The following is a 144179-nucleotide window of genomic DNA, read 5'->3' as shown; positions in this document are numbered from 1 at the left end:
TTTTGCCCATTCCCTACTTCAGCACAAATATTTAGGGCAAGTGTCCTTTACAGCCCTGAGTCCTTGTGAATGTTAAGTGACCATTGGCTGTGACTTTAAAGCTGCTCTTGCAGGATACGGCCACAAGGTGGCAGCATTTCTCCTTTACCAAATTTGGTTACTAGGGAAACAGAGCCTTAATGGAAGTGGTGTTCTAGGTTGTATATTAGAATGGAATGTGCCAGGAAAAAGCCCTTTAACTTTATGTCTCATTACTTCTTGTTCATATTTGTAATTTACTTTTTATTTTTTATCCCAGCAAATTTGATTACAATGGTTTGTTTGTTCTAGGTGTGCAAGATGTGGTTCTTTCACACATATACGTGTATCTATTCTTCCTCGCATCCTTTGCCAATGTAGGTTATGACACAATGTTGAGCAGTCTTCTCCTGGTCTTCCGTACGTCTTTGGTGGTTATATATTTCACATGGTTTGTATATCTCTGTTAACCCCAATATGGTAATGTATCCAATCCTCATCCCTTTCTATTTGGTGAACCATAAGTTTTTTAATGAATCTGTGATTGCCTTTCTCTGTGGAAATATCTTCATTGGTATCAATTTTTAAGTAACTCCTGAAAGTGATATGATAGGATATGTGCCTTTTGCTTTCTCACTTACTACACTTGGCGTGATTACGTCTAGACTCATCTATGGTGCTGCAAATGGCATTGTTTCATTTTTTTCACTAGCGAATATTCCATCTGTAAATGGAGGAGTTCTTCTTTGCCCACCCATCTGTTGGTGGTCTTTTTGGTTACTTCCATATCTTGGCTATTGTAATACTGGGCAATGCAGATTTGCCTGCCTGTGTCTTTCCAATTCTCTCTTCTTAGATTATAGGTGGAGGAGTGGGCCTGCTGGATCATATGGTAGCTCAATGTTGACCTTTTTAAGGCACCTCCATTCTGTTCTCATTCGTGGCCCTTTCCAACTTACGTCCCCCTTGAAGTTGAGGGTATGCATTTCTCCACAACACCTTCAGCATTTATTGTTTGTAGTTTTCTTGCTCATGGTTATTCTGACAAGTGTGAGCTGATACCTCTTTGTGGTTGAATTCGCATGTGCCTCATAATCCGTTGAAATTGAGCTTTAAGGCATGTCCTTTTTATTTTTCAAGCAGTGATTACCCCTTAGTTCTTCAAAGTGTTCTCTTAAAGTACGTGTCACCTTTTGAAATGTTTTGGCCGTTACCTCCCTGAAGACATTTTGAGGGCAGGTTTCATTTACAGTTCTGCAGTACTTGTTCCTATGAAATGACCATTAGCACAGGCTTTAAAACTGCTTTTGCAGGTAACTGCCAGAGGGCGGCAGCCTTTCTATGTTCCCCACCCTGGTAACTAGGGAAAAGCCCTTGCGGCCTGTGGTGTTTCTCGGTTATAAATTAGAGTGGAGTGTGCCCGGACAAACCCACACAAGCTGATGTCTCCTTACTTTCGTTGGATTTTTAAATTTAATTTTTATTTTTTATTGGAGTAATTTTCCACTGTGTACGTGGACCACTTCTTCTTTGTGCATTCCTCGGTTGATGGACATTTTCATTGCTTCCAAGTGTTGGCTATGGTAAATATTGTTGGAGTGCAGGATTGCCAGCCTGTGACTTTTGGATTCTCATTTTCTCAGGTGATAGGCCCAGCAGTGGGTGTGATTGATTGACTGGTAGCACCGTGTTTCCCTTTTCAAAGCACCTTCTTTGTGTTTTCATTAGTGGCTCTTACCACGTCCCCCTTAGAATCGAGGGTACGCATTTCTCCACAATCGCTTCAGCATTTATTGTTTACAGCATTGATGCTAATGGCCCTTCTGGCTGCTGTGAGCTGATAGGTTTTTGTAATTTGGGTTTGCATGTCTTTGAACATTCGTAAAACTCATCATTTTTCTCCGCCGTTTTCTTTTCCGTTAAAAAAAGGAAACAATTGGCAGTACAATATAACTCTTGAAATTGTCTTCTTTGAAGGTTGCCCTCTTTTGAATTATTTGGTCGATTTTCCACCCCAGCGTTTTTTTTAGAGAGCAGGTGTCATTTCCCGAACTGCAAGTTTGGTGAATATTTAGTGACCTTTAGCAATGGGTTTAAAGCTGCTGTTGTGGGAAGCGGCCTCTAGGAGGCAGCATTTCCCCATTCCCAAATCTGGGGAGTAGGGCAGCAGAGCCTTTCTGGAAGTCGTGTTCCTAGGTTGTAAATTACATTGGAATGTGCGTGGCGAAACCCCCACAAGTTTATGTGTCATTATTTCTTCTTGGTTTTTAAAAGTGTTTTAATTGGGGTAAAGCTTAGAATATTGTTTGTCCTAGGTGTACACAATCTGGTTCATTTGTACATTATATATGTCTATTCAAGTACAGATCCTCTTCCCATGTAAAATGTTACAGAGGGTTCCGCAGACTTCCCTTGCTATATGGTTGGTCTTTTTGAGATATGTATATCATATGTGTTTGTATACATATAGTAACACTAATCTTAATTTATCCATTCCCCCCACCGGTCGTTTTAGATGAGCATAGTTTGTTTTCTAAATCTGTGAGTGTCTTTCTCTGTGGAAATATGTTCATTTGTGTCAGTTATTAGATAACGCCTATAAGTGCTATCATAGAACACAGGTCTTTTGCTTTCCAACTTACCTCATCTTTCGTGATTATCTCCAGACTCATTTGTGGTGCCTCAAAGAGCAATGGTTCATTGTCTTCCATGGCTCATATTCCATTGTGTACATGGACCACTTCTTCTTTATCCATTTACCTGTTGTTGGACATTTTGATTGCTTCACTGTCTTGGCTATTGTGAATAAGGCTGCACTGCAGCTTTTGCGGCCTGTGTCTTCTCGATTCTTGTCTTCTCAGGTGAGAGGTCCAATGGTGCGCCTGCTGGATTGAATAGTACCTCCATTTTTACTTTTAAACACAGCTCCTTTCTGTTCTCATTATTGGCTGTTACCCCTTTACGTCTCACCAGCAGGCAGAGGGTACACAGTTCTCTAAAACCCCTTCAGCATTTATTGTTTGTAGACTTTTTGCTGATGGTCAGTCGACTGGTGTAAGTTGAAACTTTTTGTAGATTAGATTGCATGCGTCTAACACTCCCTGAGGTTGAGCTTTTATCCATTTTCCTTTTTTTTAAAAAGAGTGTGAGTAAAACTTAACTCTTCCTAATCTCTTCTTGAAACATTTGCCTGTTTTGAATTTTTTGCCCATTCCCTACTTCAGCACAAATATTTAGGGCAAGTGTCCTTTACAGCCCTGAGTCCTTGTGAATGTTAAGTGACCATTGGCTGTGACGTTAAAGCTGCTCTTGCAGGATACGGCCACAAGGTGGCAGCATTTCTCCTTTACCAAATTTGGTTACTAGGGAAACAGAGCCTTAATGGAAGTGGTGTTCTAGGTTGTATATTAGAATGGAATGTGCCAGGAAAAAGCCCTTTAACTTTATGTCTCATTACTTCTTGTTCATATTTGTAACTTACTTTTTATTTTTTATCCCAGCAAATTTGATTACAATGGTTTGTTTGTTCTAGGTGTGCAAGATGTGGTTCTTTCACACATATACGTGTATCTATTCTTCCTCGCATCCTTTGCCAATGTAGGTTATGACACAATGTTGAGCAGTCTTCTCCTGGTCTTCCGTACGTCTTTGGTGGTTATATATTTCACATGGTTTGTATATCTCTGTTAACCCCAATATGGTAATGTATCCAATCCTCATCCCTTTCTATTTGGTGAACCATAAGTTTTTTAATGAATCTGTGATTGCCTTTCTCTGTGGAAATATCTTCATTGGTATCAATTTTTAAGTAACTCCTGAAAGTGATATGATAGGATATGTGCCTTTTGCTTTCTCACTTACTACACTGGCGTGATTACGTCTAGACTCATCTATGGTGCTGCAAATGGCATTGTTTCATTTTTTTCACTAGCGAATATTCCATCTGTAAATGGAGGAGTTCTTCTTTGCCCACCCATCTGTTGGTGGTCTTTTTGGTTACTTCCATATCTTGGCTATTGTAACACTGGGCAATGCAGATTTGCCTGCCTGTGTCTTTCCAATTCTCTCTTCTTAGATTATAGGTGGAGGAGTGGGCCTGCTGGATCATATGGTAGCTCAATGTTGACCTTTTTAAGGCACCTCCATTCTGTTCTCATTCGTGGCCCTTTCCAACTTACGTCCCCCTTGAAGTTGAGGGTATGCATTTCTCCACAACACCTTCAGCATTTATTGTTTGTAGTTTTCTTGCTCATGGTTATTCTGACAAGTGTGAGCTGATACCTCTTTGTGGTTGAATTCGCATGTGCCTCATAATCCGTTGAAATTGAGCTTTAAGGCATGTCCTTTTTATTTTTCAAGCAGTGATTACCCCTTAGTTCTTCAAAGTGTTCTCTTAAAGTACGTGTCACCTTTTGAAATGTTTTGGCCGTTACCTCCCTGAAGACATTTTGAGGGCAGGTTTCATTTACAGTTCTGCAGTACTTGTTCCTATGAAATGACCATTAGCACAGGCTTTAAAACTGCCTTTGCAGGTAACTGCCAGAGGGCGGCAGCCTTTCTATGTTCCCCACCCTGGTAACTAGGGAAAAGCCCTGGCGGCCTGTGGTGTTTCTCGGTTATAAATTAGAGTGGAGTGTGCCCGGACAAACCCACACAAGCTGATGTCTCCTTACTTTTGTTGGATTTTTAAATTTAATTTTTATTTTTTATTGGAGTAATTTTCCACTGTGTACGTGGACCACTTCTTCTTTGTGCATTCCTCGGTTGATGGACATTTTCATTGCTTCCAAGTGTTGGCTATGGTAAATATTGTTGGAGTACAGGATTGCCAGCCTGTGACTTTTTGATTCTCATTTTCTCAGGTGATAGGCCCAGCAGTGGGTGTGATTGATTGACTGGTAGCACCGTGTTTCCCTTTTCAAAGCACCTTCTTTGTGTTTTCATTAGTGGCTCTTACCACGTCCCCCTTAGAATCGAGGGTACGCATTTCTCCACAATCGCTTCAGCATTTATTGTTTACAGCATTGATGCTAATGGCCCTTCTGGCTGCTGTGAGCTGATAGGTTTTTGTAATTTGGGTTTGCATGTCTTTGAACATTCGTAAAACTCATCATTTTTCTCTGCCGTTTTCTTTTCCGTTAAAAAAAGGAAACAATTGGCAGTACGATATAACTCTTGAAATTGTCTTCTTTGAAGGTTGCCCTCTTTTGAGTTATTTGGTCGATTTTCCACCCCAGCGTTTTTTTAGAGAGCAGGTGTCATTTCCCGAACTGCAAGTTTGGTGAATATTTAGTGACCTTTAGCAATGGGTTTAAAGCTGCTGTTGTGGGAAGTGGCCTCAAGGAGGCAGCATTTCTCCATTCCCAAATCTGGGGAGTAGGGCAGCAGAGCCTTTCTGGAAGTCGTGTTCCTAGGTTGTAAATTACATTGGAATGTGCGTGGAGAAACCTCCATAAGTTTATGTGTCATTATTTCTTCTTGGTTTTTAAAAGTGTTTTAATTGGGGTAAAGCTTAGAATATTGTTTGTCCTAGGTGTACACAATCTGGTTCATTTGTACATTATATATGTCTATTCAAGTACAGATCCTCTTCCCATGTAAAATGTTACAGAGGGTTCCGCAGACTTCCCTTGCTATATGGTTGGTCTTCTTGAGATATGTATATCATATGTGTTTGTATACGTATAGTAACACTAATCTTAATTTATCCATTCCCCCCACCTGTCGTTTTAGATGAGCATAGTTTGTTTTCTAAATCTGTGAGTGTCTTTCTCTGTGGAAATATGTTCATTTGTGTCAGTTATTAGATAACGCCTATAAGTGCTATCATAGAACACAGGTCTTTTGCTTTCCAACTTACCTCATCTTTCGTGATTATCTCCAGACTCATTTGTGGTGCCTCAAAGAGCAATGGTTCATTGTCTTCCATGGCTCATATTCCATTGTGTACACGGACCACTTCTTCTTTATCCATTTACCTGTTGTTGGACATTTTGATTGCTTCACTGTCTTGGCTATTGTGAATAAGGCTGCACTGCAGCTTTTGCGGCCTGTGTCTTCTCGATTCTTGTCTTCTCAGGTGAGAGGTCCAATGGTGCGCCTGCTGGATTGAATAGTACCTCCATTTTTACTTTTAAACGCAGCTCCTTTCTGTTCTCATTATTGGCTGTTACCCCTTTACGTCTCACCAGCAGGCAGAGGGTACACAGTTCTCTAAAACCCCTTCAGCATTTATTGTTTGTAGACTTTTTGCTGATGGTCAGCCGACTGGTGTAAGTTGAAACTTTTTGTAGATTAGATTGCATGCGTCTAACACTCCCTGAGGTTGAGCTTTTATCCATTTTCCTTTTTTTTAAAAAGAGTGTGAGTAAAACTTAACTCTTCCTAATCTCTTCTTGAAACATTTGCCTGTTTTGAATTTTTTGTCCATTCCCTACTTCAACACAAATATTTAGGGCAAGTGTCCTTTACAGCCCTGATTCCTTGTGAATGTTAAGTGACCATTAGCTGTGACTTTAAAGCTGCTCTTGCAGGAAACGGCCACTAGGTGGCAGCATTTCTCCTTTACCAAATTTGGTTACTAGGGAAACAGAGCCTTAATGGAAGTGGTGTTCTAGGTTGTATATTAGAATGGAATGTGCCAGGAAAAAGCCCTTTAACTTTATGTCTCATTACTTCTTGTTCATATTTGTAATTTACTTTTTATTTTTTATCCCAGCAAATTTGATTACAATGGTTTGTTTGTTCTAGGTGTGCAAGATGTGGTTCTTTCACACATATACATGTATCTATTCTTCCTCGCATCCTTTGCCAATGTAGGTTATGACACAATGTTGAGTAGTCTTCTCCTGGTCTTCTGTACGTCTTTGGGGGTTATATATTTCACATGGTTTGTATATCTCTGTTAACCCCAATATGGCAATGTATCCAATCCTCATCCCTTTCTATTTGGTGAACCATAAGTTTTTTAATGAATCTGTGATTGCCTTTCTCTGTGGAAATATCTTCATTGGTATCAATTTTTAAGTAACTCCTGAAAGTGATATGATAGGATATGTGCCTTTTGCTTTCTCACTTACTACACGTGGCGTGATTACGTCTAGACTCATCTATGGTGCTGCAAATGGCATTGTTTCATTTTTTTCACTAGCGAATATTCCATCTGTACATGGAGGAGTTCTTCTTTGCTCACCCATCTGTTGGTGGTCTTTTTGGTTACTTCCATATCTTGGCTATTGTAATACTGGGCAATGCAGATTTGCCTGCCTGTGTCTTTCCAATTCTCTCTTCTTAGATTATAGGTGGAGGAGTGGGCCTGCTGGATCATATGGTAGCACAATGTTGACCTTTTTAAGGCACCTCCATTCTGTTCTCATTCGTGGCCCTTTCCAACTTACGTCCCCCTTGAAGTTGAGGGTATGCATTTCTCCACCACACCTTCAGCATTTATTGTTTGTAGTTTTCTTGCTCATGGTTATTCTGACAAGTGTGAGCTGATACCTCTTTGTGGTTGAATTCGCATGTGCCTCATAATCCGTTGAAATTGAGCTTAAAGGCATGTCCTTTTTATTTTTCAAGCAGTGATTACCCCTTAGTTCTTCAAAGAGTTCTCTTAAAGTACGTGACAATTTTTGAAATGTTTTGGCCGTTACCTCCCTGAAGACATTTTGAGGGCAGGTTTCATTTACAGTTCTGCAGTACTTGTTCCTATGAAATGACCATTAGCACAGGCTTTAAAACTGCCTTTGCAGGTAACTGCCAGAGGGCGGCAGCCTTTCTATGTTCCCCACCCTGGTAACTAGGGAAAAGCCCTGGTGGCCTGTGGTGTTTCTCGGTTATAAATTAGAGTGGAGTGTGCCCGGACAAACCCACACAAGCTGATGTCTCCTTACTTTTGTTGGATTTTTAAATTTAATTTTTATTTTTTATTGGAGTAATTTTCCACTGTGTACGTGGACCACTTCTTCTTTGTGCATTCCTCGGTTGATGGACATTTTCATTGCTTCCAAGTGTTGGCTATGGTAAATATTGTTGGAGTACAGGATTGCCAGCCTGTGACTTTTTGATTCTCATTTTCTCAGGTGATAGGCCCAGCAGTGGGTGTGATTGATTGACTGGTAGCACCGTGTTTCCCTTTTCAAAGCACCTTCTTTGTGTTTTCATTAGTGGCTCTTACCACGTCCCCCTTAGAATCGAGGGTACGCATTTCTCCACAATCGCTTCAGCATTTATTGTTTACAGCATTGATGCTAATGGCCCTTCTGGCTGCTGTGAGCTGATAGGTTTTTGTAATTTGGGTTTGCATGTCTTTGAACATTCGTAAAACTCATCATTTTTCTCTGCCGTTTTCTTTTCCGTTAAAAAAAAGGAAACAATTGGCAGTACGATATAACTCTTGAAATTGTCTTCTTTGAAGGTTGCCCTCTTTTGAGTTATTTGGTCGATTTTCCACCCCAGCGTTTTTTTAGAGAGCAGGTGTCATTTCCCGAACTGCAAGTTTGGTGAATATTTAGTGACCTTTAGCAATGGGTTTAAAGCTGCTGTTGTGGGAAGTGGCCTCAAGGAGGCAGCATTTCTCCATTCCCAAATCTGGGGAGTAGGGCAGCAGAGCCTTTCTGGAAGTCGTGTTCCTAGGTTGTAAATTACATTGGAATGTGCGTGGAGAAACCTCCATAAGTTTATGTGTCATTATTTCTTCTTGGTTTTTAAAAGTGTTTTAATTGGGGTAAAGCTTAGAATATTGTTTGTCCTAGGTGTACACAATCTGGTTCATTTGTACATTATATATGTCTATTCAAGTACAGATCCTCTTCCCATGTAAAATGTTACAGAGGGTTCCGCAGACTTCCCTTGCTATATGGTTGGTCTTCTTGAGATATGTATATCATATGTGTTTGTATACGTATAGTAACACTAATCTTAATTTATCCATTCCCCCCACCTGTCGTTTTAGATGAGCATAGTTTGTTTTCTAAATCTGTGAGTGTCTTTCTCTGTGGAAATATGTTCATTTGTGTCAGTTATTAGATAACGCCTATAAGTGCTATCATAGAACACAGGTCTTTTGCTTTCCAACTTACCTCATCTTTCGTGATTATCTCCAGACTCATTTGTGGTGCCTCAAAGAGCAATGGTTCATTGTCTTCCATGGCTAATATTCCATTGTGTACACGGACCACTTCTTCTTTATCCATTTACCTGTTGTTGGACATTTTGATTGCTTCACTGTCTTGGCTATTGTGAATAAGGCTGCACTGCAGCTTTTGCGGCCTGTGTCTTCTCGATTCTTGTCTTCTCAGGTGAGAGGTCCAATGGTGCGCCTGCTGGATTGAATAGTACCTCCATTTTTACTTTTAAACGCAGCTCCTTTCTGTTCTCATTATTGGCTGTTACCCCTTTACGTCTCACCAGCAGGCAGAGGGTACACAGTTCTCTAAAACCCCTTCAGCATTTATTGTTTGTAGACTTTTTGCTGATGGTCAGCCGACTGGTGTAAGTTGAAACTTTTTGTAGATTAGATTGCATGCGTCTAACACTCCCTGAGGTTGAGCTTTTATCCATTTTCCTTTTTTTTAAAAAGAGTGTGAGTAAAACTTAACTCTTCCTAATCTCTTCTTGAAACATTTGCCTGTTTTGAATTTTTTGCCCATTCCCTACTTCAGCACAAATATTTAGGGCAAGTGTCCTTTACAGCCCTGAGTCCTTGTGAATGTTAAGTGACCATTGGCTGTGACTTTAAAGCTGCTCTTGCAGGATACGGCCACAAGGTGGCAGCATTTCTCCTTTACCAAATTTGGTTACTAGGGAAACAGAGCCTTAATGGAAGTGGTGTTCTAGGTTGTATATTAGAATGGAATGTGCCAGGAAAAAGCCCTTTAACTTTATGTCTCATTACTTCTTGTTCATATTTGTAACTTACTTTTTATTTTTTATCCCAGCAAATTTGATTACAATGGTTTGTTTGTTCTAGGTGTGCAAGATGTGGTTCTTTCACACATATACGTGTATCTATTCTTCCTCGCATCCTTTGCCAATGTAGGTTATGACACAATGTTGAGCAGTCTTCTCCTGGTCTTCCGTACGTCTTTGGTGGTTATATATTTCACATGGTTTGTATATCTCTGTTAACCCCAATATGGTAATGTATCCAATCCTCATCCCTTTCTATTTGGTGAACCATAAGTTTTTTAATGAATCTGTGATTGCCTTTCTCTGTGGAAATATCTTCATTGGTATCAATTTTTAAGTAACTCCTGAAAGTGATATGATAGGATACGTGCCTTTTGCTTTCTCACTTACTACACTTGGCGTGATTACGTCTAGACTCATCTATGGTGCTGCAAATGGCATTGTTTCATTTTTTTCACTAGCGAATATTCCATCTGTACATGGAGGAGTTCTTCTTTGCCCACCCATCTGTTGGTGGTCTTTTTGGTTACTTCCATATCTTGGCTATTGTAATACTGGGCAATGCAGATTTGCCTGCCTGTGTCTTTCCAATTCTCTCTTCTTAGATTATAGGTGGTGGAGTGGGCCTGCTGGATCATATGGTAGCTCAATGTTTATATTTTTAAGGCACCTCCATTCTGTTCTCATTTGTGGCCCTTTCCAACTTACGTCCCCCTTGAAGTTGAGGGTATGCATTTCTCCACAACACCTTCAGCATTTATTGTTTGTAGTTTTCTTGCTCATGGTTATTCTGACAAGTGTGAGCTGATACCTCTTTGTGGTTGAATTCGCATGTGCCTCATAATCCGTTGAAATTGAGCTTTAAGGCATGTCCTTTTTATTTTTCAAGCAGTGATTACCCCTTAGTTCTTCAAAGTGTTCTCTTAAAGTACGTGTCACCTTTTGAAATGTTTTGGCCGTTACCTCCCTGAAGACATTTTGAGGGCAGGTTTCATTTACAGTTCTGCAGTACTTGTTCCTATGAAATGACCATTAGCACAGGCTTTAAAACTGCTTTTGCAGGTAACTGCCAGAGGGCGGCAGCCTTTCTATGTTCCCCACCCTGGTAACTAGGGAACAGCCCTTGCGGCCTGTGGTGTTTCTCGGTTATAAATTAGAGTGGAGTGTGCCCGGACAAACCCACACAAGCTGATGTCTCCTTACTTTCGTTGGATTTTTAAATTTAATTTTTATTTTTTATTGGAGTAATTTTCCACTGTGTACGTGGACCACTTCTTCTTTGTGCATTCCTCGGTTGATGGACATTTTCATTGCTTCCAAGTGTTGGCTATGGTAAATATTGTTGGAGTGCAGGATTGCCAGCCTGTGACTTTTGGATTCTCATTTTCTCAGGTGATAGGCCCAGCAGTGGGTGTGATTGATTGACTGGTAGCACCGTGTTTCCCTTTTCAAAGCACCTTCTTTGTGTTTTCATTAGTGGCTCTTACCACGTCCCCCTTAGAATCGAGGGTACGCATTTCTCCACAATCGCTTCAGCATTTATTGTTTACAGCATTGATGCTAATGGCCCTTCTGGCTGCTGTGAGCTGATAGGTTTTTGTAATTTGGGTTTGCATGTCTTTGAACATTCGTAAAACTCATCATTTTTCTCCGCCGTTTTCTTTTCCGTTAAAAAAAGGAAACAATTGGCAGTACAATATAACTCTTGAAATTGTCTTCTTTGAAGGTTGCCCTCTTTTGAATTATTTGGTCGATTTTCCACCCCAGCGTTTTTTTAGAGAGCAGGTGTCATTTCCCGAACTGCAAGTTTGGTGAATATTTAGTGACCTTTAGCAATGGGTTTAAAGCTGCTGTTGTGGGAAGCGGCCTCTAGGAGGCAGCATTTCTCCATTCCCAAATCTGGGGAGTAGGGCAGCAGAGCCTTTCTGGAAGTCGTGTTCCTAGGTTGTAAATTACATTGGAATGTGCGTGGAGAAACCCCCACAAGTTTATGTGTCATTATTTCTTCTTGGTTTTTAAAAGTGTTTTAATTGGGGTAAAGCTTAGAATATTGTTTGTCCTAGGTGTACACAATCTGGTTCATTTGTACTTTATATATGTCTATTCAAGTACAGATCCTCTTCCCATGTAAAATGTTACAGAGGGTTCCGCAGACTTCCCTTGCTATATGGTTGGCCTTTTTGAGATATGTATATAATATGTGTTTGTATACATATAGTAACACTAACCTTAATTTTTCCATTCCCCCCACCTGTCGTTTTAGATGAGCATAGTTTGTTTTCTAAATCTGTGAGTGTCTTTCTCTGTGGAAATGAGTTCATTTGTGTCAGTTATTAGATAATGCCTATAAGTGCTATCATAGAACACAGGTCTTTTGCTTTCCAACTTACCTCATCTTTCGTGATTATCTCCAGACTCATTTGTGGTGCCTCAAAGAGCAATGGTTCATTGTCTTCCATGGCTCATATTCCATTGTGTACATGGACCACTTCTTCTTTATCCATTTACCTGTTGTTGGACATTTTGATTGCTTCACTGTCTTGGCTATTGTGAATAAGGCTGCACTGCAGCTTTTGCGGCCTGTGTCTTCTCGATTCTTGTCTTCTCAGGTGAGAGGTCCAATGGTGCGCCTGCTGGATTGAATAGTACCTCCATTTTTACTTTTAAACGCAGCTCCTTTCTGTTCTCATTATTGGCTGTTACCCCTTTACGTCTCACCAGCAGGCAGAGGGTACACAGTTCTCTAAAACCCCTTCAGCATTTATTGTTTGTAGACTTTTTGCTGATGGTCAGTCGACTGGTGTAAGTTGAAACTTTTTGTAGATTAGATTGCATGCGTCTAACACTCCCTGAGGTTGAGCTTTTATCCATTTTCCTTTTTTTTAAAAAGAGTGTGAGTAAAACTTAACTCTTCCTAATCTCTTCTTGAAACATTTGCCTGTTTTGAATTTTTTGCCCATTCCCTACTTCAGCACAAATATTTAGGGCAAGTGTCCTTTACAGCCCTGAGTCCTTGTGAATGTTAAGTGACCATTGGCTGTGACTTTAAAGCTGCTCTTGCAGGATACGGCCACAAGGTGGCAGCATTTCTCCTTTACCAAATTTGGTTACTAGGGAAACAGAGCCTTAATGGAAGTGGTGTTCTAGGTTGTATATTAGAATGGAATGTGCCAGGAAAAAGCCCTTTAACTTTATGTCTCATTACTTCTTGTTCATATTTGTAATTTACTTTTTATTTTTTATCCCAGCAAATTTGATTACAATGGTTTGTTTGTTCTAGGTGTGCAAGATGTGGTTCTTTCACACATATACGTGTATCTATTCTTCCTCGCATCCTTTGCCAATGTAGGTTATGACACAATGTTGAGCAGTCTTCTCCTGGTCTTCCGTACGTCTTTGGTGGTTATATATTTCACATGGTTTGTATATCTCTGTTAACCCCAATATGGTAATGTATCCAATCCTCATCCCTTTCTATTTGGTGAACCATAAGTTTTTTAATGAATCTGTGATTGCCTTTCTCTGTGGAAATATCTTCATTGGTATCAATTTTTAAGTAACTCCTGAAAGTGATATGATAGGATATGTGCCTTTTGCTTTCTCACTTACTACACTTGGCGTGATTACGTCTAGACTCATCTATGGTGCTGCAAATGGCATTGTTTCATTTTTTTCACTAGCGAATATTCCATCTGTAAATGGAGGAGTTCTTCTTTGCCCACCCATCTGTTGGTGGTCTTTTTGGTTACTTCCATATCTTGGCTATTGTAATACTGGGCAATGCAGATTTGCCTGCCTGTGTCTTTCCAATTCTCTCTTCTTAGATTATAGGTGGAGGAGTGGGCCTGCTGGATCATATGGTAGCTCAATGTTGACCTTTTTAAGGCACCTCCATTCTGTTCTCATTCGTGGCCCTTTCCAACTTACGTCCCCCTTGAAGTTGAGGGTATGCATTTCTCCACAACACCTTCAGCATTTATTGTTTGTAGTTTTCTTGCTCATGGTTATTCTGACAAGTGTGAGCTGATACCTCTTTGTGGTTGAATTCGCATGTGCCTCATAATCCGTTGAAATTGAGCTTTAAGGCATGTCCTTTTTATTTTTCAAGCAGTGATTACCCCTTAGTTCTTCAAAGTGTTCTCTTAAAGTACGTGTCACCTTTTGAAATGTTTTGGCCGTTACCTCCCTGAAGACATTTTGAGGGCAGGTTTCATTTACAGTTCTGCAGTACTTGTTCCTATGAAATGACCATTAGCACAGGCTTTAAAACTGCTTTTGCAGGTAACTGCCAGAGGGCGGCAGCCTTTCTATGTTCCCCACCCTGGTAACTAGGGAAAAGCCCTTGCGGCCTGTGGTGTTTCTCGGTTATAAATTAGAGTGGAGTGTGCCCGGACAAACCCACACAAGCTGATGTCTCCTTACTTTCGTTGGATTTTTAAATTTAATTTTTATTTTTTATTGGAGTAATTTTCCACTGTGTACGTGGACCACTTCTTCTTTGTGCATTCCTCGGTTGATGGACATTTTCATTGCTTCCAAGTGTTGGCTATGGTAAATATTGTTGGAGTGCAGGATTGCCAGCCTGTGACTTTTGGATTCTCATTTTCTCAGGTGATAGGCCCAGCAGTGGGTGTGATTGATTGACTGGTAGCACCGTGTTTCCCTTTTCAAAGCACCTTCTTTGTGTTTTCATTAGTGGCTCTTACCACGTCCCCCTTAGAATCGAGGGTACGCATTTCTCCACAATCGCTTCAGCATTTATTGTTTACAGCATTGATGCTAATGGCCCTTCTGGCTGCTGTGAGCTGATAGGTTTTTGTAATTTGGGTTTGCATGTCTTTGAACATTCGTAAAACTCATCATTTTTCTCCGCCGTTTTCTTTTCCGTTAAAAAAAGGAAACAATTGGCAGTACAATATAACTCTTGAAATTGTCTTCTTTGAAGGTTGCCCTCTTTTGAATTATTTGGTCGATTTTCCACCCCAGCGTTTTTTTTAGAGAGCAGGTGTCATTTCCCGAACTGCAAGTTTGGTGAATATTTAGTGACCTTTAGCAATGGGTTTAAAGCTGCTGTTGTGGGAAGCGGCCTCTAGGAGGCAGCATTTCCCCATTCCCAAATCTGGGGAGTAGGGCAGCAGAGCCTTTCTGGAAGTCGTGTTCCTAGGTTGTAAATTACATTGGAATGTGCGTGGCGAAACCCCCACAAGTTTATGTGTCATTATTTCTTCTTGGTTTTTAAAAGTGTTTTAATTGGGGTAAAGCTTAGAATATTGTTTGTCCTAGGTGTACACAATCTGGTTCATTTGTACATTATATATGTCTATTCAAGTACAGATCCTCTTCCCATGTAAAATGTTACAGAGGGTTCCGCAGACTTCCCTTGCTATATGGTTGGTCTTTTTGAGATATGTATATCATATGTGTTTGTATACATATAGTAACACTAATCTTAATTTATCCATTCCCCCCACCGGTCGTTTTAGATGAGCATAGTTTGTTTTCTAAATCTGTGAGTGTCTTTCTCTGTGGAAATATGTTCATTTGTGTCAGTTATTAGATAACGCCTATAAGTGCTATCATAGAACACAGGTCTTTTGCTTTCCAACTTACCTCATCTTTCGTGATTATCTCCAGACTCATTTGTGGTGCCTCAAAGAGCAATGGTTCATTGTCTTCCATGGCTCATATTCCATTGTGTACATGGACCACTTCTTCTTTATCCATTTACCTGTTGTTGGACATTTTGATTGCTTCACTGTCTTGGCTATTGTGAATAAGGCTGCACTGCAGCTTTTGCGGCCTGTGTCTTCTCGATTCTTGTCTTCTCAGGTGAGAGGTCCAATGGTGCGCCTGCTGGATTGAATAGTACCTCCATTTTTACTTTTAAACACAGCTCCTTTCTGTTCTCATTATTGGCTGTTACCCCTTTACGTCTCACCAGCAGGCAGAGGGTACACAGTTCTCTAAAACCCCTTCAGCATTTATTGTTTGTAGACTTTTTGCTGATGGTCAGTCGACTGGTGTAAGTTGAAACTTTTTGTAGATTAGATTGCATGCGTCTAACACTCCCTGAGGTTGAGCTTTTATCCATTTTCCTTTTTTTTAAAAAGAGTGTGAGTAAAACTTAACTCTTCCTAATCTCTTCTTGAAACATTTGCCTGTTTTGAATTTTTTGCCCATTCCCTACTTCAGCACAAATATTTAGGGCAAGTGTCCTTTACAGCCCTGAGTCCTTGTGAATGTTAAGTGACCATTGGCTGTGACGTTAAAGCTGCTCTTGCAGGATACGGCCACAAGGTGGCAGCATTTCTCCTTTACCAAATTTGGTTACTAGGGAAACAGAGCCTTAATGGAAGTGGTGTTCTAGGTTGTATATTAGAATGGAATGTGCCAGGAAAAAGCCCTTTAACTTTATGTCTCATTACTTCTTGTTCATATTTGTAACTTACTTTTTATTTTTTATCCCAGCAAATTTGATTACAATGGTTTGTTTGTTCTAGGTGTGCAAGATGTGGTTCTTTCACACATATACGTGTATCTATTCTTCCTCGCATCCTTTGCCAATGTAGGTTATGACACAATGTTGAGCAGTCTTCTCCTGGTCTTCCGTACGTCTTTGGTGGTTATATATTTCACATGGTTTGTATATCTCTGTTAACCCCAATATGGTAATGTATCCAATCCTCATCCCTTTCTATTTGGTGAACCATAAGTTTTTTAATGAATCTGTGATTGCCTTTCTCTGTGGAAATATCTTCATTGGTATCAATTTTTAAGTAACTCCTGAAAGTGATATGATAGGATATGTGCCTTTTGCTTTCTCACTTACTACACTGGCGTGATTACGTCTAGACTCATCTATGGTGCTGCAAATGGCATTGTTTCATTTTTTTCACTAGCGAATATTCCATCTGTAAATGGAGGAGTTCTTCTTTGCCCACCCATCTGTTGGTGGTCTTTTTGGTTACTTCCATATCTTGGCTATTGTAACACTGGGCAATGCAGATTTGCCTGCCTGTGTCTTTCCAATTCTCTCTTCTTAGATTATAGGTGGAGGAGTGGGCCTGCTGGATCATATGGTAGCTCAATGTTGACCTTTTTAAGGCACCTCCATTCTGTTCTCATTCGTGGCCCTTTCCAACTTACGTCCCCCTTGAAGTTGAGGGTATGCATTTCTCCACAACACCTTCAGCATTTATTGTTTGTAGTTTTCTTGCTCATGGTTATTCTGACAAGTGTGAGCTGATACCTCTTTGTGGTTGAATTCGCATGTGCCTCATAATCCGTTGAAATTGAGCTTTAAGGCATGTCCTTTTTATTTTTCAAGCAGTGATTACCCCTTAGTTCTTCAAAGTGTTCTCTTAAAGTACGTGTCACCTTTTGAAATGTTTTGGCCGTTACCTCCCTGAAGACATTTTGAGGGCAGGTTTCATTTACAGTTCTGCAGTACTTGTTCCTATGAAATGACCATTAGCACAGGCTTTAAAACTGCTTTTGCAGGTAACTGCCAGAGGGCGGCAGCCTTTCTATGTTCCCCACCCTGGTAACTAGGGAAAAGCCCTTGCGGCCTGTGGTGTTTCTCGGTTATAAATTAGAGTGGAGTGTGCCCGGACAAACCCACACAAGCTGATGTCTCCTTACTTTCGTTGGATTTTTAAATTTAATTTTTATTTTTTATTGGAGTAATTTTCCACTGTGTACGTGGACCACTTCTTCTTTGTGCATTCCTCGGTTGATGGACATTTTCATTGCTTCCAAGTGTTGGCTATGGTAAATATTGTTGGAGTGCAGGATTGCCAGCCTGTGACTTTTGGATTCTCATTTTCTCAGGTGATAGGCCCAGCGGTGGGTGTGATTGATTGACTGGTAGCACCGTGTTTCCCTTTTCAAAGCACCTTCTTTGTGTTTTCATTAGTGGCTCTTACCACGTCCCCCTTAGAATCGAGGGTACGCATTTCTCCACAATCGCTTCAGCATTTATTGTTTACAGCATTTATGCTAATGGCCCTTCTGGCTGCTGTGAGCTGATAGGTTTTTGTAATTTGGGTTTGCATGTCTTTGAAAATTCGTAAAACTCATCATTTTTTTCTGCCGTTTTCTTTTCCGTTAAAAAAAGGAAACAATTGGCAGTACGATATAACTCTTGAAATTGTCTTTGAAGGTTGCCCTCTTTTGAGTTATTTGGTCGATTTTCCACCCCAGCGTTTTTTTAGAGAGCAGGTGTCATTTCCCGAACTGCAAGTTTGGTGAATATTTAGTGACCTTTAGCAATGGGTTTAAAGCTGCTGTTGTGGGAAGTGGCCTCAAGGAGGCAGCATTTCTCCATTCCCAAATCTGGGGAGTAGGGCAGCACAGCCTTTCTGGAAGTCGTGTTCCTAGGTTGTAAATTACATTGGAATGTGCGTGGAGAAACCTCCATAAGTTTATGTGTCATTATTTCCTCTTGGTTTTTAAAAGTGTTTTAATTGGGGTAAAGCTTAGAATATTGTTTGTCCTAGGTGTACACAATCTGGTTCATTTGTACATTATATATGTCTATTCAAGTACAGATCCTCTTCCCATGTAAAATGTTACAGAGGGTTCCGCAGACTTCCCTTGCTATATGGTTGGTCTTCTTGAGATATGTATATCATATGTGTTTGTATACGTATAGTAACACTAATCTTAATTTATCCATTCCCCCCACCTGTCGTTTTAGATGAGCATAGTTTGTTTTCTAAATCTGTGAGTGTCTTTCTCTGTGGAAATATGTTCATTTGTGTCAGTTATTAGATAACGCCTATAAGTGCTATCATAGAACACAGGTCTTTTGCTTTCCAACTTACCTCATCTTTCGTGATTATCTCCAGACTCATTTGTGGTGCCTCAAAGAGCAATGGTTCATTGTCTTCCATGGCTAATATTCCATTGTGTACACGGACCACTTCTTCTTTATCCATTTACCTGTTGTTGGACATTTTGATTGCTTCACTGTCTTGGCTATTGTGAATAAGGCTGCACTGCAGCTTTTGCGGCCTGTGTCTTCTCGATTGTCTTCTCAGGTGAGAGGTCCAATGGTGCGCCTGCTGGATTGAATAGTACCTCCATTTTTACTTTTAAACGCAGCTCCTTTCTGTTCTCATTATTGGCTGTTACCCCTTTACGTCTCACCAGCAGGCAGAGGGTACACAGTTCTCTAAAACCCCTTCAGCATTTATTGTTTGTAGACTTTTTGCTGATGGTCAGTCGACTGGTGTAAGTTGAAACTTTTTGTAGATTAGATTGCATGCGTCTAACACTCCCTGAGGTTGAGCTTTTATCCATTTTCCTTTTTTTTAAAAAGAGTGTGAGTAAAACTTAACTCTTCCTAATCTCTTCTTGAAACATTTGCCTGTTTTGAATTTTTTGCCCATTCCCTACTTCAGCACAAATATTTAGGGCAAGTGTCCTTTACAGCCCTGAGTCCTTGTGAATGTTAAGTGACCATTGGCTGTGACTTTAAAGCTGCTCTTGCAGGATACGGCCACAAGGTGGCAGCATTTCTCCTTTACCAAATTTGGTTACTAGGGAAACAGAGCCTTAATGGAAGTGGTGTTCTAGGTTGTATATTAGAATGGAATGTGCCAGGAAAAAGCCCTTTAACTTTATGTCTCATTACTTCTTGTTCATATTTGTAACTTACTTTTTATTTTTTATCCCAGCAAATTTGATTACAATGGTTTGTTTGTTCTAGGTGTGCAAGATGTGGTTCTTTCACACATATACGTGTATCTATTCTTCCTCGCATCCTTTGCCAATGTAGGTTATGACACAATGTTGAGCAGTCTTCTCCTGGTCTTCCGTACGTCTTTGGTGGTTATATATTTCACATGGTTTGTATATCTCTGTTAACCCCAATATGGTAATGTATCCAATCCTCATCCCTTTCTATTTGGTGAACCATAAGTTTTTTAATGAATCTGTGATTGCCTTTCTCTGTGGAAATATCTTCATTGGTATCAATTTTTAAGTAACTCCTGAAAGTGATATGATAGGATATGTGCCTTTTGCTTTCTCACTTACTACACTTGGCGTGATTACGTCTAGACTCATCTATGGTGCTGCAAATGGCATTGTTTCATTTTTTTCACTAGCGAATATTCCATCTGTAAATGGAGGAGTTCTTCTTTGCCCACCCATCTGTTGGTGGTCTTTTTGGTTACTTCCATATCTTGGCTATTGTAATACTGGGCAATGCAGATTTGCCTGCCTGTGTCTTTCCAATTCTCTCTTCTTAGATTATAGGTGGAGGAGTGGGCCTGCTGGATCATATGGTAGCTCAATGTTGACCTTTTTAAGGCACCTCCATTCTGTTCTCATTCGTGGCCCTTTCCAACTTACGTCCCCCTTGAAGTTGAGGGTATGCATTTCTCCACAACACCTTCAGCATTTATTGTTTGTAGTTTTCTTGCTCATGGTTATTCTGACAAGTGTGAGCTGATACCTCTTTGTGGTTGAATTCGCATGTGCCTCATAATCCGTTGAAATTGAGCTTTAAGGCATGTCCTTTTTATTTTTCAAGCAGTGATTACCCCTTAGTTCTTCAAAGTGTTCTCTTAAAGTACGTGTCACCTTTTGAAATGTTTTGGCCGTTACCTCCCTGAAGACATTTTGAGGGCAGGTTTCATTTACAGTTCTGCAGTACTTGTTCCTATGAAATGACCATTAGCACAGGCTTTAAAACTGCTTTTGCAGGTAACTGCCAGAGGGCGGCAGCCTTTCTATGTTCCCCACCCTGGTAACTAGGGAAAAGCCCTTGCGGCCTGTGGTGTTTCTCGGTTATAAATTAGAGTGGAGTGTGCCCGGACAAACCCACACAAGCTGATGTCTCCTTACTTTCGTTGGATTTTTAAATTTAATTTTTATTTTTTATTGGAGTAATTTTCCACTGTGTACGTGGACCACTTCTTCTTTGTGCATTCCTCGGTTGATGGACATTTTCATTGCTTCCAAGTGTTGGCTATGGTAAATATTGTTGGAGTGCAGGATTGCCAGCCTGTGACTTTTGGATTCTCATTTTCTCAGGTGATAGGCCCAGCAGTGGGTGTGATTGATTGACTGGTAGCACCGTGTTTCCCTTTTCAAAGCACCTTCTTTGTGTTTTCATTAGTGGCTCTTACCACGTCCCCCTTAGAATCGAGGGTACGCATTTCTCCACAATCGCTTCAGCATTTATTGTTTACAGCATTGATGCTAATGGCCCTTCTGGCTGCTGTGAGCTGATAGGTTTTTGTAATTTGGGTTTGCATGTCTTTGAACATTCGTAAAACTCATCATTTTTCTCCGCCGTTTTCTTTTCCGTTAAAAAAAGGAAACAATTGGCAGTACAATATAACTCTTGAAATTGTCTTCTTTGAAGGTTGCCCTCTTTTGAATTATTTGGTCGATTTTCCACCCCAGCGTTTTTTTAGAGAGCAGGTGTCATTTCCCGAACTGCAAGTTTGGTGAATATTTAGTGACCTTTAGCAATGGGTTTAAAGCTGCTGTTGTGGGAAGCGGCCTCTAGGAGGCAGCATTTCCCCATTCCCAAATCTGGGGAGTAGGGCAGCAGAGCCTTTCTGGAAGTCGTGTTCCTAGGTTGTAAATTACATTGGAATGTGCGTGGCGAAACCCCCACAAGTTTATGTGTCATTATTTCTTCTTGGTTTTTAAAAGTGTTTTAATTGGGGTAAAGCTTAGAATATTGTTTGTCCTAGGTGTACACAATCTGGTTCATTTGTACATTATATATGTCTATTCAAGTACAGATCCTCTTCCCATGTAAAATGTTACAGAGGGTTCCGCAGTCTTCCCTTGCTATATGGTTGGTCTTTTTGAGATATGTATATCATATGTGTTTGTATACATATAGTAACACTAATCTTAATTTATCCATTCCCCCCACCGGTCGTTTTAGATGAGCATAGTTTGTTTTCTAAATCTGTGAGTGTCTTTCTCTGTGGAAATATGTTCATTTGTGTCAGTTATTAGATAACGCCTATAAGTGCTATCATAGAACACAGGTCTTTTGCTTTCCAACTTACCTCATCTTTCGTGATTATCTCCAGACTCATTTGTGGTGCCTCAAAGAGCAATGGTTCATTTTCTTCCATGGCTCATATTCCATTGTGTACATGGACCACTTCTTCTTTATCCATTTACCTGTTGTTGGACATTTTGATTGCTTCACTGTCTTGGCTATTGTGAATAAGGCTGCACTGCAGCTTTTGCGGCCTGTGTCTTCTCGATTCTTGTCTTCTCAGGTGAGAGGTCCAATGGTGCGCCTGCTGGATTGAATAGTACCTCCATTTTTACTTTTAAACACAGCTCCTTTCTGTTCTCATTATTGGCTGTTACCCCTTTACGTCTCACCAGCAGGCAGAGGGTACACAGTTCTCTAAAACCCCTTCAGCATTTATTGTTTGTAGACTTTTTGCTGATGGTCAGCCGACTGGTGTAAGTTGAAACTTTTTGTAGATTAGATTGCATGCGTCTAACACTCCCTGAGGTTGAGCTTTTATCCATTTTCCTTTTTTTTAAAAAGAGTGTGAGTAAAACTTAACTCTTCCTAATCTCTTCTTGAAACATTTGCCTGTTTTGAATTTTTTTCCCATTCCCTACTTCAGCACAAATATTTAGGGCAAGTGTCCTTTACAGCCCTGAGTCCTTGTGAATGTTAAGTGACCATTGGCTGTGACTTTAAAGCTGCTCTTGCAGGATACGGCCACAATGTGGCAGCATTTCTCCTTTACCAAATTTGGTTACTAGGGAAACAGAGCCTTAATGGAAGTGGTGTTCTAGGTTGTATATTAGAATGGAATGTGCCAGGAAAAAGCCCTTTAACTTTATGTCTCATTACTTCTTGTTCATATTTGTAATTTACTTTTTATTTTTTTATCCCAGCAAATTTGATTACAATGGTTTGTTTGTTCTAGGTGTGCAAGATGTGGTTCTTTCACACATATACATGTATCTATTCTTCCTCGCATCCTTTGCCAATGTAGGTTATGACACAATGTTGAGTAGTCTTCTCCTGGTCTTCTGTACGTCTTTGGGGGTTATATATTTCACATGGTTTGTATATCTCTGTTAACCCCAATATGGCAATGTATCCAATCCTCATCCCTTTCTATTTGGTGAACCATAAGTTTTTTAATGAATCTGTGATTGCCTTTCTCTGTGGAAATATCTTCATTGGTATCAATTTTTAAGTAACTCCTGAAAGTGATATGATAGGATATGTGCCTTTTGCTTTCTCACTTACTACACTTGGCGTGATTACGTCTAGACTCATCTATGGTGCTGCAAATGGCATTGTTTCATTTTTTTCACTAGCGAATATTCCATCTGTACATGGAGGAGTTCTTCTTTGCTCACCCATCTGTTGGTGGTCTTTTTGGTTACTTCCATATCTTGGCTATTGTAATACTGGGCAATGCAGATTTGCCTGCCTGTGTCTTTCCAATTCTCTCTTCTTAGATTATAGGTGGAGGAGTGGGCCTGCTGGATCATATGGTAGCTCAATGTTGACCTTTTTAAGGCACCTCCATTCTGTTCTCATTCGTGGCCCTTTCCAACTTACGTCCCCCTTGAAGTTGAGGGTATGCATTTCTCCACCACACCTTCAGCATTTATTGTTTGTAGTTTTCTTGCTCATGGTTATTCTGACAAGTGTGAGCTGATACCTCTTTGTGGTTGAATTCGCATGTGCCTCATAATCCGTTGAAATTGAGCTTAAAGGCATGTCCTTTTTATTTTTCAAGCAGTGATTACCCCTTAGTTCTTCAAAGAGTTCTCTTAAAGTACGTGTCAAATTTTGAAATGTTTTGGCCGTTACCTCCCTGAAGACATTTTGAGGGCCGGTTTCATTTACAGTTCTGCAGTACTTGTTCCTATGAAATGACCATTAGCACAGGCTTTAAAACTGCCTTTGCAGGTAACTGCCAGAGGGCGGCAGCCTTTCTATGTTCCCCACCCTGGTAACTAGGGAAAAGCCCTGGCGGCCTGTGGTGTTTCTCGGTTATAAATTAGAGTGGAGTGTGCCCGGACAAACCCACACAAGCTGATGTCTCCTTACTTTTGTTGGATTTTTAAATTTAATTTTTATTTTTTATTGGAGTAATTTTCCACTGTGTACGTGGACCACTTCTTCTTTGTGCATTCCTCGGTTGATGGACATTTTCATTGCTTCCAAGTGTTGGCTATGGTAAATATTGTTGGAGTACAGGATTGCCAGCCTGTGACTTTTTGATTCTCATTTTCTCAGGTGATAGGCCCAGCAGTGGGTGTGATTGATTGACTGGTAGCACCGTGTTTCCCTTTTCAAAGCACCTTCTTTGTGTTTTCATTAGTGGCTCTTACCACGTCCCCCTTAGAATCGAGGGTACGCATTTCTCCACAATCGCTTCAGCATTTATTGTTTACAGCATTGATGCTAATGGCCCTTCTGGCTGCTGTGAGCTGATAGGTTTTTGTAATTTGGGTTTGCATGTCTTTGAAAATTCGTAAAACTCATCATTTTTCTCTGCCGTTTTCTTTTCCGTTAAAAAAAGGAAACAATTGGCAGTACGATATAACTCTTGAAATTGTCTTCTTTGAAGGTTGCCCTCTTTTGAGTTATTTGGTCGATTTTCCACCCCAGCGTTTTTTTAGAGAGCAGGTGTCATTTCCCGAACTGCAAGTTTGGTGAATATTTAGTGACCTTTAGCAATGGGTTTAAAGCTGCTGTTGTGGGAAGTGGCCTCAAGGAGGCAGCATTTCTCCATTCCCAAATCTGGGGAGTAGGGCAGCAGAGCCTTTCTGGAAGTCGTGTTCCTAGGTTGTAAATTACATTGGAATGTGCGTGGAGAAACCTCCATAAGTTTATGTGTCATTATTTCTTCTTGGTTTTTAAAAGTGTTTTAATTGGGGTAAAGCTTAGAATATTGTTTGTCCTAGGTGTACACAATCTGGTTCATTTGTACATTATATATGTCTATTCAAGTACAGATCCTCTTCCCATGTAAAATGTTACAGAGGGTTCCGCAGACTTCCCTTGCTATATGGTTGGTCTTCTTGAGATATGTATATCATATGTGTTTGTATACGTATAGTAACACTAATCTTAATTTATCCATTCCCCCCACCTGTCGTTTTAGATGAGCATAGTTTGTTTTCTAAATCTGTGAGTGTCTTTCTCTGTGGAAATATGTTCATTTGTGTCAGTTATTAGATAACGCCTATAAGTGCTATCATAGAACACAGGTCTTTTGCTTTCCAACTTACCTCATCTTTCGTGATTATCTCCAGACTCATTTGTGGTGCCTCAAAGAGCAATGGTTCATTGTCTTCCATGGCTAATATTCCATTGTGTACACGGACCACTTCTTCTTTATCCATTTACCTGTTGTTGGACATTTTGATTGCTTCACTGTCTTGGCTATTGTGAATAAGGCTGCACTGCAGCTTTTGCGGCCTGTGTCTTCTCGATTCTTGTCTTCTCAGGTGAGAGGTCCAATGGTGCGCCTGCTGGATTGAATAGTACCTCCATTTTTACTTTTAAACGCAGCTCCTTTCTGTTCTCATTATTGGCTGTTACCCCTTTACGTCTCACCAGCAGGCAGAGGGTACACAGTTCTCTAAAACCCCTTCAGCATTTATTGTTTGTAGACTTTTTGCTGATGGTCAGCCGACTGGTGTAAGTTGAAACTTTTTGTAGATTAGATTGCATGCGTCTAACACTCCCTGAGGTTGAGCTTTTATCCATTTTCCTTTTTTTTAAAAAGAGTGTGAGTAAAACTTAACTCTTCCTAATCTCTTCTTGAAACATTTGCCTGTTTTGAATTTTTTGCCCATTCCCTACTTCAGCACAAATATTTAGGGCAAGTGTCCTTTACAGCCCTGAGTCCTTGTGAATGTTAAGTGACCATTGGCTGTGACTTTAAAGCTGCTCTTGCAGGATACGGCCACAAGGTGGCAGCATTTCTCCTTCCTTTACCAAATTTGGTTACTAGGGAAACAGAGCCTTAATGGAAGTGGTGTTCTAGGTTGTATATTAGAATGGAATGTGCCAGGAAAAAGCCCTTTAACTTTATGTCTCATTACTTCTTGTTCATATTTGTAACTTACTTTTTATTTTTTATCCCAGCAAATTTGATTACAATGGTTTGTTTGTTCTAGGTGTGCAAGATGTGGTTCTTTCACACATATACGTGTATCTATTCTTCCTCGCATCCTTTGCCAATGTAGGTTATGACACAATGTTGAGCAGTCTTCTCCTGGTCTTCCGTACGTCTTTGGTGGTTATATATTTCACATGGTTTGTATATCTCTGTTAACCCCAATATGGTAATGTATCCAATCCTCATCCCTTTCTATTTGGTGAACCATAAGTTTTTTAATGAATCTGTGATTGCCTTTCTCTGTGGAAATATCTTCATTGGTATCAATTTTTAAGTAACTCCTGAAAGTGATATGATAGGATACGTGCCTTTTGCTTTCTCACTTACTACACTTGGCGTGATTACGTCTAGACTCATCTATGGTGCTGCAAATGGCATTGTTTCATTTTTTTCACTAGCGAATATTCCATCTGTACATGGAGGAGTTCTTCTTTGCCCACCCATCTGTTGGTGGTCTTTTTGGTTACTTCCATATCTTGGCTATTGTAATACTGGGCAATGCAGATTTGCCTGCCTGTGTCTTTCCAATTCTCTCTTCTTAGATTATAGGTGGTGGAGTGGGCCTGCTGGATCATATGGTAGCTCAATGTTTATATTTTTAAGGCACCTCCATTCTGTTCTCATTTGTGGCCCTTTCCAACTTACGTCCCCCTTGAAGTTGAGGGTATGCATTTCTCCACAACACCTTCAGCATTTATTGTTTGTAGTTTTCTTGCTCATGGTTATTCTGACAAGTGTGAGCTGATACCTCTTTGTGGTTGAATTCGCATGTGCCTCATAATCCGTTGAAATTGAGCTTTAAGGCATGTCCTTTTTATTTTTCAAGCAGTGATTACCCCTTAGTTCTTCAAAGTGTTCTCTTAAAGTACGTGTCACCTTTTGAAATGTTTTGGCCGTTACCTCCCTGAAGACATTTTGAGGGCAGGTTTCATTTACAGTTCTGCAGTACTTGTTCCTATGAAATGACCATTAGCACAGGCTTTAAAACTGCTTTTGCAGGTAACTGCCAGAGGGCGGCAGCCTTTCTATGTTCCCCACCCTGGTAACTAGGGAACAGCCCTGGCGGCCTGTGGTGTTTCTCGGTTATAAATTAGAGTGGAGTGTGCCCGGACAAACCCACACAAGCTGATGTCTCCTTACTTTCGTTGGATTTTTAAATTTAATTTTTATTTTTTATTGGAGTAATTTTCCACTGTGTACGTGGACCACTTCTTCTTTGTGCATTCCTCGGTTGATGGACATTTTCATTGCTTCCAAGTGTTGGCTATGGTAAATATTGTTGGAGTGCAGGATTGCCAGCCTGTGACTTTTGGATTCTCATTTTCTCAGGTGATAGGCCCAGCAGTGGGTGTGATTGATTGACTGGTAGCACCGTGTTTCCCTTTTCAAAGCACCTTCTTTGTGTTTTCATTAGTGGCTCTTACCACGTCCCCCTTAGAATCGAGGGTACGCATTTCTCCACAATCGCTTCAGCATTTATTGTTTACAGCATTGATGCTAATGGCCCTTCTGGCTGCTGTGAGCTGATAGGTTTTTGTAATTTGGGTTTGCATGTCTTTGAACATTCGTAAAACTCATCATTTTTCTCCGCCGTTTTCTTTTCCGTTAAAAAAAGGAAACAATTGGCAGTACGATATAACTCTTGAAATTGTCTTCTTTGAAGGTTGCCCTCTTTTGAATTATTTGGTCGATTTTCCACCCCAGCGTTTTTTTAGAGAGCAGGTGTCATTTCCCGAACTGCAAGTTTGGTGAATATTTAGTGACCTTTAGCAATGGGTTTAAAGCTGCTGTTGTGGGAAGCGGCCTCTAGGAGGCAGCATTTCTCCATTCCCAAATCTGGGGAGTAGGGCAGCAGAGCCTTTCTGGAAGTCGTGTTCCTAGGTTGTAAATTACATTGGAATGTGCGTGGAGAAACCCCCACAAGTTTATGTGTCATTATTTCTTCTTGGTTTTTAAAAGTGTTTTAATTGGGGTAAAGCTTAGAATATTGTTTGTCCTAGGTGTACACAATCTGGTTCATTTGTACTTTATATATGTCTATTCAAGTACAGATCCTCTTCCCATGTAAAATGTTACAGAGGGTTCCGCAGACTTCCCTTGCTATATGGTTGGCCTTTTTGAGATATGTATATAATATGTGTTTGTATACATATAGTAACACTAACCTTAATTTATCCATTCCCCCCACCTGTCGTTTTAGATGAGCATAGTTTGTTTTCTAAATCTGTGAGTGTCTTTCTCTGTGGAAATGAGTTCATTTGTGTCAGTTATTAGATAATGCCTATAAGTGCTATCATAGAATACAGGTCTTTTGCTTTCCAACTTACCTCATCTTTCGTGATTATCTCCAGACTCATTTGTGGTGCCTTAAAGAGCAATGGTTCATTGTCTTCCATGGCTAATATTCCATTGTGTACATGGACCACTTCTTCTTTATCCATTTACCTGTTGTTGGACATTTTGATTGCTTCACTGTCTTGGCTATGGTGAATAAGGCTGCACTGCAGCTTTTGCGGCCTGTGTCTTCTCGATACTTGTCTTCTCAGGTGAGAGGTCCAATGGTGCGCCTGCTGGATTGAATAGTACCTCCATTTTTACTTTTAAACACAGCTCCTTTCTGTTCTCATTATTGGCTGTTACCCCTTTACGTCTCACCAGCAGGCAGAGGGTACACAGTTCTCTAAAACCCCTTCAGCATTTATTGTTTGTAGACTTTTTGCTGATGGTCAGTCGACTGGTGTAAGTTGAAACTTTTTGTAGATTAGATTGCATGCGTCTAACACTCCCTGAGGTTGAGCTTTTATCCATTTTCCTTTTTTTTAAAAAGAGTGTGAGTAAAACTTAACTCTTCATAATCTCTTCTTGAAACATTTGCCTGTTTTGAATTTTTTGTCCATTCCCTACTTCAGCACAAATATTTAGGGTAAGTGTCCTTTACAGCCCTGAAATCTTGTGAATGTTAAGTGACCATTAGCTGTGACTTTAAAGCTGCTCTTGCAGGATACGGCCACAAGGTTGGCAGCATTTCTCCTTTACCAAATTTGGTTACTAGGGAAACAGATCCTTAATGGAAGTGGTGTTCTAGGTTGTATATTAGAATGGAATCTGCCAGGAAAAAGCCCTTTAACTTTATGTCTCATTACTCCTTGTTCATATTTGTAATTTACTTTTTATTTTTTATCCCAGCAAATTTGATTACAATGGTTTGTTTGTTCTAGGTGTGCAAGATGTGGTTCTATCACACATATACGTGTATCTATTCTTCCTCGCATCTTTTGCCAATATAGGTTATGACACAATGTTGAGCAGTCTTCTCCTGGTCTTCCGTACGTCTTTGGTGGTTATATATTTCACATCGTTTGTATATCTCTGTTAACCCCAATATGGTAATGTATCCAATCCTCATCCCTTTCTATTTGGTGAACCATAAGTTTTTTAATGAATCTGTGATTGCCTTTCTCTGTGGAAATATCTTCATTGGTATCAATTTTTAAGTAACTCCTGAAAGTGATATGATAGGATATGTGCCTTTTGCTTTCTCACTTACTACACGGGCTGTGATTACGTCTAGACTCATCTATGGTGCTGCAAATGGCATTGTTTCATTTTTTTCACTAGCGAATATTCCATCTGTACATGGAGGAGTTCTTCTTTGCCCACCCATCTGTTGGTGGTCTTTTTGGTTACTTCCATATCTTGGCTATTGTAATACTGGGCAATGCAGATTTGCCTGCCTGTGTCTTTCCAATTCTCTCTTCTTAGATTATCGGTGGAGGAGTGGGCCTGCTGGATCATATGGTAGCTCAATGTTTACCTTTTTAAGTCACTTCCATTCTGTTCTCATTCGTGGCCCTTTCCAACTTACGTCCCCCTTGAAGTTGAGGGTATGCATTTCTCCACAACACCTTCAGCATTTATTGTTTGTAGTTTTCTTGCTCATGGTTATTCTGACAAGTGTGAGCTGATACCTCTTTGTGGTTGAATTCGCATGTGCCTCATAATCCGTTGAAATTGAGCTTTAAGGCATGTCCTTTTTATTTTTCAAGCAGTGATTACCCCTTAGTTCTTCAAAGTGTTCTCTTAAAGTACGTGTCACCTTTTGAAATGTTTTGGCCGTTACCTCCCTGAAGACATTTTGAGGGCCGGTTTCATTTACAGTTCTGCAGTACTTGTTCCTATGAAATGACCATTAGCACAGGCTTTAAAACTGCTTTTGCAGGTAACTGCCAGAGGGCGGCAGCCTTTCTATGTTCCCCACCCTGGTAACTAGGGAAAAGCCCTTGCGGCCTGTGCTGTTTCTCGGTTATAAATTAGAGTGGAGTGTGCCCGGACAAACCCACACAAGCTGATGTCTCCTTACTTTTGTTGGATTTTTAAATTTAATTTTTATTTTTTATTGGAATAATTTTCCACTGTGTACGTGGACCACTTCTACTTTGTGCATTCCTCGGTTGATGGACATTTTCATTGCTTCCAAGTGTTGGCTATGGTAAACATTGCTGAAGTGCAGGATTGCCAGCCTGTGTCTTTTTGATTTTTGTCTTTTAAGGTGATAGTGCCAGCAGTGGGCTTTCCATACCATATAGTAGCTCAGTGTTTAGCTTTAAACTCACCTCTATTATGTTCTCACTACTGACTGTTACCAGTTTACATCCAATCAGCTGCTAGAGGGAACACAGTTCTCTAATACCCGTTCAGCATTTATCGTTTGTAGATTTTTTGGTGATGATCATTCTGACTGTTGTGAGGTAAAAGTTTTTGTAGATTGGATTAGCATGTCTTTTTTAATTCAAGATGTTGAGCATTTTTCCATGCCCACTGCTGGGGCTATCACCTGAGAAGATGAGTATCAAAAAGACAGGAGTTGGCAATCCTGCACTCCAGCAACATTTACCATAGCCAATATTTGGAGGCAATGAATATGTGCATCACCAGAGGAATGCACAAAAAAGATGAGCTCCATGTACACAATGGAATATTACTCCAATAAAAATAAAAATTAAATTTAAAAAACAAACAAAAGTAAGGATACATCAGCTTTTGTGGGTTTATCGGGGCACATTCCATGCTAATTTATAACCCAGGACCACCACTGGCCAAAAGGACTGTTTCCCTATTTACCAGAGTGGGGAACGTAGAAAGGCTGCCACCGTCTGGCAGTTACTTGCAAAAGCAGGTTTAAAGCCTGAGCTAATGGTCACTTCATATGAACAAGTACTGCAGGGCTCTAAATGAAACCTGCCCTCAAAATGTCTTGAGGGAGATAATGGCCAAAATACTTCAAATGGTGACACATACTTTAAGAAAACACTTTGAAGAAATAAGCTCTAATCACAGCTGGAAAAATAAAAAGGACATGTCTTAAAGCTCAATTTCAACGCATTATGAGACGCATGCAAATTCAACCACAAAGAGGTATCAGCTCACACCACTAAGAATAACCATCAACAAAAACTACAAAGAATAAATGCTGAAGGTGCTGGGAAGAAATGCATACGCTCTACTTGAAGTGGCACGTAACCTAGAAAGAGCCAATAAGGAGAAGAGAATAGAGGTGCCTTTAAAAGGTAAACGTTGAGCTACCATATGATCCAGCAGACCTATTCCTGGACCTATAAACTAAAAAGACAGAATTGGAAGGAGACAGGTATGTAAATCTGCATTGCATAGTATTACAATAGCCAAGCTATGGAAGTAACCAAAAAGTCCAACGAAAGATGGGTGGAAAAAGAAGAGCTCCTACCTGTACAGATGGAATAGGAGCTAGTGAAAACATTAAACAATGCCATTTGCAGCACCATAGATGAGTTGAGAAGTAATCAGTCAACTTGGAGTAAGTGAGAAAGCGAAAGACACATATCCTATCATATCACATATAGGTGTTACCTAAAAAATGATACAAAGATATTTCCACAGAGAAACACTATCATAGATTCATTAAAAAAACTTATGGTTCACCAAATGGAAAGGTGTGAGGATTGGATACATTACCATATTGAGGTTAACAGAGAGATACAAACACATGTGAAATATATAATCACCAAAGACCTACGCAATACCAAGAGAAGACTACTCAACATTGTGTCATAACCTACATGGGAAAAGGATCCGAAGAATAGATATATGCATATGTGTGAAAGAACCACATCTTGCACACCTAGAACAAACAAAACATTGTAATCAAGTTTGCTGTGATAAAAAATAAAAATTAAGTTCAAAATACCAACAAGAAGTAATGAGACATAAACTTAAAGGGCTTTTTCCTCGCACATTCCATTCTAATTTACAACCTAGAACACCACTTCCAGTAAGGCTCTGTTGCCCTAGAAACCAGATTTGGTAAAGGAGAAATGCTGCCGCCTTGTGGCCGATTCCCGCAAGAGCAGCTTTTAACCCACAGCTAATGGTCACTTACCATTCACAAGGACTCAGGGCTGTAAAGGACACCTGCCCTCAAAATTGTGCTGAGGTAGGGAATGGATACAAAAAATTCAAAACAGGCCAAATTTTCAAGAAGATAGTATGAAGAGGTAAGTTTTACTCACTCTCTTATTAAAGAAAGGAAAATGGATAAAAGCTCCACCTCAGGAAGTATTAGACTCATGCAATCTAATCTACAAAAAGTTTTCAACTCACACCAGTCGACTGACCATTGGCAAAAAGTCTACAAACAATAAATGCTGAAGAGGTTTTAGAGAACTGTGTACCCTCTAGCTGCTGGTGAGATGCAAAAGGGTTAAACGCTAATAATGAGAACAGAAAGGAGCTGCGTTGAAAAGGAAAAATTGAGGTACCATTCAATCCAGCAGACGCACCAATGGGCCTCTCACCTGAGAAGACCAGAATGAAGAAGACCCGGGCTGCAAAAACTGCACTGCAGCCTTATTCACCATAGCCAAGACAGTGAAGCAACCAAAATGTCCATCAACAGATGAAAGGATAAAGAAGAAGTGGTCCATGTACACAATGAATACTAGCCATGGAAAACAATGAAACACTGCTCTTTGAGGCACCATAGATGATCTTGGAGATAATCACAGAACATGAGGTAAGTCGGAAAGCAGAAGTCCTATATCCTATGATATCACTTATAGGCGTTATCTAATAACTGACACAAATGAACATATTTCCACAGAGAAAGTAAATCACAGACTTATTAAAAAAAAACTATGCTTACCTAAAAGGAAAGGTGGGGGGAATGGATAAATGAAGATTAGCGTTACCATATGTATACAAATACATATTATATACATATATCAAAAAGACCGACCATATAGCAAGGAAGGTTTACGGAACACTCTGTAATAATTTACAGGGGAAGAGGATCTCTACATAAATAGGTATATAGAATATGTAGATGAACCAGAGTGTGTACACCTTGGACAAGCAACATTCTAACCATTACCCCAATTGAAAAAATTAAAACAACGAACTAGGAGTAATGAGACATAAACTTATGGGGGGTTTTCCTGGCACATTCCATTCAAATTTACAACCTAGGCAAACGACTTCCAGAACGGCTCTGCTGCCCTAGTACCCAGATTTGGGAATGGAGAAATGCTGCATCCTTGTGGCCGTTTCCCACCACAGCAGCTTTAAACCCACTGCAAAAGGTCACTAAATATTCACCAATTGCAGGTCTGTAAATGACACCTGCCCTCCAAAAAATACTGAGGTCGAAAATCGACCAAAAAATTCTAGAGTGCAACCTTCCAAAAAGAAAATTTGAAGAGGTATATTATACTCACACTTTTGTTCTTTTTTCTTTTAACAGAAAAGAAAAAGGCGTGGAAAAATGATAAATTGTAGGAATTTTTACAGACATGTAAACCCAAATTACAAACACCTATCAGCTCACACCAGTCAGAATGGCCATCAACAAATATGCTGCAAACAAGAAATGCTGACGTGATTGTGGAGAAGTGCGTACCCTCGATTCTAAGGGGGACGTGGTAAGAGCCACTAATGAAAGCACAATTGAGGTGCCTTGAAAAGGTAAACGTTGAGCTACCATACCAGTCAATCAATCATAACCACTGCTGGGTCTATCACCTGAGAAAATGAAAATCAAAAATCACAGGCTGGCAATCCTGCCCTCCAGCAATATTTACCATAGGCAACACTTGGAAGCAAGGAAAATGTCCATCAACAGAAGAATGCACCAAGAAGAAGTGGTCCATGTACACAATGGAATATTAGCCATGGAAAACACTGAAGCGCTGCTCTTTGAGGCACCACAGATGAGCCTGGAGATAATCACAAAACATGAAGTAGGTCGGAAAGCAAAAGACCTATAGCCTATATTATCACTTATGGCATTATCTAATAACTGACACAGATGAACATATTTCCAAAGAGAAAGACACTCACAGGCTTAGAAAACAAAACAAACTATGCTCATCTAAAAGGAAAGGAGGGGGGAAATTGAGAAATGAGGATTAGTGTTACTATACATATACAAATACATATTATATACATGTATCAAAAAGACCGAACATATAGCAAGGGAGGTCGATGGAACACTGTAATATTTTACATGGGAAGAGGATCTGTACATTAATAGACATACATAATGTACAAAAGGACCAGATGGTGTACACCTAGGACAAACAATATTCTAAACTTTACCCAGATTAAAAAAATTTTAAAAACCAAGATGAAGTAATGAGACATAAACTTATGGGGATTTCTCCTGGCAAATTCCATTCTAATTTATAACCTACGACAATGACTTCCAGAAGGGCTCTGCTGCCCTAGTACCCAGATTGGGGAATGGAGAAAAGCTACCTCCTTGTGGACGTTTCCCACAACAGCAGCTTTGAACCCACTGCAAAAGGTCACTAAATTTTCACCAACTTGCAGTTCTGTAAATGACACCTGCCCTCCAAAAAATTTCTGGGGTCAAAAATCGACCAAAAAATTCAAAAGAGGGCAACCTTCGAAGAAGTCAATTTCAAGAGCTGTATTATACTTACGGTTTTTTTCTTTTAAGAGAAAAGAAAAGGCGTAGGAATATGATGAATTTAAAAATTTTAATGTCATGCATACCCATATTACAAAAACCTATCAGCTCACAGCAATCAGAATGGCCATTAGGAAAAATGCTGCCAAAAATAAACGGTGAAGGGAGTGTGGAGAAATGCGTACCCTCGGTTGTAAGGGGGGGCATGTAAAGAGCCACTAATGAAAACACAACGTAGGTGCTTTGAAAAGGGAAACATTGAGCTACCAGTCAATCAATCACAACCACTGCTTGGCCTATCACCTGAGAAAATGAGAATCAAAAATCACAGGCTGGCAAACCTGTACGCCAGCAATATTTACCATAGCCAGCACTTGGAAGCAATGAAAATGTCCATCAACCGAGGAATGCACCAAGAAGAAGTGGTCCACGTACACAATGGAATATTACTCTAATAATAAATATAAATTAAATTAAAAACAAACAAAAGCAAGGAGACATCAACATTTGTGGGTTTATCCGGGCACATTGCACTCTAATTTATAACCGAAGAACACCACTGGCCGGTAGGTCTGTTTCCCTAGTACCAGCATGGGGAACGTAGAAAGGCTGCCGCTCTCTGGCCATTACCTGCAAAAGCAGGTTTAAAGCCTGAGCTAATGGTCACTTCATATGAACAAGTACTTCAGGGCTGTAAATGAAACCTGCCCTCAAAATGTCTTGAGGGAGATAATGGCCAAAATATTTCAAATGGTGACACATACTTTAAGAAAACACTTTGAAGAAATAAGCTCTAATCACAGCTGGAAAAATTAAAAGGACATGTCTTAAAGCTCAATTTCAACGCATTATGAGACACATGCAAATTCAACCACAAAGAGGTATCAGCTCACACCACTCAGAATAACCATCAGCAAAAACTACAAAGAATAAATGCTGAAGGTGCTGGGAAGAAATACATACCCTCCACTTTAAGTGGGACGTAACCTGGAAAGAGCCACTAAGGAGAACAGAATAGAGGTGCCTTTAAAAGGTAACCATTGAGCTACCATATGATCTAGCAGACCTATGCCTAGACCTATAAACGAAGAAGAGAGAATTGGAAGGACACAGGCACGCAAATCTACATTGCATAGTATTACAATAGCCAAGATATGGAAGTAACCAAAAAGTCCACCGACAGATGGGTGGACAAAGAAGAACTGCTACCTGTACAGATGGAATAGGAGCTAGTGAAAAAATGAAACAATGCCATTTGCAGCACCATAGAGGAGTCTAGAAGTAATCACGCAACTTGGAGTAAGTGAGAAAGCGAAAGACACATATCCTATCATATCACATATAGGTGTTACCTAAAAAATGATACAAACAAAGATATTTCCACAGAGAAACACTATCATAGATTCATTAAAAAAACTTATGGTTCACCAAATGGAAAGGTGTGAGGATTGGATACATTACCATATTGAGGTTAACAGAGAGATACAAACACATGTGAAATATATAATCACCAAAGACCTACGCAATACCAAGAGAAGACTACTCAACATTGTGTCATAACCTACATGGGAAAAGGATCCGAAGAAGAATAGATATATGCATATGTGTGAAAGAACCACATCTTGCACACCTAGAACAAACAAAACATTGTAATCAAGTTTGCTGTGATAAAAAATAAAAATTAAGTTCAAAATACCAACAAGAAGTAATGAGACATAAACTTAAAGGGCTTTTTCCTCGCACATTCCATTCTAATTTACAACCTAGAACACCACTTCCAGTAAGGCTCTGTTGCCCTAGTAACCAGATTTGGTAAAGGAGAAATGCTGCCGCCTTGTGGCCGATTCCCGCAAGAGCAGCTTTTAACCCACAGCTAATGGTCACTTACCATTCACAAGGACTCAGGGCTGTAAAGGACACCTGCCCTCAAAATTGTGCTGAGGTAGGGAATGGATACAAAAAATTCAAAACAGGCCAAATTTTCAAGAAGATAGTATGAAGAGGTAAGTTTTACTCACTCTCTTTTTAAAGAAAGGAAAATGGATAAAAGCTCCACCTCAGGAAGTATTAGACTCATGCAATCTAATCTACAAAAAGTTTTCAACTCACACCAGTCGACTGACCATTGGCAAAAAGTCTACAAACAATAAATGCTGAAGAGGTTTTAGAGAACTGTGTACCCTCTAGCTGCTGGTGAGATGCCAAAGGGTTAAACGCTAATAATGAGAACAGAAAGGAGCTGCGTTGAAAAGGAAAAATTGAGGTACCATTCAATCCAGCAGACGCACCAATGGGCCTCTCACCTGAGAAGACCAGAATGAAGAAGACCCGGGCTGCAAAAGCTGCACTGCAGCCTTATTCACCATAGACAAGACAGTGAAGCAACCAAAATGTCCATCAACAGATGAAAGGATAAAGAAGAAGTGGTCCATGTACACAATGAATACTAGCCATGGAAAACAATGAAACACTGCTCTTTGAGGCACCATAGATGATCTTGGAGATAATCACAGAACATGAGGTAAGTCGGAAAGCAAAAGTCCTATATCCTATGATATCACTTATAGGCGTTATCTAATAACTGACACAAATGAACATATTTCCACAGAGAAAGTCAATCACAGACTTATTAAAAAAAAAACTACGCTTATATAAAAGGAAAGGTGGGGGGAATGGATAAATGAAGATTAGCGTTACCATATGTATACAAATACATATTATATACATATATCAAAAAGACCGACCATATAGCAAGGAAGGTTTACGGAACACTCTGTAATAATTTACAGGGGAAGAGGATCTCTACATAAATAGGTATATAGAATATGTAGATGAACCAGAGTGTGTACACCTTGGACAAGCAACATTCTAACCATTACCCGAATTGAAAAAATTAAAACAACGAACTAGGAGTAATGAGACATAAACTTATGGGGGGTTTTCCTGGCACATTCCATTCAAATTTACAACCTAGGCAAACGAATTCCAGAACGGCTGTGCTGCCCTAGTACCCATATTTGGGAATGGAGAAATGCTGCATCCTTGTGGCCGTTTCCCACAACAGCAGCTTTAAACCCACTGCAAAAGGTCACTAAATATTCACCAATTGCAGGTCTGTAAATGACACCCGCCCTACAAAAAATACTGAGGTCGAAAATCGACCAAAAAATTCTAGAGTGCAACCTTCCAAAAAAGAAAATTTGAAGAGGTATATTATACTCACACTTTTGTTCTTTTTTCTTTTAACAGAAAAGAAAAAGGTGTGGAAAAATGATGAATTGTAGGAATTTTTACAGACATGTAAACCCAAATTACAAACACCTATCAGCTCACACCAGTCAGAATGGCCATCAACAAAAATGCTGCAAACAAGAAATGCTGACGTGATTGTGGAGAAGTGCATACCCTCGATTCTAAGGGGGACGTGGTAAGAGCCACTAATGAAAGCACAATTGAGGTGCCTTGAAAAGGTAAACGTTGAGCTACCATACCAGTCAATCAATCATAACCACTGCTGGGTCTATCACCTGAGAAAATGAAAATCAAAAATCACAGGCTGGCAATCCTGCCCTCCAGCAATATTTACCATAGGCAACACTTGGAAGCAAGGAAAATGTCCATCAACAGAGGAATGCACCAAGAAGAAGTGGTCCATGTACACAATGGAATATTAGCCATGGAAAACACTGAAGCGCTGCTCTTTGAGGCACCACAGATGAGCCTGGAGATAATCACAAAACATGAAGTAGGTCAGAAAGCAAAAGACCTATAGCCTATATTATCACTTGTGGCATTATCTAATAACTGACACAGATGAACATATTTCCAAAGAGAAAGACACTCACAGGCTTAGAAAACAAAACAAACTATGCTCATCTAAAAGGAAAGGAGGGGGGAAATTGAGAAATGAGGATTAGTGTTACTATACATATACAAATACATATTATATACATGTATCAAAAAGACCGAACATATAGCAAGGGAGGTCGATGGAACACTGTAATATTTTACATGGGAAGAGGATCTGTACATTAATAGACATACATAATGTACAAAAGGACCAGATGGTGTACACCTAGGACAAACAATATTCTAAACTTTACCCAGATTAAAAAAATTTTAAAAACCAAGATGAAGTAATGAGACATAAACTTATGGGGATTTCTCCTGGCAAATTCCATTCTAATTTATAACCTAGGACAATGACTTCCAGAAGGGCTCTGCTGCCCTAGTACCCAGATTGGGGAATGGAGAAAAGCTACCTCCTTGTGGACGTTTCCCACAACAGCAGCTTTGAACCCACTGCAAAAGGTCACTAAATTTTCACCAACTTGCAGTTCTGTAAATGACACCTGCCCTCCAAAAAATTTCTGGGGTCAAAAATCGACCAAAAAATTCAAAAGAGGGCAACCTTCGAAGAAGTCAATTTCAAGAGCTGTATTATACTTACGGTTTTTTTCTTTTAAGAGAAAAGAAAAAGGCGTAGGAATATGATGAATTTAAAAATTTTAATGTCATGCATACCCATATTACAAAAACCTATCAGCTCACAGCAATCAGAATGGCCATTAGGAAAAATGCTGCCAAAAATAAACGGTGAAGGGAGTGTGGAGAAATGCGTACCCTCGGTTGTAAGGGGGGGCATGTAAAGAGCCACTAATGAAAACACAACGTAGGTGCTTTGAAAAGGGAAACATTGAGCTACCAGTCAATCAATCACAACCACTGCTTGGCCTATCACCTGAGAAAATGAGAATCAAAAATCACAGGCTGGCAAACCTGTACGCCAGCAATATTTACCATAGCCAGCACTTGGAAGCAATGAAAATGTCCATCAACCGAGGAATGCACCAAGAAGAAGTGGTCCACGTACACAATGGAATATTACTCTAATAATAAATATAAATTGAATTAAAAACAAACAAAAGCAAGGAGACATCAACATTTGTGGGTTTATCCGGGCACATTGCACTCTAATTTATAACCGAAGAACACCACTGGCCGGTAGGTCTGTTTCCCTAGTACCAGCATGGGGAACGTAGAAAGGCTGCCGCTCTCTGGCCATTACCTGCAAAAGCAGGTTTAAAGCCTGAGCTAATGGTCACTTCATATGAACAAGTACTTCAGGGCTGTAAATGAAACCTGCCCTCAAAATGTCTTGAGGGAGATAATGGCCAAAATATTTCAAATGGTGACACATACTTTAAGAAAACACTTTGAAGAAATAAGCTCTAATCACAGCTGGAAAAATAAAAAGGACATGTCTTAAAGCTCAATTTCAACACATTATGAGACACATGCAAATTCAACCACAAAGAGGTATCAGCTCACACCACTCAGAATAACCATCAGCAAAAACTACAAAGAATAAATGCTGAAGGTGCTGGGAAGAAATACATACCCTCCACTTTAAGTGGGACGTAACCTGGAAAGAGCCACTAAGGAGAACAGAATAGAGGTGCCTTTAAAAGGTAACCATTGAGCTACCATATGATCTAGCAGACCTATGCCTAGACCTATAAACTAAGAAGAGAGAATTGGAAGGACACAGGCACGCAAATCTACATTGCATAGTATTACAATAGCCAAGATATGGAAGTAACCAAAAAGTCCACCGACAGATGGGTGGACAAAGAAGAACTGCTACCTGTACAGATGGAATAGGAGCTAGTGAAAAAATGAAACAATGCCATTTGCAGCACCATAGATGAGTCTACAAGTAATCACGCAACTTGGAGTAAGTGAGAAAGCGAAAGACACATATCCTATCATATCACATATAGGTGTTACCTAAAAAATGATACAAACAAAGATATTTCCACAGAGAAACACTATCATAGCTTCATTAAAAAAACTTATGGTTCCCCAAATGGAAAGGTGTGAGGATTGGATACATTACCATATTGAGGTTAACAGAGAGATACAAACACATGTGAAATATATAATCACCAAAGACCTACGCAATACCAAGAGAAGACTACTCAACATTGTGTCATAACCTACATGGGAAAAGGATCCGAAGAAGAATAGATATATGCATATGTGTGAAAGAACCACATCTTGCACACCTAGAACAAACAAAACATTGTAATCAAGTTTGCTGTGATAAAAAATAAAAATTAAGTTCAAAATACCAACAAGAAGTAATGAGACATAAACTTAAAGGGCTTTTTCCTCGCACATTCCATTCTAATTTACAACCTAGAACACCACTTCCAGTAAGGCTCTGTTGCCCTAGAAACCAGATTTGGTAAAGGAGAAATGCTGCCGCCTTGTGGCCGATTCCCGCAAGAGCAGCTTTTAACCCACAGCTAATGGTCACTTACCATTCACAAGGACTCAGGGCTGTAAAGGACACCTGCCCTCAAAATTGTGCTGAGGTAGGGAATGGATACAAAAAATTCAAAACAGGCCAAATTTTCAAGAAGATAGTATGAAGAGGTAAGTTTTACTCACTCTCTTTTTAAAGAAAGGAAAATGGATAAAAGCTCCACCTCAGGAAGTATTAGACTCATGCAATCTAATCTACAAAAAGTTTTCAACTCACACCAGTCGACTGACCATTGGCAAAAAGTCTACAAACAATAAATGCTGAAGAGGTTTTAGAGAACTGTGTACCCTCTAGCTGCTGGTGAGATGCAAAAGGGTTAAACGCTAATAATGAGAACAGAAAGGAGCTGCGTTGAAAAGGAAAAATTGAGGTACCATTCAATCCAGCAGACGCACCAATGGGCCTCTCACCTGAGAAGACCAGAATGAAGAAGACCCGGGCTGCAAAAACTGCACTGCAGCCTTATTCACCATAGCCAAGACAGTGAAGCAACCAAAATGTCCATCAACAGATGAAAGGATAAAGAAGAAGTGGTCCATGTACACAATGAATACTAGCCATGGAAAACAATGAAACACTGCTCTTTGAGGCACCATAGATGATCTTGGAGATAATCACAGAACATGAGGTAAGTTGGAAAGCAAAAGTCCTATATCCTATGATATCACTTATAGGCGTTATCTAATAACTGACACAAATGAACATATTTCCACAGAGAAAGTCAATCACAGACTTATTAAAAAAAAACTACGCTTATCTAAAAGGAAAGGTGGGGGGAATGGATAAATGAAGATTAGCATTACCATATGTATACAAATACATATTATATACATATATCAAAAAGACCGACCATATAGCAAGGAAGGTTTACGGAACACTCTGTAATAATTTACAGGGGAAGAGGATCTCTACATAAATAGGTATATAGAATATGTAGATGAACCAGAGTGTGTACACCTTGGACAAGCAACATTCTAACCATTACCCCAATTGAAAAAATTAAAACAACGAACTAGGAGTAATGAGACATAAACTTATGGGGGGTTTTCCTGGCACATTCCATTCAAATTTACAACCTAGGCAAACGACTTCCAGAACGGCTGTGCTGCCCTAGTACCCAGATTTGGGAATGGAGAAATGCTGCATCCTTGTGGCCGTTTCCCACCACAGCAGCTTTAAACCCACTGCAAAAGGTCACTAAATATTCAACAATTGCAGGTGTGTAAATGACACCTGCCCTCCAAAAAATACTGAGGTCGAAAATCGACCAAAAAATTCTAGAGTGCAACCTTCCAAAAAGAAAATTTGAAGAGGTATATTATACTCACACTTTTGTTCTTTTTTCTTTTAACAGAAAAGAAAAAGGCGTGGAAAAATGATGAATTGTAGGAATTTTTACAGACATGTAAACCCAAATTACAAACACCTATCAGCTCACACCAGTCAGAATGGCCATCAACAAAAATGCTGCAAACAAGAAATGCTGACGTGATAGTGGAGAAGTGCATACCCTCGATTCTAAGGGGGACGTGGTAAGAGCCACTAATGAAAGCACAATTGAGGTGCCTTGAAAAGGTAAACGTTGAGCTACCATACCAGTCAATCAATCATAACCACTGCTGGGTCTATCACCTGAGAAAATGAAAATCAAAAATCACAGGCTGGCAATCCTGCCCTCCAGCAATATTTACCATAGGCAACACTTGGAAGCAAGGAAAATGTCCATCAACAGAGGAATGCACCAAGAAGAAGTGGTCCATGTACACAATGGAATATTAGCCATGGAAAACACTGAAGCGCTGCTCTTTGAGGCAGCACAGATGAGCCTGGAGATAATCACAAAACATGAAGTAGGTCAGAAAGCAAAAGACCTATAGCCTATATTATCACTTATGGCATTATCTAATAACTGACACAGATGAACATATTTCCAAAGAGAAAGACACTCACAGGCTTAGAAAACAAAACAAACTATGCTCATCTAAAAGGAAAGGAGGGGGGAAATTGAGAAATGAGGATTAGTGTTACTATACATATACAAATACATATTATATACATGTATCAAAAAGACCGAACATATAGCAAGGGAGGTCGATGGAACACTGTAATATTTTACATGGGAAGAGGATCTGTACATTAATAGACATACATAATGTACAAAAGGACCAGATGGTGTACACCTAGGACAAACAATATTCTAAACTTTACCCAGATTAAAAAAATTTTAAAAACCAAGAAGAAGTAATGAGACATAAACTTATGGGGATTTCTCCTGGCAAATTCCATTCTAATTTATAACCTAGGACAATGACTTCCAGAAGGGCTCTGCTGCCCTAGTACCCAGATTGGGGAATGGAGAAAAGCTACCTCCTTGTGGACGTTTCCCACAACAGCAGCTTTGAACCCACTGCAAAAGGTCACTAAATTTTCACCAACTTGCAGTTCTGTAAATGACACCTGCCCTCCAAAAAATTTCTGGGGTCAAAAATCGACCAAAAAATTCAAAAGAGGGCAACCTTCGAAGAAGTCAATTTCAAGAGCTGTATTATACTTACGGTTTTTTTCTTTTAAGAGAAAAGAAAAAGGCGTAGGAATATGATGAATTTAAAAATTTTAATGTCATGCGTACCCATATTACAAAAACCTATCAGCTCACAGCAATCAGAATGGCCATTAGGAAAAATGCTGCCAAAAATAAACGGTGAAGGGAGTGTGGAGAAATGCGTACCCTCGGTTGTAAGGGGGGGCATGTAAAGAGCCACTAATGAAAACACAACGTAGGTGCTTTGAAAAGGGAAACATTGAGCTACCAGTCAATCAATCACAACCACTGCTTGGCCTATCACCTGAGAAAATGAGAATCAAAAATCACAGGCTGGCAAACCTGTACGCCAGCAATATTTACCATAGCCAGCACTTGGAAGCAATGAAAATGTCCATCAACCGAGGAATGCACCAAGAAGAAGTGGTCCACGTACACAATGGAATATTACTCTAATAATAAATATAAATTGAATTAAAAACAAACAAAAGCAAGGAGACATCAACATTTGTGGGTTTATCCGGGCACATTGCACTCTAATTTATAACCGAAGAACACCACTGGCCGGTAGGTCTGTTTCCCTAGTACCAGCATGGGGAACGTAGAAAGGCTGCCGCTCTCTGGCCATTACCTGCAAAAGCAGGTTTAAAGCCTGAGCTAATGGTCACTTCATATGAACAAGTACTTCAGGGCTGTAAATGAAACCTGCCCTCAAAATGTCTTGAGGGAGATAATGGCCAAAATATTTCAAATGGTGACACATACTTTAAGAAAACACTTTGAAGAAATAAGCTCTAATCACAGCTGGAAAAATTAAAAGGACATGTCTTAAAGCTCAATTTCAACGCATTATGAGACACATGCAAATTCAACCACAAAGAGGTATCAGCTCACACCACTCAGAATAACCATCAGCAAAAACTACAAAGAATAAATGCTGAAGGTGCTGGGAAGAAATACATACCCTCCACTTTAAGTGGGACGTAACCTGGAAAGAGCCACTAAGGAGAACAGAATAGAGGTGCCTTTAAAAGGTAACCATTGAGCTACCATATGATCTAGCAGACCTATGCCTAGACCTATAAACGAAGAAGAGAGAATTGGAAGGACACAGGCACGCAAATCTACATTGCATAGTATTACAATAGCCAAGATATGGAAGTAACCAAAAAGTCCACCGACAGATGGGTGGACAAAGAAGAACTGCTACCTGTACAGATGGAATAGGAGCTAGTGAAAAAATGAAACAATGCCATTTGCAGCACCATAGATGAGTCTAGAAGTAATCACGCAACTTGGAGCAAGTGAGAAAGCGAAAGACACATATCCTATCATATCACATATAGGTGTTACCTAAAAAATGATACAAACAAAGATATTTCCACAGAGAAACACTATCATAGATTCATTAAAAAAACTTATGGTTCACCAAATGGAAAGGTGTGAGGATTGGATACATTACCATATTGAGGTTAACAGAGAGATACAAACACATGTGAAATATATAATCACCAAAGACCTACGCAATACCAAGAGAAGACTACTCAACATTGTGTCATAACCTACATGGGAAAAGGATCCGAAGAAGAATAGATATATGCATATGTGTGAAAGAACCACATCTTGCACACCTAGAACAAACAAAACATTGTAATCAAGTTTGCTGTGATAAAAAATAAAAATTAAGTTCAAAATACCAACAAGAAGTAATGAGACATAAACTTAAAGGGCTTTTTCCTCGCACATTCCATTCTAATTTACAACCTAGGACACCACTTCCAGTAAGGCTCTGTTGCCCTAGTAACCAGATTTGGTAAAGGAGAAATGCTGCCGCCTTGTGGCCGATTCCCGCAAGAGCAGCTTTTAACCCACAGCTAATGGTCACTTACCATTCACAAGGACTCAGGGCTGTAAAGGACACCTGCCCTCAAAATTGTGCTGAGGTAGGGAATGGATACAAAAAATTCAAAACAGGCCAAATTTTCAAGAAGATAGTATGAAGAGGTAAGTTTTACTCACTCTCTTTTTAAAGAAAGGAAAATGGATAAAAGCTCCACCTCAGGAAGTATTAGACTCATGCAATCTAATCTACAAAAAGTTTTCAACTCACACCGGTCGACTGACCATTGGCAAAAAGTCTACAAACAATAAATGCTGAAGAGGTTTTAGAGAACTGTGTACCCTCTAGCTGCTGGTGAGATGCCAAAGGGTTAAACGCTAATAATGAGAACAGAAAGGAGCTGCGTTGAAAAGGAAAATTTGAGGTACCATTCAATCCAGCAGACGCACCAATGGGCCTCTCACCTGAGAAGACCAGAATGAAGAAGACCCGGGCTGCAAAAGCTGCACTGCAGCCTTATTCACCATAGCCAAGACAGTGAAGCAACCAAAATGTCCATCAACAGATGAAAGGATAAAGAAGAAGTGGTCCATGTACACAATGAATACTAGCCATGGAAAACAATGAAACACTGCTCTTTGAGGCACCATAGATGATCTTGGAGATAATCACAGAACATGAGGTAAGTCGGAAAGCAAAAGTCCTATATCCTATGATATCACTTATAGGCGTTATCTAATAACTGACACAAATGAACATATTTCCACAGAGAAAGTCAATCACAGACTTATTAAAAAAAAACTATGCTTATCTAAAAGGAAAGGTGGGGGGAATGGATAAATGAAGATTAGCGTTACCATATGTATACAAATACATATTATATACATATATCAAAAAGACCGACCATATAGCAAGGAAGGTTTACGGAACACTCTGTAATAATTTACAGGGGAAGAGGATCTCTACATAAATAGGTATATAGAATATGTAGATGAACCAGAGTGTGTACACCTTGGACAAGCAACATTCTAACCATTACCCCAATTGAAAAAATTAAAACAACAAACTAGGAGTAATGAGACATAAACTTATGGGGGGTTTTCCTGGCACATTCCATTCAAATTTACAACCTAGGCAAACGACTTCCAGAACGGCTCTGCTGCCCTAGTACCCAGATTTGGGAATGGAGAAATGCTGCATCCTTGTGGCCGTTTCCCACAACAGCAGCTTTAACCCCACTGCAAAAGGTCACTAAATATTCACCAATTGCAGGTCTGTAAATGACATCTGCCCTCCAAAAAATACTGAGGTCGAAAATCGACCAAAAAATTCTAGAGTGCAACCTTCCAAAAAGAAAATTTGAAGAGGTATATTATACTCACACTTTTGTTCTTTTTTCTTTTAACAGAAAAGAAAAAGGCGTGGAAAAATGATGAATTGTAGGAATTTTTACAGACATGTAAACCCAAATTACAAACACCTATCAGCTCACACCAGTCAGAATGGCCATCAACAAAAATGCTGCAAACAAGAAATGCTGACGTGATAGTGGAGAAGTGCATACCCTCGATTCTAAGGGGGACGTGGTAAGAGCCACTAATGAAAGCACAATTGAGGTGCCTTGAAAAGGTAAACGTTGAGCTACCATAGCAGTCAATCAATCATAACCACTGCTGGGTCTATCACCTGAGAAAATGAAAATCAAAAATCACAGGCTGGCAATCCTGCCCTCCAGCAATATTTACCATAGGCAACACTTGGAAGCAAGGAAAATGTCCATCAACAGAGGAATGCACCAAGAAGAAGTGGTCCATGTACACAATGGAATATTAGCCATGGAAAACACTGAAGCGCTGCTCGTTGAGGCACCACAGATGAGCCTGGAGATAATCACAAAACATGAAGTAGGTCAGAAAGCAAAAGACCTATAGCCTATATTATCACTTATGGCATTATCTAATAACTGACACAGATGAACATATTTCCAAAGAGAAAGACACTCACAGGCTTAGAAAACAAAACAAACTATGCTCATCTAAAAGGAAAGGAGGGGGGAAATTGAGAAATGAGGATTAGTGTTACTATACATATACAAATACATATTATATACATGTATCAAAAAGACCGAACATATAGCAAGGGAGGTCGATGGAACACTGTAATATTTTACATGGGAAGAGGATCTGTACATTAATAGACATACATAATGTACAAAAGGACCAGATGGTGTACACCTAGGACAAACAATATTCTAAACTTTACCCAGATTAAAAAAATTTTAAAAACCAAGAAGAAGTAATGAGACATAAACTTATGGGGATTTCTCCTGGCAAATTCCATTCTAATTTATAACCTAGGACAATGACTTCCAGAAGGGCTCTGCTGCCCTAGTACCCAGATTGGGGAATGGAGAAAAGCTACCTCCTTGTGGACGTTTCCCACAACAGCAGCTTTGAACCCACTGCAAAAGGTCACTAAATTTTCACCAACTTGCAGTTCTGTAAATGACACCTGCCCTCCAAAAAATTTCTGGGGTCAAAAATCGACCAAAAAATTCAAAAGAGGGCAACCTTCGAAGAAGTCAATTTCAAGAGCTGTATTATACTTACGGTTTTTTTCTTTTAAGAGAAAAGAAAAAGGCGTAGGAATATGATGAATTTAAAAATTTTAATGTCATGCGTACCCATATTACAAAAACCTATCAGCTCACAGCAATCAGAATGGCCATTAGGAAAAATGCTGCCAAAAATAAACGGTGAAGGGAGTGTGGAGAAATGCGTACCCTCGGTTGTAAGGGGGGGCATGTAAAGAGCCACTAATGAAAACACAACGTAGGTGCTTTGAAAAGGGAAACATTGAGCTACCAGTCAATCAATCACAACCACTGCTTGGCCTATCACCTGAGAAAATGAGAATCAAAAATCACAGGCTGGCAAACCTGTACGCCAGCAATATTTACCATAGCCAGCACTTGGAAGCAATGAAAATGTCCATCAACCGAGGAATGCACCAAGAAGAAGTGGTCCACGTACACAATGGAATATTACTCTAATAATAAATATAAATTGAATTAAAAACAAACAAAAGCAAGGAGACATCAACATTTGTGGGTTTATCCGGGCACATTGCACTCTAATTTATAACCGAAGAACACCACTGGCCGGTAGGTCTGTTTCCCTAGTACCAGCATGGGGAACGTAGAAAGGCTGCCGCTCTCTGGCCATTACCTGCAAAAGCAGGTTTAAAGCCTGAGCTAATGGTCACTTCATATGAACAAGTACTTCAGGGCTGTAAATGAAACCTGCCCTCAAAATGTCTTGAGGGAGATAATGGCCAAAATATTTCAAATGGTGACACATACTTTAAGAAAACACTTTGAAGAAATAAGCTCTAATCACAGCTGGAAAAATTAAAAGGACATGTCTTAAAGCTCAATTTCAACACATTATGAGACACATGCAAATTCAACCACAAAGAGGTATCAGCTCACACCACTCAGAATAACCATCAGCAAAAACTACAAAGAATAAATGCTGAAGGTGCTGGGAAGAAATACATACCCTCCACTTTAAGTGGGACGTAACCTGGAAAGAGCCACTAAGGAGAACAGAATAGAGGTGCCTTTAAAAGGTAACCATTGAGCTACCATATGATCTAGCAGACCTATGCCTAGACCTATAAACGAAGAAGAGAGAATTGGAAGGACACAGGCACGCAAATCTACATTGCATAGTATTACAATAGCCAAGATATGGAAGTAACCAAAAAGTCCACCGACAGATGGGTGGACAAAGAAGTACTGCTACCTGTACAGATGGAATAAGAGCTAGTGAAAAAATGAAACAATGCCATTTGCAGCACCATAGATGAGTCTAGAAGTAATCACGCAACTTGGAGTAAGTGAGAAAGCGAAAGACACATATCCTATCATATCACATATAGGTGTTACCTAAAAAATGATACAAACAAAAGATATTTCCACAGAGAAACACTATCATAGATTCATTAAAAAAACTTATGGTTCACCAAATGGAAAGGTGTGAGGATTGGATACATTACCATATTGAGGTTAACAGAGAGATACAAACACATGTGAAATATATAATCACCAAAGACCTACGCAATACCAAGAGAAGACTACTCAACATTGTGTCATAACCTACATGGGAAAAGGATCCGAAGAATAGATATATGCATATGTGTGAAAGAACCACATCTTGCACACCTAGAACAAACAAAACATTGTAATCAAGTTTGCTGTGATAAGAAATAAAAATTAAGTTCAAAATACCAACAAGAAGTAATGAGACATAAACTTAAAGGGCTTTTTCCTCGCATATTCCATTCTAATTTACAACCTAGAACACCACTTCCAGTAAGGCTCTGTTGCCCTAGAAACCAGATTTGGTAAAGGAGAAATGCTGCCGCCTTGTGGCCGATTCCCGCAAGAGCAGCTTTTAACCCACAGCTAATGGTCACTTACCATTCACAAGGACTCAGGGCTGTAAAGGACACCTGCCCTCAAAATTGTGCTGAGGTAGGGAATGGATACAAAAAATTCGAAACAGGCCAAATTTTCAAGAAGATAGTATGAAGAGGTAAGTTTTACTCACTCTCTTTTTAAAGAAAGGAAAATGGATAAAAGCTCCACCTCAGGAAGTATTAGACTCATGCAATCTAATCTACAAAAAGTTTTCAACTCACACCAGTCGACTGACCATTGGCAAAAAGTCTACAAACAATAAATGCTGAAGAGGTTTTAGAGAACTGTGTACCCTCTAGCTGCTGGTGAGATGCCAAAGGGTTAAACGCTAATAATGAGAACAGAAAGGAGCTGCGTTGAAAAGGAAAAATTGAGGTACCATTCAATCCAGCAGGCGCACCAATGGGCCTCTCACCTGAGAAGACCAGAATGAAGAAGACCCGGGCTGCAAAAGCTGCACTGCAGCCTTATTCACCATAGACAAGACAGTGAAGCAACCAAAATGTCCATCAACAGATGAAAGGATAAAGAAGAAGTGGTCCATGTACACAATGAATACTAGCCATGGAAAACAATGAAACACTGCTCTTTGAGGCACCATAGATGATCTTGGAGATAATCTCAGAATATGAGGTAAGTCGGAAAGCAGAAGTCCTATATCCTATGATATCACTTATAGGCGTTATCTAATAACTGACACAAATGAACATATTTCCACAGAGAAAGTCAATCACAGACTTATTAAAAAAAAACTATGCTTATCTAAAAGGAAAGGTGGGGGGAATGGATAAATGAAGATTAGCGTTACCATATGTATACAAATACATATTATATACATATATCAAAAAGACCGACCATATAGCAAGGAAGGTTTACGGAACACTCTGTAATAATTTACAGGGGAAGAGGATCTCTACATAAATAGGTATATAGAATATGTAGATGAACCAGAGTGTGTACACCTTGGACAAGCAACATTCTAACCATTACCCCAATTGAAAAAATTAAAACAACGAACTAGGAGTAATGAGACATAAACTTATGGGGGGTTTTCCTGGCACATTCCATTCAAATTTACAACCTAGGCAAACGACTTCCAGAACGGCTCTGCTGCCCTAGTACCCAGATTTGGGAATGGAGAAATGCTGCATCCTTGTGGCCGTTTCCCACCACAGCAGCTTTAACCCCACTGCAAAAGGTCACTAAATATTCACCAATTGCAGGTCTGTAAATGACACCTGCCCTCCAAAAAATACTGAGGTCGAAAATCGACCAAAAAATTCTAGAGTGCAACCTTCCAAAAAGAAAATTTGAAGAGGTATATTATACTCACACTTTTGTTCTTTTTTCTTTTAACAGAAAAGAAAAAGGCGTGGAAAAATGATGAATTGTAGGAATTTTTACAGACATGTAAACCCAAATTACAAACACCTATCAGCTCACACCAGTCAGAATGGCCATCAACAAATATGCTGCAAACAAGAAATGCTGACGTGATTGTGGAGAAGTGCGTACCCTCGATTCTAAGGGGGACGTGGTAAGAGCCACTAATGAAAGCACAATTGAGGTGCCTTGAAAAGGTAAACGTTGAGCTACCATACCAGTCAATCAATCATAACCACTGCTGGGTCTATCACCTGAGAAAATGAAAATCAAAAATCACAGGCTGGCAATCCTGCCCTCCAGCAATATTTACCATAGGCAACACTTGGAAGCAAGGAAAATGTCCATCAACAGAGGAATGCACCAAGAAGAAGTGGTCCATGTACACAATGGAATATTAGCCATGGAAAACACTGAAGCGCTGCTCTTTGAGGCACCACAGATGAGCCTGGAGATAATCACAAAACATGAAGTAGGTCGGAAAGCAAAAGACCTATAGCCTATATTATCACTTATGGCATTATCTAATAACTGACACAGATGAACATATTTCCAAAGAGAAAGACACTCACAGGCTTAGAAAACAAAACAAACTATGCTCATCTAAAAGGAAAGGAGGGGGGAAATTGAGAAATGAGGATTAGTGTTACTATACATATACAAATACATATTATATACATGTATCAAAAAGACCGAACATATAGCAAGGGAGGTCGATGGAACACTGTAATATTTTACATGGGAAGAGGATCTGTACATTAATAGACATACATAATGTACAAAAGGACCAGATGGTGTACACCTAGGACAAACAATATTCTAAACTTTACCCAGATTAAAAAAATTTTAAAAACCAAGATGAAGTAATGAGACATAAACTTATGGGGATTTCTCCTGGCAAATTCCATTCTAATTTATAACCTAGGACAATGACTTCCAGAAGGGCTCTGCTGCCCTAGTACCCAGATTGGGGAATGGAGAAAAGCTACCTCCTTGTGGACGTTTCCCACAACAGCAGCTTTGAACCCACTGCAAAAGGTCACTAAATTTTCACCAACTTGCAGTTCTGTAAATGACACCTGCCCTCCAAAAAATTTCTGGGGTCAAAAATCGACCAAAAAATTCAAAAGAGGGCAACCTTCGAAGAAGTCAATTTCAAGAGCTGTATTATACTTACGGTTTTTTTCTTTTAAGAGAAAAGAAAAAGGCGTAGGAATATGATGAATTTAAAAATTTTAATGTCATGCATACCCATATTACAAAAACCTATCAGCTCACAGCAATCAGAATGGCCATTAGGAAAAATGCTGCCAAAAATAAACGGTGAAGGGAGTGTGGAGAAATGCGTACCCTCGGTTGTAAGGGGGGGCATGTAAAGAGCCACTAATGAAAACACAACGTAGGTGCTTTGAAAAGGGAAACATTGAGCTACCAGTCAATCAATCACAACCACTGCTTGGCCTATCACCTGAGAAAATGAGAATCAAAAATCACAGGCTGGCAAACCTGTACGCCAGCAATATTTACCATAGCCAGCACTTGGAAGCAATGAAAATGTCCATCAACCGAGGAATGCACCAAGAAGAAGTGGTCCACGTACACAATGGAATATTACTCTAATAATAAATATAAATTGAATTAAAAACAAACAAAAGCAAGGAGACATCAACATTTGTGGGTTTATCCGGGCACATTGCACTCTAATTTATAACCGAAGAACACCACTGGCCGGTAGGTCTGTTTCCCTAGTACCAGCATGGGGAACGTAGAAAGGCTGCCGCTCTCTGGCCATTACCTGCAAAAGCAGGTTTAAAGCCTGAGCTAATGGTCACTTCATATGAACAAGTACTTCAGGGCTGTAAATGAAACCTGCCCTCAAAATGTCTTGAGGGAGATAATGGCCAAAATATTTCAAATGGTGACACATACTTTAAGAAAACACTTTGAAGAAATAAGCTCTAATCACAGCTGGAAAAATTAAAAGGACATGTCTTAAAGCTCAATTTCAACACATTATGAGACACATGCAAATTCAACCACAAAGAGGTATCAGCTCACACCACTCAGAATAACCATCAGCAAAAACTACAAAGAATAAATGCTGAAGGTGCTGGGAAGAAATACATACCCTCCACTTTAAGTGGGACGTAACCTGGAAAGAGCCACTAAGGAGAACAGAATAGAGGTGCCTTTAAAAGGTAACCATTGAGCTACCATATGATCTAGCAGACCTATGCCTAGACCTATAAACGAAGAAGAGAGAATTGGAAGGACACAGGCACGCAAATCTACATTGCATAGTATTACAATAGCCAAGATATGGAAGTAACCAAAAAGTCCACCGACAGATGGGTGGACAAAGAAGTACTGCTACCTGTACAGATGGAATAAGAGCTAGTGAAAAAATGAAACAATGCCATTTGCAGCACCATAGATGAGTCTAGAAGTAATCACGCAACTTGGAGTAAGTGAGAAAGCGAAAGACACATATCCTATCATATCACATATAGGTGTTACCTAAAAAATGATACAAACAAAAGATATTTCCACAGAGAAACACTATCATAGATTCATTAAAAAAACTTATGGTTCACCAAATGGAAAGGTGTGAGGATTGGATACATTACCATATTGAGGTTAACAGAGAGATACAAACACATGTGAAATATATAATCACCAAAGACCTACGCAATACCAAGAGAAGACTACTCAACATTGTGTCATAACCTACATGGGAAAAGGATCCGAAGAATAGATATATGCATATGTGTGAAAGAACCACATCTTGCACACCTAGAACAAACAAAACATTGTAATCAAGTTTGCTGTGATAAGAAATAAAAATTAAGTTCAAAATACCAACAAGAAGTAATGAGACATAAACTTAAAGGGCTTTTTCCTCGCACATTCCATTCTAATTTACAACCTAGAACACCACTTCCAGTAAGGCTCTGTTGCCCTAGAAACCAGATTTGGTAAAGGAGAAATGCTGCCGCCTTGTGGCCGATTCCCGCAAGAGCAGCTTTTAACCCACAGCTAATGGTCACTTACCATTCACAAGGACTCAGGGCTGTAAAGGACACCTGCCCTCAAAATTGTGCTGAGGTAGGGAATGGATACAAAAAATTCAAAACAGGCCAAATTTTCAAGAAGATAGTATGAAGAGGTAAGTTTTACTCACTCTCTTTTTAAAGAAAGGAAAATGGATAAAAGCTCCACCTCAGGAAGTATTAGACTCATGCAATCTAATCTACAAAAAGTTTTCAACTCACACCAGTCGACTGACCATTGGCAAAAAGTCTACAAACAATAAATGCTGAAGAGGTTTTAGAGAACTGTGTACCCTCTAGCTGCTGGTGAGATGCCAAAGGGTTAAACGCTAATAATGAGAACAGAAAGGAGCTGCGTTGAAAAGGAAAAATTGAGGTACCATTCAATCCAGCAGGCGCACCAATGGGCCTCTCACCTGAGAAGACCAGAATGAAGAAGACCCGGGCTGCAAAAGCTGCACTGCAGCCTTATTCACCATAGCCAAGACAGTGAAGCAACCAAAATGTCCATCAACAGATGAAAGGATAAAGAAGAAGTGGTCCATGTACACAATGAATACTAGCCATGGAAAACAATGAAACACTGCTCTTTGAGGCACCATAGATGATCTTGGAGATAATCACAGAACATGAGGTAAGTCGGAAAGCAGAAGTCCTATATCCTATGATATCACTTATAGGCGTTATCTAATAACTGACACAAATGAACATATTTCCACAGAGAAAGTCAATCACAGACTTATTAAAAAAAAACTACGCTTATCTAAAAGGAAAGGTGGGGGGAATGGATAAATGAAGATTAGTGTTACCATATGTATACAAATACATATTATATACATATATCAAAAAGACCGACCATATAGCAAGGAAGGTTTACGGAACACTCTGTAATAATTTACAGGGGAAGAGGATCTCTACATAAATAGGTATATAGAATATGTAGATGAACCAGAGTGTGTACACCTTGGACAAGCAACATTCTAACCATTACCCCAATTGAAAAAATTAAAACAACGAACTAGGAGTAATGAGACATAAACTTATGGGGGGTTTTCCTGGCACATTCCATTCAAATTTACAACCTAGGCAAACGACTTCCAGAACGGCTCTGCTGCCCTAGTACCCAGATTTGGGAATGGAGAAATGCTGCATCCTTGTGGCCGTTTCCCACCACAGCAGCTTTAACCCCACTGCAAAAGGTCACTAAATATTCACCAATTGCAGGTCTGTAAATGACACCTGCCCTCCAAAAAATACTGAGGTCGAAAATCGACCAAAAAATTCTAGAGTGCAACCTTCCAAAAAGAAAATTTGAAGAGGTATATTATACTCACACTTTTGTTCTTTTTTCTTTTAACAGAAAAGAAAAAGGCGTGGAAAAATGATGAATTGTAGGAATTTTTACAGACATGTAAACCCAAATTACAAACACCTATCAGCTCACACCAGTCAGAATGGCCATCAACAAATATGCTGCAAACAAGAAATGCTGACGTGATTGTGGAGAAGTGCGTACCCTCGATTCTAAGGGGGACGTGGTAAGAGCCACTAATGAAAGCACAATTGAGGTGCCTTGAAAAGGTAAACGTTGAGCTACCATAGCAGTCAATCAATCATAACCACTGCTGGGTCTATCACCTGAGAAAATGAAAATCAAAAATCACAGGCTGGCAATCCTGCCCTCCAGCAATATTTACCATAGGCAACACTTGGAAGCAAGGAAAATGTCCATCAACAGAGGAATGCACCAAGAAGAAGTGGTCCATGTACACAATGGAATATTAGCCATGGAAAACACTGAAGCGCTGCTCGTTGAGGCACCACAGATGAGCCTGGAGATAATCACAAAACATGAAGTAGGTCAGAAAGCAAAAGACCTATAGCCTATATTATCACTTATGGCATTATCTAATAACTGACACAGATGAACATATTTCCAAAGAGAAAGACACTCACAGGCTTAGAAAACAAAACAAACTATGCTCATCTAAAAGGAAAGGAGGGGGGAAATTGAGAAATGAGGATTAGTGTTACTATACATATACAAATACATATTATATACATGTATCAAAAAGACCGAACATATAGCAAGGGAGGTCGATGGAACACTGTAATATTTTACATGGGAAGAGGATCTGTACATTAATAGACATACATAATGTACAAAAGGACCAGATGGTGTACACCCAGGACAAACAATATTCTAAACTTTACCCAGATTAAAAAAATTTTAAAAACCAAGAAGAAGTAATGAGACATAAACTTATGGGGATTTCTCCTGGCAAATTCCATTCTAATTTATAACCTAGGACAATGACTTCCAGAAGGGCTCTGCTGCCCTAGTACCCAGATTGGGGAATGGAGAAAAGCTACCTCCTTGTGGACGTTTCCCACAACAGCAGCTTTGAACCCACTGCAAAAGGTCACTAAATTTTCACCAACTTGCAGTTCTGTAAATGACACCTGCCCTCCAAAAAATTTCTGGGGTCAAAAATCGACCAAAAAATTCAAAAGAGGGCAACCTTCAAAGAAGTCAATTTCAAGAGCTGTATTATACTTACGGTTTTTTTCTTTTAAGAGAAAAGAAAAAGGCGTAGGAATATGATGAATTTAAAAATTTTAATGTCATGCGTACCCATATTACAAAAACCTATCAGCTCACAGCAATCAGAATGGCCATTAGGAAAAATGCTGCCAAAAATAAACGGTGAAGGGAGTGTGGAGAAATGCGTACCCTCGGTTGTAAGGGGGGGCATGTAAAGAGCCACTAATGAAAACACAACGTAGGTGCTTTGAAAAGGGAAACATTGAGCTACCAGTCAATCAATCACAACCACTGCTTGGCCTATCACCTGAGAAAATGAGAATCAAAAATCACAGGCTGGCAAACCTGTACGCCAGCAATATTTACCATAGCCAGCACTTGGAAGCAATGAAAATGTCCATCAACCGAGGAATGCACCAAGAAGAAGTGGTCCACGTACACAATGGAATATTACTCTAATAATAAATATAAATTGAATTAAAAACAAACAAAAGCAAGGAGACATCAACATTTGTGGGTTTATCCGGGCACATTGCACTCTAATTTATAACCGAAGAACACCACTGGCCGGTAGGTCTGTTTCCCTAGTACCAGCATGGGGAACGTAGAAAGGCTGCCGCTCTCTGGCCATTACCTGCAAAAGCAGGTTTAAAGCCTGAGCTAATGGTCACTTCATATGAACAAGTACTTCAGGGCTGTAAATGAAACCTGCCCTCAAAATGTCTTGAGGGAGATAATGGCCAAAATATTTCAAATGGTGACACATACTTTAAGAAAACACTTTGAAGAAATAAGCTCTAATCACAGCTGGAAAAATTAAAAGGACATGTCTTAAAGCTCAATTTCAACACATTATGAGACACATGCAAATTCAACCACAAAGAGGTATCAGCTCACACCACTCAGAATAACCATCAGCAAAAACTACAAAGAATAAATGCTGAAGGTGCTGGGAAGAAATACATACCCTCCACTTTAAGTGGGACGTAACCTGGAAAGAGCCACTAAGGAGAACAGAATAGAGGTGCCTTTAAAAGGTAACCATTGAGCTACCATATGATCTAGCAGACCTATGCCTAGACCTATAAACGAAGAAGAGAGAATTGGAAGGACACAGGCACGCAAATCTACATTGCATAGTATTACAATAGCCAAGATATGGAAGTAACCAAAAAGTCCACCGACAGATGGGTGGACAAAGAAGTACTGCTACCTGTACAGATGGAATAAGAGCTAGTGAAAAAATGAAACAATGCCATTTGCAGCACCATAGATGAGTCTAGAAGTAATCACGCAACTTGGAGTAAGTGAGAAAGCGAAAGACACATATCCTATCATATCACATATAGGTGTTACCTAAAAAATGATACAAACAAAAGATATTTCCACAGAGAAACACTATCATAGATTCATTAAAAAAACTTATGGTTCACCAAATGGAAAGGTGTGAGGATTGGATACATTACCATATTGAGGTTAACAGAGAGATACAAACACATGTGAAATATATAATCACCAAAGACCTACGCAATACCAAGAGAAGACTACTCAACATTGTGTCATAACCTACATGGGAAAAGGATCCGAAGAATAGATATATGCATATGTGTGAAAGAACCACATCTTGCACACCTAGAACAAACAAAACATTGTAATCAAGTTTGCTGTGATAAAAAATAAAAATTAAGTTCAAAATACCAACAAGAAGTAATGAGACATAAACTTAAAGGGCTTTTTCCTCGCACATTCCATTCTAATTTACAACCTAGAACACCACTTCCAGTAAGGCTCTGTTGCCCTAGAAACCAGATTTGGTAAAGGAGAAATGCTGCCGCCTTGTGGCCGATTCCCGCAAGAGCAGCTTTTAACCCACAGCTAATGGTCACTTACCATTCACAAGGACTCAGGGCTGTAAAGGACACCTGCCCTCAAAATTGTGCTGAGGTAGGGAATGGATACAAAAAATTCAAAACAGGCCAAATTTTCAAGAAGATAGTATGAAGAGGTAAGTTTTACTCACTCTCTTTTTAAAGAAAGGAAAATGGATAAAAGCTCCACCTCAGGAAGTATTAGACTCATGCAATCTAATCTACAAAAAGTTTTCAACTCACACCAGTCGACTGACCATTGGCAAAAAGTCTACAAACAATAAATGCTGAAGAGGTTTTAGAGAACTGTGTACCCTCTAGCTGCTGGTGAGATGCAAAAGGGTTAAACGCTAATAATGAGAACAGAAAGGAGCTGCGTTGAAAAGGAAAAATTGAGGTACCATTCAATCCAGCAGGCGCACCAATGGGCCTCTCACCTGAGAAGACCAGAATGAAGAAGACCCGGGCTGCAAAAACTGCACTGCAGCCTTATTCACCATAGCCAAGACAGTGAAGCAACCAAAATGTCCATCAACAGATGAAAGGATAAAGAAGAAGTGGTCCATGTACACAATGAATACTAGCCATGGAAAACAATGAAACACTGCTCTTTGAGGCACCATAGATGATCTTGGAGATAATCACAGAACATGAGGTAAGTCGGAAAGCAGAAGTCCTATATCCTATGATATCACTTATAGGCGTTATCTAATAACTGACACAAATGAACATATTTCCACAGAGAAAGTCAATCACAGACTTATTAAAAAAAAAACTATGCTTACCTAAAAGGAAAGGTGGGGGGAATGGATAAATGAAGATTAGCGTTACCATATGTATACAAATACATATTATATACATATATCAAAAAGACCGACCATATAGCAAGGAAGGTTTACGGAACACTCTGTAATAATTTACAGGGGAAGAGGATCTCTACATAAATAGGTATATAGAATATGTAGATGAACCAGAGTGTGTACACCTTGGACAAGCAACATTCTAACCATTACCCCAATTGAAAAAATTAAAACAACGAACTAGGAGTAATGAGACATAAACTTATGGGGGGTTTTCCTGGCACATTCCATTCAAATTTACAACCTAGGCAAACGACTTCCAGAACGGCTCTGCTGCCCTAGTACCCAGATTTGGGAATGGAGAAATGCTGCATCCTTGTGGCCGTTTCCCACCACAGCAGCTTTAAACCCACTGCAAAAGGTCACTAAATATTCACCAATTGCAGGTCTGTAAATGACACCTGCCCTCCAAAAAATACTGAGGTCGAAAATCGACCAAAAAATTCTAGAGTGCAACCTTCCAAAAAGAAAATTTGAAGAGGTATATTATACTCACACTTTTGTTCTTTTTTCTTTTAACAGAAAAGAAAAAGGCGTGGAAAAATGATGAATTGTAGGAATTTTTACAGACATGTAAACCCAAATTACAAACACCTATCAGCTCACACCAGTCAGAATGGCCATCAACAAATATGCTGCAAACAAGAAATGCTGACGTGATTGTGGAGAAGTGCGTACCCTCGATTCTAAGGGGGACGTGGTAAGAGCCACTAATGAAAGCACAATTGAGGTGCCTTGAAAAGGTAAACGTTGAGCTACCATACCAGTCAATCAATCATAACCACTGCTGGGTCTATCACCTGAGAAAATGAAAATCAAAAATCACAGGCTGGCAATCCTGCCCTCCAGCAATATTTACCATAGGCAACACTTGGAAGCAAGGAAAATGTCCATCAACAGAGGAATGCACCAAGAAGAAGTGGTCCATGTACACAATGGAATATTAGCCACGGAAAACACTGAAGCGCTGCTCTTTGAGGCACCACAGATGAGCCTGGAGATAATCACAAAACATGAAGTAGGTCGGAAAGCAAAAGACCTATAGCCTATAATATCACTTATGGTATTAACTAATAACTGACACAGATGAACATATTTCCAAAGAGAAAGACACTCACAGGCTTAGAAAACAAAACAAACTATGCTCATCTAAAAGGAAAGGAGGGGGGAAATTGAGAAATGAGGATTAGTGTTACTATACATATACAAATACATATTATATACATGTATCAAAAAGACCGAACATATAGCAAGGGAGGTCGATGGAACACTGTAATATTTTACATGGGAAGAGGATCTGTACATTAATAGACATACATAATGTACAAATGGACCAGATGGTGTACACCTAGGACAAACAATATTCTAAACTTTACCCAGATTAAAAAAATTTTAAAAACCAAGAAGAAGTAATGAGACATAAACTTATGGGGATTTCTCCTGGCAAATTCCATTCTAATTTACAACCTAGGACAATGACTTCCAGAAGGGCTCTGCTGCCCTAGTACCCAGATTGGGGAATGGAGAAAAGCTACCTCCTTGTGGACGTTTCCCACAACAGCAGCTTTGAACCCACTGCAAAAGGTCACTAAATTTTCACCAACTTGCAGTTCTGTAAATGACACCTGCCCTCCAAAAAATTTCTGGGGTCAAAAATCGACCAAAAAATTCAAAAGAGGGCAACCTTCGAAGAAGTCAATTTCAAGAGCTCTATTATACTTACGGTTTTTTCTTTTAAGAGAAAAGAAAAAGGCGTAGGAATATGATGAATTTAAAAATTTTAATGTCATGCGTACCCATATTACAAAAACCTATCAGCTCACAGCAATCAGAATGGCCATTAGGAAAAATGCTGCCAAAAATAAACGGTGAAGGGAGTGTGGAGAAATGCGTACCCTCGGTTGTAAGGGGGGGCATGTAAAGAGCCACTAATGAAAACACAACGTAGGTGCTTTGAAAAGGGAAACATTGAGCTACCAGTCAATCAATCACAACCACTGCTTGGCCTATCACCTGAGAAAATGAGAATCAAAAATCACAGGCTGGCAAACCTGTACACCAGCAATATTTACCATAGCCAGCACTTGGAAGCAATGAAAATGTCCATCAACCGAGGAATGCACCAAGAAGAAGTGGTCCACGTACACAATGGAATATTACTCTAATAATAAATATAAATTGAATTAAAAACAAACAAAAGCAAGGAGACATCAACATTTGTGGGTTTATCCGGGCACATTGCACTCTAATTTATAACCGAAGAACACCACTGGCCGGTAGGTCTGTTTCCCTAGTACCAGCATGGGGAACGTAGAAAGGCTGCCGCTCTCTGGCCATTACCTGCAAAAGCAGGTTTAAAGCCTGAGCTAATGGTCACTTCATATGAACAAGTACTTCAGGGCTGTAAATGAAACCTGCCCTCAAAATGTCTTGAGGGAGATAATGGCCAAAATATTTCAAATGGTGACACATACTTTAAGAAAACACTTTGAAGAAATAAGCTCTAATCACAGCTGGAAAAATTAAAAGGACATGTCTTAAAGCTCAATTTCAACACATTATGAGACACATGCAAATTCAACCACAAAGAGGTATCAGCTCACACCACTCAGAATAACCATCAGCAAAAACTACAAAGAATAAATGCTGAAGGTGCTGGGAAGAAATACATACCCTCCACTTTAAGTGGGACGTAACCTGGAAAGAGCCACTAAGGAGAACAGAATAGAGGTGCCTTTAAAAGGTAACCATTGAGCTACCATATGATCTAGCAGACCTATGCCTAGACCTATAAACGAAGAAGAGAGAATTGGAAGGACACAGGCACGCAAATCTACATTGCATAGTATTACAATAGCCAAGATATGGAAGTAACCAAAAAGTCCACCGACAGATGGGTGGACAAAGAAGTACTGCTACCTGTACAGATGGAATAAGAGCTAGTGAAAAAATGAAACAATGCCATTTGCAGCACCATAGATGAGTCTAGAAGTAATCACGCAACTTGGAGTAAGTGAGAAAGCGAAAGACACATATCCTATCATATCACATATAGGTGTTACCTAAAAAATGATACAAACAAAAGATATTTCCACAGAGAAACACTATCATAGATTCATTAAAAAAACTTATGGTTCACCAAATGGAAAGGTGTGAGGATTGGATACATTACCATATTGAGGTTAACAGAGAGATACAAACACATGTGAAATATATAATCACCAAAGACCTACGCAATACCAAGAGAAGACTACTCAACATTGTGTCATAACCTACATGGGAAAAGGATCCGAAGAATAGATATATGCATATGTGTGAAAGAACCACATCTTGCACACCTAGAACAAACAAAACATTGTAATCAAGTTTGCTGTGATAAAAAATAAAAATTAAGTTCAAAATACCAACAAGAAGTAATGAGACATAAACTTAAAGGGCTTTTTCCTCGCACATTCCATTCTAATTTACAACCTAGAACACCACTTCCAGTAAGGCTCTGTTGCCCTAGAAACCAGATTTGGTAAAGGAGAAATGCTGCCGCCTTGTGGCCGATTCCCGCAAGAGCAGCTTTTAACCCACAGCTAATGGTCACTTACCATTCACAAGGACTCAGGGCTGTAAAGGACACCTGCCCTCAAAATTGTGCTGAGGTAGGGAATGGATACAAAAAATTCAAAACAGGCCAAATTTTCAAGAAGATAGTATGAAGAGGTAAGTTTTACTCACTCTCTTATTAAAGAAAGGAAAATGGATAAAAGCTCCACCTCAGGAAGTATTAGACTCATGCAATCTAATCTACAAAAAGTTTTCAACTCACACCAGTCGACTGACCATTGGCAAAAAGTCTACAAACAATAAATGCTGAAGAGGTTTTAGAGAACTGTGTACCCTCTAGCTGCTGGTGAGATGCAAAAGGGTTAAACGCTAATAATGAGAACAGAAAGGAGCTGCGTTGAAAAGGAAAAATTGAGGTACCATTCAATCCAGCAGGCGCACCAATGGGCCTCTCACCTGAGAAGACCAGAATGAAGAAGACCCGGGCTGCAAAAACTGCACTGCAGCCTTATTCACCATAGCCAAGACAGTGAAGCAACCAAAATGTCCATCAACAGATGAAAGGATAAAGAAGAAGTGGTCCATGTACACAATGAATACTAGCCATGGAAAACAATGAAACACTGCTCTTTGAGGCACCATAGATGATCTTGGAGATAATCACAGAACATGAGGTAAGTCGGAAAGCAGAAGTCCTATATCCTATGATATCACTTATAGGCGTTATCTAATAACTGACACAAATGAACATATTTCCACAGAGAAAGTCAACCACAGACTTATTAAAAAAAAAACTATGCTTACCTAAAAGGAAAGGTGGGGGGAATGGATAAATGAAGATTAGCGTTACCATATGTATACAAATACATATTATATACATATATCAAAAAGACCGACCATATAGCAAGGAAGGTTTACGGAACACTCTGTAATAATTTACAGGGGAAGAGGATCTCTACATAAATAGGTATATAGAATATGTAGATGAACCAGAGTGTGTACACCTTGGACAAGCAACATTCTAACCATTACCCCAATTGAAAAAATTAAAACAACGAACTAGGAGTAATGAGACATAAACTTATGGGGGGTTTTCCTGGCACATTCCATTCAAATTTACAACCTAGGCAAACGACTTCCAGAACGGCTCTGCTGCCCTAGTACCCAGATTTGGGAATGGAGAAATGCTGCATCCTTGTGGCCGTTTCCCACCACAGCAGCTTTAAACCCACTGCAAAAGGTCACTAAATATTCACCAATTGCAGGTCTGTAAATGACACCTGCCCTCCAAAAAATACTGAGGTCGAAAATCGACCAAAAAATTCTAGAGTGCAACCTTCCAAAAAGAAAATTTGAAGAGGTATATTATACTCACACTTTTGTTCTTTTTTCTTTTAACAGAAAAGAAAAAGGCGTGGAAAAATGATGAATTGTAGGAATTTTTACAGACATGTAAACCCAAATTACAAACACCTATCAGCTCACACCAGTCAGAATGGCCATCAACAAATATGCTGCAAACAAGAAATGCTGACGTGATTGTGGAGAAGTGCGTACCCTCGATTCTAAGGGGGACGTGGTAAGAGCCACTAATGAAAGCACAATTGAGGTGCCTTGAAAAGGTAAACGTTGAGCTACCATACCAGTCAATCAATCATAACCACTGCTGGGTCTATCACCTGAGAAAATGAAAATCAAAAATCACAGGCTGGCAATCCTGCCCTCCAGCAATATTTACCATAGGCAACACTTGGAAGCAAGGAAAATGTCCATCAACAGAGGAATGCACCAAGAAGAAGTGGTCCATGTACACAATGGAATATTAGCCACGGAAAACACTGAAGCGCTGCTCTTTGAGGCACCACAGATGAGCCTGGAGATAATCACAAAACATGAAGTAGGTCGGAAAGCAAAAGACCTATAGCCTATAATATCACTTATGGTATTAACTAATAACTGACACAGATGAACATATTTCCAAAGAGAAAGACACTCACAGGCTTAGAAAACAAAACAAACTATGCTCATCTAAAAGGAAAGGAGGGGGGAAATTGAGAAATGAGGATTAGTGTTACTATACATATACAAATACATATTATATACATGTATCAAAAAGACCGAACATATAGCAAGGGAGGTCGATGGAACACTGTAATATTTTACATGGGAAGAGGATCTGTACATTAATAGACATACATAATGTACAAATGGACCAGATGGTGTACACCTAGGACAAACAATATTCTAAACTTTACCCAGATTAAAAAAATTTTAAAAACCAAGAAGAAGTAATGAGACATAAACTTATGGGGATTTCTCCTGGCAAATTCCATTCTAATTTACAACCTAGGACAATGACTTCCAGAAGGGCTCTGCTGCCCTAGTACCCAGATTGGGGAATGGAGAAAAGCTACCTCCTTGTGGACGTTTCCCACAACAGCAGCTTTGAACCCACTGCAAAAGGTCACTAAATTTTCACCAACTTGCAGTTCTGTAAATGACACCTGCCCTCCAAAAAATTTCTGGGGTCAAAAATCGACCAAAAAATTCAAAAGAGGGCAACCTTCGAAGAAGTCAATTTCAAGAGCTCTATTATACTTACGGTTTTTTCTTTTAAGAGAAAAGAAAAAGGCGTAGGAATATGATGAATTTAAAAATTTTAATGTCATGCGTACCCATATTACAAAAACCTATCAGCTCACAGCAATCAGAATGGCCATTAGGAAAAATGCTGCCAAAAATAAACGGTGAAGGGAGTGTGGAGAAATGCGTACCCTCGGTTGTAAGGGGGGGCATGTAAAGAGCCACTAATGAAAACACAACGTAGGTGCTTTGAAAAGGGAAACATTGAGCTACCAGTCAATCAATCACAACCACTGCTTGGCCTATCACCTGAGAAAATGAGAATCAAAAATCACAGGCTGGCAAACCTGTACACCAGCAATATTTACCATAGCCAGCACTTGGAAGCAATGAAAATGTCCATCAACCGAGGAATGCACCAAGAAGAAGTGGTCCACGTACACAATGGAATATTACTCTAATAATAAATATAAATTGAATTAAAAACAAACAAAAGCAAGGAGACATCAACATTTGTGGGTTTATCCGGGCACATTGCACTCTAATTTATAACCGAAGAACACCACTGGCCGGTAGGTCTGTTTCCCTAGTACCAGCATGGGGAACGTAGAAAGGCTGCCGCTCTCTGGCCATTACCTGCAAAAGCAGGTTTAAAGCCTGAGCTAATGGTCACTTCATATGAACAAGTACTTCAGGGCTGTAAATGAAACCTGCCATCAAAATGTCTTGAGGGAGATAATGGCCAAAATATTTCAAATGGTGACACATACTTTAAGAAAACACTTTGAAGAAATAAGCTCTAATCACAGCTGGAAAAATTAAAAGGACATGTCTTAAAGCTCAATTTCAACACATTATGAGACACATGCAAATTCAACCACAAAGAGGTATCAGCTCACACCACTCAGAATAACCATCAGCAAAAACTACAAAGAATAAATGCTGAAGGTGCTGGGAAGAAATACATACCCTCCACTTTAAGTGGGACGTAACCTGGAAAGAGCCACTAAGGAGAACAGAATAGAGGTGCCTTTAAAAGGTAACCATTGAGCTACCATATGATCTAGCAGACCTATGCCTAGACCTATAAACGAAGAAGAGAGAATTGGAAGGACACAGGCACGCAAATCTACATTGCATAGTATTACAATAGCCAAGATATGGAAGTAACCAAAAAGTCCACCGACAGATGGGTGGACAAAGAAGTACTGCTACCTGTACAGATGGAATAAGAGCTAGTGAAAAAATGAAACAATGCCATTTGCAGCACCATAGATGAGTCTAGAAGTAATCACGCAACTTGGAGTAAGTGAGAAAGCGAAAGACACATATCCTATCATATCACATATAGGTGTTACCTAAAAAATGATACAAACAAAAGATATTTCCACAGAGAAACACTATCATAGATTCATTAAAAAAACTTATGGTTCACCAAATGGAAAGGTGTGAGGATTGGATACATTACCATATTGAGGTTAACAGAGAGATACAAACACATGTGAAATATATAATCACCAAAGACCTACGCAATACCAAGAGAAGACTACTCAACATTGTGTCATAACCTACATGGGAAAAGGATCCGAAGAATAGATATATGCATATGTGTGAAAGAACCACATCTTGCACACCTAGAACAAACAAAACATTGTAATCAAGTTTGCTGTGATAAAAAATAAAAATTAAGTTCAAAATACCAACAAGAAGTAATGAGACATAAACTTAAAGGGCTTTTTCCTCGCACATTCCATTCTAATTTACAACCTAGAACACCACTTCCAGTAAGGCTCTGTTGCCCTAGAAACCAGATTTGGTAAAGGAGAAATGCTGCCGCCTTGTGGCCGATTCCCGCAAGAGCAGCTTTTAACCCACAGCTAATGGTCACTTACCATTCACAAGGACTCAGGGCTGTAAAGGACACCTGCCCTCAAAATTGTGCTGAGGTAGGGAATGGATACAAAAAATTCAAAACAGGCCAAATTTTCAAGAAGATAGTATGAAGAGGTAAGTTTTACTCACTCTCTTATTAAAGAAAGGAAAATGGATAAAAGCTCCACCTCAGGAAGTATTAGACTCATGCAATCTAATCTACAAAAAGTTTTCAACTCACACCAGTCGACTGACCATTGGCAAAAAGTCTACAAACAATAAATGCTGAAGAGGTTTTAGAGAACTGTGTACCCTCTAGCTGCTGGTGAGATGCAAAAGGGTTAAACGCTAATAATGAGAACAGAAAGGAGCTGCGTTGAAAAGGAAAAATTGAGGTACCATTCAATCCAGCAGGCGCACCAATGGGCCTCTCACCTGAGAAGACCAGAATGAAGAAGACCCGGGCTGCAAAAACTGCACTGCAGCCTTATTCACCATAGCCAAGACAGTGAAGCAACCAAAATGTCCATCAACAGATGAAAGGATAAAGAAGAAGTGGTCCATGTACACAATGAATACTAGCCATGGAAAACAATGAAACACTGCTCTTTGAGGCACCATAGATGATCTTGGAGATAATCACAGAACATGAGGTAAGTCGGAAAGCAGAAGTCCTATATCCTATGATATCACTTATAGGCGTTATCTAATAACTGACACAAATGAACATATTTCCACAGAGAAAGTCAACCACAGACTTATTAAAAAAAAAACTATGCTTACCTAAAAGGAAAGGTGGGGGGAATGGATAAATGAAGATTAGCGTTACCATATGTATACAAATACATATTATATACATATATCAAAAAGACCGACCATATAGCAAGGAAGGTTTACGGAACACTCTGTAATAATTTACAGGGGAAGAGGATCTCTACATAAATAGGTATATAGAATATGTAGATGAACCAGAGTGTGTACACCTTGGACAAGCAACATTCTAACCATTACCCCAATTGAAAAAATTAAAACAACGAACTAGGAGTAATGAGACATAAACTTATGGGGGGTTTTCCTGGCACATTCCATTCAAATTTACAACCTAGGCAAACGACTTCCAGAACGGCTCTGCTGCCCTAGTACCCAGATTTGGGAATGGAGAAATGCTGCATCCTTGTGGCCGTTTCCCACCACAGCAGCTTTAAACCCACTGCAAAAGGTCACTAAATATTCACCAATTGCAGGTCTGTAAATGACACCTGCCCTCCAAAAAATACTGAGGTCGAAAATCGACCAAAAAATTCTAGAGTGCAACCTTCCAAAAAGAAAATTTGAAGAGGTATATTATACTCACACTTTTGTTCTTTTTTCTTTTAACAGAAAAGAAAAAGGCGTGGAAAAATGATGAATTGTAGGAATTTTTACAGACATGTAAACCCAAATTACAAACACCTATCAGCTCACACCAGTCAGAATGGCCATCAACAAATATGCTGCAAACAAGAAATGCTGACGTGATTGTGGAGAAGTGCGTACCCTCGATTCTAAGGGGGACGTGGTAAGAGCCACTAATGAAAGCACAATTGAGGTGCCTTGAAAAGGTAAACGTTGAGCTACCATACCAGTCAATCAATCATAACCACTGCTGGGTCTATCACCTGAGAAAATGAAAATCAAAAATCACAGGCTGGCAATCCTGCCCTCCAGCAATATTTACCATAGGCAACACTTGGAAGCAAGGAAAATGTCCATCAACAGAGGAATGCACCAAGAAGAAGTGGTCCATGTACACAATGGAATATTAGCCACGGAAAACACTGAAGCGCTGCTCTTTGAGGCACCACAGATGAGCCTGGAGATAATCACAAAACATGAAGTAGGTCGGAAAGCAAAAGACCTATAGCCTATAATATCACTTATGGTATTAACTAATAACTGACACAGATGAACATATTTCCAAAGAGAAAGACACTCACAGGCTTAGAAAACAAAACAAACTATGCTCATCTAAAAGGAAAGGAGGGGGGAAATTGAGAAATGAGGATTAGTGTTACTATACATATACAAATACATATTATATACATGTATCAAAAAGACCGAACATATAGCAAGGGAGGTCGATGGAACACTGTAATATTTTACATGGGAAGAGGATCTGTACATTAATAGACATACATAATGTACAAATGGACCAGATGGTGTACACCTAGGACAAACAATATTCTAAACTTTACCCAGATTAAAAAAATTTTAAAAACCAAGAAGAAGTAATGAGACATAAACTTATGGGGATTTCTCCTGGCAAATTCCATTCTAATTTACAACCTAGGACAATGACTTCCAGAAGGGCTCTGCTGCCCTAGTACCCAGATTGGGGAATGGAGAAAAGCTACCTCCTTGTGGACGTTTCCCACAACAGCAGCTTTGAACCCACTGCAAAAGGTCACTAAATTTTCACCAACTTGCAGTTCTGTAAATGACACCTGCCCTCCAAAAAATTTCTGGGGTCAAAAATCGACCAAAAAATTCAAAAGAGGGCAACCTTCGAAGAAGTCAATTTCAAGAGCTCTATTATACTTACGGTTTTTTCTTTTAAGAGAAAAGAAAAAGGCGTAGGAATATGATGAATTTAAAAATTTTAATGTCATGCGTACCCATATTACAAAAACCTATCAGCTCACAGCAATCAGAATGGCCATTAGGAAAAATGCTGCCAAAAATAAACGGTGAAGGGAGTGTGGAGAAATGCGTACCCTCGGTTGTAAGGGGGGGCATGTAAAGAGCCACTAATGAAAACACAACGTAGGTGCTTTGAAAAGGGAAACATTGAGCTACCAGTCAATCAATCACAACCACTGCTTGGCCTATCACCTGAGAAAATGAGAATCAAAAATCACAGGCTGGCAAACCTGTACACCAGCAATATTTACCATAGCCAGCACTTGGAAGCAATGAAAATGTCCATCAACCGAGGAATGCACCAAGAAGAAGTGGTCCACGTACACAATGGAATATTACTCTAATAATAAATATAAATTGAATTAAAAACAAACAAAAGCAAGGAGACATCAACATTTGTGGGTTTATCCGGGCACATTGCACTCTAATTTATAACCGAAGAACACCACTGGCCGGTAGGTCTGTTTCCCTAGTACCAGCATGGGGAACGTAGAAAGGCTGCCGCTCTCTGGCCATTACCTGCAAAAGCAGGTTTAAAGCCTGAGCTAATGGTCACTTCATATGAACAAGTACTTCAGGGCTGTAAATGAAACCTGCCCTCAAAATGTCTTGAGGGAGATAATGGCCAAAATATTTCAAATGGTGACACATACTTTAAGAAAACACTTTGAAGAAATAAGCTCTAATCACAGCTGGAAAAATTAAAAGGACATGTCTTAAAGCTCAATTTCAACACATTATGAGACACATGCAAATTCAACCACAAAGAGGTATCAGCTCACACCACTCAGAATAACCATCAGCAAAAACTACAAAGAATAAATGCTGAAGGTGCTGGGAAGAAATACATACCCTCCACTTTAAGTGGGACGTAACCTGGAAAGAGCCACTAAGGAGAACAGAATAGAGGTGCCTTTAAAAGGTAACCATTGAGCTACCATATGATCTAGCAGACCTATGCCTAGACCTATAAACGAAGAAGAGAGAATTGGAAGGACACAGGCACGCAAATCTACATTGCATAGTATTACAATAGCCAAGATATGGAAGTAACCAAAAAGTCCACCGACAGATGGGTGGACAAAGAAGTACTGCTACCTGTACAGATGGAATAAGAGCTAGTGAAAAAATGAAACAATGCCATTTGCAGCACCATAGATGAGTCTAGAAGTAATCACGCAACTTGGAGTAAGTGAGAAAGCGAAAGACACATATCCTATCATATCACATATAGGTGTTACCTAAAAAATGATACAAACAAAAGATATTTCCACAGAGAAACACTATCATAGATTCATTAAAAAAACTTATGGTTCACCAAATGGAAAGGTGTGAGGATTGGATACATTACCATATTGAGGTTAACAGAGAGATACAAACACATGTGAAATATATAATCACCAAAGACCTACGCAATACCAAGAGAAGACTACTCAACATTGTGTCATAACCTACATGGGAAAAGGATCCGAAGAATAGATATATGCATATGTGTGAAAGAACCACATCTTGCACACCTAGAACAAACAAAACATTGTAATCAAGTTTGCTGTGATAAAAAATAAAAATTAAGTTCAAAATACCAACAAGAAGTAATGAGACATAAACTTAAAGGGCTTTTTCCTCGCACATTCCATTCTAATTTACAACCTAGAACACCACTTCCAGTAAGGCTCTGTTGCCCTAGAAACCAGATTTGGTAAAGGAGAAATGCTGCCGCCTTGTGGCCGATTCCCGCAAGAGCAGCTTTTAACCCACAGCTAATGGTCACTTACCATTCACAAGGACTCAGGGCTGTAAAGGACACCTGCCCTCAAAATTGTGCTGAGGTAGGGAATGGATACAAAAAATTCAAAACAGGCCAAATTTTCAAGAAGATAGTATGAAGAGGTAAGTTTTACTCACTCTCTTATTAAAGAAAGGAAAATGGATAAAAGCTCCACCTCAGGAAGTATTAGACTCATGCAATCTAATCTACAAAAAGTTTTCAACTCACACCAGTCGACTGACCATTGGCAAAAAGTCTACAAACAATAAATGCTGAAGAGGTTTTAGAGAACTGTGTACCCTCTAGCTGCTGGTGAGATGCAAAAGGGTTAAACGCTAATAATGAGAACAGAAAGGAGCTGCGTTGAAAAGGAAAAATTGAGGTACCATTCAATCCAGCAGGCGCACCAATGGGCCTCTCACCTGAGAAGACCAGAATGAAGAAGACCCGGGCTGCAAAAACTGCACTGCAGCCTTATTCACCATAGCCAAGACAGTGAAGCAACCAAAATGTCCATCAACAGATGAAAGGATAAAGAAGAAGTGGTCCATGTACACAATGAATACTAGCCATGGAAAACAATGAAACACTGCTCTTTGAGGCACCATAGATGATCTTGGAGATAATCACAGAACATGAGGTAAGTCGGAAAGCAGAAGTCCTATATCCTATGATATCACTTATAGGCGTTATCTAATAACTGACACAAATGAACATATTTCCACAGAGAAAGTCAACCACAGACTTATTAAAAAAAAAACTATGCTTACCTAAAAGGAAAGGTGGGGGGAATGGATAAATGAAGATTAGCGTTACCATATGTATACAAATACATATTATATACATATATCAAAAAGACCGACCATATAGCAAGGAAGGTTTACGGAACACTCTGTAATAATTTACAGGGGAAGAGGATCTCTACATAAATAGGTATATAGAATATGTAGATGAACCAGAGTGTGTACACCTTGGACAAGCAACATTCTAACCATTACCCCAATTGAAAAAATTAAAACAACGAACTAGGAGTAATGAGACATAAACTTATGGGGGGTTTTCCTGGCACATTCCATTCAAATTTACAACCTAGGCAAACGACTTCCAGAACGGCTCTGCTGCCCTAGTACCCAGATTTGGGAATGGAGAAATGCTGCATCCTTGTGGCCGTTTCCCACCACAGCAGCTTTAAACCCACTGCAAAAGGTCACTAAATATTCACCAATTGCAGGTCTGTAAATGACACCTGCCCTCCAAAAAATACTGAGGTCGAAAATCGACCAAAAAATTCTAGAGTGCAACCTTCCAAAAAGAAAATTTGAAGAGGTATATTATACTCACACTTTTGTTCTTTTTTCTTTTAACAGAAAAGAAAAAGGCGTGGAAAAATGATGAATTGTAGGAATTTTTACAGACATGTAAACCCAAATTACAAACACCTATCAGCTCACACCAGTCAGAATGGCCATCAACAAATATGCTGCAAACAAGAAATGCTGACGTGATTGTGGAGAAGTGCGTACCCTCGATTCTAAGGGGGACGTGGTAAGAGCCACTAATGAAAGCACAATTGAGGTGCCTTGAAAAGGTAAACGTTGAGCTACCATACCAGTCAATCAATCATAACCACTGCTGGGTCTATCACCTGAGAAAATGAAAATCAAAAATCACAGGCTGGCAATCCTGCCCTCCAGCAATATTTACCATAGGCAACACTTGGAAGCAAGGAAAATGTCCATCAACAGAGGAATGCACCAAGAAGAAGTGGTCCATGTACACAATGGAATATTCGCCACGGAAAACACTGAAGCGCTGCTCTTTGAGGCACCACAGATGAGCCTGGAGATAATCACAAAACATGAAGTAGGTCGGAAAGCAAAAGACCTATAGCCTATAATATCACTTATGGTATTAACTAATAACTGACACAGATGAACATATTTCCAAAGAGAAAGACACTCACAGGCTTAGAAAACAAAACAAACTATGCTCATCTAAAAGGAAAGGAGGGGGGAAATTGAGAAATGAGGATTAGTGTTACTATACATATACAAATACATATTATATACATGTATCAAAAAGACCGAACATATAGCAAGGGAGGTCGATGGAACACTGTAATATTTTACATGGGAAGAGGATCTGTACATTAATAGACATACATAATGTACAAATGGACCAGATGGTGTACACCTAGGACAAACAATATTCTAAACTTTACCCAGATTAAAAAAATTTTAAAAACCAAGAAGAAGTAATGAGACATAAACTTATGGGGATTTCTCCTGGCAAATTCCATTCTAATTTACAACCTAGGACAATGACTTCCAGAAGGGCTCTGCTGCCCTAGTACCCAGATTGGGGAATGGAGAAAAGCTACCTCCTTGTGGACGTTTCCCACAACAGCAGCTTTGAACCCACTGCAAAAGGTCACTAAATTTTCACCAACTTGCAGTTCTGTAAATGACACCTGCCCTCCAAAAAATTTCTGGGGTCAAAAATCGACCAAAAAATTCAAAAGAGGGCAACCTTCGAAGAAGTCAATTTCAAGAGCTCTATTATACTTACGGTTTTTTCTTTTAAGAGAAAAGAAAAAGGCGTAGGAATATGATGAATTTAAAAATTTTAATGTCATGCGTACCCATATTACAAAAACCTATCAGCTCACAGCAATCAGAATGGCCATTAGGAAAAATGCTGCCAAAAATAAACGGTGAAGGGAGTGTGGAGAAATGCGTACCCTCGGTTGTAAGGGGGGGCATGTAAAGAGCCACTAATGAAAACACAACGTAGGTGCTTTGAAAAGGGAAACATTGAGCTACCAGTCAATCAATCACAACCACTGCTTGGCCTATCACCTGAGAAAATGAGAATCAAAAATCACAGGCTGGCAAACCTGTACGCCAGCAATATTTACCATAGCCAGCACTTGGAAGCAATGAAAATGTCCATCAACCGAGGAATGCACCAAGAAGAAGTGGTCCACGTACACAATGGAATATTACTCTAATAATAAATATAAATTGAATTAAAAACAAACAAAAGCAAGGAGACATCAACATTTGTGGGTTTATCCGGGCACATTGCACTCTAATTTATAACCGAAGAACACCACTGGCCGGTAGGTCTGTTTCCCTAGTACCAGCATGGGGAACGTAGAAAGGCTGCCGCTCTCTGGCCATTACCTGCAAAAGCAGGTTTAAAGCCTGAGCTAATGGTCACTTCATATGAACAAGTACTTCAGGGCTGTAAATGAAACCTGCCCTCAAAATGTCTTGAGGGAGATAATGGCCAAAATATTTCAAATGGTGACACATACTTTAAGAAAACACTTTGAAGAAATAAGCTCTAATCACAGCTGGAAAAATTAAAAGGACATGTCTTAAAGCTCAATTTCAACACATTATGAGACACATGCAAATTCAACCACAAAGAGGTATCAGCTCACACCACTCAGAATAACCATCAGCAAAAACTACAAAGAATAAATGCTGAAGGTGCTGGGAAGAAATACATACCCTCCACTTTAAGTGGGACGTAACCTGGAAAGAGCCACTAAGGAGAACAGAATAGAGGTGCCTTTAAAAGGTAACCATTGAGCTACCATATGATCTAGCAGACCTATGCCTAGACCTATAAACGAAGAAGAGAGAATTGGAAGGACACAGGCACGCAAATCTACATTGCATAGTATTACAATAGCCAAGATATGGAAGTAACCAAAAAGTCCACCGACAGATGGGTGGACAAAGAAGTACTGCTACCTGTACAGATGGAATAAGAGCTAGTGAAAAAATGAAACAATGCCATTTGCAGCACCATAGATGAGTCTAGAAGTAATCACGCAACTTGGAGTAAGTGAGAAAGCGAAAGACACATATCCTATCATATCACATATAGGTGTTACCTAAAAAATGATACAAACAAAAGATATTTCCACAGAGAAACACTATCATAGATTCATTAAAAAAACTTATGGTTCACCAAATGGAAAGGTGTGAGGATTGGATACATTACCATATTGAGGTTAACAGAGAGATACAAACACATGTGAAATATATAATCACCAAAGACCTACGCAATACCAAGAGAAGACTACTCAACATTGTGTCATAACCTACATGGGAAAAGGATCCGAAGAATAGATATATGCATATGTGTGAAAGAACCACATCTTGCACACCTAGAACAAACAAAACATTGTAATCAAGTTTGCTGTGATAAAAAATAAAAATTAAGTTCAAAATACCAACAAGAAGTAATGAGACATAAACTTAAAGGGCTTTTTCCTCGCACATTCCATTCTAATTTACAACCTAGAACACCACTTCCAGTAAGGCTCTGTTGCCCTAGAAACCAGATTTGGTAAAGGAGAAATGCTGCCGCCTTGTGGCCGATTCCCGCAAGAGCAGCTTTTAACCCACAGCTAATGGTCACTTACCATTCACAAGGACTCAGGGCTGTAAAGGACACCTGCCCTCAAAATTGTGCTGAGGTAGGGAATGGATACAAAAAATTCAAAACAGGCCAAATTTTCAAGAAGATAGTATGAAGAGGTAAGTTTTACTCACTCTCTTATTAAAGAAAGGAAAATGGATAAAAGCTCCACCTCAGGAAGTATTAGACTCATGCAATCTAATCTACAAAAAGTTTTCAACTCACACCAGTCGACTGACCATTGGCAAAAAGTCTACAAACAATAAATGCTGAAGAGGTTTTAGAGAACTGTGTACCCTCTAGCTGCTGGTGAGATGCAAAAGGGTTAAACGCTAATAATGAGAACAGAAAGGAGCTGCGTTGAAAAGGAAAAATTGAGGTACCATTCAATCCAGCAGGCGCACCAATGGGCCTCTCACCTGAGAAGACCAGAATGAAGAAGACCCGGGCTGCAAAAACTGCACTGCAGCCTTATTCACCATAGCCAAGACAGTGAAGCAACCAAAATGTCCATCAACAGATGAAAGGATAAAGAAGAAGTGGTCCATGTACACAATGAATACTAGCCATGGAAAACAATGAAACACTGCTCTTTGAGGCACCATAGATGATCTTGGAGATAATCACAGAACATGAGGTAAGTCGGAAAGCAGAAGTCCTATATCCTATGATATCACTTATAGGCGTTATCTAATAACTGACACAAATGAACATATTTCCACAGAGAAAGTCAACCACAGACTTATTAAAAAAAAAACTATGCTTACCTAAAAGGAAAGGTGGGGGGAATGGATAAATGAAGATTAGCGTTACCATATGTATACAAATACATATTATATACATATATCAAAAAGACCGACCATATAGCAAGGAAGGTTTACGGAACACTCTGTAATAATTTACAGGGGAAGAGGATCTCTACATAAATAGGTATATAGAATATGTAGATGAACCAGAGTGTGTACACCTTGGACAAGCAACATTCTAACCATTACCCCAATTGAAAAAATTAAAACAACGAACTAGGAGTAATGAGACATAAACTTATGGGGGGTTTTCCTGGCACATTCCATTCAAATTTACAACCTAGGCAAACGACTTCCAGAACGGCTCTGCTGCCCTAGTACCCAGATTTGGGAATGGAGAAATGCTGCATCCTTGTGGCCGTTTCCCACCACAGCAGCTTTAAACCCACTGCAAAAGGTCACTAAATATTCACCAATTGCAGGTCTGTAAATGACACCTGCCCTCCAAAAAATACTGAGGTCGAAAATCGACCAAAAAATTCTAGAGTGCAACCTTCCAAAAAGAAAATTTGAAGAGGTATATTATACTCACACTTTTGTTCTTTTTTCTTTTAACAGAAAAGAAAAAGGCGTGGAAAAATGATGAATTGTAGGAATTTTTACAGACATGTAAACCCAAATTACAAACACCTATCAGCTCACACCAGTCAGAATGGCCATCAACAAATATGCTGCAAACAAGAAATGCTGACGTGATTGTGGAGAAGTGCGTACCCTCGATTCTAAGGGGGACGTGGTAAGAGCCACTAATGAAAGCACAATTGAGGTGCCTTGAAAAGGTAAACGTTGAGCTACCATACCAGTCAATCAATCATAACCACTGCTGGGTCTATCACCTGAGAAAATGAAAATCAAAAATCACAGGCTGGCAATCCTGCCCTCCAGCAATATTTACCATAGGCAACACTTGGAAGCAAGGAAAATGTCCATCAACAGAGGAATGCACCAAGAAGAAGTGGTCCATGTACACAATGGAATATTCGCCACGGAAAACACTGAAGCGCTGCTCTTTGAGGCACCACAGATGAGCCTGGAGATAATCACAAAACATGAAGTAGGTCGGAAAGCAAAAGACCTATAGCCTATAATATCACTTATGGTATTAACTAATAACTGACACAGATGAACATATTTCCAAAGAGAAAGACACTCACAGGCTTAGAAAACAAAACAAACTATGCTCATCTAAAAGGAAAGGAGGGGGGAAATTGAGAAATGAGGATTAGTGTTACTATACATATACAAATACATATTATATACATGTATCAAAAAGACCGAACATATAGCAAGGGAGGTCGATGGAACACTGTAATATTTTACATGGGAAGAGGATCTGTACATTAATAGACATACATAATGTACAAATGGACCAGATGGTGTACACCTAGGACAAACAATATTCTAAACTTTACCCAGATTAAAAAAATTTTAAAAACCAAGAAGAAGTAATGAGACATAAACTTATGGGGATTTCTCCTGGCAAATTCCATTCTAATTTACAACCTAGGACAATGACTTCCAGAAGGGCTCTGCTGCCCTAGTACCCAGATTGGGGAATGGAGAAAAGCTACCTCCTTGTGGACGTTTCCCACAACAGCAGCTTTGAACCCACTGCAAAAGGTCACTAAATTTTCACCAACTTGCAGTTCTGTAAATGACACCTGCCCTCCAAAAAATTTCTGGGGTCAAAAATCGACCAAAAAATTCAAAAGAGGGCAACCTTCGAAGAAGTCAATTTCAAGAGCTCTATTATACTTACGGTTTTTTCTTTTAAGAGAAAAGAAAAAGGCGTAGGAATATGATGAATTTAAAAATTTTAATGTCATGCGTACCCATATTACAAAAACCTATCAGCTCACAGCAATCAGAATGGCCATTAGGAAAAATGCTGCCAAAAATAAACGGTGAAGGGAGTGTGGAGAAATGCGTACCCTCGGTTGTAAGGGGGGGCATGTAAAGAGCCACTAATGAAAACACAACGTAGGTGCTTTGAAAAGGGAAACATTGAGCTACCAGTCAATCAATCACAACCACTGCTTGGCCTATCACCTGAGAAAATGAGAATCAAAAATCACAGGCTGGCAAACCTGTACACCAGCAATATTTACCATAGCCAGCACTTGGAAGCAATGAAAATGTCCATCAACCGAGGAATGCACCAAGAAGAAGTGGTCCACGTACACAATGGAATATTACTCTAATAATAAATATAAATTGAATTAAAAACAAACAAAAGCAAGGAGACATCAACATTTGTGGGTTTATCCGGGCACATTGCACTCTAATTTATAACCGAAGAACACCACTGGCCGGTAGGTCTGTTTCCCTAGTACCAGCATGGGGAACGTAGAAAGGCTGCCGCTCTCTGGCCATTACCTGCAAAAGCAGGTTTAAAGCCTGAGCTAATGGTCACTTCATATGAACAAGTACTTCAGGGCTGTAAATGAAACCTGCCCTCAAAATGTCTTGAGGGAGATAATGGCCAAAATATTTCAAATGGTGACACATACTTTAAGAAAACACTTTGAAGAAATAAGCTCTAATCACAGCTGGAAAAATTAAAAGGACATGTCTTAAAGCTCAATTTCAACACATTATGAGACACATGCAAATTCAACCACAAAGAGGTATCAGCTCACACCACTCAGAATAACCATCAGCAAAAACTACAAAGAATAAATGCTGAAGGTGCTGGGAAGAAATACATACCCTCCACTTTAAGTGGGACGTAACCTGGAAAGAGCCACTAAGGAGAACAGAATAGAGGTGCCTTTAAAAGGTAACCATTGAGCTACCATATGATCTAGCAGACCTATGCCTAGACCTATAAACGAAGAAGAGAGAATTGGAAGGACACAGGCACGCAAATCTACATTGCATAGTATTACAATAGCCAAGATATGGAAGTAACCAAAAAGTCCACCGACAGATGGGTGGACAAAGAAGTACTGCTACCTGTACAGATGGAATAAGAGCTAGTGAAAAAATGAAACAATGCCATTTGCAGCACCATAGATGAGTCTAGAAGTAATCACGCAACTTGGAGTAAGTGAGAAAGCGAAAGACACATATCCTATCATATCACATATAGGTGTTACCTAAAAAATGATACAAACAAAAGATATTTCCACAGAGAAACACTATCATAGATTCATTAAAAAAACTTATGGTTCACCAAATGGAAAGGTGTGAGGATTGGATACATTACCATATTGAGGTTAACAGAGAGATACAAACACATGTGAAATATATAATCACCAAAGACCTACGCAATACCAAGAGAAGACTACTCAACATTGTGTCATAACCTACATGGGAAAAGGATCCGAAGAATAGATATATGCATATGTGTGAAAGAACCACATCTTGCACACCTAGAACAAACAAAACATTGTAATCAAGTTTGCTGTGATAAAAAATAAAAATTAAGTTCAAAATACCAACAAGAAGTAATGAGACATAAACTTAAAGGGCTTTTTCCTCGCACATTCCATTCTAATTTACAACCTAGAACACCACTTCCAGTAAGGCTCTGTTGCCCTAGAAACCAGATTTGGTAAAGGAGAAATGCTGCCGCCTTGTGGCCGATTCCCGCAAGAGCAGCTTTTAACCCACAGCTAATGGTCACTTACCATTCACAAGGACTCAGGGCTGTAAAGGACACCTGCCCTCAAAATTGTGCTGAGGTAGGGAATGGATACAAAAAATTCAAAACAGGCCAAATTTTCAAGAAGATAGTATGAAGAGGTAAGTTTTACTCACTCTCTTATTAAAGAAAGGAAAATGGATAAAAGCTCCACCTCAGGAAGTATTAGACTCATGCAATCTAATCTACAAAAAGTTTTCAACTCACACCAGTCGACTGACCATTGGCAAAAAGTCTACAAACAATAAATGCTGAAGAGGTTTTAGAGAACTGTGTACCCTCTAGCTGCTGGTGAGATGCAAAAGGGTTAAACGCTAATAATGAGAACAGAAAGGAGCTGCGTTGAAAAGGAAAAATTGAGGTACCATTCAATCCAGCAGGCGCACCAATGGGCCTCTCACCTGAGAAGACCAGAATGAAGAAGACCCGGGCTGCAAAAACTGCACTGCAGCCTTATTCACCATAGCCAAGACAGTGAAGCAACCAAAATGTCCATCAACAGATGAAAGGATAAAGAAGAAGTGGTCCATGTACACAATGAATACTAGCCATGGAAAACAATGAAACACTGCTCTTTGAGGCACCATAGATGATCTTGGAGATAATCACAGAACATGAGGTAAGTCGGAAAGCAGAAGTCCTATATCCTATGATATCACTTATAGGCGTTATCTAATAACTGACACAAATGAACATATTTCCACAGAGAAAGTCAACCACAGACTTATTAAAAAAAAAACTATGCTTACCTAAAAGGAAAGGTGGGGGGAATGGATAAATGAAGATTAGCGTTACCATATGTATACAAATACATATTATATACATATATCAAAAAGACCGACCATATAGCAAGGAAGGTTTACGGAACACTCTGTAATAATTTACAGGGGAAGAGGATCTCTACATAAATAGGTATATAGAATATGTAGATGAACCAGAGTGTGTACACCTTGGACAAGCAACATTCTAACCATTACCCCAATTGAAAAAATTAAAACAACGAACTAGGAGTAATGAGACATAAACTTATGGGGGGTTTTCCTGGCACATTCCATTCAAATTTACAACCTAGGCAAACGACTTCCAGAACGGCTCTGCTGCCCTAGTACCCAGATTTGGGAATGGAGAAATGCTGCATCCTTGTGGCCGTTTCCCACCACAGCAGCTTTAAACCCACTGCAAAAGGTCACTAAATATTCACCAATTGCAGGTCTGTAAATGACACCTGCCCTCCAAAAAATACTGAGGTCGAAAATCGACCAAAAAATTCTAGAGTGCAACCTTCCAAAAAGAAAATTTGAAGAGGTATATTATACTCACACTTTTGTTCTTTTTTCTTTTAACAGAAAAGAAAAAGGCGTGGAAAAATGATGAATTGTAGGAATTTTTACAGACATGTAAACCCAAATTACAAACACCTATCAGCTCACACCAGTCAGAATGGCCATCAACAAATATGCTGCAAACAAGAAATGCTGACGTGATTGTGGAGAAGTGCGTACCCTCGATTCTAAGGGGGACGTGGTAAGAGCCACTAATGAAAGCACAATTGAGGTGCCTTGAAAAGGTAAACGTTGAGCTACCATACCAGTCAATCAATCATAACCACTGCTGGGTCTATCACCTGAGAAAATGAAAATCAAAAATCACAGGCTGGCAATCCTGCCCTCCAGCAATATTTACCATAGGCAACACTTGGAAGCAAGGAAAATGTCCATCAACAGAGGAATGCACCAAGAAGAAGTGGTCCATGTACACAATGGAATATTAGCCACGGAAAACACTGAAGCGCTGCTCTTTGAGGCACCACAGATGAGCCTGGAGATAATCACAAAACATGAAGTAGGTCGGAAAGCAAAAGACCTATAGCCTATAATATCACTTATGGTATTAACTAATAACTGACACAGATGAACATATTTCCAAAGAGAAAGACACTCACAGGCTTAGAAAACAAAACAAACTATGCTCATCTAAAAGGAAAGGAGGGGGGAAATTGAGAAATGAGGATTAGTGTTACTATACATATACAAATACATATTATATACATGTATCAAAAAGACCGAACATATAGCAAGGGAGGTCGATGGAACACTGTAATATTTTACATGGGAAGAGGATCTGTACATTAATAGACATACATAATGTACAAATGGACCAGATGGTGTACACCTAGGACAAACAATATTCTAAACTTTACCCAGATTAAAAAAATTTTAAAAACCAAGAAGAAGTAATGAGACATAAACTTATGGGGATTTCTCCTGGCAAATTCCATTCTAATTTACAACCTAGGACAATGACTTCCAGAAGGGCTCTGCTGCCCTAGTACCCAGATTGGGGAATGGAGAAAAGCTACCTCCTTGTGGACGTTTCCCACAACAGCAGCTTTGAACCCACTGCAAAAGGTCACTAAATTTTCACCAACTTGCAGTTCTGTAAATGACACCTGCCCTCCAAAAAATTTCTGGGGTCAAAAATCGACCAAAAAATTCAAAAGAGGGCAACCTTCGAAGAAGTCAATTTCAAGAGCTCTATTATACTTACGGTTTTTTCTTTTAAGAGAAAAGAAAAAGGCGTAGGAATATGATGAATTTAAAAATTTTAATGTCATGCGTACCCATATTACAAAAACCTATCAGCTCACAGCAATCAGAATGGCCATTAGGAAAAATGCTGCCAAAAATAAACGGTGAAGGGAGTGTGGAGAAATGCGTACCCTCGGTTGTAAGGGGGGGCATGTAAAGAGCCACTAATGAAAACACAACGTAGGTGCTTTGAAAAGGGAAACATTGAGCTACCAGTCAATCAATCACAACCACTGCTTGGCCTATCACCTGAGAAAATGAGAATCAAAAATCACAGGCTGGCAAACCTGTACACCAGCAATATTTACCATAGCCAGCACTTGGAAGCAATGAAAATGTCCATCAACCGAGGAATGCACCAAGAAGAAGTGGTCCACGTACACAATGGAATATTACTCTAATAATAAATATAAATTGAATTAAAAACAAACAAAAGCAAGGAGACATCAACATTTGTGGGTTTATCCGGGCACATTGCACTCTAATTTATAACCGAAGAACACCACTGGCCGGTAGGTCTGTTTCCCTAGTACCAGCATGGGGAACGTAGAAAGGCTGCCGCTCTCTGGCCATTACCTGCAAAAGCAGGTTTAAAGCCTGAGCTAATGGTCACTTCATATGAACAAGTACTTCAGGGCTGTAAATGAAACCTGCCCTCAAAATGTCTTGAGGGAGATAATGGCCAAAATATTTCAAATGGTGACACATACTTTAAGAAAACACTTTGAAGAAATAAGCTCTAATCACAGCTGGAAAAATTAAAAGGACATGTCTTAAAGCTCAATTTCAACACATTATGAGACACATGCAAATTCAACCACAAAGAGGTATCAGCTCACACCACTCAGAATAACCATCAGCAAAAACTACAAAGAATAAATGCTGAAGGTGCTGGGAAGAAATACATACCCTCCACTTTAAGTGGGACGTAACCTGGAAAGAGCCACTAAGGAGAACAGAATAGAGGTGCCTTTAAAAGGTAACCATTGAGCTACCATATGATCTAGCAGACCTATGCCTAGACCTATAAACGAAGAAGAGAGAATTGGAAGGACACAGGCACGCAAATCTACATTGCATAGTATTACAATAGCCAAGATATGGAAGTAACCAAAAAGTCCACCGACAGATGGGTGGACAAAGAAGTACTGCTACCTGTACAGATGGAATAAGAGCTAGTGAAAAAATGAAACAATGCCATTTGCAGCACCATAGATGAGTCTAGAAGTAATCACGCAACTTGGAGTAAGTGAGAAAGCGAAAGACACATATCCTATCATATCACATATAGGTGTTACCTAAAAAATGATACAAACAAAAGATATTTCCACAGAGAAACACTATCATAGATTCATTAAAAAAACTTATGGTTCACCAAATGGAAAGGTGTGAGGATTGGATACATTACCATATTGAGGTTAACAGAGAGATACAAACACATGTGAAATATATAATCACCAAAGACCTACGCAATACCAAGAGAAGACTACTCAACATTGTGTCATAACCTACATGGGAAAAGGATCCGAAGAATAGATATATGCATATGTGTGAAAGAACCACATCTTGCACACCTAGAACAAACAAAACATTGTAATCAAGTTTGCTGTGATAAAAAATAAAAATTAAGTTCAAAATACCAACAAGAAGTAATGAGACATAAACTTAAAGGGCTTTTTCCTCGCACATTCCATTCTAATTTACAACCTAGAACACCACTTCCAGTAAGGCTCTGTTGCCCTAGAAACCAGATTTGGTAAAGGAGAAATGCTGCCGCCTTGTGGCCGATTCCCGCAAGAGCAGCTTTTAACCCACAGCTAATGGTCACTTACCATTCACAAGGACTCAGGGCTGTAAAGGACACCTGCCCTCAAAATTGTGCTGAGGTAGGGAATGGATACAAAAAATTCAAAACAGGCCAAATTTTCAAGAAGATAGTATGAAGAGGTAAGTTTTACTCACTCTCTTATTAAAGAAAGGAAAATGGATAAAAGCTCCACCTCAGGAAGTATTAGACTCATGCAATCTAATCTACAAAAAGTTTTCAACTCACACCAGTCGACTGACCATTGGCAAAAAGTCTACAAACAATAAATGCTGAAGAGGTTTTAGAGAACTGTGTACCCTCTAGCTGCTGGTGAGATGCAAAAGGGTTAAACGCTAATAATGAGAACAGAAAGGAGCTGCGTTGAAAAGGAAAAATTGAGGTACCATTCAATCCAGCAGGCGCACCAATGGGCCTCTCACCTGAGAAGACCAGAATGAAGAAGACCCGGGCTGCAAAAACTGCACTGCAGCCTTATTCACCATAGCCAAGACAGTGAAGCAACCAAAATGTCCATCAACAGATGAAAGGATAAAGAAGAAGTGGTCCATGTACACAATGAATACTAGCCATGGAAAACAATGAAACACTGCTCTTTGAGGCACCATAGATGATCTTGGAGATAATCACAGAACATGAGGTAAGTCGGAAAGCAGAAGTCCTATATCCTATGATATCACTTATAGGCGTTATCTAATAACTGACACAAATGAACATATTTCCACAGAGAAAGTCAACCACAGACTTATTAAAAAAAAAACTATGCTTACCTAAAAGGAAAGGTGGGGGGAATGGATAAATGAAGATTAGCGTTACCATATGTATACAAATACATATTATATACATATATCAAAAAGACCGACCATATAGCAAGGAAGGTTTACGGAACACTCTGTAATAATTTACAGGGGAAGAGGATCTCTACATAAATAGGTATATAGAATATGTAGATGAACCAGAGTGTGTACACCTTGGACAAGCAACATTCTAACCATTACCCCAATTGAAAAAATTAAAACAACGAACTAGGAGTAATGAGACATAAACTTATGGGGGGTTTTCCTGGCACATTCCATTCAAATTTACAACCTAGGCAAACGACTTCCAGAACGGCTCTGCTGCCCTAGTACCCAGATTTGGGAATGGAGAAATGCTGCATCCTTGTGGCCGTTTCCCACCACAGCAGCTTTAAACCCACTGCAAAAGGTCACTAAATATTCACCAATTGCAGGTCTGTAAATGACACCTGCCCTCCAAAAAATACTGAGGTCGAAAATCGACCAAAAAATTCTAGAGTGCAACCTTCCAAAAAGAAAATTTGAAGAGGTATATTATACTCACACTTTTGTTCTTTTTTCTTTTAACAGAAAAGAAAAAGGCGTGGAAAAATGATGAATTGTAGGAATTTTTACAGACATGTAAACCCAAATTACAAACACCTATCAGCTCACACCAGTCAGAATGGCCATCAACAAATATGCTGCAAACAAGAAATGCTGACGTGATTGTGGAGAAGTGCGTACCCTCGATTCTAAGGGGGACGTGGTAAGAGCCACTAATGAAAGCACAATTGAGGTGCCTTGAAAAGGTAAACGTTGAGCTACCATACCAGTCAATCAATCATAACCACTGCTGGGTCTATCACCTGAGAAAATGAAAATCAAAAATCACAGGCTGGCAATCCTGCCCTCCAGCAATATTTACCATAGGCAACACTTGGAAGCAAGGAAAATGTCCATCAACAGAGGAATGCACCAAGAAGAAGTGGTCCATGTACACAATGGAATATTAGCCACGGAAAACACTGAAGCGCTGCTCTTTGAGGCACCACAGATGAGCCTGGAGATAATCACAAAACATGAAGTAGGTCGGAAAGCAAAAGACCTATAGCCTATAATATCACTTATGGTATTAACTAATAACTGACACAGATGAACATATTTCCAAAGAGAAAGACACTCACAGGCTTAGAAAACAAAACAAACTATGCTCATCTAAAAGGAAAGGAGGGGGGAAATTGAGAAATGAGGATTAGTGTTACTATACATATACAAATACATATTATATACATGTATCAAAAAGACCGAACATATAGCAAGGGAGGTCGATGGAACACTGTAATATTTTACATGGGAAGAGGATCTGTACATTAATAGACATACATAATGTACAAATGGACCAGATGGTGTACACCTAGGACAAACAATATTCTAAACTTTACCCAGATTAAAAAAATTTTAAAAACCAAGAAGAAGTAATGAGACATAAACTTATGGGGATTTCTCCTGGCAAATTCCATTCTAATTTACAACCTAGGACAATGACTTCCAGAAGGGCTCTGCTGCCCTAGTACCCAGATTGGGGAATGGAGAAAAGCTACCTCCTTGTGGACGTTTCCCACAACAGCAGCTTTGAACCCACTGCAAAAGGTCACTAAATTTTCACCAACTTGCAGTTCTGTAAATGACACCTGCCCTCCAAAAAATTTCTGGGGTCAAAAATCGACCAAAAAATTCAAAAGAGGGCAACCTTCGAAGAAGTCAATTTCAAGAGCTCTATTATACTTACGGTTTTTTCTTTTAAGAGAAAAGAAAAAGGCGTAGGAATATGATGAATTTAAAAATTTTAATGTCATGCGTACCCATATTACAAAAACCTATCAGCTCACAGCAATCAGAATGGCCATTAGGAAAAATGCTGCCAAAAATAAACGGTGAAGGGAGTGTGGAGAAATGCGTACCCTCGGTTGTAAGGGGGGGCATGTAAAGAGCCACTAATGAAAACACAACGTAGGTGCTTTGAAAAGGGAAACATTGAGCTACCAGTCAATCAATCACAACCACTGCTTGGCCTATCACCTGAGAAAATGAGAATCAAAAATCACAGGCTGGCAAACCTGTACACCAGCAATATTTACCATAGCCAGCACTTGGAAGCAATGAAAATGTCCATCAACCGAGGAATGCACCAAGAAGAAGTGGTCCACGTACACAATGGAATATTACTCTAATAATAAATATAAATTGAATTAAAAACAAACAAAAGCAAGGAGACATCAACATTTGTGGGTTTATCCGGGCACATTGCACTCTAATTTATAACCGAAGAACACCACTGGCCGGTAGGTCTGTTTCCCTAGTACCAGCATGGGGAACGTAGAAAGGCTGCCGCTCTCTGGCCATTACCTGCAAAAGCAGGTTTAAAGCCTGAGCTAATGGTCACTTCATATGAACAAGTACTTCAGGGCTGTAAATGAAACCTGCCCTCAAAATGTCTTGAGGGAGATAATGGCCAAAATATTTCAAATGGTGACACATACTTTAAGAAAACACTTTGAAGAAATAAGCTCTAATCACAGCTGGAAAAATTAAAAGGACATGTCTTAAAGCTCAATTTCAACACATTATGAGACACATGCAAATTCAACCACAAAGAGGTATCAGCTCACACCACTCAGAATAACCATCAGCAAAAACTACAAAGAATAAATGCTGAAGGTGCTGGGAAGAAATACATACCCTCCACTTTAAGTGGGACGTAACCTGGAAAGAGCCACTAAGGAGAACAGAATAGAGGTGCCTTTAAAAGGTAACCATTGAGCTACCATATGATCTAGCAGACCTATGCCTAGACCTATAAACGAAGAAGAGAGAATTGGAAGGACACAGGCACGCAAATCTACATTGCATAGTATTACAATAGCCAAGATATGGAAGTAACCAAAAAGTCCACCGACAGATGGGTGGACAAAGAAGTACTGCTACCTGTACAGATGGAATAAGAGCTAGTGAAAAAATGAAACAATGCCATTTGCAGCACCATAGATGAGTCTAGAAGTAATCACGCAACTTGGAGTAAGTGAGAAAGCGAAAGACACATATCCTATCATATCACATATAGGTGTTACCTAAAAAATGATACAAACAAAAGATATTTCCACAGAGAAACACTATCATAGATTCATTAAAAAAACTTATGGTTCACCAAATGGAAAGGTGTGAGGATTGGATACATTACCATATTGAGGTTAACAGAGAGATACAAACACATGTGAAATATATAATCACCAAAGACCTACGCAATACCAAGAGAAGACTACTCAACATTGTGTCATAACCTACATGGGAAAAGGATCCGAAGAATAGATATATGCATATGTGTGAAAGAACCACATCTTGCACACCTAGAACAAACAAAACATTGTAATCAAGTTTGCTGTGATAAAAAATAAAAATTAAGTTCAAAATACCAACAAGAAGTAATGAGACATAAACTTAAAGGGCTTTTTCCTCGCACATTCCATTCTAATTTACAACCTAGAACACCACTTCCAGTAAGGCTCTGTTGCCCTAGAAACCAGATTTGGTAAAGGAGAAATGCTGCCGCCTTGTGGCCGATTCCCGCAAGAGCAGCTTTTAACCCACAGCTAATGGTCACTTACCATTCACAAGGACTCAGGGCTGTAAAGGACACCTGCCCTCAAAATTGTGCTGAGGTAGGGAATGGATACAAAAAATTCAAAACAGGCCAAATTTTCAAGAAGATAGTATGAAGAGGTAAGTTTTACTCACTCTCTTATTAAAGAAAGGAAAATGGATAAAAGCTCCACCTCAGGAAGTATTAGACTCATGCAATCTAATCTACAAAAAGTTTTCAACTCACACCAGTCGACTGACCATTGGCAAAAAGTCTACAAACAATAAATGCTGAAGAGGTTTTAGAGAACTGTGTACCCTCTAGCTGCTGGTGAGATGCAAAAGGGTTAAACGCTAATAATGAGAACAGAAAGGAGCTGCGTTGAAAAGGAAAAATTGAGGTACCATTCAATCCAGCAGGCGCACCAATGGGCCTCTCACCTGAGAAGACCAGAATGAAGAAGACCCGGGCTGCAAAAACTGCACTGCAGCCTTATTCACCATAGCCAAGACAGTGAAGCAACCAAAATGTCCATCAACAGATGAAAGGATAAAGAAGAAGTGGTCCATGTACACAATGAATACTAGCCATGGAAAACAATGAAACACTGCTCTTTGAGGCACCATAGATGATCTTGGAGATAATCACAGAACATGAGGTAAGTCGGAAAGCAGAAGTCCTATATCCTATGATATCACTTATAGGCGTTATCTAATAACTGACACAAATGAACATATTTCCACAGAGAAAGTCAATCACAGACTTATTAAAAAAAAAACTATGCTTACCTAAAAGGAAAGGTGGGGGGAATGGATAAATGAAGATTAGCGTTACCATATGTATACAAATACATATTATATACATATATCAAAAAGACCGACCATATAGCAAGGAAGGTTTACGGAACACTCTGTAATAATTTACAGGGGAAGAGGATCTCTACATAAATAGGTATATAGAATATGTAGATGAACCAGAGTGTGTACACCTTGGACAAGCAACATTCTAACCATTACCCCAATTGAAAAAATTAAAACAACGAACTAGGAGTAATGAGACATAAACTTATGGGGGGTTTTCCTGGCACATTCCATTCAAATTTACAACCTAGGCAAACGACTTCCAGAACGGCTCTGCTGCCCTAGTACCCAGATTTGGGAATGGAGAAATGCTGCATCCTTGTGGCCGTTTCCCACCACAGCAGCTTTAAACCCACTGCAAAAGGTCACTAAATATTCACCAATTGCAGGTCTGTAAATGACACCTGCCCTCCAAAAAATACTGAGGTCGAAAATCGACCAAAAAATTCTAGAGTGCAACCTTCCAAAAAGAAAATTTGAAGAGGTATATTATACTCACACTTTTGTTCTTTTTTCTTTTAACAGAAAAGAAAAAGGCGTGGAAAAATGATGAATTGTAGGAATTTTTACAGACATGTAAACCCAAATTACAAACACCTATCAGCTCACACCAGTCAGAATGGCCATCAACAAATATGCTGCAAACAAGAAATGCTGACGTGATTGTGGAGAAGTGCGTACCCTCGATTCTAAGGGGGACGTGGTAAGAGCCACTAATGAAAGCACAATTGAGGTGCCTTGAAAAGGTAAACGTTGAGCTACCATACCAGTCAATCAATCATAACCACTGCTGGGTCTATCACCTGAGAAAATGAAAATCAAAAATCACAGGCTGGCAATCCTGCCCTCCAGCAATATTTACCATAGGCAACACTTGGAAGCAAGGAAAATGTCCATCAACAGAGGAATGCACCAAGAAGAAGTGGTCCATGTACACAATGGAATATTCGCCACGGAAAACACTGAAGCGCTGCTCTTTGAGGCACCACAGATGAGCCTGGAGATAATCACAAAACATGAAGTAGGTCGGAAAGCAAAAGACCTATAGCCTATAATATCACTTATGGTATTAACTAATAACTGACACAGATGAACATATTTCCAAAGAGAAAGACACTCACAGGCTTAGAAAACAAAACAAACTATGCTCATCTAAAAGGAAAGGAGGGGGGAAATTGAGAAATGAGGATTAGTGTTACTATACATATACAAATACATATTATATACATGTATCAAAAAGACCGAACATATAGCAAGGGAGGTCGATGGAACACTGTAATATTTTACATGGGAAGAGGATCTGTACATTAATAGACATACATAATGTACAAAAGGACCAGATGGTGTACACCTAGGACAAACAATATTCTAAACTTTACCCAGATTAAAAAAATTTTAAAAACCAAGAAGAAGTAATGAGACATAAACTTATGGGGATTTCTCCTGGCAAATTCCATTCTAATTTACAACCTAGGACAATGACTTCCAGAAGGGCTCTGCTGCCCTAGTACCCAGATTGGGGAATGGAGAAAAGCTACCTCCTTGTGGACGTTTCCCACAACAGCAGCTTTGAACCCACTGCAAAAGGTCACTAAATTTTCACCAACTTGCAGTTCTGTAAATGACACCTGCCCTCCAAAAAATTTCTGGGGTCAAAAATCGACCAAAAAATTCAAAAGAGGGCAACCTTCGAAGAAGTCAATTTCAAGAGCTCTATTATACTTACGTTTTTTTCTTTTAAAGAGAAAAGAAAAAGGCGTAGGAATATGATGAATTTAAAAATTTTAATGTCATGCATACCCATATTACAAAAACCTATCAGCTCACAGCAATCAGAATGGCCATTAGGAAAAATGCTGCCAAAAATAAACGGTGAAGGGAGTGTGGAGAAATGCGTACCCTCGGTTGTAAGGGGGGGCATGTAAAGAGCCACTAATGAAAACACAACGTAGGTGCTTTGAAAAGGGAAACATTGAGCTACCAGTCAATCAATCACAACCACTGCTTGGCCTATCACCTGAGAAAATGAGAATCAAAAATCACAGGCTGGCAAACCTGTACGCCAGCAATATTTACCATAGCCAGCACTTGGAAGCAATGAAAATGTCCATCAACCGAGGAATGCACCAAGAAGAAGTGGTCCACGTACACAATGGAATATTACTCTAATAATAAATATAAATTGAATTAAAAACAAACAAAAGCAAGGAGACATCAACATTTGTGGGTTTATCCGGGCACATTGCACTCTAATTTATAACCGAAGAACACCACTGGCCGGTAGGTCTGTTTCCCTAGTACCAGCATGGGGAACGTAGAAAGGCTGCCGCTCTCTGGCCATTACCTGCAAAAGCAGGTTTAAAGCCTGAGCTAATGGTCACTTCATATGAACAAGTACTTCAGGGCTGTAAATGAAACCTGCCCTCAAAATGTCTTGAGGGAGATAATGGCCAAAATATTTCAAATGGTGACACATACTTTAAGAAAACACTTTGAAGAAATAAGCTCTAATCACAGCTGGAAAAATTAAAAGGACATGTCTTAAAGCTCAATTTCAACACATTATGAGACACATGCAAATTCAACCACAAAGAGGTATCAGCTCACACCACTCAGAATAACCATCAGCAAAAACTACAAAGAATAAATGCTGAAGGTGCTGGGAAGAAATACATACCCTCCACTTTAAGTGGGACGTAACCTGGAAAGAGCCACTAAGGAGAACAGAATAGAGGTGCCTTTAAAAGGTAACCATTGAGCTACCATATGATCTAGCAGACCTATGCCTAGACCTATAAACGAAGAAGAGAGAATTGGAAGGACACAGGCACGCAAATCTACATTGCATAGTATTACAATAGCCAAGATATGGAAGTAACCAAAAAGTCCACCGACAGATGGGTGGACAAAGAAGTACTGCTACCTGTACAGATGGAATAAGAGCTAGTGAAAAAATGAAACAATGCCATTTGCAGCACCATAGATGAGTCTAGAAGTAATCACGCAACTTGGAGTAAGTGAGAAAGCGAAAGACACATATCCTATCATATCACATATAGGTGTTACCTAAAAAATGATACAAACAAAAGATATTTCCACAGAGAAACACTATCATAGATTCATTAAAAAAACTTATGGTTCACCAAATGGAAAGGTGTGAGGATTGGATACATTACCATATTGAGGTTAACAGAGAGATACAAACACATGTGAAATATATAATCACCAAAGACCTACGCAATACCAAGAGAAGACTACTCAACATTGTGTCATAACCTACATGGGAAAAGGATCCGAAGAATAGATATATGCATATGTGTGAAAGAACCACATCTTGCACACCTAGAACAAACAAAACATTGTAATCAAGTTTGCTGTGATAAAAAATAAAAATTAAGTTCAAAATACCAACAAGAAGTAATGAGACATAAACTTAAAGGGCTTTTTCCTCGCACATTCCATTCTAATTTACAACCTAGAACACCACTTCCAGTAAGGCTCTGTTGCCCTAGAAACCAGATTTGGTAAAGGAGAAATGCTGCCGCCTTGTGGCCGATTCCCGCAAGAGCAGCTTTTAACCCACAGCTAATGGTCACTTACCATTCACAAGGACTCAGGGCTGTAAAGGACACCTGCCCTCAAAATTGTGCTGAGGTAGGGAATGGATACAAAAAATTCAAAACAGGCCAAATTTTCAAGAAGATAGTATGAAGAGGTAAGTTTTACTCACTCTCTTATTAAAGAAAGGAAAATGGATAAAAGCTCCACCTCAGGAAGTATTAGACTCATGCAATCTAATCTACAAAAAGTTTTCAACTCACACCAGTCGACTGACCATTGGCAAAAAGTCTACAAACAATAAATGCTGAAGAGGTTTTAGAGAACTGTGTACCCTCTAGCTGCTGGTGAGATGCAAAAGGGTTAAACGCTAATAATGAGAACAGAAAGGAGCTGCGTTGAAAAGGAAAAATTGAGGTACCATTCAATCCAGCAGGCGCACCAATGGGCCTCTCACCTGAGAAGACCAGAATGAAGAAGACCCGGGCTGCAAAAACTGCACTGCAGCCTTATTCACCATAGCCAAGACAGTGAAGCAACCAAAATGTCCATCAACAGATGAAAGGATAAAGAAGAAGTGGTCCATGTACACAATGAATACTAGCCATGGAAAACAATGAAACACTGCTCTTTGAGGCACCATAGATGATCTTGGAGATAATCACAGAACATGAGGTAAGTCGGAAAGCAGAAGTCCTATATCCTATGATATCACTTATAGGCGTTATCTGATAACTGACACAAATGAACATATTTCCACAGAGAAAGTCAATCACAGACTTATTAAAAAAAAAACTATGCTTACCTAAAAGGAAAGGTGGGGGGAATGGATAAATGAAGATTAGCGTTACCATATGTATACAAATACATATTATATACATATATCAAAAAGACCGACCATATAGCAAGGAAGGTTTACGGAACACTCTGTAATAATTTACAGGGGAAGAGGATCTCTACATAAATAGGTATATAGAATATGTAGATGAACCAGAGTGTGTACACCTTGGACAAGCAACATTCTAACCATTACCCCAATTGAAAAAATTAAAACAACGAACTAGGAGTAATGAGACATAAACTTATGGGGGGTTTTCCTGGCACATTCCATTCAAATTTACAACCTAGGCAAACGACTTCCAGAACGGCTCTGCTGCCCTAGTACCCAGATTTGGGAATGGAGAAATGCTGCATCCTTGTGGCCGTTTCCCACCACAGCAGCTTTAAACCCACTGCAAAAGGTCACTAAATATTCACCAATTGCAGGTCTGTAAATGACACCTGCCCTCCAAAAAATACTGAGGTCGAAAATCGACCAAAAAATTCTAGAGTGCAACCTTCCAAAAAGAAAATTTGAAGAGGTATATTATACTCACACTTTTGTTCTTTTTTCTTTTAACAGAAAAGAAAAAGGCGTGGAAAAATGATGAATTGTAGGAATTTTTACAGACATGTAAACCCAAATTACAAACACCTATCAGCTCACACCAGTCAGAATGGCCATCAACAAATATGCTGCAAACAAGAAATGCTGACGTGATTGTGGAGAAGTGCGTACCCTCGATTCTAAGGGGGACGTGGTAAGAGCCACTAATGAAAGCACAATTGAGGTGCCTTGAAAAGGTAAACGTTGAGCTACCATACCAGTCAATCAATCATAACCACTGCTGGGTCTATCACCTGAGAAAATGAAAATCAAAAATCACAGGCTGGCAATCCTGCCCTCCAGCAATATTTACCATAGGCAACACTTGGAAGCAAGGAAAATGTCCATCAACAGAGGAATGCACCAAGAAGAAGTGGTCCATGTACACAATGGAATATTCGCCACGGAAAACACTGAAGCGCTGCTCTTTGAGGCACCACAGATGAGCCTGGAGATAATCACAAAACATGAAGTAGGTCGGAAAGCAAAAGACCTATAGCCTATAATATCACTTATGGTATTAACTAATAACTGACACAGATGAACATATTTCCAAAGAGAAAGACACTCACAGGCTTAGAAAACAAAACAAACTATGCTCATCTAAAAGGAAAGGAGGGGGGAAATTGAGAAATGAGGATTAGTGTTACTATACATATACAAATACATATTATATACATGTATCAAAAAGACCGAACATATAGCAAGGGAGGTCGATGGAACACTGTAATATTTTACATGGGAAGAGGATCTGTACATTAATAGACATACATAATGTACAAAAGGACCAGATGGTGTACACCTAGGACAAACAATATTCTAAACTTTACCCAGATTAAAAAAATTTTAAAAACCAAGAAGAAGTAATGAGACATAAACTTATGGGGATTTCTCCTGGCAAATTCCATTCTAATTTACAACCTAGGACAATGACTTCCAGAAGGGCTCTGCTGCCCTAGTACCCAGATTGGGGAATGGAGAAAAGCTACCTCCTTGTGGACGTTTCCCACAACAGCAGCTTTGAACCCACTGCAAAAGGTCACTAAATTTTCACCAACTTGCAGTTCTGTAAATGACACCTGCCCTCCAAAAAATTTCTGGGGTCAAAAATCGACCAAAAAATTCAAAAGAGGGCAACCTTCGAAGAAGTCAATTTCAAGAGCTCTATTATACTTACGTTTTTTTCTTTTAAAGAGAAAAGAAAAAGGCGTAGGAATATGATGAATTTAAAAATTTTAATGTCATGCATACCCATATTACAAAAACCTATCAGCTCACAGCAATCAGAATGGCCATTAGGAAAAATGCTGCCAAAAATAAACGGTGAAGGGAGTGTGGAGAAATGCGTACCCTCGGTTGTAAGGGGGGACATGTAAAGAGCCACTAATGAAAACACAACGTAGGTGCTTTGAAAAGGGAAACATTGAGCTACCAGTCAATCAATCACAACCACTGCTTGGCCTATCACCTGAGAAAATGAGAATCAAAAATCACAGGCTGGCAAACCTGTACGCCAGCAATATTTACCATAGCCAGCACTTGGAAGCAATGAAAATGTCCATCAACCGAGGAATGCACCAAGAAGAAGTGGTCCACGTACACAATGGAATATTACTCTAATAATAAATATAAATTGAATTAAAAACAAACAAAAGCAAGGAGACATCAACATTTGTGGGTTTATCCGGGCACATTGCACTCTAATTTATAACCGAAGAACACCACTGGCCGGTAGGTCTGTTTCCCTAGTACCAGCATGGGGAACGTAGAAAGGCTGCCGCTCTCTGGCCATTACCTGCAAAAGCAGGTTTAAAGCCTGAGCTAATGGTCACTTCATATGAACAAGTACTTCAGGGCTGTAAATGAAACCTGCCCTCAAAATGTCTTGAGGGAGATAATGGCCAAAATATTTCAAATGGTGACACATACTTTAAGAAAACACTTTGAAGAAATAAGCTCTAATCACAGCTGGAAAAATTAAAAGGACATGTCTTAAAGCTCAATTTCAACACATTATGAGACACATGCAAATTCAACCACAAAGAGGTATCAGCTCACACCACTCAGAATAACCATCAGCAAAAACTACAAAGAATAAATGCTGAAGGTGCTGGGAAGAAATACATACCCTCCACTTTAAGTGGGACGTAACCTGGAAAGAGCCACTAAGGAGAACAGAATAGAGGTGCCTTTAAAAGGTAACCATTGAGCTACCATATGATCTAGCAGACCTATGCCTAGACCTATAAACGAAGAAGAGAGAATTGGAAGGACACAGGCACGCAAATCTACATTGCATAGTATTACAATAGCCAAGATATGGAAGTAACCAAAAAGTCCACCGACAGATGGGTGGACAAAGAAGTACTGCTACCTGTACAGATGGAATAAGAGCTAGTGAAAAAATGAAACAATGCCATTTGCAGCACCATAGATGAGTCTAGAAGTAATCACGCAACTTGGAGTAAGTGAGAAAGCGAAAGACACATATCCTATCATATCACATATAGGTGTTACCTAAAAAATGATACAAACAAAAGATATTTCCACAGAGAAACACTATCATAGATTCATTAAAAAAACTTATGGTTCACCAAATGGAAAGGTGTGAGGATTGGATACATTACCATATTGAGGTTAACAGAGAGATACAAACACATGTGAAATATATAATCACCAAAGACCTACGCAATACCAAGAGAAGACTACTCAACATTGTGTCATAACCTACATGGGAAAAGGATCCGAAGAATAGATATATGCATATGTGTGAAAGAACCACATCTTGCACACCTAGAACAAACAAAACATTGTAATCAAGTTTGCTGTGATAAAAAATAAAAATTAAGTTCAAAATACCAACAAGAAGTAATGAGACATAAACTTAAAGGGCTTTTTCCTCGCACATTCCATTCTAATTTACAACCTAGAACACCACTTCCAGTAAGGCTCTGTTGCCCTAGAAACCAGATTTGGTAAAGGAGAAATGCTGCCGCCTTGTGGCCGATTCCCGCAAGAGCAGCTTTTAACCCACAGCTAATGGTCACTTACCATTCACAAGGACTCAGGGCTGTAAAGGACACCTGCCCTCAAAATTGTGCTGAGGTAGGGAATGGATACAAAAAATTCAAAACAGGCCAAATTTTCAAGAAGATAGTATGAAGAGGTAAGTTTTACTCACTCTCTTATTAAAGAAAGGAAAATGGATAAAAGCTCCACCTCAGGAAGTATTAGACTCATGCAATCTAATCTACAAAAAGTTTTCAACTCACACCAGTCGACTGACCATTGGCAAAAAGTCTACAAACAATAAATGCTGAAGAGGTTTTAGAGAACTGTGTACCCTCTAGCTGCTGGTGAGATGCAAAAGGGTTAAACGCTAATAATGAGAACAGAAAGGAGCTGCGTTGAAAAGGAAAAATTGAGGTACCATTCAATCCAGCAGGCGCACCAATGGGCCTCTCACCTGAGAAGACCAGAATGAAGAAGACCCGGGCTGCAAAAACTGCACTGCAGCCTTATTCACCATAGCCAAGACAGTGAAGCAACCAAAATGTCCATCAACAGATGAAAGGATAAAGAAGAAGTGGTCCATGTACACAATGAATACTAGCCATGGAAAACAATGAAACACTGCTCTTTGAGGCACCATAGATGATCTTGGAGATAATCACAGAACATGAGGTAAGTCGGAAAGCAGAAGTCCTATATCCTATGATATCACTTATAGGCGTTATCTAATAACTGACACAAATGAACATATTTCCACAGAGAAAGTCAATCACAGACTTATTAAAAAAAAAACTATGCTTACCTAAAAGGAAAGGTGGGGGGAATGGATAAATGAAGATTAGCGTTACCATATGTATACAAATACATATTATATACATATATCAAAAAGACCGACCATATAGCAAGGAAGGTTTACGGAACACTCTGTAATAATTTACAGGGGAAGAGGATCTCTACATAAATAGGTATATAGAATATGTAGATGAACCAGAGTGTGTACACCTTGGACAAGCAACATTCTAACCATTACCCCAATTGAAAAAATTAAAACAACGAACTAGGAGTAATGAGACATAAACTTATGGGGGGTTTTCCTGGCACATTCCATTCAAATTTACAACCTAGGCAAACGACTTCCAGAACGGCTCTGCTGCCCTAGTACCCAGATTTGGGAATGGAGAAATGCTGCATCCTTGTGGCCGTTTCCCACCACAGCAGCTTTAAACCCACTGCAAAAGGTCACTAAATATTCACCAATTGCAGGTCTGTAAATGACACCTGCCCTCCAAAAAATACTGAGGTCGAAAATCGACCAAAAAATTCTAGAGTGCAACCTTCCAAAAAGAAAATTTGAAGAGGTATATTATACTCACACTTTTGTTCTTTTTTCTTTTAACAGAAAAGAAAAAGGCGTGGAAAAATGATGAATTGTAGGAATTTTTACAGACATGTAAACCCAAATTACAAACACCTATCAGCTCACACCAGTCAGAATGGCCATCAACAAATATGCTGCAAACAAGAAATGCTGACGTGATTGTGGAGAAGTGCGTACCCTCGATTCTAAGGGGGACGTGGTAAGAGCCACTAATGAAAGCACAATTGAGGTGCCTTGAAAAGGTAAACGTTGAGCTACCATACCAGTCAATCAATCATAACCACTGCTGGGTCTATCACCTGAGAAAATGAAAATCAAAAATCACAGGCTGGCAATCCTGCCCTCCAGCAATATTTACCATAGGCAACACTTGGAAGCAAGGAAAATGTCCATCAACAGAGGAATGCACCAAGAAGAAGTGGTCCATGTACACAATGGAATATTCGCCACGGAAAACACTGAAGCGCTGCTCTTTGAGGCACCACAGATGAGCCTGGAGATAATCACAAAACATGAAGTAGGTCGGAAAGCAAAAGACCTATAGCCTATAATATCACTTATGGTATTAACTAATAACTGACACAGATGAACATATTTCCAAAGAGAAAGACACTCACAGGCTTAGAAAACAAAACAAACTATGCTCATCTAAAAGGAAAGGAGGGGGGAAATTGAGAAATGAGGATTAGTGTTACTATACATATACAAATACATATTATATACATGTATCAAAAAGACCGAACATATAGCAAGGGAGGTCGATGGAACACTGTAATATTTTACATGGGAAGAGGATCTGTACATTAATAGACATACATAATGTACAAATGGACCAGATGGTGTACACCTAGGACAAACAATATTCTAAACTTTACCCAGATTAAAAAAATTTTAAAAACCAAGAAGAAGTAATGAGACATAAACTTATGGGGATTTCTCCTGGCAAATTCCATTCTAATTTACAACCTAGGACAATGACTTCCAGAAGGGCTCTGCTGCCCTAGTACCCAGATTGGGGAATGGAGAAAAGCTACCTCCTTGTGGACGTTTCCCACAACAGCAGCTTTGAACCCACTGCAAAAGGTCACTAAATTTTCACCAACTTGCAGTTCTGTAAATGACACCTGCCCTCCAAAAAATTTCTGGGGTCAAAAATCGACCAAAAAATTCAAAAGAGGGCAACCTTCGAAGAAGTCAATTTCAAGAGCTCTATTATACTTACGTTTTTTTCTTTTAAAGAGAAAAGAAAAAGGCGTAGGAATATGATGAATTTAAAAATTTTAATGTCATGCATACCCATATTACAAAAACCTATCAGCTCACAGCAATCAGAATGGCCATTAGGAAAAATGCTGCCAAAAATAAACGGTGAAGGGAGTGTGGAGAAATGCGTACCCTCGGTTGTAAGGGGGGACATGTAAAGAGCCACTAATGAAAACACAACGTAGGTGCTTTGAAAAGGGAAACATTGAGCTACCAGTCAATCAATCACAACCACTGCTTGGCCTATCACCTGAGAAAATGAGAATCAAAAATCACAGGCTGGCAAACCTGTACGCCAGCAATATTTACCATAGCCAGCACTTGGAAGCAATGAAAATGTCCATCAACCGAGGAATGCACCAAGAAGAAGTGGTCCACGTACACAATGGAATATTACTCTAATAATAAATATAAATTGAATTAAAAACAAACAAAAGCAAGGAGACATCAACATTTGTGGGTTTATCCGGGCACATTGCACTCTAATTTATAACCGAAGAACACCACTGGCCGGTAGGTCTGTTTCCCTAGTACCAGCATGGGGAACGTAGAAAGGCTGCCGCTCTCTGGCCATTACCTGCAAAAGCAGGTTTAAAGCCTGAGCTAATGGTCACTTCATATGAACAAGTACTTCAGGGCTGTAAATGAAACCTGCCCTCAAAATGTCTTGAGGGAGATAATGGCCAAAATATTTCAAATGGTGACACATACTTTAAGAAAACACTTTGAAGAAATAAGCTCTAATCACAGCTGGAAAAATTAAAAGGACATGTCTTAAAGCTCAATTTCAACACATTATGAGACACATGCAAATTCAACCACAAAGAGGTATCAGCTCACACCACTCAGAATAACCATCAGCAAAAACTACAAAGAATAAATGCTGAAGGTGCTGGGAAGAAATACATACCCTCCACTTTAAGTGGGACGTAACCTGGAAAGAGCCACTAAGGAGAACAGAATAGAGGTGCCTTTAAAAGGTAACCATTGAGCTACCATATGATCTAGCAGACCTATGCCTAGACCTATAAACGAAGAAGAGAGAATTGGAAGGACACAGGCACGCAAATCTACATTGCATAGTATTACAATAGCCAAGATATGGAAGTAACCAAAAAGTCCACCGACAGATGGGTGGACAAAGAAGTACTGCTACCTGTACAGATGGAATAAGAGCTAGTGAAAAAATGAAACAATGCCATTTGCAGCACCATAGATGAGTCTAGAAGTAATCACGCAACTTGGAGTAAGTGAGAAAGCGAAAGACACATATCCTATCATATCACATATAGGTGTTACCTAAAAAATGATACAAACAAAAGATATTTCCACAGAGAAACACTATCATAGATTCATTAAAAAAACTTATGGTTCACCAAATGGAAAGGTGTGAGGATTGGATACATTACCATATTGAGGTTAACAGAGAGATACAAACACATGTGAAATATATAATCACCAAAGACCTACGCAATACCAAGAGAAGACTACTCAACATTGTGTCATAACCTACATGGGAAAAGGATCCGAAGAATAGATATATGCATATGTGTGAAAGAACCACATCTTGCACACCTAGAACAAACAAAACATTGTAATCAAGTTTGCTGTGATAAAAAATAAAAATTAAGTTCAAAATACCAACAAGAAGTAATGAGACATAAACTTAAAGGGCTTTTTCCTCGCACATTCCATTCTAATTTACAACCTAGAACACCACTTCCAGTAAGGCTCTGTTGCCCTAGAAACCAGATTTGGTAAAGGAGAAATGCTGCCGCCTTGTGGCCGATTCCCGCAAGAGCAGCTTTTAACCCACAGCTAATGGTCACTTACCATTCACAAGGACTCAGGGCTGTAAAGGACACCTGCCCTCAAAATTGTGCTGAGGTAGGGAATGGATACAAAAAATTCAAAACAGGCCAAATTTTCAAGAAGATAGTATGAAGAGGTAAGTTTTACTCACTCTCTTATTAAAGAAAGGAAAATGGATAAAAGCTCCACCTCAGGAAGTATTAGACTCATGCAATCTAATCTACAAAAAGTTTTCAACTCACACCAGTCGACTGACCATTGGCAAAAAGTCTACAAACAATAAATGCTGAAGAGGTTTTAGAGAACTGTGTACCCTCTAGCTGCTGGTGAGATGCAAAAGGGTTAAACGCTAATAATGAGAACAGAAAGGAGCTGCGTTGAAAAGGAAAAATTGAGGTACCATTCAATCCAGCAGGCGCACCAATGGGCCTCTCACCTGAGAAGACCAGAATGAAGAAGACCCGGGCTGCAAAAACTGCACTGCAGCCTTATTCACCATAGCCAAGACAGTGAAGCAACCAAAATGTCCATCAACAGATGAAAGGATAAAGAAGAAGTGGTCCATGTACACAATGAATACTAGCCATGGAAAACAATGAAACACTGCTCTTTGAGGCACCATAGATGATCTTGGAGATAATCACAGAACATGAGGTAAGTCGGAAAGCAGAAGTCCTATATCCTATGATATCACTTATAGGCGTTATCTAATAACTGACACAAATGAACATATTTCCACAGAGAAAGTCAATCACAGACTTATTAAAAAAAAAACTATGCTTACCTAAAAGGAAAGGTGGGGGGAATGGATAAATGAAGATTAGCGTTACCATATGTATACAAATACATATTATATACATATATCAAAAAGACCGACCATATAGCAAGGAAGGTTTACGGAACACTCTGTAATAATTTACAGGGGAAGAGGATCTCTACATAAATAGGTATATAGAATATGTAGATGAACCAGAGTGTGTACACCTTGGACAAGCAACATTCTAACCATTACCCCAATTGAAAAAATTAAAACAACGAACTAGGAGTAATGAGACATAAACTTATGGGGGGTTTTCCTGGCACATTCCATTCAAATTTACAACCTAGGCAAACGACTTCCAGAACGGCTCTGCTGCCCTAGTACCCAGATTTGGGAATGGAGAAATGCTGCATCCTTGTGGCCGTTTCCCACCACAGCAGCTTTAAACCCACTGCAAAAGGTCACTAAATATTCACCAATTGCAGGTCTGTAAATGACACCTGCCCTCCAAAAAATACTGAGGTCGAAAATCGACCAAAAAATTCTAGAGTGCAACCTTCCAAAAAGAAAATTTGAAGAGGTATATTATACTCACACTTTTGTTCTTTTTTCTTTTAACAGAAAAGAAAAAGGCGTGGAAAAATGATGAATTGTAGGAATTTTTACAGACATGTAAACCCAAATTACAAACACCTATCAGCTCACACCAGTCAGAATGGCCATCAACAAATATGCTGCAAACAAGAAATGCTGACGTGATTGTGGAGAAGTGCGTACCCTCGATTCTAAGGGGGACGTGGTAAGAGCCACTAATGAAAGCACAATTGAGGTGCCTTGAAAAGGTAAACGTTGAGCTACCATACCAGTCAATCAATCATAACCACTGCTGGGTCTATCACCTGAGAAAATGAAAATCAAAAATCACAGGCTGGCAATCCTGCCCTCCAGCAATATTTACCATAGGCAACACTTGGAAGCAAGGAAAATGTCCATCAACAGAGGAATGCACCAAGAAGAAGTGGTCCATGTACACAATGGAATATTCGCCACGGAAAACACTGAAGCGCTGCTCTTTGAGGCACCACAGATGAGCCTGGAGATAATCACAAAACATGAAGTAGGTCGGAAAGCAAAAGACCTATAGCCTATAATATCACTTATGGTATTAACTAATAACTGACACAGATGAACATATTTCCAAAGAGAAAGACACTCACAGGCTTAGAAAACAAAACAAACTATGCTCATCTAAAAGGAAAGGAGGGGGGAAATTGAGAAATGAGGATTAGTGTTACTATACATATACAAATACATATTATATACATGTATCAAAAAGACCGAACATATAGCAAGGGAGGTCGATGGAACACTGTAATATTTTACATGGGAAGAGGATCTGTACATTAATAGACATACATAATGTACAAATGGACCAGATGGTGTACACCTAGGACAAACAATATTCTAAACTTTACCCAGATTAAAAAAATTTTAAAAACCAAGAAGAAGTAATGAGACATAAACTTATGGGGATTTCTCCTGGCAAATTCCATTCTAATTTACAACCTAGGACAATGACTTCCAGAAGGGCTCTGCTGCCCTAGTACCCAGATTGGGGAATGGAGAAAAGCTACCTCCTTGTGGACGTTTCCCACAACAGCAGCTTTGAACCCACTGCAAAAGGTCACTAAATTTTCACCAACTTGCAGTTCTGTAAATGACACCTGCCCTCCAAAAAATTTCTGGGGTCAAAAATCGACCAAAAAATTCAAAAGAGGGCAACCTTCGAAGAAGTCAATTTCAAGAGCTCTATTATACTTACGTTTTTTTCTTTTAAAGAGAAAAGAAAAAGGCATAGGAATATGATGAATTTAAAAATTTTAATGTCATGCATACCCATATTACAAAAACCTATCAGCTCACAGCAATCAGAATGGCCATTAGGAAAAATGCTGCCAAAAATAAACGGTGAAGGGAGTGTGGAGAAATGCGTACCCTCGGTTGTAAGGGGGGGCATGTAAAGAGCCACTAATGAAAACACAACGTAGGTGCTTTGAAAAGGGAAACATTGAGCTACCAGTCAATCAATCACAACCACTGCTTGGCCTATCACCTGAGAAAATGAGAATCAAAAATCACAGGCTGGCAAACCTGTACGCCAGCAATATTTACCATAGCCAGCACTTGGAAGCAATGAAAATGTCCATCAACCGAGGAATGCACCAAGAAGAAGTGGTCCACGTACACAATGGAATATTACTCTAATAATAAATATAAATTGAATTAAAAACAAACAAAAGCAAGGAGACATCAACATTTGTGGGTTTATCCGGGCACATTGCACTCTAATTTATAACCGAAGAACACCACTGGCCGGTAGGTCTGTTTCCCTAGTACCAGCATGGGGAACGTAGAAAGGCTGCCGCTCTCTGGCCATTACCTGCAAAAGCAGGTTTAAAGCCTGAGCTAATGGTCACTTCATATGAACAAGTACTTCAGGGCTGTAAATGAAACCTGCCCTCAAAATGTCTTGAGGGAGATAATGGCCAAAATATTTCAAATGGTGACACATACTTTAAGAAAACACTTTGAAGAAATAAGCTCTAATCACAGCTGGAAAAATTAAAAGGACATGTCTTAAAGCTCAATTTCAACACATTATGAGACACATGCAAATTCAACCACAAAGAGGTATCAGCTCACACCACTCAGAATAACCATCAGCAAAAACTACAAAGAATAAATGCTGAAGGTGCTGGGAAGAAATACATACCCTCCACTTTAAGTGGGACGTAACCTGGAAAGAGCCACTAAGGAGAACAGAATAGAGGTGCCTTTAAAAGGTAACCATTGAGCTACCATATGATCTAGCAGACCTATGCCTAGACCTATAAACGAAGAAGAGAGAATTGGAAGGACACAGGCACGCAAATCTACATTGCATAGTATTACAATAGCCAAGATATGGAAGTAACCAAAAAGTCCACCGACAGATGGGTGGACAAAGAAGTACTGCTACCTGTACAGATGGAATAAGAGCTAGTGAAAAAATGAAACAATGCCATTTGCAGCACCATAGATGAGTCTAGAAGTAATCACGCAACTTGGAGTAAGTGAGAAAGTGAAAGACACATATCCTATCATATCACATATAGGTGTTACCTAAAAAATGATACAAACAAAAGATATTTCCACAGAGAAACACTATCATAGATTCATTAAAAAAACTTATGGTTCACCAAATGGAAAGGTGTGAGGATTGGATACATTACCATATTGAGGTTAACAGAGAGATACAAACACATGTGAAATATATAATCACCAAAGACCTACGCAATACCAAGAGAAGACTACTCAACATTGTGTCATAACCTACATGGGAAAAGGATCCGAAGAATAGATATATGCATATGTGTGAAAGAACCACATCTTGCACACCTAGAACAAACAAAACATTGTAATCAAGTTTGCTGTGATAAGAAATAAAAATTAAGTTCAAAATACCAACAAGAAGTAATGAGACATAAACTTAAAGGGCTTTTTCCTCGCACATTCCATTCTAATTTACAACCTAGAACACCACTTCCAGTAAGGCTCTGTTGCCCTAGAAACCAGATTTGGTAAAGGAGAAATGCTGCCGCCTTGTGGCCGATTCCCGCAAGAGCAGCTTTTAACCCACAGCTAATGGTCACTTACCATTCACAAGGACTCAGGGCTGTAAAGGACACCTGCCCTCAAAATTGTGCTGAGGTAGGGAATGGATACAAAAAATTCAAAACAGGCCAAATTTTCAAGAAGATAGTATGAAGAGGTAAGTTTTACTCACTCTCTTATTAAAGAAAGGAAAATGGATAAAAGCTCCACCTCAGGAAGTATTAGACTCATGCAATCTAATCTACAAAAAGTTTTCAACTCACACCAGTCGACTGACCATTGGCAAAAAGTCTACAAACAATAAATGCTGAAGAGGTTTTAGAGAACTGTGTACCCTCTAGCTGCTGGTGAGATGCAAAAGGGTTAAACGCTAATAATGAGAACAGAAAGGAGCTGCGTTGAAAAGGAAAAATTGAGGTACCATTCAATCCAGCAGACGCACCAATGGGCCTCTCACCTGAGAAGACCAGAATGAAGAAGACCCGGGCTGCAAAAACTGCACTGCAGCCTTATTCACCATAGCCAAGACAGTGAAGCAACCAAAATGTCCATCAACAGATGAAAGGATAAAGAAGAAGTGGTCCATGTACACAATGAATACTAGCCATGGAAAACAATGAAACACTGCTCTTTGAGGCACCATAGATGATCTTGGAGATAATCACAGAACATGAGGTAAGTCGGAAAGCAGAAGTCCTATATCCTATGATATCACTTATAGGCGTTATCTAATAACTGACACAAATGAACATATTTCCACAGAGAAAGTCAATCACAGACTTATTAAAAAAAAACTATGCTTACCTAAAAGGAAAGGTGGGGGGAATGGATAAATGAAGATTAGCGTTACCATATGTATACAAATACATATTATATACATATATCAAAAAGACCGACCATATAGCAAGGAAGGTTTACGGAACACTCTGTAATAATTTACAGGGGAAGAGGATCTCTACATAAATAGGTATATAGAATATGTAGATGAACCAGAGTGTGTACACCTTGGACAAGCAACATTCTAACCATTACCCCAATTGAAAAAATTAAAACAACGAACTAGGAGTAATGAGACATAAACTTATGGGGGGTTTTCCTGGCACATTCCATTCAAATTTACAACCTAGGCAAATGACTTCCAGAACGGCTCTGCTGCCCTAGTACCCAGATTTGGGAATGGAGAAATGCTGCATCCTTGTGGCCGTTTCCCACCACAGCAGCTTTAAACCCACTGCAAAAGGTCACTAAATATTCACCAATTGCAGGTCTGTAAATGACACCTGCCCTCCAAAAAATACTGAGGTCGAAAATCGACCAAAAAATTCTAGAGTGCAACCTTCCAAAAAGAAAATTTGAAGAGGTATATTATACTCACACTTTTGTTCTTTTTTCTTTTAACAGAAAAGAAAAAGGCGTGGAAAAATGATGAATTGTAGGAATTTTTACAGACATGTAAACCCAAATTACAAACACCTATCAGCTCACACCAGTCAGAATGGCCATCAACAAATATGCTGCAAACAAGAAATGCTGACGTGATTGTGGAGAAGTGCGTACCCTCGATTCTAAGGGGGACGTGGTAAGAGCCACTAATGAAAGCACAATTGAGGTGCCTTGAAAAGGTAAACGTTGAGCTACCATACCAGTCAATCAATCATAACCACTGCTGGGTCTATCACCTGAGAAAATGAAAATCAAAAATCACAGGCTGGCAATCCTGCCCTCCAGCAATATTTACCATAGGCAACACTTGGAAGCAAGGAAAATGTCCATCAACAGAGGAATGCACCAAGAAGAAGTGGTCCATGTACACAATGGAATATTCGCCACGGAAAACACTGAAGCGCTGCTCTTTGAGGCACCACAGATGAGCCTGGAGATAATCACAAAACATGAAGTAGGTCGGAAAGCAAAAGACCTATAGCCTATAATATCACTTATGGTATTAACTAATAACTGACACAGATGAACATATTTCCAAAGAGAAAGACACTCACAGGCTTAGAAAACAAAACAAACTATGCTCATCTAAAAGGAAAGGAGGGGGGAAATTGAGAAATGAGGATTAGTGTTACTATACATATACAAATACATATTATATACATGTATCAAAAAGACCGAACATATAGCAAGGGAGGTCGATGGAACACTGTAATATTTTACATGGGAAGAGGATCTGTACATTAATAGACATACATAATGTACAAAAGGACCAGATGGTGTACACCTAGGACAAACAATATTCTAAACTTTACCCAGATTAAAAAAATTTTAAAAACCAAGAAGAAGTAATGAGACATAAACTTATGGGGATTTCTCCTGGCAAATTCCATTCTAATTTATAACCTAGGACAATGACTTCCAGAAGGGCTCTGCTGCCCTAGTACCCAGATTGGGGAATGGAGAAAAGCTACCTCCTTGTGGACGTTTCCCACAACAGCAGCTTTGAACCCACTGCAAAAGGTCACTAAATTTTCACCAACTTGCAGTTCTGTCAATGACACCTGCCCTCCAAAAAATTTCTGGGGTCAAAAATCGACCAAAAAATTCAAAAGAGGGCAACCTTCGAAGAAGTCAATTTCAAGAGCTGTATTATACTTACGTTTTTTTTCTTTTAAGAGAAAAGAAAAAGGCGTAGGAATATGATGAATTTAAAAATTTTAATGTCATGCATACCCATATTACAAAAACCTATCAGCTCACAGCAATCAGAATGGCCATTAGGAAAAATGCTGCCAAAAATAAACGGTGAAGGGAGTGTGGAGAAATGCGTACCCTCGGTTGTAAGGGGGGGCATGTAAAGAGCCACTAATGAAAACACAACGTAGGTGCTTTGAAAAGGGAAACATTGAGCTACCAGTCAATCAATCACAACCACTGCTTGGCCTATCACCTGAGAAAATGAGAATCAAAAATCACAGGCTGGCAAACCTGTACGCCAGCAATATTTACCATAGCCAGCACTTGGAAGCAATGAAAATGTCCATCAACCGAGGAATGCACCAAGAAGAAGTGGTCCACGTACACAATGGAATATTACTCTAATAATAAATATAAATTGAATTAAAAACAAACAAAAGCAAGGAGACATCAACATTTGTGGGTTTATCCGGGCACATTGCACTCTAATTTATAACCGAAGAACACCACTGGCCGGTAGGTCTGTTTCCCTAGTACCAGCATGGGGAACGTAGAAAGGCTGCCGCTCTCTGGCCATTACCTGCAAAAGCAGGTTTAAAGCCTGAGCTAATGGTCACTTCATATGAACAAGTACTTCAGGGCTGTAAATGAAACCTGCCCTCAAAATGTCTTGAGGGAGATAATGGCCAAAATATTTCAAATGGTGACACATACTTTAAGAAAACACTTTGAAGAAATAAGCTCTAATCACAGCTGGAAAAATTAAAAGGACATGTCTTAAAGCTCAATTTCAACACATTATGAGACACATGCAAATTCAACCACAAAGAGGTATCAGCTCACACCACTCAGAATAACCATCAGCAAAAACTACAAAGAATAAATGCTGAAGGTGCTGGGAAGAAATACATACCCTCCACTTTAAGTGGGACGTAACCTGGAAAGAGCCACTAAGGAGAACAGAATAGAGGTGCCTTTAAAAGGTAACCATTGAGCTACCATATGATCTAGCAGACCTATGCCTAGACCTATAAACGAAGAAGAGAGAATTGGAAGGACACAGGCACGCAAATCTACATTGCATAGTATTACAATAGCCAAGATATGGAAGTAACCAAAAAGTCCACCGACAGATGGGTGGACAAAGAAGTACTGCTACCTGTACAGATGGAATAAGAGCTAGTGAAAAAATGAAACAATGCCATTTGCAGCACCATAGATGAGTCTAGAAGTAATCACGCAACTTGGAGTAAGTGAGAAAGCGAAAGACACATATCCTATCATATCACATATAGGTGTTACCTAAAAAATGATACAAACAAAAGATATTTCCACAGAGAAACACTATCATAGATTCATTAAAAAAACTTATGGTTCACCAAATGGAAAGGTGTGAGGATTGGATACATTACCATATTGAGGTTAACAGAGAGATACAAACACATGTGAAATATATAATCACCAAAGACCTACGCAATACCAAGAGAAGACTACTCAACATTGTGTCATAACCTACATGGGAAAAGGATCCGAAGAATAGATATATGCATATGTGTGAAAGAACCACATCTTGCACACCTAGAACAAACAAAACATTGTAATCAAGTTTGCTGTGATAAGAAATAAAAATTAAGTTCAAAATACCAACAAGAAGTAATGAGACATAAACTTAAAGGGCTTTTTCCTCGCACATTCCATTCTAATTTACAACCTAGAACACCACTTCCAGTAAGGCTCTGTTGCCCTAGAAACCAGATTTGGTAAAGGAGAAATGCTGCCGCCTTGTGGCCGATTCCCGCAAGAGCAGCTTTTAACCCACAGCTAATGGTCACTTACCATTCACAAGGACTCAGGGCTGTAAAGGACACCTGCCCTCAAAATTGTGCTGAGGTAGGGAATGGATACAAAAAATTCAAAACAGGCCAAATTTTCAAGAAGATAGTATGAAGAGGTAAGTTTTACTCACTCTCTTATTAAAGAAAGGAAAATGGATAAAAGCTCCACCTCAGGAAGTATTAGACTCATGCAATCTAATCTACAAAAAGTTTTCAACTCACACCAGTCGACTGACCATTGGCAAAAAGTCTACAAACAATAAATGCTGAAGAGGTTTTAGAGAACTGTGTACCCTCTAGCTGCTGGTGAGATGCAAAAGGGTTAAACGCTAATAATGAGAACAGAAAGGAGCTGCGTTGAAAAGGAAAAATTGAGGTACCATTCAATCCAGCAGACGCACCAATGGGCCTCTCACCTGAGAAGACCAGAATGAAGAAGACCCGGGCTGCAAAAACTGCACTGCAGCCTTATTCACCATAGCCAAGACAGTGAAGCAACCAAAATGTCCATCAACAGATGAAAGGATAAAGAAGAAGTGGTCCATGTACACAATGAATACTAGCCATGGAAAACAATGAAACACTGCTCTTTGAGGCACCATAGATGATCTTGGAGATAATCACAGAACATGAGGTAAGTCGGAAAGCAGAAGTCCTATATCCTATGATATCACTTATAGGCGTTATCTAATAACTGACACAAATGAACATATTTCCACAGAGAAAGTCAATCACAGACTTATTAAAAAAAAACTATGCTTACCTAAAAGGAAAGGTGGGGGGAATGGATAAATGAAGATTAGCGTTACCATATGTATACAAATACATATTATATACATATATCAAAAAGACCGACCATATAGCAAGGAAGGTTTACGGAACACTCTGTAATAATTTACAGGGGAAGAGGATCTCTACATAAATAGGTATATAGAATATGTAGATGAACCAGAGTGTGTACACCTTGGACAAGCAACATTCTAACCATTACCCCAATTGAAAAAATTAAAACAACGAACTAGGAGTAATGAGACATAAACTTATGGGGGGTTTTCCTGGCACATTCCATTCAAATTTACAACCTAGGCAAATGACTTCCAGAACGGCTCTGCTGCCCTAGTACCCAGATTTGGGAATGGAGAAATGCTGCATCCTTGTGGCCGTTTCCCACCACAGCAGCTTTAAACCCACTGCAAAAGGTCACTAAATATTCACCAATTGCAGGTCTGTAAATGACACCTGCCCTCCAAAAAATACTGAGGTCGAAAATCGACCAAAAAATTCTAGAGTGCAACCTTCCAAAAAGAAAATTTGAAGAGGTATATTATACTCACACTTTTGTTCTTTTTTCTTTTAACAGAAAAGAAAAAGGCGTGGAAAAATGATGAATTGTAGGAATTTTTACAGACATGTAAACCCAAATTACAAACACCTATCAGCTCACACCAGTCAGAATGGCCATCAACAAATATGCTGCAAACAAGAAATGCTGACGTGATTGTGGAGAAGTGCGTACCCTCGATTCTAAGGGGGACGTGGTAAGAGCCACTAATGAAAGCACAATTGAGGTGCCTTGAAAAGGTAAACGTTGAGCTACCATACCAGTCAATCAATCATAACCACTGCTGGGTCTATCACCTGAGAAAATGAAAATCAAAAATCACAGGCTGGCAATCCTGCCCTCCAGCAATATTTACCATAGGCAACACTTGGAAGCAAGGAAAATGTCCATCAACAGAGGAATGCACCAAGAAGAAGTGGTCCATGTACACAATGGAATATTAGCCACGGAAAACACTGAAGCGCTGCTCTTTGAGGCACCACAGATGAGCCTGGAGATAATCACAAAACATGAAGTAGGTCGGAAAGCAAAAGACCTATAGCCTATAATATCACTTATGGTATTAACTAATAACTGACACAGATGAACATATTTCCAAAGAGAAAGACACTCACAGGCTTAGAAAACAAAACAAACTATGCTCATCTAAAAGGAAAGGAGGGGGGAAATTGAGAAATGAGGATTAGTGTTACTATACATATACAAATACATATTATATACATGTATCAAAAAGACCGAACATATAGCAAGGGAGGTCGATGGAACACTGTAATATTTTACATGGGAAGAGGATCTGTACATTAATAGACATACATAATGTACAAAAGGACCAGATGGTGTACACCTAGGACAAACAATATTCTAAACTTTACCCAGATTAAAAAAATTTTAAAAACCAAGAAGAAGTAATGAGACATAAACTTATGGGGATTTCTCCTGGCAAATTCCATTCTAATTTATAACCTAGGACAATGACTTCCAGAAGGGCTCTGCTGCCCTAGTACCCAGATTGGGGAATGGAGAAAAGCTACCTCCTTGTGGACGTTTCCCACAACAGCAGCTTTGAACCCACTGCAAAAGGTCACTAAATTTTCACCAACTTGCAGTTCTGTCAATGACACCTGCCCTCCAAAAAATTTCTGGGGTCAAAAATCGACCAAAAAATTCAAAAGAGGGCAACCTTCGAAGAAGTCAATTTCAAGAGCTGTATTATACTTACGTTTTTTTTCTTTTAAGAGAAAAGAAAAAGGCGTAGGAATATGATGAATTTAAAAATTTTAATGTCATGCATACCCATATTACAAAAACCTATCAGCTCACAGCAATCAGAATGGCCATTAGGAAAAATGCTGCCAAAAATAAACGGTGAAGGGAGTGTGGAGAAATGCGTACCCTCGGTTGTAAGGGGGGGCATGTAAAGAGCCACTAATGAAAACACAACGTAGGTGCTTTGAAAAGGGAAACATTGAGCTACCAGTCAATCAATCACAACCACTGCTTGGCCTATCACCTGAGAAAATGAGAATCAAAAATCACAGGCTGGCAAACCTGTACGCCAGCAATATTTACCATAGCCAGCACTTGGAAGCAATGAAAATGTCCATCAACCGAGGAATGCACCAAGAAGAAGTGGTCCACGTACACAATGGAATATTACTCTAATAATAAATATAAATTGAATTAAAAACAAACAAAAGCAAGGAGACATCAACATTTGTGGGTTTATCCGGGCACATTGCACTCTAATTTATAACCGAAGAACACCACTGGCCGGTAGGTCTGTTTCCCTAGTACCAGCATGGGGAACGTAGAAAGGCTGCCGCTCTCTGGCCATTACCTGCAAAAGCAGGTTTAAAGCCTGAGCTAATGGTCACTTCATATGAACAAGTACTTCAGGGCTGTAAATGAAACCTGCCCTCAAAATGTCTTGAGGGAGATAATGGCCAAAATATTTCAAATGGTGACACATACTTTAAGAAAACACTTTGAAGAAATAAGCTCTAATCACAGCTGGAAAAATTAAAAGGACATGTCTTAAAGCTCAATTTCAACACATTATGAGACACATGCAAATTCAACCACAAAGAGGTATCAGCTCACACCACTCAGAATAACCATCAGCAAAAACTACAAAGAATAAATGCTGAAGGTGCTGGGAAGAAATACATACCCTCCACTTTAAGTGGGACGTAACCTGGAAAGAGCCACTAAGGAGAACAGAATAGAGGTGCCTTTAAAAGGTAACCATTGAGCTACCATATGATCTAGCAGACCTATGCCTAGACCTATAAACGAAGAAGAGAGAATTGGAAGGACACAGGCACGCAAATCTACATTGCATAGTATTACAATAGCCAAGATATGGAAGTAACCAAAAAGTCCACCGACAGATGGGTGGACAAAGAAGTACTGCTACCTGTACAGATGGAATAAGAGCTAGTGAAAAAATGAAACAATGCCATTTGCAGCACCATAGATGAGTCTAGAAGTAATCACGCAACTTGGAGTAAGTGAGAAAGCGAAAGACACATATCCTATCATATCACATATAGGTGTTACCTAAAAAATGATACAAACAAAGATATTTCCACAGAGAAACACTATCATAGATTCATTAAAAAAACTTATGGTTCCCCAAATGGAAAGGTGTGAGGATTGGATACATTACCATATTGAGGTTAACAGAGAGATACAAACACATGTGAAATATATAATCACCAAAGACCTACGCAATACCAAGAGAAGACTACTCAACATTGTGTCATAACCTACATGGGAAAAGGATCCGAAGAATAGATATATGCATATGTGTGAAAGAACCACATCTTGCACACCTAGAACAAACAAAACATTGTAATCAAGTTTGCTGTGATAAGAAATAAAAATTAAGTTCAAAATACCAACAAGAAGTAATGAGACATAAACTTAAAGGGCTTTTTCCTCGCACATTCCATTCTAATTTACAACCTAGAACACCACTTCCAGTAAGGCTCTGTTGCCCTAGAAACCAGATTTGGTAAAGGAGAAATGCTGCCGCCTTGTGGCCGATTCCCGCAAGAGCAGCTTTTAACCCACAGCTAATGGTCACTTACCATTCACAAGGACTCAGGGCTGTAAAGGACACCTGCCCTCAAAATTGTGCTGAGGTAGGGAATGGATACAAAAAATTCAAAACAGGCCAAATTTTCAAGAAGATAGTATGAAGAGGTAAGTTTTACTCACTCTCTTATTAAAGAAAGGAAAATGGATAAAAGCTCCACCTCAGGAAGTATTAGACTCATGCAATCTAATCTACAAAAAGTTTTCAACTCACACCAGTCGACTGACCATTGGCAAAAAGTCTACAAACAATAAATGCTGAAGAGGTTTTAGAGAACTGTGTACCCTCTAGCTGCTGGTGAGATGCAAAAGGGTTAAACGCTAATAATGAGAACAGAAAGGAGCTGCGTTGAAAAGGAAAAATTGAGGTACCATTCAATCCAGCAGACGCACCAATGGGCCTCTCACCTGAGAAGACCAGAATGAAGAAGACCCGGGCTGCAAAAACTGCACTGCAGCCTTATTCACCATAGCCAAGACAGTGAAGCAACCAAAATGTCCATCAACAGATGAAAGGATAAAGAAGAAGTGGTCCATGTACACAATGAATACTAGCCATGGAAAACAATGAAACACTGCTCTTTGAGGCACCATAGATGATCTTGGAGATAATCACAGAACATGAGGTAAGTCGGAAAGCAGAAGTCCTATATCCTATGATATCACTTATAGGCGTTATCTAATAACTGACACAAATGAACATATTTCCACAGAGAAAGTCAATCACAGACTTATTAAAAAAAAACTATGCTTACCTAAAAGGAAAGGTGGGGGGAATGGATAAATGAAGATTAGCGTTACCATATGTATACAAATACATATTATATACATATATCAAAAAGACCGACCATATAGCAAGGAAGGTTTACGGAACACTCTGTAATAATTTACAGGGGAAGAGGATCTCTACATAAATAGGTATATAGAATATGTAGATGAACCAGAGTGTGTACACCTTGGACAAGCAACATTCTAACCATTACCCCAATTGAAAAAATTAAAACAACGAACTAGGAGTAATGAGACATAAACTTATGGGGGGTTTTCCTGGCACATTCCATTCAAATTTACAACCTAGGCAAATGACTTCCAGAACGGCTCTGCTGCCCTAGTACCCAGATTTGGGAATGGAGAAATGCTGCATCCTTGTGGCCGTTTCCCACCACAGCAGCTTTAAACCCACTGCAAAAGGTCACTAAATATTCACCAATTGCAGGTCTGTAAATGACACCTGCCCTCCAAAAAATACTGAGGTCGAAAATCGACCAAAAAATTCTAGAGTGCAACCTTCCAAAAAGAAAATTTGAAGAGGTATATTATACTCACACTTTTGTTCTTTTTTCTTTTAACAGAAAAGAAAAAGGCGTGGAAAAATGATGAATTGTAGGAATTTTTACAGACATGTAAACCCAAATTACAAACACCTATCAGCTCACACCAGTCAGAATGGCCATCAACAAATATGCTGCAAACAAGAAATGCTGACGTGATTGTGGAGAAGTGCGTACCCTCGATTCTAAGGGGGACGTGGTAAGAGCCACTAATGAAAGCACAATTGAGGTGCCTTGAAAAGGTAAACGTTGAGCTACCATACCAGTCAATCAATCATAACCACTGCTGGGTCTATCACCTGAGAAAATGAAAATCAAAAATCACAGGCTGGCAATCCTGCCCTCCAGCAATATTTACCATAGGCAACACTTGGAAGCAAGGAAAATGTCCATCAACAGAGGAATGCACCAAGAAGAAGTGGTCCATGTACACAATGGAATATTAGCCACGGAAAACACTGAAGCGCTGCTCTTTGAGGCACCACAGATGAGCCTGGAGATAATCACAAAACATGAAGTAGGTCGGAAAGCAAAAGACCTATAGCCTATAATATCACTTATGGTATTAACTAATAACTGACACAGATGAACATATTTCCAAAGAGAAAGACACTCACAGGCTTAGAAAACAAAACAAACTATGCTCATCTAAAAGGAAAGGAGGGGGGAAATTGAGAAATGAGGATTAGTGTTACTATACATATACAAATACATATTATATACATGTATCAAAAAGACCGAACATATAGCAAGGGAGGTCGATGGAACACTGTAATATTTTACATGGGAAGAGGATCTGTACATTAATAGACATACATAATGTACAAAAGGACCAGATGGTGTACACCTAGGACAAACAATATTCTAAACTTTACCCAGATTAAAAAAATTTTAAAAACCAAGAAGAAGTAATGAGACATAAACTTATGGGGATTTCTCCTGGCAAATTCCATTCTAATTTATAACCTAGGACAATGACTTCCAGAAGGGCTCTGCTGCCCTAGTACCCAGATTGGGGAATGGAGAAAAGCTACCTCCTTGTGGACGTTTCCCACAACAGCAGCTTTGAACCCACTGCAAAAGGTCACTAAATTTTCACCAACTTGCAGTTCTGTCAATGACACCTGCCCTCCAAAAAATTTCTGGGGTCAAAAATCGACCAAAAAATTCAAAAGAGGGCAACCTTCGAAGAAGTCAATTTCAAGAGCTGTATTATACTTACGTTTTTTTTCTTTTAAGAGAAAAGAAAAAGGCGTAGGAATATGATGAATTTAAAAATTTTAATGTCATGCATACCCATATTACAAAAACCTATCAGCTCACAGCAATCAGAATGGCCATTAGGAAAAATGCTGCCAAAAATAAACGGTGAAGGGAGTGTGGAGAAATGCGTACCCTCGGTTGTAAGGGGGGGCATGTAAAGAGCCACTAATGAAAACACAACGTAGGTGCTTTGAAAAGGGAAACATTGAGCTACCAGTCAATCAATCACAACCACTGCTTGGCCTATCACCTGAGAAAATGAGAATCAAAAATCACAGGCTGGCAAACCTGTACGCCAGCAATATTTACCATAGCCAGCACTTGGAAGCAATGAAAATGTCCATCAACCGAGGAATGCACCAAGAAGAAGTGGTCCACGTACACAATGGAATATTACTCTAATAATAAATATAAATTGAATTAAAAACAAACAAAAGCAAGGAGACATCAACATTTGTGGGTTTATCCGGGCACATTGCACTCTAATTTATAACCGAAGAACACCACTGGCCGGTAGGTCTGTTTCCCTAGTACCAGCATGGGGAACGTAGAAAGGCTGCCGCTCTCTGGCCATTACCTGCAAAAGCAGGTTTAAAGCCTGAGCTAATGGTCACTTCATATGAACAAGTACTTCAGGGCTGTAAATGAAACCTGCCCTCAAAATGTCTTGAGGGAGATAATGGCCAAAATATTTCAAATGGTGACACATACTTTAAGAAAACACTTTGAAGAAATAAGCTCTAATCACAGCTGGAAAAATTAAAAGGACATGTCTTAAAGCTCAATTTCAACACATTATGAGACACATGCAAATTCAACCACAAAGAGGTATCAGCTCACACCACTCAGAATAACCATCAGCAAAAACTACAAAGAATAAATGCTGAAGGTGCTGGGAAGAAATACATACCCTCCACTTTAAGTGGGACGTAACCTGGAAAGAGCCACTAAGGAGAACAGAATAGAGGTGCCTTTAAAAGGTAACCATTGAGCTACCATATGATCTAGCAGACCTATGCCTAGACCTATAAACGAAGAAGAGAGAATTGGAAGGACACAGGCACGCAAATCTACATTGCATAGTATTACAATAGCCAAGATATGGAAGTAACCAAAAAGTCCACCGACAGATGGGTGGACAAAGAAGTACTGCTACCTGTACAGATGGAATAAGAGCTAGTGAAAAAATGAAACAATGCCATTTGCAGCACCATAGATGAGTCTAGAAGTAATCACGCAACTTGGAGTAAGTGAGAAAGCGAAAGACACATATCCTATCATATCACATATAGGTGTTACCTAAAAAATGATACAAACAAAGATATTTCCACAGAGAAACACTATCATAGATTCATTAAAAAAACTTATGGTTCCCCAAATGGAAAGGTGTGAGGATTGGATACATTACCATATTGAGGTTAACAGAGAGATACAAACACATGTGAAATATATAATCACCAAAGACCTACGCAATACCAAGAGAAGACTACTCAACATTGTGTCATAACCTACATGGGAAAAGGATCCGAAGAATAGATATATGCATATGTGTGAAAGAACCACATCTTGCACACCTAGAACAAACAAAACATTGTAATCAAGTTTGCTGTGATAAGAAATAAAAATTAAGTTCAAAATACCAACAAGAAGTAATGAGACATAAACTTAAAGGGCTTTTTCCTCGCACATTCCATTCTAATTTACAACCTAGAACACCACTTCCAGTAAGGCTCTGTTGCCCTAGAAACCAGATTTGGTAAAGGAGAAATGCTGCCGCCTTGTGGCCGATTCCCGCAAGAGCAGCTTTTAACCCACAGCTAATGGTCACTTACCATTCACAAGGACTCAGGGCTGTAAAGGACACCTGCCCTCAAAATTGTGCTGAGGTAGGGAATGGATACAAAAAATTCAAAACAGGCCAAATTTTCAAGAAGATAGTATGAAGAGGTAAGTTTTACTCACTCTCTTATTAAAGAAAGGAAAATGGATAAAAGCTCCACCTCAGGAAGTATTAGACTCATGCAATCTAATCTACAAAAAGTTTTCAACTCACACCAGTCGACTGACCATTGGCAAAAAGTCTACAAACAATAAATGCTGAAGAGGTTTTAGAGAACTGTGTACCCTCTAGCTGCTGGTGAGATGCAAAAGGGTTAAACGCTAATAATGAGAACAGAAAGGAGCTGCGTTGAAAAGGAAAAATTGAGGTACCATTCAATCCAGCAGACGCACCAATGGGCCTCTCACCTGAGAAGACCAGAATGAAGAAGACCCGGGCTGCAAAAACTGCACTGCAGCCTTATTCACCATAGCCAAGACAGTGAAGCAACCAAAATGTCCATCAACAGATGAAAGGATAAAGAAGAAGTGGTCCATGTACACAATGAATACTAGCCATGGAAAACAATGAAACACTGCTCTTTGAGGCACCATAGATGATCTTGGAGATAATCACAGAACATGAGGTAAGTCGGAAAGCAGAAGTCCTATATCCTATGATATCACTTATAGGCGTTATCTAATAACTGACACAAATGAACATATTTCCACAGAGAAAGTCAATCACAGACTTATTAAAAAAAAACTATGCTTACCTAAAAGGAAAGGTGGGGGGAATGGATAAATGAAGATTAGCGTTACCATATGTATACAAATACATATTATATACATATATCAAAAAGACCGACCATATAGCAAGGAAGGTTTACGGAACACTCTGTAATAATTTACAGGGGAAGAGGATCTCTACATAAATAGGTATATAGAATATGTAGATGAACCAGAGTGTGTACACCTTGGACAAGCAACATTCTAACCATTACCCCAATTGAAAAAATTAAAACAACGAACTAGGAGTAATGAGACATAAACTTATGGGGGGTTTTCCTGGCACATTCCATTCAAATTTACAACCTAGGCAAACGACTTCCAGAACGGCTCTGCTGCCCTAGTACCCAGATTTGGGAATGGAGAAATGCTGCATCCTTGTGGCCGTTTCCCACCACAGCAGCTTTAAACCCACTGCAAAAGGTCACTAAATATTCACCAATTGCAGGTCTGTAAATGACACCTGCCCTCCAAAAAATACTGAGGTCGAAAATCGACCAAAAAATTCTAGAGTGCAACCTTCCAAAAAGAAAATTTGAAGAGGTATATTATACTCACACTTTTGTTCTTTTTTCTTTTAACAGAAAAGAAAAAGGCGTGGAAAAATGATGAATTGTAGGAATTTTTACAGACATGTAAACCCAAATTACAAACACCTATCAGCTCACACCAGTCAGAATGGCCATCAACAAATATGCTGCAAACAAGAAATGCTGACGTGATTGTGGAGAAGTGCGTACCCTCGATTCTAAGGGGGACGTGGTAAGAGCCACTAATGAAAGCACAATTGAGGTGCCTTGAAAAGGTAAACGTTGAGCTACCATACCAGTCAATCAATCATAACCACTGCTGGGTCTATCACCTGAGAAAATGAAAATCAAAAATCACAGGCTGGCAATCCTGCCCTCCAGCAATATTTACCATAGGCAACACTTGGAAGCAAGGAAAATGTCCATCAACAGAGGAGTGCACCAAGAAGAAGTGGTCCATGTACACAATGGAATATTAGCCACGGAAAACACTGAAGCGCTGCTCTTTGAGGCACCACAGATGAGCCTGGAGATAATCACAAAACATGAAGTAGGTCGGAAAGCAAAAGACCTATAGCCTATAATATCACTTATGGTATTAACTAATAACTGACACAGATGAACATATTTCCAAAGAGAAAGACACTCACAGGCTTAGAAAACAAAACAAACTATGCTCATCTAAAAGGAAAGGAGGGGGGAAATTGAGAAATGAGGATTAGTGTTACTATACATATACAAATACATATTATATACATGTATCAAAAAGACCGAACATATAGCAAGGGAGGTCGATGGAACACTGTAATATTTTACATGGGAAGAGGATCTGTACATTAATAGACATACATAATGTACAAAAGGACCAGATGGTGTACACCTAGGACAAACAATATTCTAAACTTTACCCAGATTAAAAAAATTTTAAAAACCAAGAAGAAGTAATGAGACATAAACTTATGGGGATTTCTCCTGGCAAATTCCATTCTAATTTACAACCTAGGACAATGACTTCCAGAAGGGCTCTGCTGCCCTAGTACCCAGATTGGGGAATGGAGAAAAGCTACCTCCTTGTGGACGTTTCCCACAACAGCAGCTTTGAACCCACTGCAAAAGGTCACTAAATTTTCACCAACTTGCAGTTCTGTAAATGACACCTGCCCTCCAAAAAATTTCTGGGGTCAAAAATCGACCAAAAAATTCAAAAGAGGGCAACCTTCGAAGAAGTCAATTTCAAGAGCTCTATTATACTTACGTTTTTTTCTTTTAAAGAGAAAAGAAAAAGGCGTAGGAATATGATGAATTTAAAAATTTTAATGTCATGCATACCCATATTACAAAAACCTATCAGCTCACAGCAATCAGAATGGCCATTAGGAAAAATGCTGCCAAAAATAAACGGTGAAGGGAGTGTGGAGAAATGCGTACCCTCGGTTGTAAGGGGGGGCATGTAAAGAGCCACTAATGAAAACACAACGTAGGTGCTTTGAAAAGGGAAACATTGAGCTACCAGTCAATCAATCACAACCACTGCTTGGCCTATCACCTGAGAAAATGAGAATCAAAAATCACAGGCTGGCAAACCTGTACGCCAGCAATATTTACCATAGCCAGCACTTGGAAGCAATGAAAATGTCCATCAACCGAGGAATGCACCAAGAAGAAGTGGTCCACGTACACAATGGAATATTACTCTAATAATAAATATAAATTGAATTAAAAACAAACAAAAGCAAGGAGACATCAACATTTGTGGGTTTATCCGGGCACATTGCACTCTAATTTATAACCGAAGAACACCACTGGCCGGTAGGTCTGTTTCCCTAGTACCAGCATGGGGAACGTAGAAAGGCTGCCGCTCTCTGGCCATTACCTGCAAAAGCAGGTTTAAAGCCTGAGCTAATGGTCACTTCATATGAACAAGTACTTCAGGGCTGTAAATGAAACCTGCCCTCAAAATGTCTTGAGGGAGATAATGGCCAAAATATTTCAAATGGTGACACATACTTTAAGAAAACACTTTGAAGAAATAAGCTCTAATCACAGCTGGAAAAATTAAAAGGACATGTCTTAAAGCTCAATTTCAACACATTATGAGACACATGCAAATTCAACCACAAAGAGGTATCAGCTCACACCACTCAGAATAACCATCAGCAAAAACTACAAAGAATAAATGCTGAAGGTGCTGGGAAGAAATACATACCCTCCACTTTAAGTGGGACGTAACCTGGAAAGAGCCACTAAGGAGAACAGAATAGAGGTGCCTTTAAAAGGTAACCATTGAGCTACCATATGATCTAGCAGACCTATGCCTAGACCTATAAACGAAGAAGAGAGAATTGGAAGGACACAGGCACGCAAATCTACATTGCATAGTATTACAATAGCCAAGATATGGAAGTAACCAAAAAGTCCACCGACAGATGGGTGGACAAAGAAGTACTGCTACCTGTACAGATGGAATAAGAGCTAGTGAAAAAATGAAACAATGCCATTTGCAGCACCATAGATGAGTCTAGAAGTAATCACGCAACTTGGAGTAAGTGAGAAAGCGAAAGACACATATCCTATCATATCACATATAGGTGTTACCTAAAAAATGATACAAACAAAAGATATTTCCACAGAGAAACACTATCATAGATTCATTAAAAAAACTTATGGTTCACCAAATGGAAAGGTGTGAGGATTGGATACATTACCATATTGAGGTTAACAGAGAGATACAAACACATGTGAAATATATAATCACCAAAGACCTACGCAATACCAAGAGAAGACTACTCAACATTGTGTCATAACCTACATGGGAAAAGGATTCGAAGAATAGATATATGCATATGTGTGAAAGAACCACATCTTGCACACCTAGAACAAACAAAACATTGTAATCAAGTTTGCTGTGATAAGAAATAAAAATTAAGTTCAAAATATCAACAAGAAGTAATGAGACATAAACTTAAAGGGCTTTTTCCTCGCACATTCCATTCTAATTTACAACCTAGAACACCACTTCCAGTAAGGCTCTGTTGCCCTAGAAACCAGATTTGGTAAAGGAGAAATGCTGCCGCCTTGTGGCCGATTCCCGCAAGAGCAGCTTTTAACCCACAGCTAATGGTCACTTACCATTCACAAGGACTCAGGGCTGTAAAGGACACCTGCCCTCAAAATTGTGCTGAGGTAGGGAATGGATACAAAAAATTCAAAACAGGCCAAATTTTCAAGAAGATAGTATGAAGAGGTAAGTTTTACTCACTCTCTTTTTAAAGAAAGGAAAATGGATAAAAGCTCCACCTCAGGAAGTATTAGACTCATGCAATCTAATCTACAAAAAGTTTTCAACTCACACCAGTCGACTGACCATTGGCAAAAAGTCTACAAACAATAAATGCTGAAGAGGTTTTAGAGAACTGTGTACCCTCTAGCTGCTGGTGAGATGCAAAAGGGTTAAACGCTAATAATGAGAACAGAAAGGAGCTGCGTTGAAAAGGAAAAATTGAGGTACCATTCAATCCAGCAGGCGCACCAATGGGCCTCTCACCTGAGAAGACCAGAATGAAGAAGACCCGGGCTGCAAAAGCTGCACTGCAGCCTTATTCACCATAGCCAAGACAGTGAAGCAACCAAAATGTCCATCAACAGATGAAAGGATAAAGAAGAAGTGGTCCATGTACACAATGAATACTAGCCATGGAAAACAATGAAACACTGCTCTTTGAGGCACCATAGATGATCTTGGAGATAATCACAGAACATGAGGTAAGTCGGAAAGCAGAAGTCCTATATCCTATGATATCACTTATAGGCGTTATCTAATAACTGACACAAATGAACATATTTCCACAGAGAAAGTCAATCACAGACTTATTAAAAAAAAAACTATGCTTACCTAAAAGGAAAGGTGGGGGGAATGGATAAATGAAGATTAGCGTTACCATATGTATACAAATACATATTATATACATATATCAAAAAGACCGACCATATAGCAAGGAAGGTTTACGGAACACTCTGTAATAATTTACAGGGGAAGAGGATCTCTACATAAATAGGTATATAGAATATGTAGATGAACCAGAGTGTGTACACCTTGGACAAGCAACATTCTAACCATTACCCCAATTGAAAAAATTAAAACAACGAACTAGGAGTAATGAGACATAAACTTATGGGGGGTTTTCCTGGCACATTCCATTCAAATTTACAACCTAGGCAAACGACTTCCAGAACGGCTCTGCTGCCCTAGTACCCAGATTTGGGAATGGAGAAATGCTGCATCCTTGTGGCCGTTTCCCACCACAGCAGCTTTAAACCCACTGCAAAAGGTCACTAAATATTCACCAATTGCAGGTCTGTAAATGACACCTGCCCTCCAAAAAATACTGAGGTCGAAAATCGACCAAAAAATTCTAGAGTGCAACCTTCCAAAAAGAAAATTTGAAGAGGTATATTATACTCACACTTTTGTTCTTTTTTCTTTTAACAGAAAAGAAAAAGGCGTGGAAAAATGATGAATTGTAGGAATTTTTACAGACATGTAAACCCAAATTACAAACACCTATCAGCTCACACCAGTCAGAATGGCCATCAACAAATATGCTGCAAACAAGAAATGCTGACGTGATTGTGGAGAAGTGCGTACCCTCGATTCTAAGGGGGACGTGGTAAGAGCCACTAATGAAAGCACAATTGAGGTGCCTTGAAAAGGTAAACGTTGAGCTACCATACCAGTCAATCAATCATAACCACTGCTGGGTCTATCACCTGAGAAAATGAAAATCAAAAATCACAGGCTGGCAATCCTGCCCTCCAGCAATATTTACCATAGGCAACACTTGGAAGCAAGGAAAATGTCCATCAACAGAGGAATGCACCAAGAAGAAGTGGTCCATGTACACAATGGAATATTAGCCACGGAAAACACTGAAGCGCTGCTCTTTGAGGCACCACAGATGAGCCTGGAGATAATCACAAAACATGAAGTAGGTCGGAAAGCAAAAGACCTATAGCCTATAATATCACTTATGGTATTAACTAATAACTGACACAGATGAACATATTTCCAAAGAGAAAGACACTCACAGGCTTAGAAAACAAAACAAACTATGCTCATCTAAAAGGAAAGGAGGGGGGAAATTGAGAAATGAGGATTAGTGTTACTATACATATACAAATACATATTATATACATGTATCAAAAAGACCGAACATATAGCAAGGGAGGTCGATGGAACACTGTAATATTTTACATGGGAAGAGGATCTGTACATTAATAGACATACATAATGTACAAAAGGACCAGATGGTGTACACCTAGGACAAACAATATTCTAAACTTTACCCAGATTAAAAAAATTTTAAAAACCAAGAAGAAGTAATGAGACATAAACTTATGGGGATTTCTCCTGGCAAATTCCATTCTAATTTACAACCTAGGACAATGACTTCCAGAAGGGCTCTGCTGCCCTAGTACCCAGATTGGGGAATGGAGAAAAGCTACCTCCTTGTGGACGTTTCCCACAACAGCAGCTTTGAACCCACTGCAAAAGGTCACTAAATTTTCACCAACTTGCAGTTCTGTAAATGACACCTGCCCTCCAAAAAATTTCTGGGGTCAAAAATCGACCAAAAAATTCAAAAGAGGGCAACCTTCGAAGAAGTCAATTTCAAGAGCTCTATTATACTTACGTTTTTTTCTTTTAAAGAGAAAAGAAAAAGGCGTAGGAATATGATGAATTTAAAAATTTTAATGTCATGCATACCCATATTACAAAAACCTATCAGCTCACAGCAATCAGAATGGCCATTAGGAAAAATGCTGCCAAAAATAAACGGTGAAGGGAGTGTGGAGAAATGCGTACCCTCGGTTGTAAGGGGGGGCATGTAAAGAGCCACTAATGAAAACACAACGTAGGTGCTTTGAAAAGGGAAACATTGAGCTACCAGTCAATCAATCACAACCACTGCTTGGCCTATCACCTGAGAAAATGAGAATCAAAAATCACAGGCTGGCAAACCTGTACGCCAGCAATATTTACCATAGCCAGCACTTGGAAGCAATGAAAATGTCCATCAACCGAGGAATGCACCAAGAAGAAGTGGTCCACGTACACAATGGAATATTACTCTAATAATAAATATAAATTGAATTAAAAACAAACAAAAGCAAGGAGACATCAACATTTGTGGGTTTATCCGGGCACATTGCACTCTAATTTATAACCGAAGAACACCACTGGCCGGTAGGTCTGTTTCCCTAGTACCAGCATGGGGAACGTAGAAAGGCTGCCGCTCTCTGGCCATTACCTGCAAAAGCAGGTTTAAAGCCTGAGCTAATGGTCACTTCATATGAACAAGTACTTCAGGGCTGTAAATGAAACCTGCCCTCAAAATGTCTTGAGGGAGATAATGGCCAAAATATTTCAAATGGTGACACATACTTTAAGAAAACACTTTGAAGAAATAAGCTCTAATCACAGCTGGAAAAATTAAAAGGACATGTCTTAAAGCTCAATTTCAACACATTATGAGACACATGCAAATTCAACCACAAAGAGGTATCAGCTCACACCACTCAGAATAACCATCAGCAAAAACTACAAAGAATAAATGCTGAAGGTGCTGGGAAGAAATACATACCCTCCACTTTAAGTGGGACGTAACCTGGAAAGAGCCACTAAGGAGAACAGAATAGAGGTGCCTTTAAAAGGTAACCATTGAGCTACCATATGATCTAGCAGACCTATGCCTAGACCTATAAACGAAGAAGAGAGAATTGGAAGGACACAGGCACGCAAATCTACATTGCATAGTATTACAATAGCCAAGATATGGAAGTAACCAAAAAGTCCACCGACAGATGGGTGGACAAAGAAGTACTGCTACCTGTACAGATGGAATAAGAGCTAGTGAAAAAATGAAACAATGCCATTTGCAGCACCATAGATGAGTCTAGAAGTAATCACGCAACTTGGAGTAAGTGAGAAAGCGAAAGACACATATCCTATCATATCACATATAGGTGTTACCTAAAAAATGATACAAACAAAAGATATTTCCACAGAGAAACACTATCATAGATTCATTAAAAAAACTTATGGTTCACCAAATGGAAAGGTGTGAGGATTGGATACATTACCATATTGAGGTTAACAGAGAGATACAAACACATGTGAAATATATAATCACCAAAGACCTACGCAATACCAAGAGAAGACTACTCAACATTGTGTCATAACCTACATGGGAAAAGGATCCGAAGAATAGATATATGCATATGTGTGAAAGAACCACATCTTGCACACCTAGAACAAACAAAACATTGTAATCAAGTTTGCTGTGATAAAAAATAAAAATTAAGTTCAAAATACCAACAAGAAGTAATGAGACATAAACTTAAAGGGCTTTTTCCTCGCACATTCCATTCTAATTTACAACCTAGAACACCACTTCCAGTAAGGCTCTGTTGCCCTAGAAACCAGATTTGGTAAAGGAGAAATGCTGCCGCCTTGTGGCCGATTCCCGCAAGAGCAGCTTTTAACCCACAGCTAATGGTCACTTACCATTCACAAGGACTCAGGGCTGTAAAGGACACCTGCCCTCAAAATTGTGCTGAGGTAGGGAATGGATACAAAAAATTCAAAACAGGCCAAATTTTCAAGAAGATAGTATGAAGAGGTAAGTTTTACTCACTCTCTTATTAAAGAAAGGAAAATGGATAAAAGCTCCACCTCAGGAAGTATTAGACTCATGCAATCTAATCTACAAAAAGTTTTCAACTCACACCAGTCGACTGACCATTGGCAAAAAGTCTACAAACAATAAATGCTGAAGAGGTTTTAGAGAACTGTGTACCCTCTAGCTGCTGGTGAGATGCAAAAGGGTTAAACGCTAATAATGAGAACAGAAAGGAGCTGCGTTGAAAAGGAAAAATTGAGGTACCATTCAATCCAGCAGACGCACCAATGGGCCTCTCACCTGAGAAGACCAGAATGAAGAAGACCCGGGCTGCAAAAACTGCACTGCAGCCTTATTCACCATAGCCAAGACAGTGAAGCAACCAAAATGTCCATCAACAGATGAAAGGATAAAGAAGAAGTGGTCCATGTACACAATGAATACTAGCCATGGAAAACAATGAAACACTGCTCTTTGAGGCACCATAGATGATCTTGGAGATAATCACAGAACATGAGGTAAGTCGGAAAGCAGAAGTCCTATATCCTATGATATCACTTATAGGCGTTATCTAATAACTGACACAAATGAACATATTTCCACAGAGAAAGTCAATCACAGACTTATTAAAAAAAAACTATGCTTACCTAAAAGGAAAGGTGGGGGGAATGGATAAATGAAGATTAGCGTTACCATATGTATACAAATACATATTATATACATATATCAAAAAGACCGACCATATAGCAAGGAAGGTTTACGGAACACTCTGTAATAATTTACAGGGGAAGAGGATCTCTACATAAATAGGTATATAGAATATGTAGATGAACCAGAGTGTGTACACCTTGGACAAGCAACATTCTAACCATTACCCCAATTGAAAAAATTAAAACAACGAACTAGGAGTAATGAGACATAAACTTATGGGGGGTTTTCCTGGCACATTCCATTCAAATTTACAACCTAGGCAAATGACTTCCAGAACGGCTCTGCTGCCCTAGTACCCAGATTTGGGAATGGAGAAATGCTGCATCCTTGTGGCCGTTTCCCACCACAGCAGCTTTAAACCCACTGCAAAAGGTCACTAAATATTCACCAATTGCAGGTCTGTAAATGACACCTGCCCTCCAAAAAATACTGAGGTCGAAAATCGACCAAAAAATTCTAGAGTGCAACCTTCCAAAAAGAAAATTTGAAGAGGTATATTATACTCACACTTTTGTTCTTTTTTCTTTTAACAGAAAAGAAAAAGGCGTGGAAAAATGATGAATTGTAGGAATTTTTACAGACATGTAAACCCAAATTACAAACACCTATCAGCTCACACCAGTCAGAATGGCCATCAACAAATATGCTGCAAACAAGAAATGCTGACGTGATTGTGGAGAAGTGCGTACCCTCGATTCTAAGGGGGACGTGGTAAGAGCCACTAATGAAAGCACAATTGAGGTGCCTTGAAAAGGTAAACGTTGAGCTACCATACCAGTCAATCAATCATAACCACTGCTGGGTCTATCACCTGAGAAAATGAAAATCAAAAATCACAGGCTGGCAATCCTGCCCTCCAGCAATATTTACCATAGGCAACACTTGGAAGCAAGGAAAATGTCCATCAACAGAGGAATGCACCAAGAAGAAGTGGTCCATGTACACAATGGAATATTAGCCACGGAAAACACTGAAGCGCTGCTCTTTGAGGCACCACAGATGAGCCTGGAGATAATCACAAAACATGAAGTAGGTCAGAAAGCAAAAGACCTATAGCCTATAATATCACTTATGGTATTAACTAATAACTGACACAGATGAACATATTTCCAAAGAGAAAGACACTCACAGGCTTAGAAAACAAAACAAACTATGCTCATCTAAAAGGAAAGGAGGGGGGAAATTGAGAAATGAGGATTAGTGTTACTATACATATACAAATACATATTATATACATGTATCAAAAAGACCGAACATATAGCAAGGGAGGTCGATGGAACACTGTAATATTTTACATGGGAAGAGGATCTGTACATTAATAGACATACATAATGTACAAATGGACCAGATGGTGTACACCTAGGACAAACAATATTCTAAACTTTACCCAGATTAAAAAAATTTTAAAAACCAAGAAGAAGTAATGAGACATAAACTTATGGGGATTTCTCCTGGCAAATTCCATTCTAATTTACAACCTAGGACAATGACTTCCAGAAGGGCTCTGCTGCCCTAGTACCCAGATTGGGGAATGGAGAAAAGCTACCTCCTTGTGGACGTTTCCCACAACAGCAGCTTTGAACCCACTGCAAAAGGTCACTAAATTTTCACCAACTTGCAGTTCTGTCAATGACACCTGCCCTCCAAAAAATTTCTGGGGTCAAAAATCGACCAAAAAATTCAAAAGAGGGCAACCTTCGAAGAAGTCAATTTCAAGAGCTCTATTATACTTACGTTTTTTTCTTTTAAAGAGAAAAGAAAAAGGCATAGGAATATGATGAATTTAAAAATTTTAATGTCATGCATACCCATATTACAAAAACCTATCAGCTCACAGCAATCAGAATGGCCATTAGGAAAAATGCTGCCAAAAATAAACGGTGAAGGGAGTGTGGAGAAATGCGTACCCTCGGTTGTAAGGGGGGGCATGTAAAGAGCCACTAATGAAAACACAACGTAGGTGCTTTGAAAAGGGAAACATTGAGCTACCAGTCAATCAATCACAACCACTGCTTGGCCTATCACCTGAGAAAATGAGAATCAAAAATCACAGGCTGGCAAACCTGTACGCCAGCAATATTTACCATAGCCAGCACTTGGAAGCAATGAAAATGTCCATCAACCGAGGAATGCACCAAGAAGAAGTGGTCCACGTACACAATGGAATATTACTCTAATAATAAATATAAATTGAATTAAAAACAAACAAAAGCAAGGAGACATCAACATTTGTGGGTTTATCCGGGCACATTGCACTCTAATTTATAACCGAAGAACACCACTGGCCGGTAGGTCTGTTTCCCTAGTACCAGCATGGGGAACGTAGAAAGGCTGCCGCTCTCTGGCCATTACCTGCAAAAGCAGGTTTAAAGCCTGAGCTAATGGTCACTTCATATGAACAAGTACTTCAGGGCTGTAAATGAAACCTGCCCTCAAAATGTCTTGAGGGAGATAATGGCCAAAATATTTCAAATGGTGACACATACTTTAAGAAAACACTTTGAAGAAATAAGCTCTAATCACAGCTGGAAAAATTAAAAGGACATGTCTTAAAGCTCAATTTCAACACATTATGAGACACATGCAAATTCAACCACAAAGAGGTATCAGCTCACACCACTCAGAATAACCATCAGCAAAAACTACAAAGAATAAATGCTGAAGGTGCTGGGAAGAAATACATACCCTCCACTTTAAGTGGGACGTAACCTGGAAAGAGCCACTAAGGAGAACAGAATAGAGGTGCCTTTAAAAGGTAACCATTGAGCTACCATATGATCTAGCAGACCTATGCCTAGACCTATAAACGAAGAAGAGAGAATTGGAAGGACACAGGCACGCAAATCTACATTGCATAGTATTACAATAGCCAAGATATGGAAGTAACCAAAAAGTCCACCGACAGATGGGTGGACAAAGAAGTACTGCTACCTGTACAGATGGAATAAGAGCTAGTGAAAAAATGAAACAATGCCATTTGCAGCACCATAGATGAGTCTAGAAGTAATCACGCAACTTGGAGTAAGTGAGAAAGCGAAAGACACATATCCTATCATATCACATATAGGTGTTACCTAAAAAATGATACAAACAAAAGATATTTCCACAGAGAAACACTATCATAGATTCATTAAAAAAACTTATGGTTCCCCAAATGGAAAGGTGTGAGGATTGGATACATTACCATATTGAGGTTAACAGAGAGATACAAACACATGTGAAATATATAATCACCAAAGACCTACGCAATACCAAGAGAAGACTACTCAACATTGTGTCATAACCTACATGGGAAAAGGATCCGAAGAATAGATATATGCATATGTGTGAAAGAACCACATCTTGCACACCTAGAACAAACAAAACATTGTAATCAAGTTTGCTGTGATAAAAAATAAAAATTAAGTTCAAAATACCAACAAGAAGTAATGAGACATAAACTTAAAGGGCTTTTTCCTCGCACATTCCATTCTAATTTACAACCTAGAACACCACTTCCAGTAAGGCTCTGTTGCCCTAGAAACCAGATTTGGTAAAGGAGAAATGCTGCCGCCTTGTGGCCGATTCCCGCAAGAGCAGCTTTTAACCCACAGCTAATGGTCACTTACCATTCACAAGGACTCAGGGCTGTAAAGGACACCTGCCCTCAAAATTGTGCTGAGGTAGGGAATGGATACAAAAAATTCAAAACAGGCCAAATTTTCAAGAAGATAGTATGAAGAGGTAAGTTTTACTCACTCTCTTATTAAAGAAAGGAAAATGGATAAAAGCTCCACCTCAGGAAGTATTAGACTCATGCAATCTAATCTACAAAAAGTTTTCAACTCACACCAGTCGACTGACCATTGGCAAAAAGTCTACAAACAATAAATGCTGAAGAGGTTTTAGAGAACTGTGTACCCTCTAGCTGCTGGTGAGATGCAAAAGGGTTAAACGCTAATAATGAGAACAGAAAGGAGCTGCGTTGAAAAGGAAAAATTGAGGTACCATTCAATCCAGCAGACGCACCAATGGGCCTCTCACCTGAGAAGACCAGAATGAAGAAGACCCGGGCTGCAAAAACTGCACTGCAGCCTTATTCACCATAGCCAAGACAGTGAAGCAACCAAAATGTCCATCAACAGATGAAAGGATAAAGAAGAAGTGGTCCATGTACACAATGAATACTAGCCATGGAAAACAATGAAACACTGCTCTTTGAGGCACCATAGATGATCTTGGAGATAATCACAGAACATGAGGTAAGTCGGAAAGCAGAAGTCCTATATCCTATGATATCACTTATAGGCGTTATCTAATAACTGACACAAATGAACATATTTCCACAGAGAAAGTCAATCACAGACTTATTAAAAAAAAACTATGCTTACCTAAAAGGAAAGGTGGGGGGAATGGATAAATGAAGATTAGCGTTACCATATGTATACAAATACATATTATATACATATATCAAAAAGACCGACCATATAGCAAGGAAGGTTTACGGAACACTCTGTAATAATTTACAGGGGAAGAGGATCTCTACATAAATAGGTATATAGAATATGTAGATGAACCAGAGTGTGTACACCTTGGACAAGCAACATTCTAACCATTACCCCAATTGAAAAAATTAAAACAACGAACTAGGAGTAATGAGACATAAACTTATGGGGGGTTTTCCTGGCACATTCCATTCAAATTTACAACCTAGGCAAATGACTTCCAGAACGGCTCTGCTGCCCTAGTACCCAGATTTGGGAATGGAGAAATGCTGCATCCTTGTGGCCGTTTCCCACCACAGCAGCTTTAAACCCACTGCAAAAGGTCACTAAATATTCACCAATTGCAGGTCTGTAAATGACACCTGCCCTCCAAAAAATACTGAGGTCGAAAATCGACCAAAAAATTCTAGAGTGCAACCTTCCAAAAAGAAAATTTGAAGAGGTATATTATACTCACACTTTTGTTCTTTTTTCTTTTAACAGAAAAGAAAAAGGCGTGGAAAAATGATGAATTGTAGGAATTTTTACAGACATGTAAACCCAAATTACAAACACCTATCAGCTCACACCAGTCAGAATGGCCATCAACAAATATGCTGCAAACAAGAAATGCTGACGTGATTGTGGAGAAGTGCGTACCCTCGATTCTAAGGGGGACGTGGTAAGAGCCACTAATGAAAGCACAATTGAGGTGCCTTGAAAAGGTAAACGTTGAGCTACCATACCAGTCAATCAATCATAACCACTGCTGGGTCTATCACCTGAGAAAATGAAAATCAAAAATCACAGGCTGGCAATCCTGCCCTCCAGCAATATTTACCATAGGCAACACTTGGAAGCAAGGAAAATGTCCATCAACAGAGGAATGCACCAAGAAGAAGTGGTCCATGTACACAATGGAATATTAGCCACGGAAAACACTGAAGCGCTGCTCTTTGAGGCACCACAGATGAGCCTGGAGATAATCACAAAACATGAAGTAGGTCGGAAAGCAAAAGACCTATAGCCTATAATATCACTTATGGTATTAACTAATAACTGACACAGATGAACATATTTCCAAAGAGAAAGACACTCACAGGCTTAGAAAACAAAACAAACTATGCTCATCTAAAAGGAAAGGAGGGGGGAAATTGAGAAATGAGGATTAGTGTTACTATACATATACAAATACATATTATATACATGTATCAAAAAGACCGAACATATAGCAAGGGAGGTCGATGGAACACTGTAATATTTTACATGGGAAGAGGATCTGTACATTAATAGACATACATAATGTACAAAAGGACCAGATGGTGTACACCTAGGACAAACAATATTCTAAACTTTACCCAGATTAAAAAAATTTTAAAAACCAAGAAGAAGTAATGAGACATAAACTTATGGGGATTTCTCCTGGCAAATTCCATTCTAATTTACAACCTAGGACAATGACTTCCAGAAGGGCTCTGCTGCCCTAGTACCCAGATTGGGGAATGGAGAAAAGCTACCTCCTTGTGGACGTTTCCCACAACAGCAGCTTTGAACCCACTGCAAAAGGTCACTAAATTTTCACCAACTTGCAGTTCTGTCAATGACACCTGCCCTCCAAAAAATTTCTGGGGTCAAAAATCGACCAAAAAATTCAAAAGAGGGCAACCTTCGAAGAAGTCAATTTCAAGAGCTGTATTATACTTACGTTTTTTTTCTTTTAAGAGAAAAGAAAAAGGCGTAGGAATATGATGAATTTAAAAATTTTAATGTCATGCATACCCATATTACAAAAACCTATCAGCTCACAGCAATCAGAATGGCCATTAGGAAAAATGCTGCCAAAAATAAACGGTGAAGGGAGTGTGGAGAAATGCGTACCCTCGGTTGTAAGGGGGGGCATGTAAAGAGCCACTAATGAAAACACAACGTAGGTGCTTTGAAAAGGGAAACATTGAGCTACCAGTCAATCAATCACAACCACTGCTTGGCCTATCACCTGAGAAAATGAGAATCAAAAATCACAGGCTGGCAAACCTGTACGCCAGCAATATTTACCATAGCCAGCACTTGGAAGCAATGAAAATGTCCATCAACCGAGGAATGCACCAAGAAGAAGTGGTCCACGTACACAATGGAATATTACTCTAATAATAAATATAAATTGAATTAAAAACAAACAAAAGCAAGGAGACATCAACATTTGTGGGTTTATCCGGGCACATTGCACTCTAATTTATAACCGAAGAACACCACTGGCCGGTAGGTCTGTTTCCCTAGTACCAGCATGGGGAACGTAGAAAGGCTGCCGCTCTCTGGCCATTACCTGCAAAAGCAGGTTTAAAGCCTGAGCTAATGGTCACTTCATATGAACAAGTACTTCAGGGCTGTAAATGAAACCTGCCCTCAAAATGTCTTGAGGGAGATAATGGCCAAAATATTTCAAATGGTGACACATACTTTAAGAAAACACTTTGAAGAAATAAGCTCTAATCACAGCTGGAAAAATTAAAAGGACATGTCTTAAAGCTCAATTTCAACACATTATGAGACACATGCAAATTCAACCACAAAGAGGTATCAGCTCACACCACTCAGAATAACCATCAGCAAAAACTACAAAGAATAAATGCTGAAGGTGCTGGGAAGAAATACATACCCTCCACTTTAAGTGGGACGTAACCTGGAAAGAGCCACTAAGGAGAACAGAATAGAGGTGCCTTTAAAAGGTAACCATTGAGCTACCATATGATCTAGCAGACCTATGCCTAGACCTATAAACGAAGAAGAGAGAATTGGAAGGACACAGGCACGCAAATCTACATTGCATAGTATTACAATAGCCAAGATATGGAAGTAACCAAAAAGTCCACCGACAGATGGGTGGACAAAGAAGTACTGCTACCTGTACAGATGGAATAAGAGCTAGTGAAAAAATGAAACAATGCCATTTGCAGCACCATAGATGAGTCTAGAAGTAATCACGCAACTTGGAGTAAGTGAGAAAGCGAAAGACACATATCCTATCATATCACATATAGGTGTTACCTAAAAAATGATACAAACAAAGATATTTCCACAGAGAAACACTATCATAGATTCATTAAAAAAACTTATGGTTCCCCAAATGGAAAGGTGTGAGGATTGGATACATTACCATATTGAGGTTAACAGAGAGATACAAACACATGTGAAATATATAATCACCAAAGACCTACGCAATACCAAGAGAAGACTACTCAACATTGTGTCATAACCTACATGGGAAAAGGATCCGAAGAATAGATATATGCATATGTGTGAAAGAACCACATCTTGCACACCTAGAACAAACAAAACATTGTAATCAAGTTTGCTGTGATAAGAAATAAAAATTAAGTTCAAAATACCAACAAGAAGTAATGAGACATAAACTTAAAGGGCTTTTTCCTCGCACATTCCATTCTAATTTACAACCTAGAACACCACTTCCAGTAAGGCTCTGTTGCCCTAGAAACCAGATTTGGTAAAGGAGAAATGCTGCCGCCTTGTGGCCGATTCCCGCAAGAGCAGCTTTTAACCCACAGCTAATGGTCACTTACCATTCACAAGGACTCAGGGCTGTAAAGGACACCTGCCCTCAAAATTGTGCTGAGGTAGGGAATGGATACAAAAAATTCAAAACAGGCCAAATTTTCAAGAAGATAGTATGAAGAGGTAAGTTTTACTCACTCTCTTATTAAAGAAAGGAAAATGGATAAAAGCTCCACCTCAGGAAGTATTAGACTCATGCAATCTAATCTACAAAAAGTTTTCAACTCACACCAGTCGACTGACCATTGGCAAAAAGTCTACAAACAATAAATGCTGAAGAGGTTTTAGAGAACTGTGTACCCTCTAGCTGCTGGTGAGATGCAAAAGGGTTAAACGCTAATAATGAGAACAGAAAGGAGCTGCGTTGAAAAGGAAAAATTGAGGTACCATTCAATCCAGCAGACGCACCAATGGGCCTCTCACCTGAGAAGACCAGAATGAAGAAGACCCGGGCTGCAAAAACTGCACTGCAGCCTTATTCACCATAGCCAAGACAGTGAAGCAACCAAAATGTCCATCAACAGATGAAAGGATAAAGAAGAAGTGGTCCATGTACACAATGAATACTAGCCATGGAAAACAATGAAACACTGCTCTTTGAGGCACCATAGATGATCTTGGAGATAATCACAGAACATGAGGTAAGTCGGAAAGCAGAAGTCCTATATCCTATGATATCACTTATAGGCGTTATCTAATAACTGACACAAATGAACATATTTCCACAGAGAAAGTCAATCACAGACTTATTAAAAAAAAACTATGCTTACCTAAAAGGAAAGGTGGGGGGAATGGATAAATGAAGATTAGCGTTACCATATGTATACAAATACATATTATATACATATATCAAAAAGACCGACCATATAGCAAGGAAGGTTTACGGAACACTCTGTAATAATTTACAGGGGAAGAGGATCTCTACATAAATAGGTATATAGAATATGTAGATGAACCAGAGTGTGTACACCTTGGACAAGCAACATTCTAACCATTACCCCAATTGAAAAAATTAAAACAACGAACTAGGAGTAATGAGACATAAACTTATGGGGGGTTTTCCTGGCACATTCCATTCAAATTTACAACCTAGGCAAATGACTTCCAGAACGGCTCTGCTGCCCTAGTACCCAGATTTGGGAATGGAGAAATGCTGCATCCTTGTGGCCGTTTCCCACCACAGCAGCTTTAAACCCACTGCAAAAGGTCACTAAATATTCACCAATTGCAGGTCTGTAAATGACACCTGCCCTCCAAAAAATACTGAGGTCGAAAATCGACCAAAAAATTCTAGAGTGCAACCTTCCAAAAAGAAAATTTGAAGAGGTATATTATACTCACACTTTTGTTCTTTTTTCTTTTAACAGAAAAGAAAAAGGCGTGGAAAAATGATGAATTGTAGGAATTTTTACAGACATGTAAACCCAAATTACAAACACCTATCAGCTCACACCAGTCAGAATGGCCATCAACAAATATGCTGCAAACAAGAAATGCTGACGTGATTGTGGAGAAGTGCGTACCCTCGATTCTAAGGGGGACGTGGTAAGAGCCACTAATGAAAGCACAATTGAGGTGCCTTGAAAAGGTAAACGTTGAGCTACCATACCAGTCAATCAATCATAACCACTGCTGGGTCTATCACCTGAGAAAATGAAAATCAAAAATCACAGGCTGGCAATCCTGCCCTCCAGCAATATTTACCATAGGCAACACTTGGAAGCAAGGAAAATGTCCATCAACAGAGGAGTGCACCAAGAAGAAGTGGTCCATGTACACAATGGAATATTAGCCACGGAAAACACTGAAGCGCTGCTCTTTGAGGCACCACAGATGAGCCTGGAGATAATCACAAAACATGAAGTAGGTCGGAAAGCAAAAGACCTATAGCCTATAATATCACTTATGGTATTAACTAATAACTGACACAGATGAACATATTTCCAAAGAGAAAGACACTCACAGGCTTAGAAAACAAAACAAACTATGCTCATCTAAAAGGAAAGGAGGGGGGAAATTGAGAAATGAGGATTAGTGTTACTATACATATACAAATACATATTATATACATGTATCAAAAAGACCGAACATATAGCAAGGGAGGTCGATGGAACACTGTAATATTTTACATGGGAAGAGGATCTGTACATTAATAGACATACATAATGTACAAATGGACCAGATGGTGTACACCTAGGACAAACAATATTCTAAACTTTACCCAGATTAAAAAAATTTTAAAAACCAAGAAGAAGTAATGAGACATAAACTTATGGGGATTTCTCCTGGCAAATTCCATTCTAATTTACAACCTAGGACAATGACTTCCAGAAGGGCTCTGCTGCCCTAGTACCCAGATTGGGGAATGGAGAAAAGCTACCTCCTTGTGGACGTTTCCCACAACAGCAGCTTTGAACCCACTGCAAAAGGTCACTAAATTTTCACCAACTTGCAGTTCTGTAAATGACACCTGCCCTCCAAAAAATTTCTGGGGTCAAAAATCGACCAAAAAATTCAAAAGAGGGCAACCTTCGAAGAAGTCAATTTCAAGAGCTCTATTATACTTACGTTTTTTTCTTTTAAAGAGAAAAGAAAAAGGCGTAGGAATATGATGAATTTAAAAATTTTAATGTCATGCATACCCATATTACAAAAACCTATCAGCTCACAGCAATCAGAATGGCCATTAGGAAAAATGCTGCCAAAAATAAACGGTGAAGGGAGTGTGGAGAAATGCGTACCCTCGGTTGTAAGGGGGGGCATGTAAAGAGCCACTAATGAAAACACAACGTAGGTGCTTTGAAAAGGGAAACATTGAGCTACCAGTCAATCAATCACAACCACTGCTTGGCCTATCACCTGAGAAAATGAGAATCAAAAATCACAGGCTGGCAAACCTGTACGCCAGCAATATTTACCATAGCCAGCACTTGGAAGCAATGAAAATGTCCATCAACCGAGGAATGCACCAAGAAGAAGTGGTCCACGTACACAATGGAATATTACTCTAATAATAAATATAAATTAAATTAAAAACAAACAAAAGCAAGGAGACATCAACATTTGTGGGTTTATCCGGGCACATTGCACTCTAATTTATAACCGAAGAACACCACTGGCCGGTAGGTCTGTTTCCCTAGTACCAGCATGGGGAACGTAGAAAGGCTGCCGCTCTCTGGCCATTACCTGCAAAAGCAGGTTTAAAGCCTGAGCTAATGGTCACTTCATATGAACAAGTACTTCAGGGCTGTAAATGAAACCTGCCCTCAAAATGTCTTGAGGGAGATAATGGCCAAAATATTTCAAATGGTGACACATACTTTAAGAAAACACTTTGAAGAAATAAGCTCTAATCACAGCTGGAAAAATTAAAAGGACATGTCTTAAAGCTCAATTTCAACACATTATGAGACACATGCAAATTCAACCACAAAGAGGTATCAGCTCACACCACTCAGAATAACCATCAGCAAAAACTACAAAGAATAAATGCTGAAGGTGCTGGGAAGAAATACATACCCTCCACTTTAAGTGGGACGTAACCTGGAAAGAGCCACTAAGGAGAACAGAATAGAGGTGCCTTTAAAAGGTAACCATTGAGCTACCATATGATCTAGCAGACCTATGCCTAGACCTATAAACGAAGAAGAGAGAATTGGAAGGACACAGGCACGCAAATCTACATTGCATAGTATTACAATAGCCAAGATATGGAAGTAACCAAAAAGTCCACCGACAGATGGGTGGACAAAGAAGTACTGCTACCTGTACAGATGGAATAAGAGCTAGTGAAAAAATGAAACAATGCCATTTGCAGCACCATAGATGAGTCTAGAAGTAATCACGCAACTTGGAGTAAGTGAGAAAGCGAAAGACACATATCCTATCATATCACATATAGGTGTTACCTAAAAAATGATACAAACAAAAGATATTTCCACAGAGAAACACTATCATAGATTCATTAAAAAAACTTATGGTTCCCCAAATGGAAAGGTGTGAGGATTGGATACATTACCATATTGAGGTTAACAGAGAGATACAAACACATGTGAAATATATAATCACCAAAGACCTACGCAATACCAAGAGAAGACTACTCAACATTGTGTCATAACCTACATGGGAAAAGGATCCGAAGAATAGATATATGCATATGTGTGAAAGAACCACATCTTGCACACCTAGAACAAACAAAACATTGTAATCAAGTTTGCTGTGATAAGAAATAAAAATTAAGTTCAAAATACCAACAAGAAGTAATGAGACATAAACTTAAAGGGCTTTTTCCTCGCACATTCCATTCTAATTTACAACCTAGAACACCACTTCCAGTAAGGCTCTGTTGCCCTAGAAACCAGATTTGGTAAAGGAGAAATGCTGCCGCCTTGTGGCCGATTCCCGCAAGAGCAGCTTTTAACCCACAGCTAATGGTCACTTACCATTCACAAGGACTCAGGGCTGTAAAGGACACCTGCCCTCAAAATTGTGCTGAGGTAGGGAATGGATACAAAAAATTCAAAACAGGCCAAATTTTCAAGAAGATAGTATGAAGAGGTAAGTTTTACTCACTCTCTTATTAAAGAAAGGAAAATGGATAAAAGCTCCACCTCAGGAAGTATTAGACTCATGCAATCTAATCTACAAAAAGTTTTCAACTCACACCAGTCGACTGACCATTGGCAAAAAGTCTACAAACAATAAATGCTGAAGAGGTTTTAGAGAACTGTGTACCCTCTAGCTGCTGGTGAGATGCAAAAGGGTTAAACGCTAATAATGAGAACAGAAAGGAGCTGCGTTGAAAAGGAAAAATTGAGGTACCATTCAATCCAGCAGACGCACCAATGGGCCTCTCACCTGAGAAGACCAGAATGAAGAAGACCCGGGCTGCAAAAACTGCACTGCAGCCTTATTCACCATAGCCAAGACAGTGAAGCAACCAAAATGTCCATCAACAGATGAAAGGATAAAGAAGAAGTGGTCCATGTACACAATGAATACTAGCCATGGAAAACAATGAAACACTGCTCTTTGAGGCACCATAGATGATCTTGGAGATAATCACAGAACATGAGGTAAGTCGGAAAGCAGAAGTCCTATATCCTATGATATCACTTATAGGCGTTATCTAATAACTGACACAAATGAACATATTTCCACAGAGAAAGTCAATCACAGACTTATTAAAAAAAACTATGCTTACCTAAAAGGAAAGGTGGGGGGAATGGATAAATGAAGATTAGCGTTACCATATGTATACAAA

Source organism: Balaenoptera borealis (assembly GCF_965194805.1).
Source record: "Balaenoptera borealis genome assembly, chromosome: 9".
NCBI classification, from domain to species: domain Eukaryota; kingdom Metazoa; phylum Chordata; class Mammalia; order Artiodactyla; family Balaenopteridae; genus Balaenoptera; species Balaenoptera borealis.
Note: the sequence above shows the minus strand (reverse complement) of the source record.